At 36.8% G+C, this 144179-nt stretch overlaps 1 protein-coding gene across 2 annotated transcripts; it reads right to left on the reverse strand.

The window, feature by feature from the left end:
- Window positions 1-35156: 35156 nt before the first annotated feature.
- FAM83B (family with sequence similarity 83 member B) lies at window positions 35157-110304 on the reverse strand. Of its 2 annotated transcripts, none has more exons than XM_036413535.2 (5): window positions 110070-110304; window positions 92227-92730; window positions 48953-49117; window positions 48082-48206; window positions 35157-38696 (listed from the first exon to the last, which is right to left on the reverse strand). In XM_036413535.2, exons 2-5 carry the CDS (start codon window positions 92668-92670, stop codon window positions 36398-36400), a joined length of 3033 nt encoding a protein of 1010 aa, XP_036269428.1. In that variant the 5' UTR covers window positions 92671-92730; window positions 110070-110304; the 3' UTR covers window positions 35157-36397. The 2 variants fall into 2 exon arrangements, with proteins under 2 accessions (XP_036269428.1, XP_036269427.1); XM_036413534.1 differs by lacking the exon at window positions 110070-110304 and adding an exon at window positions 109971-110020 and having other exon boundaries at window positions 92227-92731.
- Between the last annotated feature and the right edge of the window lie 33875 nt (window positions 110305-144179).

Raw genomic sequence — 144179 nt, forward strand, 5'->3', positions numbered from 1 at the left:
AGAAAATATTTACAATGTGATTCAATGTATACATTCATTTATGTTATATGCAAAGAAGAATTTATTTTCTCTATTTAAAAAATAATAGACACAGCATTTGATTTTATGACTCATGATTTTAAAATATTGAATTGGTTCACATAAGTCTATTAAATATATTGGAATTGATCACCTTTCCTTAAGAGTAAAAATTGTCTTCATATGAATCAAGACTTTCCTTAGCCCATCATTACAAAAATAAAATAAAAAATTTAAAATAGAATTATTTGGGCCCCTTATATTAAATGGACATGGTAGCCTAATTGAATCAGAAATTCTAGTTTCAATAACTCATACACTAATAAGTATGATCCTTTATTAAGTACTTACTATGTTTCAGAAATTTACATATCTTACTTATGTAGTATGGAAGAAAGATTATTAACCACCAAAACTAGATGCCTATAAATTTTTATTCCACTTTAACAGACTATCTTTGGCAGACTAACTTATCTTTGCCTCACTTCCTCATCACAAAATGACGATAATAATACCACTACCATCAGGAATGGTTCTAAAAAATAAACTATGTACTTAAAGGTCTTATAATATTCCAGTAAATATTAGCTAACTTAATTCATTCAACTATTATATATTGAATGTCAGCCTTGTATGAACCACATTTTAGGTGCCAAAATGACAGTAGTTAATTAAACAGAAATGAGAACTCAGGCTTTTTGAAACTTCACATTTTAATACCATCTTATTTCAATTCTGAGAAATTGGTCTTCTTGTTCTCATTTTACTCATGAGGAAATGTTACTGAATTAAAGGGGGTCCATATGCCTGTGTGCAGCAAAGCCTAATAGAAACAAACAGGAGCTAGCAGCGAAAAAAGGGCTTACTAGTTGAGGAAATGGTACCACACCCAGAGTCTCAGCTGAGCTAAGATGGCTTCTAGAAGTTGAGCTCTATAGGGAAAAATTATAATATTAACCACAGTGACTAAGGGAGTTAGGGACATGGATTCTACTGATTGGTAGGCACCGGGGTAGTGGGTATTTGATCAGTTCATATGGTCCTGATGTGAGCCATGCTGTCCCTTTGTCTGCTTTCACAACAATGTGGTAGGCCATTTTGGAGCTGAAACATAAGTGAGGCCTAGATGCTATCCCTAGTCTGACTGGCACTTTATTTCTGGGGTCAACAAGCCCAAGGCTTTGTTTCTAAGATGATTTGATGCTGATCAGAACCTCATTGTCCTGAGGGCTTAATGATTAAGGGGGTGGAGGTACAAGAGTGAAGGTGAGTCAGTGCTGTATGAGGCAAGTATGAATCAAAAGGAAAGAAAGGAGAAAAGCTCATATTTTAAAATGAAGTTTCAGTGCAGTTACACATGGACATCTGAGGCCGCATCTATGTGGCAATGGGGTGTGCCGAGGAGTAGTGACAGTCAAGGTCTCTGGAAATGTCACATGTAAACCTGAGAGTGCTTTGCCCCTCACTGGTTGTGGGTACTGTGTGTGTGATTGGCCTCTTTCATGGTGTGTAGCAGAAATTTAAGAGAAGTTTACTGTACAAATAGCAAAGTAGTTAGTAGCCAGAGCTATACTGGCCTGAGTGTGACTTTTGGAGGTGACAATCACTGTTTACTTGATTAGCTGTTTGGATGAATCATGTTACAGCTCTGAACTCGATTTCTGTAACCTCATAGAAACTTCATTTCTTTAATATGACCTTTTCTTCTTTCTTTCCTTTTGATTTAAACTGGCTTCATCCAGTACCCTGACTCACCTGCCTCCTTCTCTCTTGCACATCCATTTCCTTAATTAGTAAGCCCTCAGGACAATGAGTTCTGGTCAGCAACAACTAATCTTAGGAGCTAAGTCTTAGGGCTGTTGACCACAGAGTTTCAGTCAGATAAGGGATAACACCATTCAATTGTGTTTCAGCTCCAGAATGACCCCATTGACCACAGCCTTGTAAAACCAGACAACTGAGTCATGCTGCCAGGGCCATCAGTTATAGTCTTGATGGGTCAATCCATGTACCCAGTTCTTGCCTAACCAGAGGAGTGTAATATGAGTTAATAAGACCAATCAGTCTCTTTTTCTGAAATTTAAATCTCAAAAAGAATGGCACTGAAACCAATGGGTCTGATTCATGCTTGTGGTGACATCCTGATGAGACTTTGTGCGATTCCCTCTCTGACTAGATTCCATGTGCTGGGTCATGTTTTTTCCTCAGCCTTATGGTCCAACTCTTTCTTTGATTTTGAGTGTGAATGCTTATCTTTCCTACCTATCTAGGGAGGCAGCTAGCTGTCAGCATTCCAGACGCATAATCAATCTTCATTATTTGTGGATTTCACTTTTGTGAACATGCCTATTCCCTAAAATTTAAATGCAATCCGAAAATCAATACTCCCCAAACTTTTGTTCTTATTCACACATAAGTACAGGATGTTGCTCAACACCCCTATTCAGATGAGCTCTCATACCATAAACAAGTATTCTTTTCACAGTCCATGTAAATGTCATGTTTTTTTGCATTTGTGTATATTTTTGGTGGTGATTTACTTGTTTAAGATGCCTTTAACCATTGAATGGTTGAAGTGGTAGTGCATGTTCCTAAGCACAAGAAGGCTGCAGTGTGCCTTGTGGAGAATTGTCTATGTTAGATAAGCTTTGTTCAGGCATGAGTTATAGCGCTATTAGCTATGAGTCCAGTGTTAATGAACTGACAGCACAGTGCATCCAGAAAAAAAGAAGAGGAAATTTCCTATTTTGTGTATAAGGCTGTTTTGGAAAGTACTAAAGTAACATCTATAGTCTATGCAGCTATAGAAAAGATGGAAATGTGGTTCAATTTGTGAATTCATGAGATAATTAAGGTTTAAGACAAAGCATATTGGTCAGCATGTGTGATGCTAAAAGCCAAAGAAATTTATGATCACATTAACCAGAGTCAGGAAAATGTTAAACCCTTCTCAGCTAGTGCTAACTGGCTCACACATTTCAAAAGGTGATAACTGCATGAGAAATGTTGCACTGGCAGGCAAGACAATTAAAAAAATACCTGGTAATTATTGTACAGGAAAAGGGTCATGAGGAACAGCAGATTTTCAACTGTCATAAGACTAGCTTGCTTTTCACGGAAATTTGTAAACTAACGTATAATGAAAATGGCATTTCAGTTGACAAAAATTTAACATTACTACCATAAATAACAAGAATCAATTCATATATATATATATATATATATATATATATATATATATATATATATGCAATTTTTACACACACACACACCACCAATCTTTGTGATGCTGGTTACTAGAGCATCCTGTGAATACACTAGATCAAAAGCTGAACCTTAATTACTCTTTTTGTTGTTGTTAAATTTATCTTTATTGATGAATGTATTATAAATGTCCCCTTTGCTTTTGTCCCCATTAACCCCTTACAGCCACAGGTGCCCCTCCCAGGCCTTTACCACACTATTTTCTGTGTCCATGGGTTGTGCATATATGCATATAAATTCCCAGGTTAATCTCTCACCACCCATCCCCCCACTCCTGCCTTCCCTCTGAAATTTGACAGTCTGTTCCATGCTTCTGTGTCTCTGAATCTATTTTGTTCATCAGTGTATTTTGTTCATTAGATTCCACATATGAGTGAAATCATGTGATACTTGTTTTTCTCTGCCTGGCTTATTTTGCTTAGCATAATATTATCCAATCCATTCATGATGTTGCAAATGGTAAGCATTCCTTCTAGTTTCCAGCCATGTACTTACTCTTAATATAGCTTTCCAACAACACTCCTTCAGAAGCAGTAAAGAGATAATTTCCCAAACAAACAAAAGCAGTGGGAGAACATCACCAACATGTCTGCCTTATAGAAATATTAAGAGTTCTTCTGGCTGAAAGGATACTAAGATACAAAGAAAAACACATAAATGTATAAAACTCACCAGTAAAGATAAATATGTAGTCAAAGTCAGAATTCACCTAATGTTGTCATGGTGATGCATAAATGGTCTCAACGCTAGTATGAAAGTTAAAAAAAATACTAAACATAACTATAACTGGTTTTCAACTTTTCGGATAAGGAACTTGGAAATCACTCCTCCATTAAAAATAAATAGAGGCTGAACAGACTGAAAAATCAATAACTCTTCTTGGAGTCATAAAACAAACTGCGGAGGATATAGGCAAACTGCGTCCCTCAAGACTGGAGAGATACCCCAAAACAGGGATTCATGGCTTACCAGAGCAGAGACCTTGGGAACTGTGGTGGGGTAGGAAAACCTGAATTACAATTGGTAAATTGTTGGAGGCAAAACCTTCAGGGGAAACCAATCATGGGAGGATTCCCACAATATTGTGAGATTTACTTCCAGTAGCTCACACAGATTCCCACAGTCAATATCAAGAAAAATCCCCTCAGACTTCCAACAGTGAAAAGAGCCAGGAGTCAATTAAAAATACATAGACAACTCTGTTTTTCTTATCTTATCATGGAAAACCAGTTAACAAAAGCCTAACCTGCTGGGATATCAAAGCTTAACTGTTCAGGGGAAGGAAAATATCCAACCCTAGCCTGCTCAAGACTCCCAAGTGGGAGTAGGGAAATAACCAACTCCAGTACACTCACTCACCATCCTGTCTCACCTAGGTGGGAGCTGAAAAGTGACAAACACTTGGATATTCACAGTCCAGAAATACAGACTTAATGAAAGACTGAGACCAGCCCAGCTGGTGTTGTTCAGTGGCTGAGCATCAACCTATAAATCAGGAGGTCATGGTTCGACTCCCAGTCAGGGCACATGCCAAACTGCAGGCTCCAACCCCAGTAGGGGGCAAGCAGAAGGCAGCTGATCCATGATTCTCTTTCATCATTGATATTTCTGTCTCTCCCTCACCATTCCTCTCTGAAATCAATAAAAATATATTTAAAAAGGAAAAGGCTGGGACCTGATTACAGGACTGGAACAGTAGTCCTATAGAATACTCCCCCTACATCTCAAAACCACATTACTAAAGATCTATTCACAGTAGTTCCTTTTACCTGTATATTATGTACTCTACAAAAACAAACAAACAAAAAAACAACTAATGCAAATTTATCAATAGCAAAAATCAATAGCAAAACACACACAAACACCAAAAACAAACAAACAAAAAAACAGACAAACCACAAAACACCACAAACAGTTTGAAGAGAGAGAGCAGGCATCAGAACCAGACATGAAGAGATTATCAGACCACGACTTTATTTTTTTTAAAATATTTTATTGATTTTTTACAGAGAGGAAGAGAGAGGGATAGAGAGCCAGAAACATCGATGAGAGAGAAACATTGACCAGCCGCCTCCCGCACACCCCCTACTAGGGATGTGCCTGCAACCAATGTACATGCCCTTGACCAGAATCAAACCTGGGACCCTTCAGTCTGCAGGCCTACGCTTTATCCACTGAGCCAAACCAGTTTCGGCCAGACCAAGACTTTAAACAATTATGATTTATATGCTAAGGGTTCCAATGAATAAAGTACTGTATATAACATGCAAGAACAGATGCACAATGTTAAATAAAGAGATGGAAATGCTAAGAAGAAACCAAAAAAAATGCTGGGGATATAAAAAAAATTTTAATAGAAGTAATGAATGCCTATCATGGGCTTATTAGAAGACTGGATATAGTTAAGGAATAAGTCTCTGAGCTACAGTTTATATCGGTAGATCCTAGAAAACTGAAAAGCAAAGAAAATAAAGACTGAAGAAACAGAACAGAAAATCCAAGGACCATGGGGAATACTACAAAAGCTGTAAAATATACACAATGAGATACCAAAGGAAGAAGAGAGAAAAGAAAAGAATAAATATTTGAATCAATAAACAATAACTACTGGGAATTTGCCCAAATTAATGTCAGAAACCAAACCACAAATCTGGAAAGCACTGCAAACACCAGATAGAATAAATTCCAATGATACTATGCTTCAGCATATCTATTATAAATTAGAGAAAAATCAGAGATAAATAAAAACCTGAAAAGCTGGAGGGGGCAAATTATCTACCAAGGAACAAAGATAAGAATTACACTGATTTCTCCTTAGAAACCATGTAAGCAAGAAGAGACATTTCTCCTTAAAAATCATGTATGCAATGAAGTGACCTATTTAAATAAACTTGCAATTCTATACTTTGCAAAATTACACTCAAAATGAAAGAGTAAACAAAGACATTCTCAAACAAAATGTGGGGAAATGTGTTGCCAGTAGGACTGCCATACAACAAATGTTAAAATAAATTCTTAAGAGAAAATTGATTAAAATGATAAACTAGAAGCTAAGTAAAGAAATAATATTAACAAAAGAAATTGGTGAAGATAATATTTATTTTTCTTAGTCTTCACTGATCCAAAAGATAAGAGCTCTTCAAAAATAATAGCAAAATGTATTTGATTTTGTATGCTTATGGATAGAATATATATATTTAGATATTCATAAATATAAGTGTAATGAATGACAGCAATGATACACATGATGGTAGAAAAACATTTGGATTATTTTGTTGTTATAAAGTCTTCACATTATCCATGAAGCAGTGTAGTGTTATTTGATAGTGTACTTGAATTAGTGGTAAATGTGTATTGCAAACTCTAGGGCAATTACTACAAAATTATTAAAACACATATAATTTATATTCAAAAAAATTATAAATCCCTAAATTAAAACTACAGAAATGAGAAAAAAAAAGGTGGAAGACAAAATTAGGGAAAAAGAGCAAGGATAATAAACAGAAAACAGTAACAAATGTGATAGATATTAACCAATTATGTCAATAATCACTTTGATTACCAATGATAAAGGCATCAACTTATTGTCAGAACAGATCAAAATCCACAAAGTATGTTTTCTACTGGAGACTCCCTTTAAATATACAGACATATAGATTAAAAGTAAATGCATGGAGAAAAATGTACCATGCTAACACTAATTAAAAGAATTAATAGGAATAGCTACATTAATAGGAATAGCTACATTAATTTTAAAAAAAGAGAGACTTCAAAGCAAGGAAAGTTGTCAGGTATATAGAAAAGCATTGTATACATAGTGATAAAGGAGACAATCTCTAAGAAATAACAATTATCAATGTACATGCATTCACAACACAGAGTTTTACAGGAGGTGAAAACTAATAGAACTTTACAGAGAAAAAATTAAATCAACTATGGTAGTTGGAGACTTCAACTTCCCTCTCTCAGAAAAAGGGATTCAGCAGGCAGAAAATCAATAAGGACATAGATGAACTCAATAATACCATTGATCAACTGGCCATGATTGATATCTGTAGACTACTTTATCAAACAACAGCAGATTACATATTATTCTCAAGTTCACATGGAACATTCACCAAGATAGACCACCTGCTGGGCCATAAAACACACCTTAAAAATTGTTAAAGGATATAAGTGATGCAACATCTGCTTTATACCATAACAGAACTAAACTGGAAATCAGTAACAGAAAGATAACAGGAAAATCCCCCAATACTTCAAGATTAAACAACACATTTCTAAATAAAACATAGATCAAAGAGGAATCTAAAGAGGAATTTTAAAATATTTTGAAATAAATGAAAATGAAAACAAGTTATCAAAATGTGTGAGATGCAGCAAAAGTAGTTATTACAGGGAAACCTATGGCATTAAACACACACATTAGGAAAGAAGCGAGACCTAAAATCAATTATCTAAGTTTCCACCTTAGAAAACTAAGAAATTTAGAGCAAATAATTCCAACTTAAATAAAAAAGTTTTATTTACTTTTTTACTTACATAAAAAAGGAATAATTATAGCAGAAATTAATGAAATTGAAAATAGGAAATCAATAGAGAAAATCAATGAAACCAAAAGCTGGCTCTTTTTAAAGATCAATAAAATTGATAAGTCACTAGTCAGGCTAAGTGAAAAATAAAAGGAGGACACAAATTACTTAGATATAAAATAGGGGACATCTCTACAAATCTCAAGGACAGTAAGTAAAAGGATAATAAATATTATGAACTAGTCTGTGTCTACAAAATTTTATATCCAAGATGAAATGAATCAATTTCTCATGAGATACAATACACCAAAACTCACAGAGGAGAAAGTAGATAAGCTGAATAGATCTGTTTATTAAAGAAACAGAATTAATAATGATAAGCCTTCCAAGATTCAAAGCACCAAGCCCAGAAGAGTTCGTGAGTAAATTTTACCAAACATTCCAGAAAAAAAAGCATGCCTATTTTCTATAATGTTTTTCAGAGGTTAAATCAGATGGAATACATCCTTCAGTATTCACTCTTCATTTGAGTCTATTCTGTTACCCATTTTATCTGATGGATTTTATTTAACAAATTCATATGTCTAAGGTTTCTTATTGGCTTGTGTGTGTGTGTGTGTGTGTCCTTTTCTCTTCATCATTTTGAGGTTAATAATTTTATCTATCCTAAAGTTGTATTCTTTGACTTCAAGTTATACCATTCCATTAGGTGTTAATTCTTTTCCTTGGGATTCATACTTCCTTTCCATGGAATTCTTTCTTACATGATTGGAGATTTTCCCTTATGTGCTCATTTTGTTATGTGTTATGATAAGGGGCAGGATGATGTAGAAAGAATTTAATCAGGAACTACTTTTCTGGTCATAGAATTTTCCATTTTCTCTGGATGTCTCCAGTTACCTAAAGTATTGCCATGCCTCTCTGGCACATATGCTAAATCTCTTTGCTTCTACCTGATCACAAAGATGTCTTCTTGGCCTTAAACCAAGGAAAGGAGAAAAGAGTTGCATGCTTTCTGGGGCAGCCCCACCCACCAAGATTCTTGTATTGTTGACTCATAGTCTTCTTAATGTATACATCACATCCTAGCTTAGAATACTTTCCTAGCTCTCTCCAGCCATGTCCCCTGCTCAGTATCTGCCCCTTCCATCATGACATTTTTTGCATATTGCTTTTGATTTAATCTGATTTGATTGTCTGCCACCATCCAGTGATTCATTTGGTCTAGTTATAGAATGGCTTTTCTATTTCTCCTTCTGTTATAGCTTTTAAAAGACATGCTATTGAAAGTGGGACTACATCAAACTAAAAAGCATCTGCACAGCAAAGGAAACCATCAATAAGATGAAAGGGCAATCTACTAAATGGGAGAAAATTTCTGTAAATCATATATCAGGTAAGGATTACTATTCAAAATATATATATATAAAAAAAAAACCTCATACAACTTAACAGCAAAAAAAATGTCTGATTTAAAAATGATCAGATATATGAATATACACTTTTCCAAAGAACATAGTATATTATCTCACACCTGTTAAGACAGCTATTATTAAAAAGAAACAAATATACTGTATAATAAAGAGGTAATATGCAAATTGAGTGTCACACCCTTGCACAAGGTGGCCACACCCATGTGGCCACAAGATGGCCACAGGGGAGGGCAGTTGGGAGCAATTGAGCCAGCAGGGGAGGGCAGTTGGAGACAATTGGGCCATCAGGAGAGGGCAGTTAGGGGCAACCAGGCCAGAGTAAGGCAGTTGGGGGCAACTGGGCTAGCAGGGGAACAGTTAGTCTTCAATCAGTCTGGCAGGGGAGCGGTTAGGGGTGGTCAGGCTGGCAGGCAGAAGCAATTAGAAGCAATCAGGCAGGCTAGGATTGTGAGAGGGATGCCAGACTGCCAGGCCTAAACCAGCAGTTGGACATCTCCCGAGGGGTCCCAGATTGGAGAGGGTACAGGCTGGGCTCAGGGACAGCTTCCCCCCCTCCCAGTGCATGAATTTCGTGCACTGGGCCTCTAGTGTAATAAATAACCAGTGTTGGGGAGGATGTGGAGAAAAAAAGGAACCCTTGTGCTCTGTTGGTGGAAATGTAAATTGGCACAGCCACTGTGAAAAAGAGTATGGAAGTTCCTCAAGAAATTATAAATTGAACTACCACATGATTCAGTAATTCTACTTCAGGATATTTATTCAAAAAGAATGAAAACACTAACTTATATGCAACCCATTATTTACCATAGAAAAGACATGGAAGCAGCCTAAGTGATTTTTAATGAGAATATCTACTGTTAACAAGTAGATATTTATTTTTCAGAATCCTTCCCTTTTATTTCATGTAAACATTATCATGTACTGCTAATGATTGTTAGAATGACCTGTTTGCCAAAGCTTTTGAAATACCCTAAACATTTTAACCATTTCATCTAAATATGTGACTAGCCATAAGGATTTTGTTTTATACCAGATATATAAAGGAATAAGAAAGTGTCTAATGATAAAATAACAGTTAAATGCATTATAGTTTAAGCACATTATAGACTATTATGTTGGCTTTAAAGTTGATGTTTACGAAGACATTTTACGGTGACATGCTTTCAATAAGTTAAGTTTTAAAAGTAGAGCATAACTATGCATATATAGTTTGTTTGCAACTTAAAAAAAATACATCAGACACTAAAAGGAAATTTGTGGAAATAGCAAAGATTGCATATAATTGATAGATTTATTTTTTAATTTTAACTTTACTTTCTAAAGTATCTGTAGGAAGGAAGTAATACACTGATGGACAATAACACAAACTATTTTAATAATTAGTCATCTGAGAAATACTTTATTTTTCAGAATCTTTCCCTTTTATTCCAGTCTAACAATTTCCCCTCACACAATAAACTAATTGTGTTAGTTTTCTAGGGCTGCTGTAACAAAGCACCAACAATACGAATGCTTAAAATAACAGAAATGCATTATATCAGAGACCTGGAGGCAAGAAGTCCAAATCAAGGTGTCAGCAGATGTGTGAGTTTCTGGAAGCCTATAGGGGAGAACCCTGTCTTCCCTCCTCCTAGCCCTTGGTGGTGCGCCCCCTCCTCCCCCAAAATCCTTCGTGTTCCCTGGCTTATGATGGAACTTCAATCTCCACATCCGCCTTCACAGGGCAGCCTCCTTTTGTCTTCCCATCTCTTCCTTCTGCACATGCCAGTCTCTGTGCTAAATGTTCCTTCTCATAGGACACCAGTCATATTGCATTAAGGCTCACCCTGAGGCTTTCATTGTAACTTGGTTATCTCTGTAAGGGCTCTATTTCCAAACAAGGTCACATTCTGAGGTACTGGGAGATGAGGACTTCAACATACATTTTTCTCGAAGGGACATAATTCAATTCATAATACTTCTACTTGGCAAGCGAGGTTGTCTTACCGATTCCACTTTTCAAAGAGATGATCTGAACTCTGAGCATCTCTCTTAACCCTCTTGACTATCAACAAATGCTGAATGAGTACACAACTGCTTAGCGGCTTTTTCTCCGTTAGTTGGAAATTTCTCTATAGGAAAGGGCTCAGTATCCACCTTCTTTCATCATGAGTTTTTTGGCATATTGCTTTTGACTTAATCTGATGAGTACGAAGATTAGGGGGATAAAGCCCAGTAATGGTTGATGGGATCAGACACAAATGACAGACTGGCAGATATTTCCAGCACCTCTGTAATCATATCATCCAGGAAGAGTGACAAACTACCTCACCAAATGCAGGAGGAGCAAGCAGAGAAGCTGTCCCCACCCTGCCTCATTGGGGACAACAAAAGTAGAAAAGATTTGGAATTACTGAGAAGAGACAGAAATATCATGTTAGGTAATGTGCCTAGTAACCCTTTAAACTGCTTCTTTCATTTAATACTGTGATATTTTGCCTAAAGAAACTGCCCCTGGAAGCAGTAGTACCTGTTTCAAAGCAAAAAACTATATATGGCTATATACTATAGCCAGTTACCTTGCTTTATTTTTGTCAAGGTCTGTATTCAAAATATAAAAAAGAAAAATATATAACAAATGTGGTAATTTAGGTGGTCTTGGTAATTCTCAGTAAAACGTGTTAAATAAGGTATCAAGTATATACTCAGGAGACGCTAAGCATGAGTTATTCACCAAGTGGGTTATATTATAGATTCAATCCTCAAAGTCAATCTTCTTTATTCTCTTTTAAAGAAATCTGGAAAAAGTTAATTATTCTTTTGTTGTTGTTGTTGTTGTTGTTGTTCACCCCCGTCTCTACTCCTTTGGCAGCCTATATAAAGAAGAATAGTGTTCTGGTATGCATTATAAGCTATATTCATGTGGCATCTTTTATTTTAGAGTGACTTTGGATTCGGTGTTAACATGTATTATTTAGATCTACATATTAAATTATGCAGCAATTTGTTCTATTTCATTCCCACATTTAAGATGTATGGGCTGTGTGGTGTTGCATCTATAGGCAGACTCACAGAAACTAATCCCAGAGGCAGCTGCAGAATCAGTGCTCAACCATTATCTCAGTGTGACGCCGTGGCACCACACTGAGAGAAAGTGCCATTTCTGTGAGGGACAGTAATGTCTCTGGCCCTATTCATTCAGGCTCACTATAGCAGAATGAGGGGCTTTAGTTTAGATTATCTAAAGCCACCCCCAAATGACAGATTGGCGTCCTTCCTCTGTGAAACTGTGGAGTATCCAAATGGTGGGCCCATGCTTAAAATTCCTTGTATTCAAATTTAAGGCTATTGTTATATTCAAGGCCATTGTAGTAGAATATAATTTTGAGGGCTGTTGTTATTCTGAGTGAAATGATGATTTATAGTAAAAACATTTAGATATAAGTACAATCCAAGCAAAACTGGTATTTCAAATAGATAGTCTCTGAAATGTATGGGCAGGCAATTATGAAAGGTATAAGGCAAACATTAGTGCTGCACTTCTTTCAAATAAATTGTTTTGTCCCCCTGCACCTCCATTCAATATAAGCCTTATTCTATGATACTGAAACTGGAGAAATGCTACAAAATTCCAAACAGGTGACCTGCCCGCATGAATTTGTCTTACTGCCTAAATGGTTTCTTAGCAAATCAGCTAGGCACCTGCTAATCCACAGTCCCAACTTCCTGCAAGATTATTTTTCTGGTTTACATTACTTCCCTGACTTGAATTTCTCAGTACTTGATCATTATTGGTAAATTTGAAGAATGGAAATTTTCATTTTCTTCTCATCCAAGACAAAGACTCCTTAAAAGTTGTTGGCAGTATATCTTTCTTGTGGCAGAAATATCAAGTCCCAAATTGTGGAAGTTACACCAGAATCCACTCTGCAGCTATTATCTTAAAATAAAGCAAGTAAATCACTATGTCTGTTTTTTCTTAAAGACCTTTGGCTTAGGTGTGCTGTTGGCTTCGATCTCTGCACTGCGATAGATGCTGGGGTTCCTCCTGCCAAGCCATCTACTTGGCATGAGTGGGTGTGCAGGATAAGAGGCCGTGGAGATGAATAAAAGAGTTGCCATAAGGACTGAGCCAAACCCAGGAGCCAGAAGTATTTCTTCTTAGAGCTCTGATTATTTGATATGAAAATAAATGCAATCTATTTTCTACTCCAGTGAAAAATGCAGCACTCCAGTTATACTTAAAATAATATTTGTTTTGCATTGTTTATAGATGATTTCTCTAGAGCAGTTTTATTTCTTCAAAAAGGTATTGTCTCCCTGATAATAAGAACCTTATCTTGTACAGATGTCTGTGTCTTATAATAGCATAACTTGTAGTAATTTATGTATATTAAACACCTGATATATATTTTTGGCTAAATGATACTTCATTTTTCTATAACTTTGTGGTTCATGGTAAGTTTTCTCTCTCCCCACTCTCTCTCTCTCTCTCTCTCTCTCTCTCTCTCTCTCTCTCTCTCTCTCTCTCACACACACACACACACACACACACACACACACACACAGTATCTAACCACCTCACAGAGTGTTAGTCGTGCCAAATAAAATTGTTTCCTTGAAACTTGGGGAAATAAGGGATTTGTTCATGGATAAAGTCTCATAGCTAATAATTAGGAGAACCAAAAATTCAAATCTAAACTTACAAAATCTAAATATATTACTATTCCAGAGACTACCACTGGTGGCAAGCTGATGGCCCTCAACCCAAATTTCAGTCACAGATTTCTTTTTCCTTTTTGATTCACCAGTAGATGACTCCCCACCTGACCACATTGACTACCAGGTTGAGTGATAACTGGCACCCCTCAGTAACTGAAGCTTCTTGTCTGGCACTTAAGGACTTGATATCCTAAACTTCACCATAACCAGGCAACTGGGAAAGCTTCCATACAAGCTTTGGGATTTTTCCTTAAAAGAGAATTCATTAAAAGCTAAAAGGAAGTAAAGTAGCAGAAAGAGAACCTGAAAGGACAAAGAACTATTGAGAAAGACATTTGTTATGGGAGATCCTCATAAAACCTCTGTGAGAGCTAAGACCTCTGTCTTGCCATGATTTTTCCTTCTTATAGAATGCAAAGGAATTACAGATGATGAGTTTTATTTTTAAACAAATGAAAAGTCCCTTAATATCCCTTTTCAAAACATAGGCAGCATATAAAACAATGGAAATAATAATGTAAGTCTACAGTTCCACTCTTACAAATTTCTCTCTGCTTCTAAAAATAAGTTGTATTTGCTTGGTTAATTATGTTTATTAGGAATTTGAAGGTAACTTGCTCTTCGATGATATAAGTCAAAAGTTATAACTGAAAATCACCAAGGATCCATAAAATCTACCACATGATGATAACGGAAGCAGTTAGGACAAATTCACTTTAGAGCCTGGCCTGTGTGGCTCAGTGGTTGAGTATCAACCCATGAACCAGGAGATCAAGGTTCCATTCCCAGTCAGGGCACATGCCTGGGTTGCAGTCTCAATTCCCATCAATGAATCTCTCTCATTATTGGTGTTTCTATTTCTCTCTCCCTCTCCCTTGTTCTCTCTGAAATCAATAAAAACATATTTTTTAAAAATAATTTACACTTCAGAAGGAGATTCAACTGGCCCCACAGGACACACCTTGCAGTGGCTAAACAGTCCAAGCACTTTTCTGTATCCCCATCCCCAATTACTGTAAGAACACCATGAGCCCAGGTTCAGAATTTACTGGACAAGCAAAGAATCTCAATTCAGACGCAATTTGGAAGCACTGCTATGATAGAATGATATTGTTTAATATCATAATAAGAAATTAAAGGATAGGCTATTCCTTTCAGCGGTTCTGTATCTCTAATTTCCCTGACATTTATCCTCTCTTTATGCTCTTAAACGAATCACATAAAACTCAATCTCAGAGAAGGGAGTCATCCTGAATCTTGATATATCTTAAAAGAGGATTAATGTTCTGATTCATACTGAGGGCCTTTTAATCATTGAATTATCTAAAATGACATAACTTTTTAAATGAAAAGTCTACCCTCTTATCCCCATCCAACTTCTCAAATTCTTATGGCATTTTCTAAGACCTGGTGAGAAGGGTCTATAAGTCCATTAAAGAGGTCTTTGGATAATATGTACTTCAAGTGGAAAATAGGTTAAGATTTAAGTTTTTTTCCCTCTTCTAATACATTGGTAGTAGTTTGCTATAGTGGATAGTTAGGAAGAGCTATGAGTCTATGTTGGGCTCAGAATGAATTTTGAGATTACTCTGTGGTCTTTCTTCCAGGCTTTACAGAAAAATGAAGATGGGAAGGCCAGGTATTTGCCATGGTCACTCTGATAACCTATCATCAATAGGGAACATGTGTTTATCTCAGATGGCTATGACTCAGGCTTGTTGGGATATCAGTTAGAAACAAAGGTTAAGGGCCTGATTGACCCTCATATAAAGCTGACAGTTGCTCCTGGCTTAGCAGGTGCTCATGAATTCAACTGCAGCATGCAAGGGGCTAAAGGGGACTGACACTTCTTCAGGTCCATTCTCCCAGGCCTGATTTGGCAACTACAGCCCAGCCAGTCAAAACCCCACACAGCAAATTACTTAAATCTAAGCAGATGACCTCGCTGAGCATCTGGTTGATTGACCTTGTCTTTATACCCCCCTAGAAGTGAATTATGCATAAGGTACAGGACATGGTGCTTGGGCAGCATAAAGGGTCAGTTAGGTCAGGATTAAGAAATTGAGATTAAAAGAGAAAAACAGAGATTAGGAAACTGAGGCCAAGCAGAGGAGGGGATGTTTGCAGTCCAGAGCCCACCAATCATGATTACAGTGAAGACACCTGCTGCCTCAAGAAATACACAGCACAGTCCCAGGCTGTCTCCCACCAGCTATATCCAGCCTCATGTGGGTTCTAGAACTGGGGACCCTACCTTGGGCTCTAGAAGGTCAGTGTGAGCCCCTGAGAGCTGCATGTTGGCAACGTTGAGAGGACATATGCTTTTTCTTAGCTGACCATGGGATGTGACCTTCATGGACTTAACCATGGAGTGTTTTGACAAACTCTTCACTTCGAACCACAGTAGATGAGTTTCAAAACAAACATCTTGCTTCCATATTTCATGCCACTCAGTACAACATCTCCTACCCATGCCAATATATAATTATCCTTACCCAAGTCATTTTGACTTCTTTTTCAATTTTCCCCTAAGTATGATTTTAAAGAGAGCAGTTTATACACAACAGATCCAATACAAGGAACAGCCAAATGTTGTGGAACGCATTTTGTGAGAAAGAGGGCTTTGAACATATTTGTTGAAATAATTTTCATGCATCTATTTCTTAGAAGGTTGTGCCTGTCTTGCAGTTCGTTTCCAGCACTCTCGGAATGATGCCCATGAAATAAGTGATGTAATGTGCATGTTAATCTCTAAAGGGAAATATACTTTTCTGTCAAATGAGATGTGGTGGTGGGGGGGGGGAGGAGGGGAGGAGAACCGACCAGCAGGGCCACATAGAAGGCTCTTGGGCTGCCCTCGCACAGGCACACTGAATGCACGACCACACACACAGCAACACCCTCCTAAAGGAATCAAAACCAACTGAGCAACTCCTACACATCAATCACACCAAAGGGTAGGAAAGGCTGGAACACCCTCTGGCCATTCAGCCCACCCCATCTCAGTGCCATACAATGGAGAGCGGGGTAAAGGGGGCTCAACTCCCAGATTCTTTCTGAGGAGCAAAGGGTTTGGATTCCACATCCAAGTGTCCCAACCCCAACTTTTAAGACTCCCACTGGAGAGGTGGGCTCCTGTAGCTCTGAGGGCCAATGAGGAGTGCGTTTATGGACCCAGGAGATTACAGCAAATAGAGAAGCAATTTTTTAAAAATTGTTTAAGTAGTAGCTTTCTTTCTTTTTTTTTAATTGAGAGAGAGGAAGTAAGAGAGAAAATATGGATACAGGAATGAAACATCCATCGGTTGCCTTCTGTACCCACCCTGACTGGGAATCGAACCCACCATCTGGATATATGTCCTGAACCTGGCACCTTTCAGTGTAGGGGACAAAACTCTAACCAACTAAGCCACACAAGCCACACAAAACTCTAACCAACTAAGCCACACAAGCCAGGGCAAGAAGCAATTCTCAATGTATACACAAGCACCCCTCCTCCCCACCCTCAGGGCTCAGAGCTCAGGGAACAGGTAAAACCACCCACTCCATGTCCTTCCCAGAAAAGGGTTTTTGTGTACTTTGCAAACTGCTCTGGAAGGCCTGGCTTCTAACTTAGAGGGCATTTGGGGGCTGGCCATGACGCTGTGAGACCAGGGAAGCCAAAGGCCGCCTCTCCCCGCCTCTCCAAGCTGCCAATACCTGCCTGGAAGGAAGGAGCTTGTCCACACAACTGCATCCCAGCTCTAAGGGCTGCTGCCTAAAGGCACAGGTCCCCAATTGCCTGCTTCTGATAACCAACAGGGCTTTATTCTTCAAAACACACAGGACTGCAGCAAACAAAGAAGCAGTACTTACAGGGCGCAGCACTCTCCGCATCTGTCCTCCCAGGCTCGGCACAGAGCGGGTGGGTAAGAAACTCCCAGCCTTCCCCAGAGAGGCTCATCTGCATACTGTAAAAGCTGCTGCCTGAGGGCCAGGTTTCTAGTTAGCAAGCATCTATTTAGCAGTCACCTCCTCTGTGACCAAAGCCAGTGGCCACCTCTCCCAGATTCCTCCTACTCCAATTGCTCCAATCATTAAACCAAGTCAAGACACCTGCAAGGAGTTTGTTCGTTCACACCGCAGCCCGGCTTTAGTGGCCCCCCTGATGGATGGGGGTCCCCAGATGACCTGCCCACCTCCCCACCTTTCCCCACACACCTGGGCCCAGCTCAGAGAAAAGAGGCAAACACACCACTGCCCAGATTCTCCCTGAAAGGGGATGAACTGCATGTCTTCCCAGTGGCTGTCTGAGAGGGTGGCTGCTAATCAACTTGCAATCAAAACTGTATGCGAGGAGGCTGTGTTTGTTACACCAACAACAAACTCAGAGCTAGAAATTAAGAAAACAAGCCCATTGGCAATAGCATCCACAAGAATAAAATACGTGGGAATGCATTACACCAAATGCAGTAGAACTTAGTGTTCTCACAAGTATCCAAAAGGTCAATGTGTGAGGGGATGGATATAACTAACGGGATGGGGAAACTTTTCAATATATATTCACATATTAAATCATCTTGCACGTTTTAAATATCTTACTGCTTTATTTGCCAATTACACTTCAATAAACCTGAAAAGTAAACTATGAGAGAAAAGAAACAATTATGGGGGGTAACTGCTCAAAATTTACAAATGTTAGGACAAATGTTTCTTAAAATTTAGATGCATGAGCCGCACCTGGGGATCTCTGCTGAGTCATCCTTATAACAGTCTGAGAAGTGCAGAACCATTCAATTTCGCAAATGATCATAAGTGGGAGAGTTTTCCAGATTGTTTCTGGAGACTTCATTATGAATACCAAATGCAAACTATATTCTGAAAACATTACAAACATTATTTTAAATGGTGCATTATAACTTTAATTATTCTCTATTTCAAAGAAACAATTATCTCTATTTCTGGAAACTAAATTGCTTTTTGTAAAAATGAATATAAAATTGCCCAATGAGCAAAATGTTTTCAGTGTTTTTTATGGAATATTGGTTTGTTTGCTTTTGTGTGTTTGGAGATATATATATATATATATATATATATATATATATATATATATATATATATATCTCGGCTGTTTCTATATATTTTAAATTTCCTGGAAAAATTGTTTGGTAAATATGTAACTGCTGAAAAGCTCATTACTTCTAAAAGAGAGGGATATGTTTCTAACAATTAGTTAAGCCTTATAGAAAAAACAGTCAAATAAACATATGCACATCATCACCAGTACTGAAATTCTCTGCTTATTTGGTATTAATGCACGTGTGGGAGTTTTATCTAATCATTTGAAAAGCATGTATTTTCCTCACTAACTCTGAATTCAGACATATAATTTTAAACAAAATATCATCGACTATACCTTCCTTTGAATACAGTGCAAGCCTGGGCTTCTTTGGTCTTTTATATTTCAAAGTCGATTTTGACAAAGCATCGGGAAGGAAGTCATGCCTTGAATTTATAAAGCATTGTTTTTCCCTGAACTCAAAATAGCTTGCATTTCTTCTCACACCCTGTGTATCCATCTGCCAGTCTTTATTGTGCTTTCTTTTTTTTTTTTTAATATATTTTATTGATTTTTTTTACAGAGAGGAAGGGAGAGGGATAGAGTTAGAAACATCAATGAGAAAGAATCATCAATCAGCTGCCTCTTGCACACCCCCAACCAGGGATGTGCCCGCAACCAAGGTACATGCCCTTGGCCAGAATTGAACCTGGAACCTTTCAGTCCGCAGGCCGATGCTCTATCCACTGAGCAAACCAGTTTTGCTATTGTGCTTTCTTATGCACTGATAGGTGCCAGGCTGAATGAACACCAACTCCTCCTGCCTTCTAATCAAAGGCAGAACCAAGTTGCTCTACATGGGCTCTGAGTCTGATTTAGTTTTAGGTGCAACAAACCTCATACATCCAAGGACAGAATTGTGTTTGTATGAACCTTGTCAAAGTAATCACCTTGGAAAGATAAACAGTCCACGAAGTTGCTGCTGTATTAGATATATTTGGGGAAAGGGTGGCATTACTTTTGGAGCCAGGTAATGGGCCCTTGAGTGGCACACAGCTCTCTGAGCACATTCCATCTCCATTAAACCCAGCTGCAACTTATTGTTATTGTTTCTCTTACTGTTTCCTTCCATGAACTTATCCCCATGATTAAGATTTGGTGCCCAATGTAAATATCCAATGAATGAGACACCAAAAATCAAATCCCTGCCTTTCATAGATCAGGTCAATAAAAATGATGTTGATAAACATATTAGCTAACACTTACTAACAATTTCCTAAAAGCCAGAAACTATTCTAGGCCCTTTATTTGCACAATTTCATTTAATGCTCAGCACAAGCTGTATAAATAGACTTTTAAAAAGAGATATTGAGAGATTGCATAATTTGTCTATTGTCATAGCTACGCAAATGCTCCCAATATGCATATTCCAATTGCCCATTTTCAACTCATTTATGACCAAGGCAAGGAATACATGGACAACTGACACAAACACGACCTCTAGCAATACATGAAGTGAAAAAGAAAGATTCATGGTCTAAAATTTAAAAAATTTGCAATAGTTGTCAGAGAGGCAGGCAGTACTGCATGCCTCACCCTTGGATGCCTGCAGATTCAGGTTTTGTGATGCCTAAAGCACATTAAATTTGGGGACTCCTCTTTAAGGAAAATGTTATACGAGTATGAAAAAATATATAAAAGTACATACTTAATGAGTATAGAAATCATAAATAATTAAAAAAACTTAAACCACAAAGTACCACATCTATTACATAATGCAGAAAAATAATATTAGTATTTGCTACCTGATATACCTGTCAATATTTTATTACTATAATTTTCGCTGCATGTTCTTTGTTTCTTCCAATGATAATGATTTTAAAATATAACTTTCTGCTGAAACCAGTTTGGCTCAGTGGATAGAGCGTCAGCCTGCGGACTGAAAGGTCCCAGGTTCCATTCCGGTCAAGGGCATGTACCTTGGTTGTGGGAAGTACAAGAGGCAGCTGGATTGATGATTGATTCTCTTTCATTGATGTTTCTAACTCTCTATCCCTCTCTCTTCCTCTCTGTAAAAAAATCAATAAAATATATATTTTAAAATAAATAAATTAAATTAAAATAAAAATAATATATAACTTTCTAAAATGAGTGTAGGAAAGTAATTTCAACTGCACCTTTAGCATGGTTGATGGAAAATTGAGTGTGCTTTCAAAAACTAGTGATTCACTTTTCTTCTTTTTTACAGATAATGCCAAATCTGTTTAGAAAGCGCTTTTTGTTTGTTTGTTTTTTGCCTGGAGGCAAGTCATCAGAGAATGTCAATTGCTGGTCCAGCTTGGCCATGCCCTCCCTGCACTATGACTCTTCCCCGATCTAGCCTTCATGGGGCCCTGGGTGTTCAGAGGTTGGCAGAGCCCCAAAGCCTGGTCATGGTGATCTGGAGCAGGGAGCAATGAAGCAGACTCTGAATCTCTTCCTGTTTTTTAAGTCAAAGATGGGGTCTGATGCCTACTGAGGTCTACCTAGCACAGATCTAACTGTTGGAAGGAAATATGGTAGCCTATTGGTCTGCCCTCATCTCAGGGCCACCATCATGGGATAGAGGGTGTTATCCGAGCTGGAAAGCACACCATGCTGTCAGCAACTCTCCACATTTCGTATGGAGAGTACACCAAGCCATGCTTCATTAGCTTTCTGACTATGAATTTTTACGTATTTATAGAGAAGTAGGAGATGGCAAGTGACATCCCATGGGTTATACAACCATGAAAGTTTTGAAACCAGGGAAATGCCTTGTTAGAAAATAAAAAAAAGCCCGGGTGAGCCTGAATAAGCAGCATTGCATTTACCTGGAAACCTTGGGTTCTTCCTTCGAATCAGCTCAGTGGGCTAGCCAACTTCCTGCTAGGCTATTAAAACTTGAAGAAAGGGAGAGCTGACAGGGGCATTTGGGAGGAAAAAAAATTAATCTCTCTTCAAAAAAGAGAATGGACTTTAGATCCAGTTAAACTGTGTTGGACTCTACCACTTACTGTTTCTATAAAATGGGAATAATACATAGTGCCAACCATTGAATAGAGATTAAATTTTTTTCATTATATGTATAAATGAGAGTGAGCTACTCAGCCTATACACACCTAATGTAAAAATCCTACCATCTCTCCTGAATCAATCAAGACCAATATTCTTCACCAGTGGAGTGAGTTTTACTACTGCAAACTGGGCAGGCAGGAGGTCTTATTGAGCCACAGTAACTAAATATACACTGAGTCATAGTCAACGTTAATCTCTGTTCTCTGTAGAATATTGCCTTTTTTAGTTTAGCATGTCAGACCACACTGGATTGAATCCTTGCTGTAAATCTCTGCTCAGTGGACTAATTCTGAGTGTATTCATAATGAGGATACTTTGAATTGATCACTTACTGATGTGAACACTTCTTGGTGGGAGTGACCCCTGCTATCTTGTTCAACCCACTAAATTGGATTTCCTTTAGCATTGTTGCTGGCCTGTCTGAAACCTAGAATTACCCAAGCCCTGTGACACTGAGGGGCTGGCTACAGAGCTAAGTCATTTGATTTCATCTAGTGCTTTCATGCTTCTCTTTCCTGCTGGCCAAATTCTCAGCAAGTAGGAGAGTCTAATCCGGTCTCTTAGGCCACTTCCCCAAGAGGTACACAAAACCATTCTGAGTAACACTATGGCTGAAAAAATATATACTAACTCCCAGGATGACTAGTGTATAAAAACACTTATGTGAGTAAAAATTGTGAAGGTCAAAATAACGCTAAGAACTTTAATTCTTTCCCTTATTCATCAGGACACCATAAGGCACCTACTAAGATTATGCCCATTATATAAATCAGGGTTTGTCACACTATGCGTCTGGGCTGCCACCTATTTGTGTGTGGCCAATCAACTTTTTAAGTGGTTGAACCATAATCAGAGAAAGAATAATCTTTTCTGACTTGGGGAAGTTATATGAAATATAAATTGCATATCCATAGGTGACATCCTATTAGAACATAGCCACAGTCATTTATTTACATTCTGTTTGTGGGTGAATTTGGTCTCCAAGGCAGAGGGGAGTGGTTGCAACAGAGACCTTATGGGTGGTAAAGCCAAAAACACTTACTAGCTGAGCCTTAATTGAGTAACTTGCCCACCCCATTTATAGATAATGAGCTAAAGGTCAGAGAACTCAGTAACTTGCCCTGGCCTCCCCTAAAATATAGGTGGTGAAACTAAGATAAAATGGGTTGATTGATTCAAGTAATCATACTTGAACAACTCACAATACCGTGGCTACAGTTCTGGTTTTTACAAGAGTCAGTGAATCTCACACAGAGAAAGTAATCACATTTTAATGACTGTAGTCATATTTTCTCTCTTGACCATTGTAGATAGGTTTGGCAGAAGGTGCCTGCTACCACTTCTGTAAAATGGTGTGCAGCTGAATTTATAAGGAGAACATTTGGCTTTGCTGACGTTTGCATGGTGCAGTGAAGTTCTGGTCCTATTTCAAGTGGAATGATTGCCAAGCCCCATATTATAAACACGTCTACTTCTAACCTAACTTCAAAAGCACAGCACATGTGCTAGGCTTTTGGAATTGGATGAAGTTATGGGACCATGCCCAAGAAATAATTGCAAATGATTATTCAAATTATGTACTTAGTTGCCAGTAAAGTGAAAAAATAATCCTTTCCTGGTTTCAGAAGCCGGAAATAGTGGGAAATGATTCAGTCCATTACACAAATTAAATAGATGCCATGTTGATGTGGCTCAGTGGTTGAGTGTCACATGAACCAGGAAGGTCACAGTTCAATTTCTGGTCAAGGCACATGCCTGGGTTGGGGGCTTGATCCTCAGCAGGAGGCAACCAATTAGTGATTCTCTCTGATCATTGATGTATCTATTTCTCTCTCCCTTTCCTTCCTCTTCCAAATCAATAAAAATACATCTAAAAAATAAAGAAACTTTATTCCCACAAAATCTTTAAAAAAAGGAAAAACAAATAAATAAAAAAGAATTCCATCATAATAATCATTATCTCAGGATAACATTTTAATAACCAACATCCATTTTAAGATCAGATTATAATATAAATATTAAAATATATTTATGATATTTTATTTGTATTGTAACTGTTACATTTTAGATCTAATGATTTAAAATAATTGTACAGTCTGTTTTTGTTCTTTTTCATCACAGAGGTGATTACATTTTCAATTAATGGTGATGCTAATTTCCAAGGGTGCTATTATTTTATTTTTTATAAACTTTATTTTTTAATATATTTTATTGATTTTTTTACAGAGAGGAAGGGAGAAGGATAGAGAGTTAGAAACATTGATGAGAGAGAAACATAGATCAGCTGCCTCCTGCATACTCCCCCTTGGGGATGTGCCCTCAACCAAGGTATATGCCCTTGATCAGAATCAAACCTGGGACCCTTGAGTCCTCAGGCTGATGTTCTATCCACTGAGCCAAACCAGTTAGGACAGATGCTATTATTTTATATGATAGAGCATACGACTAGGACCATGAAGGATTAAAGAAATCTGTTTTTAAAATATTTTCAGAGCTGTATAGATTGCATAGTCTACCTGTGCATAGACTGGCAAGTGGCAAATTAATAGTATTGTGATGTGAAATTAACTTAAATTAACAAAGCCATAATAGCATTATCACATGCTATATTCATTGTGGATGGCATTAGGATCTTTGGACTATAACTTTTAATCAAATTTATGATATGCTGCCTACTCTGGAAGGCCTCATTCTCCAATTATTGCTATGTTGAATGTTAGAAAATCTGCTTTTGTGCCTTGACTTTAAAAGTAAATGGCACATCTTGGGAGAGCATTGCTTTTGTAGAACTGTTGTTTACCTTAGTGGAGAAGTAAAAGAGGTAAGGTGTTATTTTTTAAAACTCTAGGTAAGAAAAATTGAGATAAGTTTTAGAAAATGTTAAAAGGTGAAATACTTGATAAAAATTAAATCTGTCTTTCCAATTTCCAATTCTATTTGTAAGGAGCTTAGAAGTAGTCCTTCCATAATGACAAAAGGCAAAAAGCTGTACAGACTGAAAAATCAATAACTCTTTGGAATCTGTAAGAGATGGGAAGAAGACACTGGGAAAACCAGTGCCTTGAAGACTGGAGAGACACACAAGTGAATCCAGGGAGTGAGGACTTATGGGAACAGCAATCACAAGGAAAAATTGCCTTGGGAACAAGCGCCAGCGTAGGCACAATGCACCGAAATTGAAGAATTGCCAGAGTCTCAGTGTGAACAATTCAAGAGTTAAAAACTGCAGGGGACCCAGTCAGATAGAGCCTCCACATATAGGAATTCACCTAGGAACTCAGCCAGATTCCCAGGGGAGAGTGCTAAAGAAACCAGTTTCTTAACAAATTGACTAGAGCCTAACCTGCTGAGGTTTTATCAGAGCCTAAAGCAATTTGGGTAAGGGAAATACCCAAATCCAGCCCACTCTAGCCATCCTGTTTGACTATGGTGAAGGAGGGGGGATGGGAGAGGGGCTGAGAAACACTTGTGAAGTCTCCCTAAAAGTCTGTGGAATACTCTCTCTCCCCTCCATACCCCAACACAACTTTACTAAAGGCTTGTTTACAACAGTTTCTCTTACCCAGTAAATCACGTTCCCTCTAAAAAATAAAAATACAATGCATACCAGACAACAAAACAAAACACAACACAAAAGAGCAAGCATGATTACTAGATATGGCAGGAATGTTAGAATCATCAGACTTAGCATACAAAACATCTCTGATTAATATGCTAAGGGAGCTAATGGATAAAGCAAACAGTATGCAGGAACACTTGAGCAAGGTAAAAGGCAAATGGAAATCCTAAGAAAGAACCAAAGGAAGCGCCACTCTTCTGGGGAGTCATGTCCATAAGGAGAGTATGCATGTGCAATTTTGTGAATAAACCTAAAACTGCTCTAAAATTAATATTAAAATAAAAATAAATAAATCAAGATATTCCAAAACTGTGGCTTCGACTCATTTTTCTGGACGAAACATGCTTTATACTTAAGCTATTTTCATACACATAGTAAGCAAAGTGTGTGAATCTTCACCTGATTATGTTTCTTTCATTTTCTGAGCCATCTTAGTATTTTGTCTGCACGCCTCTTCTTGAACTTTTGGTGTTTTCTTATTGTTGATTTACTTGAAGTGTTCTGCTGGATTCCACATATTGTAAACTCTTTGAAGGCAGATGCTGAATCTTAAAAAAAAAATTTTCATTTCCTAATATAAGGGATTAATGAAAAATCATTGACTCAAATTTAATGAAACTTTAATTGTGGAAATGCACATTATAAGGAAAAGTGTACTTTTGCTGGACAGATACAGGGAAATTATGTGCCACAAAATTTGCTGTGTAAACAAATGAAAATTTGTTCACTGTGAAGGTATGATTTGCTTTGATCTTTTGCAAAGACAGAGTAAATAAGCATGAAGTGGAGAGGCAAATTTACTTACTTAACGAGAAAGTAGATAAGGAGAAGGAGAACTTCAGAGAGACATAAGGAGATTAAACCTGAAAAGGACTTGCAATCCCAAGGGCAGGAAGGCACAAGATGAAATATTAAGGGTATTAGAAGAGAGTGTCCAATCTGAAAATATCTTTCAGCATCATCTTCTTTGTAGGTATAATCACAGCATCCAAGAATGTTTCTCTTTTCCCATCTCTAATACTCATGGAGCATTCAGCATTGCCAAGTACTGTTCTGGGAACTATAATATTTTGTATTCTAAGTGACTCAAATTAATTTTGTTGAAGAGAATAGAAAAATCTAATTCTTTATTCTAATCTGTGATAATGAATCTGTTCTGAACAGACTTTGTGGTTCAGGCACTAATGGGCACACAATGGGCTTTGAAACATAAAATTAATTTATCCATGAAATATCTTTCAGTTCTAAACATATTTTTTATGAGCTTTGAAATCTAACCATCTTAATCTTAATTATGATTTTACTATTTACTCTCTCCTTATCCTTTGAGACTATTAAGAAATTTCTGTAAGCTTCAGTTTCCTCATTGGGTAAATGAGAATAGTAAAATTTAGCCTACGTAATTTCTGTGAGGTCACTTGAAACAATGCATTTAAAATACATTGGAACTTATACCATAATTCCTCAATAAATACTATTATAATCAGTGCTGGTTTGTTGTGCAACTGTTTCTATCATGCTCTCTTGACCTCTGGAGTATTTTTAAACGAATAATTAATGCTGATAAAGTTTGAATTTATTAACTGGACTTCAATAAAATAGTATTTGTCCATTCAGAATGCTTTATATAAAAGTAACTCTCCCAAGCCTGTGAGTCCTTAGTTTTCTCTCTCCATACTTAACAAAGCACATAATCATCAATCTTGAAGGCCTTCCCCTTTTTTACTTCAAATTTTTAACTAGTTCCAACTAGTAAGATGTATTCAAGTATACCTTATAATTCATTAGTTATTTACAAATTGTAAGATATAGTCAAGCACATCTCATAATTCATTTTTTAAATTAAATCAGAATAGAATAAATATCAATAATATTTTTAAAATAGAGTTCTAGTAGTTAAGTCCCTACTTGACCCTAGTATAAAATGAGTCCTCCTAAGCATGTATTTCACTCTGAGTATAAACATCTGCACTCTCATTGTACTGGCCTTTTTGGTATCACATTCTGATTATTCTTTAGCTTTTCAACCACAAAGTAATGTCCAGTTTCACAGACCATCCAGGTAACCAGAGTCACTCCTTAGTTTATATTGGTGCAGCTTGGTTTTTTTTTTTTTTTTTAATTGAATGCCATTGTGTGTTTTGAAATGTTTTTGTATTGCCAAGGTCAGTTTCAATGTTATTTTTGTGACACAGCTAGGCCTCCTGAGATGGTACTATGACACACAAACAAAATAAATACTATTTATATTGCAGAATTCAGCTTAGTAATAAAGTTTATTCTCTGTAGTCCCACAGACCTACCTTTTTTACTGTCACCTATGGCATAGTAACACTTTATTTCAAGTCTCAAATTTATTTAAACTGGTAAAATAAATGTATTACTAAGTAATGAACATCTGGGTACTATCCACTGAGCCAAACCGATTTCGGCAACTATTACATTTTTGAAATGAATAGGTCATTTAGACGACTAAAAAGTGGCCAACTTAACAGTTTTTGGATGATTTAGTAGACATTCATCTATAGTGCTATATTTAAGAACCAAAAGGCTTGACAAAAGTGACTATGGAAACTTATATTTGTGTTAAAACCTCTATTTCTGAACTTGTATTTACATGTTTACATAATTTTCAAAAATGTATCCGGTAACCCTTGAGGCCTATGCTCGATAATGTAGAGGACAGTGTTGATGTCACTAAGTCATTTAACAGTATGCATATTGAATTAAAATTCCAACCCATCTTATATGGTTATTACTCTGACATAGGGACATATAAGACAAATAATATCCAGGGTGTAGAAAAGAAAATAATTTGTTAAGTATTTGAAAAATGGACCTATACATAGTTTTGCTTAGATTATATCAAGTATAATAATAAAAAAAAACTGCATAAATTTGGATAAGTCAATACGGAACCCGATGTAGAGAAGTTTGTAATTAATCTAAAATGTATAATTTACTGTGTATAAGAATCAGGTCTGGTCAACACATGCTAAACACACTTTTTGTCATTAACCAAACTGAGGTGTGCTGCTCTTGGAATAGATGGTCTCTCAGAATCCCAAACATGAGATAGACAACTTAAAACTAACTTTCCAGAAATTTTGCAGTCTCTTAAACCATTGGTTTTCATATTCCAAGAGGCAGCAATGAGATCCTGTCATTTTTGACTGATGGAGCAGCTGGTACTCCATGTATGTCCTTGGAGGTTGTGCTGGATCATGTACCCATATGCTTTCCCTCTCCTAGTTCTGGCCAATCTCTGACATCTGGTCTTATATTTCTTGGAACTCATGAAAAAACATTTTAAGCTAGATGACATTTAAAAATATATTTTATCCTTCCATATTTACAGTTTTAATTTCCAGCATCTGGAAAGCAACCTCTTTGTCAAATTTTGAATTCACTGGAGATAACTAAGGATTTAAAAGCTATTACTGCTGTTAGCCAAGTTACACACACACACACACACACACACACACACAGAGCAATGCTATGGAGGTGATAATTCTACTATGTTAATGTACCCTTGTTTCAAAGGGCTAAAATGACAAGGGATGTCTTTAATATGCACTATTCCTGTTAATTACAAAATAGCCTTTTCATTACATATGAAAGAAAACATCACAAAGAAGTTCAGTTTCAAACAGTGGTTTGTCAGAAGATGGAAGTAACATTCAGCTTGCCACTTACTCTTTGCCCTTCCATCTATTTTTATTTAATTGTATTTCCAAACAATGTCTTCTACTTTATCATGATTAGAATGCAAAATATATCTCTCACATTTGCCTTAATGACAAAAGAGTATTTTTCTTTGTACAATATCATGTCTTCTGCAAATAGTGAAATTTACTTCCTTCTTTACAATCTGGATGCCTTTTTATTTTTTCTTCTTGTTTGATCACTGTGGCTATAACTTCCAGTACTATGCAGTCACTATGGAAAACAGTATGGAGTTTCTTCAAAATATTAAAAATGAAGCTGCCATGTGACCAGTGATCCCATTCCCAGGAATATATCCTAAGAATCCCAAAACACCAATCAGAAATAATATATACACCCCTATATAAAGAATATTATGCAGCAGTAAAAAGAAAAAAAGAAAAAAAAAAAAAAAGATCTTATCCTTTGAGGCAGCATGGGTGGACCTGGAGAATATCATGCTAAGTGAAATAAACAGTCAGAGAAAGATAGTATCACATGTCACATGATCTCACTCATGTGTAGAATCTAATGAACAAAATAAACTAATGAACAAAATAGATACAGAGATATAGAAGTATGGAATAGACTGATGAATTCCAGGGGGAAGGTGGGTTTGGTGGTGGTGATGGGGATTAGGAAGAGATTAACCAAATAACTTTTATGCATATATGCATAACCCATGCACACAGACAATAGTGCAAAGAGTGCAGTGAAAGCCTGGGAGAGGTGTACGGAGTGGAGGGGGTCAATGGGGGAACAAGAGGGACATCTGTAATACTTTTAACAATAAAGATAAATTAAAAAAGAAAAAAATGACAATAAATAAATCTAATGGAATCCGCCTGACAACAAAGACACACAAAGATCATTAACAATCTTTATTCCTATAGCTATAGCAAAATAGAAATTTAGATACACAATGTGCTAGTATCAGAGTATGCTCTGAAATTTCTTTTCTAAAATAAATCCCTGATTAAAGTTTATTTTTGTTTTATTTTGGGGGTTGTTGGTTCCCTCTCTTACTCCATTTGCTTCTTTCTAACGTGTATTTCCAAGGTCATCCAAAAGCAGTAAGAATGAAGGAACATTAAGTTCCGATCCTCTTTGACAATATATTTTTCCTGCTCTGGCCCATTGTGGTAATATTGCCAATTACCTTCCACACCAAGAGTGGTCCATGTACCTAATTGTTGCCCAGCAGAGTCGGCAGTTATTGCTACAGCCTTTCAACATTGAGAGGTTGCCTTTGAAAACCGGAGGCTGTGTACTGAATGTCATGGTGATGGCCTAGCCCCTGACACCTGAGTCTTTCTAAGCACCATCCAGGGAGATTTTAGAGGAGCCATTCTTTCCTTATAATTCCATATTTGACCCATGTTGGTTGACAATCTAAATGTCTAACACAAAACACCACTTCCTTCCCTTGTGTGCCAATTGCCTTTGAACTCAATTTGAACAGCTCTACACAGTTTTCTTTAGGATGAATTCTTCATCAGGGATTTTCTTTCCTTCAAATATATATATCTCCTCAGAAGGTCAGCCCTGTTGAGGCTCTAAAGATGCTTAAATCCTAGGGTAAATGTGGCTGAAATTTAAACTAGAAATCCCTGCTTCATTAACCCATTAATGCCTTTGATAAAAATGGCTATTCAAATAGGATAAAATGCAGATGTTAATAAACCAAGGATATTAATGGAATATATATTTACCAATTACAATCCAGGAAACGACTGAACTCATACATAGAATACTTCCCATGCACCTCTCTGTGCACCCTTTGCTAGCATGAGGAGTACATCAAAGCAGTTTGGACAAGCAACATACACATTTTTTCTGTTAGTTTGGGCTAGTCTTAAAACACAGGAGAACTTGCTATAGCTTCTAATTATTCAAGACATTCTTTTTTTTTCTTACATCAAATGTCTACTATAATCTACATACTTGGAATAAAGTAGGTTCCCAGTATGTGTTAAATAAATAAATGAGCCAGATTGTTGAAACAGATTATGAGAAAAAATGTCCAATTTGATGTTATATTTTTCTTTGTTAAATCAAGAGTTTCTTTTCTATCACTGGCTTCTGTTTCATACCACTTTCAGCTCAGGTAATTCCACCTCATGAGATTCTTTCCCACGCAGGACACACACACACACACACACACACACACACACACACACAAATACCCTTCCATATTTATATAGTCTCATTACCCCCAGGATGGTCTTTGATTAGTTAAATCAACTGAGTGTCTTCTAAAGTTTTCTTTAGGATGGTCACAAAAAGTAAACCCTCATCTATTTTCCTTACTATTCCATTGAACCAGGCTTTTCTTAAACATCAGTTTTTATAGTAAATAAAAAATAAACATTTTTATTTAACTACTTAAAATTATACTTACCTACTTAAAAATCACATTTGCCTTTACAAAGTCACTAATTTCCAAAACACAGTATTTCGTCTGTATCTTAATCTGCAACATCAGAAATTGTTTTTTCTAAGAAAAACACATTTGGCATTTTAAACAACTTTCAGAATTTAAATTACTTAATGTCACTAATTCATCTAATGAAATGTTCTTTTAGCATATTTTACTCAAACTAAATGCTAGAGTTATACAAATCAGCTATCAAATTTGAAACAAAATCAATTCTATATTTTTTTAAAGTCCCAAGTTATTTAAAATAGCTACTATAGTGCATTAAAAATAGAAATAAACAGGTGTATATAATATTGTTCAGGAAGAATATAGTTATTGGATATCAAATATGGATAGATTACATAAAATATTATTGCTAATCAAAATAAATCTAAAAGTGTTTAAGTATGGCTTCAACATTTATAGAAAAACATTAAAAATGTATAAAAATCTAAATTCATAATAAAATAACTAAGTGAAAGTATAAGCTTATATATAAAAATTCAGGGTATGAAAAGAAAAAATAAACAACTTACAATATATTGATGTTTGTACAAAATTATTTAATATTCATTTATTAGATCTAAAAACAAAGTTAATTTGGAAGAATATTTCTTTGCTAACATTGTATTTATATTAAGAATTGACTTTTTGGTTTATAATTTCATCCTTTTTATTTTAAATATTCTAGAACCAAACTCAATATTATGATAAACTTTATAAAAACAAACATAGCATCACCTAGTTTACATAAAAAGTTATTCTACTTTACATCCCTTATCCATAGGCACATTAAAAACAACAGATATTCACAAAAGACAAATATCTGGGGAGTAAGAGTTGAATCACTAGATAATCCTGAGAAAAGTTAAAGTGAATGCAGAGTTCAATGTTCTCCCTGCTTTTCTAGATCACATTGGATGTCATCTTGGTTAAAACAAGGTACTTGGTTCCACAAGTGAGAATAGTAACATCAGAACTGAGGTTGACCCAATCTTTATGATAGAGAGACATCAATATGCTTAGGATACCAGCACTTAAACTATTCTGAAACTACCTGCCAAGAATTACTTTGAAATCACATCAGTTTTCTTGAGTTTCTGCTTCAGAAGTCAATGTAGTATGCAGAGTAAAAATGTCCTTACCAAATTTTAATATGAAAATACTCTTATGTGGCATTATCTTTCTACCAATACTCATTTGGGACCAAAATGAATTATATGACTTGAAATAAATATATCCATGGAGTGTGGGTTATCTGAAGTACTGTGTGCTTGCTCAGTGTTAACCTTGAGGAGTTTCTTGGCCACAGAAACTTTGGGAAGTTACTCTGCACAGGTTCTGACATATAGATATTTCTGAAGGAAAAAAATATAGAAGGGAAACAACCAAAGGAAAAAAAAGGCAGAGAATAAATCTGCTGTGCAAAAGTCTAAGCTCCCTGTCATGAGTGGACAAAATGAAGCATCCTGTACTTCCAGTTCCACTAGGGAGAGGAGGAACTCAGACGGTGTGTGAAAACTGCTTCCAGAAGTGATGGTGGTGGCTGTAGAGAAAGGCAACCAGCTCTTGCTTGTAATTAAACATGATCTACACACTAGGCCTTCTGTAATTTCAGCTTTAAAATTACACTGCTCTAAATTTTCAGGACTTATCATTTCAGAGCTGCCTAAAGACAATTAGCCTGCTATCCCCTCATTGCTGAAATGTGCCCCATCTAATAATAACTTAGAATGGGGCAGATATTCAAGTAATCTGGTTTGGTTAACTGTAGGTCCAGAATTACAGAAGTCAATTTTTCTAAGAGCAAAATTACAGATCTCTTTTACTCACTGCTAATGTTTTTAAATAACCTGCAGAGCACACAATTTCCAGCTGACTCTAAATATTAACCCACTAACAATTAGAAACAGCTTTATTGTAGCTGAATTCCTTTTCTGATTATGAGGAAATGCACATTAGTTTTGTTTTAATTCATTTTTTAATAAATATACTTGGCTGTCTCTTCTGTGAAAACGGGTCTTCTGTCTCAAAGTTTTATTTTTATGTGATTAATTTATGTCAAAATGTGCAAAACTTTATTACATTTTACTTACCAAAATAATAAAATCCTATGTTGTAGTACTTGGGAATTCCCTAAGTTATAATGAGAGTTTTAAAATATGCTTTTGTGAATGATGCTAAACTGAATATTATAGTCTGAATTTGTTTATAAAATGCTACTGCTATAGAGTTACTGTTATAGTTTTGCAATTTGTAAAGAGAGCAAAGGATAGATACTCCTTTCAAAGGAGGTTCCTCAAGCACCCTATATAATAAAGAGGTAATAAAGAGGTAGTATGCAAATGGTTGTTACACTGGGAAGTGTAACGGCCAACCACATAACAGCCAGATGATGGATCAGCAGGAGGGTGGGGCAGTGAGCTACAAGGTGGTAGAGATCTACAGGAGGGAGCAGGGCAGCAAGCTATGAAGGGGTGTGGGAGGAAGGGATGAGGGAGCTAAAGAAGGGCCAGTGGGCGGTGAGTTACTGGCAAGCTACTGGTGCACAGATTCATGTGCAGGACTACTAGTAGAAAAATAAGAAGCCAGTAGGGTATTGTGTAGTATAGTATTAAAAATATAAGCTTTTCTACCAATTAAGAGCTGTGTAACTCTTGTCAAATTATGTAACTTCTTTGAGGCTTAGTTTTCTTATTTGAAAAAAGGAGGTACCTCCCAGGGTTATTGTGAATATACAACTAGATCGTGTATTTAATTAACCCTGAGTTCCATTCCTTGCCTAGCTTTCTACCCTATGGGCTTCTTTCTCTAGTACAGAAGCAGGTTGAAGCTCACCAATGGTTCTCTTCCCTTCCTCTCATTGTCACAGGTCAACTGGAAAGAGATCAAAATGACTACCCAGCAATTAAAACTGGCCTGCTGGGTTACATTCATACACCATTATCAACTTAATTCCTTAATCTCAACTACTATGACTATTTTAAGCCCCTAATGTGCCCTGATGTCTGGTAGGATTCAACTAAATCTTTTTTGGTTGATTGGTCTTGAGTCAGGAAATATAAACATTTTTCTCATTTAATCCCTAATACTTTGGGTGAGGCAGAAGTTGAACATATTTTGGAGGTAATGTGATGAGACTGTATATGATAAGATACTTTAGTACCATTACTTATTAATTATGTGACTTGGGGCAATATCTTTGTACCTCAATGTATCAATTATCACCTCAGTCATCAACTATAAATAAAGAGGGTAATGCTAACCCACAAAATGTTGTTGTGACTTTAGATTCAGGCTCAAGACCTGATCTAAGTAAGTGCTTGGTAAATTTCCTGACTTATTATTTCTCCCACAGCATTTCTTATCATGGTTTGAAAATACTGGGGGAAATTATCTAAATGGCACATATATTTTAAAGCCATTATTTTAATTATCTCATAACATTTAATATTTAACTGATTCTTGAATTTCTAAAACAATAAAATATGCCCCATCCAGCCCCATTTCCTGAGAGGAGCCAATTATCTTGTGGATGCTGCCTTGAGAGTTTGACACAGGAAGCCTTAAAACCTTCAACCAGGTCCCAAGGTCATTAAAGAACAGTACCGCTTTCCATATTCATCATAGCACTCCTATGAAAACACTGCCATCTCACCCAGTATTTGGCACAGCATAAAAAAAGAGCAAAGGCTTCTGGGAGCAAGACACTTAGGTACTATCATACACTTAAGATAAAAATGTATGTAGAAATTTACATTTCTAACAGGTTATTTTAAAGTATGAAAAAGGGAGGGATAATTCAGGTTTTCCAATTCCTGCTGCCTTGCTATTAGTTGGAAAGAAGAAATGACTATAGAAGCTCAGCAGCTGATGGATATATGAAGTATAGGCTCCCTGGAAAGGGTGCAGAGAAGCACATCTGGAAGGAAGACCCATCCCTAAGATGTACTACATGAGGCTGATACTTTGAAAACTCCCTTAGGCAACCTAAAAAATATGCTGATCTATAAAGTTTAAATATTATTGTGCTACCCACCAGTGGTATACCTTCCACAGAAAAAACTAATACAACATTAATAAAATATAACAAGTTATCCTGTAAAATTTAAAGACAATTAAAACAAAAAGGCTTTGTCTTATTGTCTCATAATCTGAAGTTATGAAAACCCCACAGAGATGTGAGCCACTGAGAGTATTAAGATCCTTTTATAAAAGGAATGACTGCAATAAATGGTTAAAACCCATACACCATCTCGCCACTAAAGCTTCTAGTTAAGACTTAAGAAGATCTTCATTCTGAAGAAAACAATTACATTTTTTTACCATTACCATTTAAAAATTCCGTGTTTATAGAGACATTCCATTGGTAGCATAATTAAGCACAACTAACTTTATCATAAACAATAACTTCACTGTACACAGTATGTTGGTAAAAATATATATCATGCCCCAAATCCTGCCTCACAGGAACCTATTGGTGTTTACAACAACTGTCCACAATGTTCTTGGGACAAATCATTATAGCCACGTTAGTTTTGTATTTTAATATCTACTTGCAATGAGAGCATTTCATTTATTTTTGTTTATGAAGTTTCCAAACTTTTGCATAAATCCTCGAAACTTGTTTTCATTTGGCTGATACGTGTGGTAAACATTAGTGTTGTAATGAAGCCTTGGACTGGACCTACCATAGCTATTGCCCATGGTGGTGGGTTTTATTTCTGGGCGGTGCATACTGCTATTGGACATGCTGTTTGTGGGCTGGATAGAATTCTCAATCTTACAAAATGGCTCAAAACGACTGTAAATGCGCCGGTCAGTTGACTGAGTTCTTAGCAGCTCATTGGGCTGTGACCTTGTAGGAAGAGCTGGTTTTCTTACAGGAGCAACAACTCTATTCACTTCCTTTGAATCTCGGTATTGGATCTGTTCTGTGTTAAATCTTGGGGCAGAGGCATCCCCCGCCCGTTCTAAGAACTTTTCAACTGGACTTGGAGAAGGCATCATCTCATTACTTTCATCGGGTGGAGAATGCATCCCTGGAGAGGAGCTAAGCATTATGTCCTCCTTACTCTTGTGGATGCTGCCTTGAGAGGTTGACGAGGAAGCACGCTTTCTTCTAGGAGACAACTCAACTTTCGGCTCTGACTTTTTGGGGTTTTGATTCTCTTCCGCCTCAGAAGCCAGAGTGTCGGAACTGCTACACATTCTATAAAAGGGAGATGCTTTGTTTTTGGATAAATTTTCTTTCTTGTCTGGGCTAAGGCTAAGCAATGACCTTAACTTCTGAGATCCCTTTTTCAGAAAGCTGGGGGAACCCTTAACTTCTTTCTTTGGAGTGAGGTCTTTGTTAGACTCCTCTTTATTCACATCAAGCAAAGCAGCGATGGAAATGGACTTGGTAGCTGCGCCACCCGGAGGGTCTCCCTTGGTCTCCTCTTCCTCCTCTTCCACACTCCTGGTCACATTGTGCATGCTTTTGGAACTTTTCAGCAAGTCCTCTTTGGGTTTTACAGGCTGCCGGATTCGATTCCTGGTAAGCGTACTATAAATATAATTCTTACTATTTCCATGGTCTAAATTGACTCTGGAGTGGTCAAAGAATGGGAAACTTCGCCTTTTAAGCAGATTCTCTTTTTGTTGTTCATTCTTTAGGTTTTCTGTCTGCTTATTGGCACACAAGTTTGTATATAAGTAGTTGCTTGACTCCGGGTGGCCATCTGCAGTTTGGTGTAGGACTGCTGAGTGGGTTTCAGGAGTCTGCAAGGGGTGCATTTTTGGCGACTCTGCCTGCATCGGTACCTTGGGGATGGATTCTGGCAAAGGTTCATCCGTCAAATGCTCTGCCCTCGTAGGGGTATCTGGGACCGCCTTGGGGGTTTCACTCCCCTGGGAACCAATGATAGTGGAGTTGGAAGAGCCAGTTGTACAGCTATTCACTTCTTGCTGCTCAGGTAAAGTTGGTTTAAACACTAACGAGGGGCGAACCCGGGGATGTGTATAGAGGGCGCTGGCTTTCAGGTTCTCACAGCTACCGTAGTTCTCAAACCGGTCACCCGGAGCCGATCCATTGGAATCAGGCACGGCTTCCGAATGGTCATTTAGGTAGGATTCGATCCTCCAGTTGCGCAAGAATGACTTTGTGGTATTTTCCAGGGTTGGCATCCGTTGTTGCAAAAAGCGAACATGATTATCTGTCCCGTTAAAAGACCTCCGCACATTGGAATTCCTCTCTCCAAGATGTGTTGTTTTCCTCTGGGCAAGCCAATTGCCAAAACTCTGGGCAGGGGTGACCTGGGGGCTCGCATAGCCTCCCCGGGACGAGGATGCCACACTCAGGCTATCCGAAGGCTTTTTCCAGTTCCCGGGAGGATTGATGGTGCGGTTCACGGTCCTGTTCAGCAGCAGGTATGACGCCGTCTCTGGCTGTTCCCCGGCATAACTGTGCCTCTTCCAGTTTTCATTCTGACTGGGCTGGTACTGACGGATGGCATTGGGGCCGTTAAAGTTGGGAACGAAATGAGGTTTGTATCCAGGATTCCTCATGCTGTATTTGTCGTGTTCATTCCGAGCGTATAGCCCTCTGCTTTTGAAGTAATTGGCATCTAGGTTATGGATTTGGTCTTGTCTAGCAAGGAAGTTTCTCTGGCTGGAAGCGGAGGCCAGGGAAGAGAGGGAACGCTGGTAAGTGCCGTTCTCCCACAGAGCTTTGCTGTGCTTCACTCGGGCTGATTCTTCCTGCGCGAACGGACTGGGGACACAGGACCTGGCGTACAGTGTCCGGAATTCTTCATCGAAGGACTCAACAAGTTGTCCTGTGATTACCTGAACCATGCTGAGGTGAGCTTTTTCAAATGACCACATGTAGCTGGGGGGGGAAAAAAAATCAAAATTAGAAAATTTTACATTGGCTGAGTTGAAAGATTAATGACAATATATATATATATATATATATATATATATATATATATATATCCGGTATATATATATATATATATATATATATATATATATATATATATATATATATATTGCTCTATTAAGAAAAATGTGTGCCTTAATGACAAAAGAGTATTTTTCATTTGTTTTCCTTGACTATCACAATTTAGAACATCTCCAATTGCTACATGATTGTAATACATAAGCCACCCCATTCCCATATTCACATTTTAAATAATAAATCAACTCAAGTTCTGGGTTTGAATCCACCCATCATTCTTTATACAAGAAGTCCAAAGAGAAATCTGCTATGCATTTTGGATTTCTGCCTGCTAAGATTATATGGAATAAGAAATGATTTTTTCATATATAGCATCCAGGCAAGATCCAGGCAAGCTAATGCCACAGGAAAAGTTGAGAGAACTGGTTTCTGCTGATCTCTCTAAGAGGTGGAGCCTCAGTCTATTCTTATCCAAAGTTAGGACAGGAACAGCAAAATCGCTACTTTATACTTTGAACATGTTATAATGCCCGATAGGCCTATGCAAATAGGATGTGGGGAGTTGTAAACTGAGAGAGGGTTTGTGGGCAGTAGTTATTAAAGTGTTCTCAAGATTGATAAATTTAATCCTCACCAATCATGGCAGTCAAAATGCCAATTCAGATCTTCTAATAGAGGTACAATTTCTAGGAAAATAAATTTGTGACTACTGTATAGTATTTTGTAGAACTTCCGGTCTCTTTCTCAGAGTTTAGAGCAAATAGTTACCTCGAAGCTTCATGTAAAATATTAAAATATGGTGTTTGAAAATCTAAATAATTAACATGCAGAGTCACTGAGCTAAAAAGGAAATCACTAATATGTTATGTATCAAATAATTATATGATGCATATAGGGGTTAATACAAGGGAAAAACTATAGAGACATTCTCCGCAATAAAGGATTTTAGTGTTTATATAGGGGGTACAATAACTCAGGCAGATTAAATTATTAAAAGAATGTGCAGAGTAATAATTTAAAATACACTAAATACTATAAACAGTGTGCAACTTATTCTGATATGCTTACTGTTATCTAGAATACTTATTGAATGATGGTATGAGTACAACATTTACTACGTGTTCTTTATTTACACACTAGAGGCCCAATGCACGACATTTGTGCAAGGATAGGCTTTCCTTTCCCTGGCTGCCAACATTGGCTTCTGTCTGGCACCCAAAACCCAGGCTTCCCTCACAGCCCTGGCTTTTATTATAGATATGTTGGCCACCAGGTTGACTTAAAAGAAATGGTGCAAAAGTAAATAATTCAAGAAATTTCAATCCAACTAAAATTTCAATCCAACTGAAATTTCAATCTAACACTGAAGTATGTTAGAAACAGCAAGTAAAGGAATGAATAGTCAGCTATCAAATGCAAGAAAAATTCCTGGAGAAAGTGGAAGTGTAGCAACATTTTCATAGAAACTAGACAACCCTGAAGTTCACACACAAAAGGTTTGTGAGGAAGAAGAAACATAGAAAAAGGAAGTAATAATGGTCATGTATTGATAGGACACAGGAAACAAATTACATTTACCTGAAGTAAAGAAGCTATAAAAGAGATGGGTGAACCTTAAAAGCAAAGCAGAGTTGGATTGTGTGGAATCTGTTCCCAGGTTTGAATAAATTATAATAAAAAGAGATGTTTGAAGAATGATTATTTTTTCTTTAGCTAATTGTTGTATAGTCTTAAAAGATGAGGGATTGCATTCACTATGAAGAGTAAAGTAATTGCAATGAGGTGATAAGAGACTAAACCAGAGCAGAAATTGGAATGAGTAAAAATGGTGAGCCACTAACAAGCAGAAAGAGTAAGAATATCTGCAGGTCATAAAAAGGCTGTGCATAGGATATGAAAGAATTGCCTGCAGGAGTGGAGCTTAGGAATCTGAGAAGATAATGCTACTAATGAATGTGTGGCAGTTGGAAAACGTTCTAGGATTTGGTAAGTCAGAAAATATGATTGTAATATAATTTCAGGTAATGGAAAGATATTCAATTGGAGACAATTAATTTAGAGACTATTCTCTGGAAACACTGAACACTCCCTGAGATAAAAAATATACTTATACTGACATTTAGGCAACTTCCAGTAAAATTTCCAGGACCCCAGCCAAGCACTGTTCTGTGAATTCACTTATTGATAAACTAAGTTGTACAGTCTCTTATTCTTAAATATAAAGACACTGCAAAAGATAGACAGACATTAGAATAAAGTTTAGAAGATAGCTTATAATGCTTCAGAGCTTAGGTGCATTATAGAAACCAAACCAAATAAACACAAAAAAGGTACTTAGAGAAAAAGAGAAAATGCACAAATAAGAATAAATGTACACAAACACAATATTTTCAGAGAAATAAGTATATAAAACACACACAGATGTTAGGAAAATATTTTAAGTATCAGATATTCAAAACATTTTATAGCAAAATTTAAAAAAATAGATATTAAGCAGGAGGAAATCCGCCTGTTAATAATAATGCCACCACTATTGGGTGGAAAATTACAGGGGGAAAAATACAATGGGAACAGAAATCTAGTTAAGAATTCCAGAGACCCTAACTGGTTTGGCTCAGTGGATAGAGCATGGGCCTGTGGATCCCAAGTTCAATTCCGGTCAAGGGCATGTTCCTTGGTTGTGGGCACATCCCCAGTAGGGGTTGTGCAGGAGGCAGCTGATCGATGCTTCTCTTTCATTGATGTTTCTAACTCTATCCCTCTCTCTTCCTCTCTGTAAAAAAAAAAAATCAATAAAATATATGTTTAAAAAAAAAAAAGAAAGAAAGAAAGAATTCCAGAGACAGACAATAGAGATAATTGAGGAGACGACATTGTCAAAGAATATATGAGAAAACTTCTCAGAATCCAAAGACACAACTATTTGGATTGCCCAGAACAAAAAAAGAAAAACAGGCCTAGATCTAGAAACATCTTAATAAATTTGAGAATAGCATGGAATAAAATGGAAATCCTAGGCCCTGGCTGGATAGCTCGGTTGGTTAGAGTGTCCTGAAATATTAAGTCTGTGGGTTCGATCTCCTGCCAGGACAAATACAGAAATCAACTAATGAATGTATAAATACATGGAACAACAAATCGATGTTTCTTTCTCTCTCCTCCACTTTCTATTCTCTCTCTTAAAAATCAATAAAATAAAAAAGAGAGAATAATCCTAGACACTCCCAGAAAGAAAAAAATATATAAAGTTATATGAAGAGAACTTGAAGCACAATTGTTTGAGACTTCTTAAATAGCAATTTTAAATGCAGGGCAATGCCTTCCAAATTCATAAGAAAAAGTGATTTAACTTAGAGTTTTATCACCAGTTAAAACATATATTATCTGGAATTATGAATTTTTGGACTTAAAAAATTCCTATGCTGATAGAAAATGTTCTTGAACAAATTTGAGAGAAAAATCATGACTGGAAACAAAAAACAAAAATAAAAAGAGTGAAAATGGGATTAAAAGTAGGATTTTAAAAACCATAGCTCAAACTACCTGCTAATATGGAAAATACCAGAAACCCAGCTGTGCTCATTAGAGACCTGTTAGTCCAGACTGCAAATCACAGATTGTTGGTAGTAATTGAGCATCTGGAAAAGTTTGTGCTAAGAATTCTATAGTCAACTGGGGAGGGGGGGCAGGAGAGGGGAGGAGAGAGACAAAAACTAATAGAAAACAAAGACAATGAATAAAACCGAAACAAAATGGTCATTATTAACATTATTATGAAGGAGAAAACCTATCATAAATCACTTCATCACTTATCAATAATAAATTCTGACACAACTTCAGTAATATAAACCTAGACTTCTTATTTAACCAAAAATAATGATAAACTGTATAGGGTGAATGGGAATCAGGAAGGTGAGTGGATATGAGTGGGTACAAAATATAACTCTTCGATTGCCATAATATAAAGTCAAAAGATCATATCTAAAAGTGATCAGTTTAGCCTGGCAGGGTGGCACAGTTAGTTGAGCATTGTCCTGTCCATCAAAAGGTTGCTGGCTCAATTCCTGGCCAGGGACATACCTAGGTTGTGGATTCTATTCCCTGTGGGTCACATAGGGAAGACAACTGGTAGATGTTTCTCACACCCTTTCCTTTTCTCTCTTTCTTTTTCTCTCACTTTCTCCCCTCCTTCTCTCTCTAAGCATGTCCTTGGTAGAGGATTAAAAAATGATAAATAAAATTGATAAATCTAGAAATAATCACATTATTTAAGAGAATGAAATACATATCAGGAGAACTAGCTAAAATAATTAAATAATTGCCCAGCTGCGGGCTCATTCCCCAGTGGGGGGGTGCAGGAGGCAGCTGATTCAATGTTTCTCTCTCACATCAATGTTTCTCTCTTTCTCTTCCTCTCCCTTCTTTGCTCTCTAAAAGCAATAAAAACATATTTTTTACAAAAAGTAGTTCAAGAACTCTGAGTTCCTGATTGGGGGTAATAAGTGATGTCCATAGAGTGAAAAAAGTGACAGGTTGTGGCATGGATTTCTAAATATGATAGCCACGTCTGATCAAAGATGGCATCTTGGAGCCAATAACTTTAGTGAAACTTCCTTCACTTTAATGAAACTTTTAGAAAGATCCTAAGATTTAAAAAGAGCTTATCAAATTTTGTCAGTCAATGTTGTAGATAATATTAAATATCTTCCAGAATTTCAAATGAGGGTATCCAATTAAAAAATGTCATTTACACACATTGATAAAAAGTATATGTGTTTTATCTCAGTAATGTTAGGAACATGATATGACAAAACACTTGTTTTCCTGATAAAACCATCAGCATGGTGAGTGAGCTGTCACACAATGTGTGACTGTGGTTAGTACAGACATCAGACCCGTCTAAAAATGCTGGAAGTTTAAAATATGAAGACTGCCCAGCTGGCGCGGCTCAGTGGTTGAGCATCGGCCTGTGAACCAGGAGGTCACAGTTTGACTCCTGGCCAGGGCACATGCTCAGGTTGTGGGCTCGATCCCTAGTAGGGGGGCATGCAGGAGGCATCCAACTGGTGTTTTCTCTCATCACTGATGTTTCTCTCTCTCTCTTCCTCTCCCTTCCTCTCTTTGAAATCAATAAAAACATATTTAAAATAAAAAAGACAAATATTGTATAAAAATAAAATAAAACATGGAGACATTTTATGGCAAAGAATTTTGAAATAAAGAAGGCATTTTTGAGTTTGCCTATGAGAAAAACAGTGACAACTACAGAATGTAAGAGATTAAGGATGGTTTTAACCAAAAGGAACTAAAAATTTTGATGAGTTTCTAAGAAGACTGGACCATAACTGTTCCATCAGATCCTGTTAACAGTAGATAAGTTTCATGATATTAGTCAGAAAAAAACAAAAGTGACAAGGGCCAACAACCATTAATTTTTAAAATAAATATATTTAAAATTAACATAACATCATAAAGAGATAAAGTTGTTAGATAAGAGTTTTGATGAATTTTTAGTAGGCATTTCATATCCACTTCCATAAATGATAATTTTAATTCTGCTCCTGGCTTATGATATAGATAGAAAGATAAAAGTTTTTGTTGCTGTTGTTTTTCCCAAAATCACCTCTAAACTAACTCAACTAGCTGAAGGCCTTGGGCGGGGGGTAGGGCAGGCTGAAGGGGGGAGAAGGGTAAATGGGTGAAGGAAGGGGACATGTATAATACTTTCAACAATAAAAAATTATAAAAAAAATAAAGTAGCTCAGCTACAGTCATCTCAACATATAGCACCTATTAACATCAAATGGTAGCAAAACAAAGTTCAGGTGAATTTATTGCTGAAAGATGATCTTAAAAGTCAAGTTAAATAATAAAAATGGAAAGCATTCATTATTATGAGATTAATGAATAAACACCATTCTGTAAGTCAAGTGAATGCCCGATTTTAATTAAAATTTCAATTAAAATCAAGTGGATATGAACAAATATATACACATTTAATGAGTTTTTAAAAGGACTCATTAATTTTAAGCCCTGGTTGCAATTTCTTCTCTTCGCACATTTTCCTTTAGAACTCCAAACTACATTTTCCAAAAAGGAAAATAACAGTTTTTTAAAGGCCTAAAATAACAGCTTACATTAGAGGTTTTGGATGCATTAACTCTAATTCTCATTACAAGGGCATGAGGTAGTTCTATGATTATCTTCTCTTTAGAGAGGAGCAAGCTCAAGTGCAACTGAATTAAGTAACTTGCCCACAGCCTTCCACTTTAACTTGTTGCCTCATTCTTGTGGACTTTTAAAGTTCCTATGGTTTCCTCTCACACTGTCCTGCTTACTTCCACAGGTCTCCTGGCTTCTTGCCACAGTCTTTAGCGAGGAGTTCACTCTGCCCTGGTGACATGGCAGTGCATACATGCTTGTTGGTGCTTTCCTCGGCCTGTTAATATAGCCTCGCTCTGTATCCCATTCGGGACCAATGCCTGAGATTTGTAAGGGAATATTAGGGCAGCACTCACACTGTAGAGCCAGTGGGACCTGGACTGTTCTGTAGTCCTGGACTGCCCGTGGTCCTTAGCTGTGGGGTTTTAGACAAGTCCCTTAAACTCCTGGAACTTCAATTTCATAACTTATAAAATGTAGATGAAAACAACAGTTGTAAGGATGGGGTTAAAATATATCAACAAACTAAGCTGGAACAGAGTAAACATACCACCACAGGAAGCCTCTAAAGTTGCCAGAAAATAGGCCGGGACTGGTTTGGCTCAATGGATAGAGCGTCGACTTGGGGACTGAAGGGTCCCGGGTTCGATTCCAGTCAAGGGCATGTACCTTGGTTGTGGGCACATCCCCAATGGGGGGTGTGCAAGAGGCAGCTGATCGATGACTCACTCTCATCGATGTTTCTAGCTCTCTATCTCTCTCCCTTCCTCTCTGTATAAAATCAATAAAATATATTTTAAAAAAAATAAATAAAATAAAGTTGCCAGAAAATAGAATCCGAGTCACCTATCTAGTGTATACTATGGCAGCTAGTCTCTTAAATGTACTTTTTGATAGTATTAGTGACTAGGGAATTATCAGCTTCTCAATAGTGATGAAATAAGAAAAATCTATTCAACATGATAAACTGCTTCTATTTAAAAATATATTTTTATTGATTTCAGAGAGGTGGGAGAGGAAGAGATAGAAACATCAATGATGAGAGAGAATCACTGATCAGCTGCCTCCAGCATACCCCACACTGGGAATCGAACCCACAACTTGGGCATATAGCTTGACTGGGAATTGAACCGTGACCTCCTGGTTCATAGGTTGATGCTCAACCACTTAGTCATGCCGAGTCTATTTTTTATGAGCAATTATTATTAAGACCATACTATGTACTGCTTTCATAAGGAACAAAAACACATTTACTATTGTAGAGCCATAGAGAAGCTGAGATATCAGTTAGCCCCTCATTTTGGGAATGAAGAACTTGAAGCCAAAGGAAGTTATGGGATTTGCCCAATGTCTTAATATTCTTCAGAGGTACAGTCAGAACTGAAACTCAAGTCTCCACGATTGTTTTTATTTTTAAGATATAACTAAATCGATTTCATGAACATTGGAAACTAATAGTTTCTGTAAATGATTGTTAACAATGCAGATAAACACAAACTAGGCTGTTATTAAAAAGACAAGGGATATGTGATGTGCACTGTTGGTGGGAATATAAATAGGTGCAGCCAATGTGGAAAACAGTATAGAGGCTCCTCAAAATATTTAAAAACACAATTACCATATGACTCAGGAATTCCACTTCTAAATATTATCTTTAGAAAAGAAAAATACTAACTCAAAAAGATACCTGAGTGCCCATGTTCACTGCATTGGCTATTATTTACAACTTGAGGCCCAGTGCACGGGATTCATGCACTGGTAGGGGGCATGGCTGTGGGGATCAGAAGTGCCACTCATCCCAGTCAGCAGAGCAGCTGTGGACCCACCCTCTGAGTGGCTGCTGCTACTGCTGCTGCTGCTGTGGAGAGCAGCCGTTTAACCCAGTCAGCCGAGCAGCACTTTCCTGCATGGAGTTGTCTGCACTCTAGTGATCAGTGCATGTTATAGCTACTATTTGACCGCTTGTTCTGGTTGTTCCTCCATTCACTCGCTGGGCTTTTATTATATAGGATAGCCAAGATATGGAAGCAACCTAACTGTCACTTATGGAAAAATGGATTTAAAAAATACATTCAGTGTATTTCTTATATAATAAAAGGCTAATATGCAAATTGTCCCCTCGACCAGAAGTTCAACCAGGAGGCAGGCTGGCCAACCACCCATGTCCCCTTTCCCTGGCCAGGCTGGGAAGACCCCACCCATGCACAAATTCATGCACCAGGCCTCTAAAACTCTAATATATATAATCTCCACACACACACACACACACAAACACACTCACACATTGTGTGGCCAGATTATTATGCATTCAGAGATCATAATAATCTGGCCACTCAGTGTATACAAAACTATTCAACCATAGAAAAGAATGAAATATTGCCATTTGCAACAAAATGGATGGACTTGAGGTCATTACATCAAGTGAAATAAATCAGATAGAGATAGACAAATATAATATGATCTGACTTATATGTAAAACCCCTACCCCCCCCCCCAAAAAAAAAAAAAAGTTTCTAGATAAAGAGAATAGATTTGTGGTTGCCAAAGGCAGGGAGGTATGGTATGGATAAAAAGGGTAAATGTGTCAAAGTGTACAAACTTCCAGTTATAAAATAAGCCCTAAGGATGTAATGTACAGTATGGTGACTATATATATATATAAAAGCCAAGCAACTGGAAGGACAGAATGACTGGTTACAATGATGCACACTGCAGCGGCCAACCGGCCTGATCAGGGGCAGGGCCAGCAGTCAACCTCCCACATCTCCTCCCTGCCAGCAATCTAGCCCAATTGGCCCCCATTGGAGCTGGCCGGCTTGACCCCACTTGTGCATGAATTCGTACACAGGGCCTCTAGTAGTTAATAACACTACAATGCATCTTTAAAAATTGCTAAGAAAGTAATCTTGAAAGGTTATCATCACAAAGATAAAGAAGGTTTTTTGTAACTATGTATGGTGATGGATGTTAACTAACTACCCTTATAGTGGTGATCATTTAGCGTTATATACAAATATTAAACCATTATACCTGAAACTAATATAATGCTATGTGTGAATTATAACAATTAAAAAAGAACTAAGCAGATTACACTAAAATTTGAAACTAATAATTTCTATAAATTATTATTAATGTCACAAAATGATCTTACCTGTAAGAACCATACATAACTTTCTGGCAGTCAATTAACAAAAATTTCTGTTCCAATTTTCCATGGAATTTGGCTCCTGTTTTTGAAAGATAATCTTGGCCTTTTACTGTCCTCACTCGAATATTCTAGAATTATACATAAATATAATGTAAAGATTAAGGCTAGAAAAGGAATATTTTTGAAAAGTAAAATATATGCTAATATAAAACCTTAGCACCCAAAACAGTGTACTTGAAATAATTTTTAAATACATAGCTAAAAGAAAAATAGTGAAAAGCAAATTGTAAAACACCACCCAAAAAAGAAATACAGTAAGAAAAGAGTAATTTAAGATACTGCATTACATTTATACGGGATGATTTCATAAATCACTTAAGGGTCCTATTGCAAGATCCTTTCAAGTTATAAAGTCATAATGTCCAAACAACTAAAATTAAAATGCAGCTGCCTTTTAAAAAGTCAAATGGATCTGAAATCACTATGCCAAATGACTGCGATAAGCAACATCTGCTGCATGAAAGAATCACTGGCGTCAGTAGTTTCAATGTTGTATATGCAAAACAGAAGCATTAATTATGACTGGTAGCAAAAAAAAAAAAACAAAACAAAAAAAAAAACACCTCAGAAGCTCAAGTGCCTCACTATCAAGGAAAGCGCCATATACATTTGTCATAAAGATGTGTGCTTTCAGTTATATTCCCCTTAGGGGATCAACCATCATTCTATCTTAAATTATACTGTATATATATGTATTTTCTTTTTCTATTTTACTTTTGGAGTAATATAGCTTAACATGTCGTAAATTCGACTGAGAAAAATAGTACACAAATTATCAAAACAGTACCTGAGGAAAAAAACATGGAAATCTTACCCTGAGACGTTGAACTTGGCAACCCTGCTTCTCAGTCATATTTAGGAAATGATTAAAGTTAGATTCATCAAGCAGAATGTATACAGATACCCCTCGAGCTGATGCCTCCACTATTTCTTTGAAAATGTCCACATCTGTAAACATGTCCATCACTAAAGCAATGACCTGTTAAAGATAAAAATATCAAACAATGTTAGATACCCACTAGGAAAATATCTCGAAATTGGTGCTTTCAATAAAAATTGGATAAGATAGAAAATTAAACACATAAAACATATACATGTATCAACAAGTATTTATGTTTTCTAAAATAGAAGGTAAAGGATAAAAAGAATACGTTGAAAATAAACAAAAATAAATAAGAAATTAGAGAAAATGGAGTGACCTGGGTATAGACACATGGCAACAACAACCAGGATCATGTAATGCATACATGGTGAATATGTTAGGAGATGAGCAAAATCATGGGTAGTACATTAAATCATTTTATTTACTCTAATAAAATGTTAAAAGAAAATACTGGACTATGTACAAATTATACAAGTTGATGACATTCTCTAAACTAACTGTGAAACATATTTCAATTAGATTTTCTCCAAGTAGAACAATTTCAATCATTCTAGTGGCCTCTCATGATCCTTTTCTTATTTATAAATGGAATAAGGTGTTGGAAGAAGGGAGATGCTAGGGTTAACAACATCACTCATGTCTTTGAATATTCTTTAATCAAATATGTGACAAACTCTCAAAGTACATTCATAATTATTTTTTTTATTATTGATACTATTCCACATGTCTCCATTTTCCCCCTCTTTGACCAGCTCCACCCAGACCCTGAACTCACCCATATTCCCTGGCCTTCAAACACTGCTGTGATTACACTGCATTAATAAGTGGTGTGACAATGTATGGGCCCTGGGATGAAGACAAGGAAATGCCCATATTATAAACTTACTAGAGGCCAGATGCATAAATTTGTGCACCAGTGGGGTCCCTCAGCCTGGCCTACACCCTCTCGCAATCCAGGACTCCTACGGTAATGGGCCGAAACAGGCAGTCTGACATCCCCCCAACGATGTTGTAGTGCACAAAGCAGCAGGTGACTGGGAAGGAGCCTGAAACTGGGCCAGGTGCTGTGACACTCCCACTCATCCTGGTCCTGCTGTGCCTGCCACCACTGTTGCTAGGTAGCACTGCCTTGGGGGAGGAGAGGCTCATACCACTGTAGATGCGCTAGTCAGCTGTAAGCCCAGCATCTGAAGCCCATTGGTCAGCTGATGCACTGACCACCAGGGGGAAGCTCCTGGTGGTCAGTGCACATGACAGCAACTGGTCAACCAGTCATTCAATTGTTCAGTCATTCGGTCACTTAGGCTTTGATATAAAGAGATTTTACAAAATAACTATTAGAAACGTATGTGTAGAGTAGCCTAGTACCAATTTCTTTTTTAACTTGAAAGGATTTTTTTTGTTTGTTTATTGATTAAGATATTACATATGTGTCCTTATCCCCTCATTGTCCTTTCATCCCACTCCCGTTTATGCCCTCACCTCCCTGGTGTCTGTGTCCATTTGTTGGGCTTATATGCATGCATACATGTTCTTTGGTTGATCTCTCCACTTACCCCCCCCCCCCCCCCCCTTATCTTCCCTCTGAGGTTTGAGCATCTGATCAATGCTTCTCTGTATCTGGATCTGTTTTTGTTCATCAGTTTGTGTTGTTCATTAAAATCCACAAATGAGTGAGATCATGTGATACTCATATTTTTCTGACTGGCTTATTTTGCTTAGCATAATGCTCTCTAGCTCCACTGATATTGTTGAAAATGGTAGGAGTTCCTTCCTTTTTACAGCAGCATAGTATTCCACTGTGTAGATGTACCACAGGTTTTTAATACACTTGTCTGCTGATGGGCACTTGGGCTGTTTCCAAATCTTAGCTATTTTTAATTGTGCTGCTATAAACACAGGGGTGCATATATCCTTTCTGATTGGTGTTTCTAGTTTCTTGGAATATATTTTTAGAAGTGGGATCACTGGGTGAAATGAGAGCTTCATTTTTTAGTTTTTTGAGGAAACTCCATACTGTTCTCCACAGTGGCTATACCAGTCTGGAGGGTTCCTTTTTCTCCACATCCTTCCCAGCACTTGTCATTTGTTGATTTGTTGATGATAGCCATTCTGACAGTTGTGAGATGGTACCACATTGTCATTTTGATAGAAAGGAATTTTTAAAATAATTATACAACATGGTATTCTTTCAGACATTATTAGCATATCTAAAAAATTTACTTTTAGTTTGCCAGATAGTTTCATGTAACAAATTACTGGAAACTTTAGAAAGGAACAAATACACAGTACCAGGATAAATAAAGGTTTTTGTTTGCAAAAGTAATTGTAGTCACTCATCCAATGGATGATTCTAGCACAGCTAAAGGAAAACAAATGCCAGTCTCTCTTACCTGACAAATGATACACTGATCAGAATTGAGAAGACTAGATTATATATCTTTGACAAGCTTATCTGATGGCAATTGAGTCTGGTAGCTTATCAAGACTTCTGGTGCACTGTACTATCACTTGATGTTGAAAAATAATATGAAGTCTACAGAAAATATCAGTTGTGCCAAGAGAGATAAAATGAAATGTTGAGTTTTCTTTATTTTTAATAGTGGATTACATTCCTGGAAAGGAATAATTAGAAATGAGGTATGCCAAACCTAACCTGAAGGTATTATATTCTCTGCTATCAAAATCACATTGTGCTTTAGAAATTATCACAATGGTTATATATAATCAAATAAATTATACCTATGTTATTAGGATAAAGGCTTTTGAAAAGATATATCAATTGATTTTATAAGTCAGTATAGAAGCTGGTTACATTAAATGGTATGCAACAAACTACCATAATATTATATAACATTTGAGTTCTTATCTTGCTTCTTCATTAATTTTCATTTTATTCTTGCTTTGTAAGTAAATAAGTAAATAAATTCATCCATCAGCAACACAAGACTTAAACATTTTTAGAAAGAAATTCCAAGTTGTTTTTAAGATTTGAGTGAAACTTCACATTTTTCAGTAGTTTCAGAGAATCTCACTCAAGTGAAAGGTGTTGGTTTTCACTTATCTTTCTTTCTCACAGTAGTAAATTTTCCTAAATTACCATGACAGTAGAGGCCACACTGAATTAAAATAATATAAATATGGACAATAAATTCACAATAAGTTTATATTCATGACATAATATAAAGCTAGTCACAAGATTACACAATCATTTGGCAAGTACCGTATTTTTCGGACCATAAGACGCACTTTTTCCCCCCCAGAAGTGGGGGGGAAACGTCCCTGCGTCTTATGGTCCAAATATAGCCTACACATATACTTTTAAAAAAAAGTTTTTTTACTTGCCCGGCTCTGTGTGGTCTCTGTGTGCTTGCCTGGCTCTAAAATGGTTCTAAATGCTGCTGTTTACTTTACAGGATTGATTACATGTGTTTATGACTGTGATGTTGGGTTTTAATGCACATAAAATATTTTAGGACACTATTTGTTTCAGAATCTTTTTTTCTTCATTTCCCTTCTCTAAAAACTGGTGCGTCTTATGGTCCGGAGCGTCTTATGGTCCGAAAAATACGGTAATATACTGTAATGATAACTCAGAAAAATATTGCTCTACATATACATGGGTGTTAGGGGTGGTAGAATGAAACAAACTAACATGGTTTCATGAAAAATCTTAAATAATGAATAAAGACTATTTTTAGCCATCCAAGCTAAAACACTATAGCGCTGAAAATGACAGTAATATTTTAATACATTTACTGAACTAATCTAAAGTTAAATACCAATTCATGTTTATGAATATATAATACATTTAGTAAAGATTTATATAGATTATGAAGGATCTTTAAACTGTGACATACGTTTAGATTTTATCTGGATTTCCATATAAAGCCTAAAAATGAAAATATCTGGTCAAAATAGTACCTTGGGAAAATGTGTCACGTAGCAACATTCCTATTAAAATATCTAAATTCTATTGAGTCATTTTGACTGATAAATATTATAAAGCCCTACTTTATTATTTGATTGCAATTTTCATGTTTATAAATGCACTGAAATACTAAAAACAATATGAGGTAGAAACCAATGACAGAACTGAAAATTAATGACACTTTTTATAGAAACTGTTCACAATGCTGACATTGAATACATGCATTTCCTTAGAAATATGCTTCACTATCTACAGTATTTTAATTTAGAACCTTGTATTATTTATTCCTTTGCAAGCGATTAGGTTAGAAAGCCATTAGTAATATGCTTCTATATGACCTACTTTGCAAAATGTAAGTGTGCCTTGGGTTAATGTTCTACAGTCACAGAATGGTCATTATCACTTTCAAAATTGAAAAAAAAAATGAGTATTATACCTTTTCTGCTTGAAAATACTAAGCACCATTCAAAAGGACTCAGACTTTTTTGATAATTGCCTGCAAAGATACTGGTGGATTTACTTTTCCCCACAGCAGAAAAGCTAATAAGGAGTTCAAATTAAAAAGAATGAATGGAGCTCTATAATGACTGTATTTATAAGAAAATTCCACACAACTAAAAAACTTTAAGAATTGAGTAATAGAAATCAAGGGAAATGATCCCTTAGGAAACATATATTTCTGGGTCTGCAAAGCCTGTCAAAAGCAATGTGCTAAATGGATTTCAGAAAAAAGACAGGCTGTTATTACGAATAAGTGCTCTTCACCCTTCTTTTGCAGCCTAACTAAAAATCTCCATTTTGTGTGAAATATCATATATAATATTATGTCCATTAGAATATTATATAGTAAGTTACAGATTTTTAACTTAGGCTGCAGAAGAATTTTAAATTTTGCAGATATTTAAGTATCTATCAGTGTAGACTAATAACTGTATCTATATATCAACTGGTTTGGTCTGCCATAAATTAAGTAATCTTGGGGAAGTCTCTAAAGTGTATGTATACCTCAGTGCCATCTATTACATCTATCTATATATATAAAAGCCTAAGCAACCATTAGGACTGATCGACGAATGACTGATTAGTCACTATGATGCACACTGACACCCAGGGGGCAGGCACTCAATGCAGGAGTTGCCCCTGGTGGTCAATCAACTCCCACAGCCACCGACCAGCAAACCTCGCATGGTCCCTCCCCCAAATATGTGAGAGACAAATATGTTAAATCATTAATTTAATTAACAAAGCAAAACTCAAAAGTGTGATAAGAAGGTAAAAATATAACAAAGGATAGATTGCTATTATACTTTAGAAACTTCCTTGACTTTTTAATTTTCACTAATTATTAGTATTAAAATGGCATTAAATAATTGTTTAAAATTATTTTAAATTTGGGATAAGCCATCGGGAAGGAAATAATTAGAAATGAAAAAAATTTAAATCATTTTATGAAAATGTCTTTATGAAAACTTTAATTATAAGTAAAACCTCTAAGTTAGACTAAAATATTTTTGTGCTTTATGAATATGTGTTTTATAATTAGTAGGTTAGCTAGAACTCTCTATAATTAATGCCACATAACTTGAGCATTTTTACTTTTTTATACATTGCTTCCAAGGTAGGTATAACTGAAATATATTAGGTTTCATTAAATTTTTGTTGAAATGCAGTGGCTAGATGACACCCATTCTCAAGGAGCTCATAGCTATATGAGATTTATTTACAGAACTATACATACATCAATGTGACACTTGCTTTTATAAAATTATGACCAAGAATTAATACATTAGAATATGTGGAGTAAAGCAGAAGTTGGAATATCTTCTAGTACGTAGAGAAGGGGGTTTCAGTCCTTATGTTGCAAAAATGTGTAAGATACTAAGTGGAATGTTGGTAGCAGGGATAAAAGGAAAGTATAGAGGTAGAGTTCTAAAGAATGACTGGACAAGACTCAATGGCAGAGTGCTTATGGAAATCAAGAGGAGCTATCCAGGAATCATTAAGTGTGAGAGACCTTAATTACATGGATAATTTCTGTACCATTATAAAGAAAATTTCATTTTCATATAAAATGAAGCCCAAAACAATATATTAAATGATGTGCTAAAAAGTTGTGTTCTTTATTTTTTCTATCCATCCATCCATCCATCCATCCATCCATACATCCATCCAGGCTGTTTTTTAACCATTTACTCTTGAACACTTTTAAGCATACAGGGAAAGCTGGTAGGACACCAACAGAATAAAATGGGAAAGACATGATTCTGTTGTTGGCATATCTCAATGGTGTCAAAAAGGAGCTGAATGAACACAGGATAAAGAGTTGGCCTTAGAATTTCTGCTTAAAGGTTTCATTCTTTAATTGGGTAATAATAATTCTTTCATTTCTATGTCAACTATAATCAATGGATTAACCTGACATACAAAAATCAAATATAATTCATGGCAAAAATACCACAAATCCCATTTATTCAATAGTAATTTCTATTTGATTAAAAATATGAATATAAAGGATTTACATTAAAGTCATGAAGTATTACAGCAGCATTTTGTATTTGATGTAATGGGTTCCTATGTCTTTACAGTCAAATTGTACAGATTTAATCTGCTTATTTAACTCTACTACTCTTCTTTTCTCTTTTGGATAATTTTCACACTAATAGTTTTTGTAAATTGTGCATTATTTTTTTCACTTTGATGCCTGAAAGTTGAAAGAGAGTATACTTTTGGTGGTAAGGTGCAATCATTCTAAAAGCTAAGAGATACGAGAAAGAATTTTCAGTGGGCCATTAAGCTGAATAGAAAAATTTAACCACATTACTTAGAATATTTCCTGAATAATCCCTCCTCCAACACACTTCAGTTTTTTAGTTTTTAAACATCCATTGATAGTCATTTTATATAGATAAAAATACAAAAGCATAAAATAAGTGTTTTTTAGTTGTGCCATGGTAGTTAAGATACAGATTTCATATTTTAAGAGCAGCTATTTTATTTTAAGGTCTTAATTATATGATTAAAAAGTCTCATTAAAACCTTTATTTTCTCTGCTGTAAGAATTATAATATATAATTTACTTACTCTCCTTTTTCATAAAAAAGACGTATCAGTATTCTGGGTAGAAAGTCTGTTTCTGATTATTACATATTTTACTTCTGAAAATAGAGGTTTTATCAAAATTGAGATTGCTTTTATCAAAGCTAAAATAACCACATTTAATAAACTATTTTTGTTAGGTATCACCAAGTTGTTTTATTTGTAAAATTAAGGAAGTTCTATCTCCTTATACATCAGTTGCTTGATATTCTTCAGAAATGTTATTTGGAAAATGAAATATGCCCCATATAAATATCTTCAAGCAGTCGGTAAGTGTAGGGAAAATGGAAGTTAATGATTAGAGAAGAGAAACAGATTAGAAGTAGAAAATCTATACAAAAATTCTCTTAGATACTTAAGTTTGGTAAGTACGTATACTAAATTTATAAAATGGCATTAAAAACTAATTTAATCTTAATGTATTTCTAAAGGCCAAATAATGTCATCTTTTTATGTATAAGGACACAGATAGTATTAAGAAGGTACTTCCATTCTAACAAAATTCAGGTTTGAGTTTCAATTTGGACACATGAATATTTAAAATGTAATTTAAATATGCCTATGATTTAGGTTTTATGAGATTTCATTGCTAGAAAAAGATCAAATGCCAAAATTACATCAGCTAGGTATTATAACATTCAGATAACCATAGCAGAAGAAAAAATTATCCAAATCATAAAAACAAAGTATTTCCATAAGAAAGCTAACACAAGTTTTTATTATTGAGCTGATCAAATGCAGCCATAAGTCTGCTACATGATAGGGTCCAAAGAAATTTGCCCTGTGAGAGGAGGGTAAAAAAAGGGTTATGCAAAAATACTCTTGTGAATTTAAATATCTGGTAAAACTAACTTTGCTTTTTTTTTTTTTTTAATCTTTTCTTGTTAATTAATATTTTCAATAACATTTAGTTTTAAATTAAGCTACAATTCTAGGCATCTAGAAAAGATTTCCAAACCTATTTCTTCAGATAGGCTAATTATCCAGCTAAAATATTATCTTACTATTTTGCTTCTTTAAACTTGATGTTTACCCTTTTTTACATAAAACTCAAACTTCATAAATAAAATTTAGATACTTTAATTCTAGCATCTGAATCCAAAAAATAAATAAATAAAATAAACAAGTAATTAAAACACTCATGACATGAAAAAATTTACAAAATATTTTTCTGTTATAAAGATACATAATGTTCATCTGTCTTTCTATGTCTGTCTCGTTCCTTCTATACCCAAAGAAAAATTTACAATAACAACAACAACAACAACAAAAACAGAAAAGAAAAACAGCAATCACATCACAACCAGGAACAATGACATTTTCCTTTAATCATGTTATATGTATATTTTTAACTGAGATCATCATTTTTACATGATGTTATATGCTGTGTATTTACCATTACAGAATAAACTAGAGGCCCAGGGCATGGAGTCCTTAGCCTGGCTGACAATCAGGACCAATCAAAGCTTTTGGGCTGCCAGCTATCAGCTGGGGGCTTCCCACATTAAGTGTCTGCCCCCTGGTGGTCAGTATGCATCATAGCCATCGGTTGACTGGCAGTTTGGTCTTTCAGTCGCTTAGGCTTTTTTATATATATATATATATATATATATATATATATATATATATGAAGATATTTTCCTATTATAAAAACTATCTTCACATCACATGTTTGGAAAAAGTAGTTCTCCAAAGCAGTGTGAAGAATGAACTCTGAATACAGAAAGACCTGCAAGTATCACATGATCGTTCATATATGGAATCTAATGAACAAAATAAACTGGTGAACAAAATAGATTCAGAGATATGTAAGCATGGAACAGAATAACAAATCTCAGAAGATTAACCAAAGAACTTACATGTGTCAATGTATAACCCATGGACACAGACAATAGTGTGGTGAAGGCCTCCAGAGAGGCGGGAGTTGGGTGGAGAGGATCAATGGGGGAGAAACATTTGTAATACTTTCAACAATAAAGATAAATTTAAAAAAAAGATAATTAAATAAATAACAAAGAAAGACCAACTAAAAATCTGCTACATAGGCATATGGGAGTTTGAGTCTGGCTTTGGGTGTTCTGTTTGGGTCTATTTCAGCCATTTATGACACCGCTATGTCCACTGGTTATCAGGGTCTGGGGCTTGGGGAAAGTTTCTGGCCTCCAATTTCACAGATTTCCATTCTATCTTTCAGACTAACCATTTAAAAAGAATTCATGAATCAAATGTAAATCCTTTACAATAACAATGAATATCTATCAGAGTCTAAATAACTTTTCTCCTTAGTTTCATTCATACTACATACTCCGTGAATCCAGCTCTGAAGGCTATGTCATTTCACCAGCTTTCATATCTTCCTTGCACTTCCTTTTATCTAAAACCCTCATCTTCTTTCTCTATGAAAATCCAATTCATGTTTCTAGGCCCAGTCTATCTGCAGGCCCCTTTCACAAAATCTTTGACAATTCCCTTAGTCTATAGTAATTGCATCCTAATTTATGCTCCATTTATAGTTTATTTATACTTTTACCACAGCATTTTCATTATTTGTCCATTTATTTCATCAATTGTTGCTTACTTATTACTTTTAAGAGAGTAATAAGACACTAGGGTGGGGAGACCCCATTCAACTTCAATAAAATGTTTTAAATTATTTATTGTTTTCTCCCAAAGCACTGTAGAGTTAACTTCAAGTAGTAGACAAGCAAATATTTATATTTATTCTTTTGGATTCCTCAAAATTCTAGTGATTTACTAAATAAAGCACTGTCTTAGAAATGGATGGAACTTTTTATTTAAAACCTAACAGTTCTGGGAGGGAAGGAATTTGGAGCACAGGGACTATAGCTATAACTTTGTGTACTAACCATCTGGTTCTTGGAAATATTTTATGCATGTATACAGATAAGAAATAAAATACTCCTAAAGATCAAAGTCATCTGCCTGCTATTCAAATGAAAGTGTATTGAAATATATATTCTAAATGATGCAGATAATAAAATGTAGAAGTCTGGGAATAATAATACTTGCATTGTGGAAGGGAGAGAGGGAGAGGGAGAGGGAGAGGGAGTGGGAGAGGGAGAGGGGAGTGAGAGGGAGAGGGAGAGGGAGAGGGAGAGGGAGAGGGAGAAACATTGATTGGTTGCTTTCTGTACATGCCCCAACTTATAACTGAACCCACAACCTAGGTATGTACCCTGACTGGGATTGACCCATCAGTTTTTTGGTGCACAGGATGCCACTCAACCAACTAAGCATTTCCTGCAGGGCCACCTCATTAATTTTAAAGTGAAAAATCAAATGATGACAATAAATCTATGCTCATGCATATTAAATGCACAGAATTTTTAAGTAAGACAGGTCAGGATATTTAAAAAAGTTATTAGTCCTTGGTGTAGAACTTTACATTAGGAACATTTCTCATAATGTAAGAATCTTAACTATTAAAGAGACAGCATCCCAACAATGTAAACAGAATGACCCATTAAAGAAATGACTTAATTTCCAAAAAAGTAATGGGGGAAAGAAGAAAGTGGTATAAGGGAATAAGGAATTTGAAGATGAAATGTTTGGACAGGTTCAAGCTTAAAACAATAACCATAGTGTCTGGCTATAATTGTGCTGGGAGGGCTCTGCCTGCCAATCTGGGAGTTGCACGTGGCAATGAGAGGCCTGTGCGCTCTCATTAGTCTGAGGCTTGAACCTGTCCAAACACTGTACCACTCTCCACAATGAAGGAAATCACTGAATATAGCTTCTGTTAGTAGAATATCTTTTACACAGCATGCTTGTCATCATTCACCGGGCCTTTTCTGCTCATGAAATCACAAGAAATCAGAGATCTGGTCAACAAAAGAGGTAGCAACAGCAGCCTTTTATCCCACAAACATCAAGTTCATTTACTTTTTCTTCCTCTAATTTTATAAACAAGAACCTTAAATAAATAATGGCTTTTAAAAATATCCCGGGAGCAGATTTCCTCCATAGTAATTTTTCCATTACATAGTTTTACTGCCTTTCCGTTGATAAGAATCATATGGCAACTTACTCAAGCTTAATGTGTAACATTTATGGCATTAGGTCACTTTTCAAGCCATTATAAAAATGTGTTGGCATTAGAAATTGGAGGTTCCTTCAAATCTTAATATCTTGTCCGAAAACTGGTCAGCACTGCAGTGTTCAACTGGAATCCTGCATAGAATGGAAAAAAATCCATTCACTGAGCAAAGAAATCAATTTGATCAATTCTGACCTCTGAAGTGCTTTGTAATTCTACACTTTTATGAAAAAAGAAAAAGAAATCATGAAGCATTCCCTATGAAAATAGTAACAAGACTTTCTCTTCTACCTCCTCTGTCTCATGACATCAGGAAGCTCCTTATGTTGCAACCTAATGAGATGTTAGATAAAAAAGTTCAAAGTAAAAATCAAATGAGAACAAAGAATGTACGGAGTTAAAGAGACACAATGCGTGGCTATGTGACAATAGCTCATCAGTATGGCTGACATTACTGACATTACTTAAAAATGTCAGCCATTCTGAAAATTTTTACTACTCTATTTTAGCTACATTTAGCAATGCTTTGGAGGAGTTGTTGCCCCTTCCCCTCTCCCCATGGTAAAATTTCCAAACAACTGAGATCAGTAAATGAAATTATACTATTTAAGAATAATAATACATTCTTCTTAGTGAATAAAACAATGATAAAAATACCATCTGAGTGAATAAAACGATGATAGAAATAATCACAATAGGATAATCTTATTTAATTAAGAACATTAGACTAATTGAGATAATAGCTTTCCTTTACTAAAGAAACAACAAAAAAGACTAGAAAATTATTCTAACATTTGTCTTTTTCCCCTTTTTTTACAGTTAACCAGCATTCAAGAAAAAGTACAGGCTGAAAATGCACACTTTAAGAAATGGGCTTTTTTCATATAACTTCATTGAGGCTTATTGTTTGATGTTACTGTTAACCTAAACACATTATGACAGAAGTGGAAATGGGTACATCATGTAACATCATGTAACATCATATAGCCAGGAAATAATGTTAAAACAAAAAAGGTTCATAAATATATAATGGATGAAAGAGGTTGCATAACATCTGCTGTACCTGTGAATGGATATTTCGCTGTTGTTATTTAGTCTTAGTATTTTATCAGAACTTATAGATAATTCTTAGCAACATTATATAAAATCGCCGTATTTTAAAAATCACCTGTTAACTGTGAGCAGCGTCAATAACATGTTTTGCTTTGACTATCTACTTTACTAGATTGAGTTCTAAGTCTAGAAAACATTTGAAGTTTTTCTAAATTTACACATAGATGATAAAGTCAGATAAAATAAATACCAGTCCATGTATGTCACTTTGTGGGGTCGCTGGCATGGGTTCAGGTACTTTTATCTGCTCTTCATAGTAAAAGTGAACTAGTTTATTCCTACGCCGAACCAGACATTCTGCTGAGATAAATGTTGGTCCTTTGAAAATTCCACTTACATGGATTCAGGATCCCCATCGAGATAGAACAGGATGTTCAGTGAAACAGAAGTTTTGGGTTCTTCATTTAGACCTTCCAGCACAGTCACACACACCCTGAAAAGCCTCTCATGAGAGGGAACCTGTTTCTTGAGTGGATTCCTGGCACCTGGTCGGCTTGAAAGCAACTATGAGAGGCACAGATGGAGCCAACAGAGATTTCAACCTGCTCCTCAGCCTTGCATTTTCCCTGCAGCAAATAACTGCTCCCTGCTTATCCCTAGGTCCTTTGCTCCACTCCCCTCTCTTACCTGGAGTGGAAGCAGAGGACACTTTACACCCAGAAGGAGCATGGCATTAGCAGGTGGCCTGCAGCTGCTCCTCAGCTCTGCCTCCTCCTTTCCTGCCTTCCACCCCAGCTGCTGCCTCCAGGAAATATTTCCTGGCCCTCCCAGAAGGTTCTTCCTCTCCTCTACAAGCAATTAATGCCCTCTCCTCTCTCCTGCTTTCTTCCCCCTCTCTCAGACCCTCTTTGTTCCCTCTTTCTTTTTACTTCTCTTACTGGATACTTTTTATTTTCTTTACTTCTCTTACTGCTTGGCTTCTTCACAAAGTTAGTTTTTGCATCCCACAGCCGTTCTGCCAACTTTGGCTTCTGTGAGTTTCACGTGACCAGAGCTAGGCAGACTCTGGTTCTTACTATATCTTGGCCTCACAGTTCTTGTGCTACTTTCATCTGTTACTCAGACGGAAACTCAGTCTGAATTTCTTAGTGCGATGTCTTAACATTCATAATCTTTTTTTGGACTACCCATGGAACCAAACACTAAATATTGGATGTGCAGAGGTGGGGTCATATCTATCTGTTTATTTTTTATTAAAAAAAAAATAATGAACTGAGCTCTCATTCTCTGTCAGACATGGGGAGAGGTAGTAAACCAAGGTTGGAGGAAGGCGGCAGGGTATGGTGGAGGCATATTTATCTTAAATTATTTTAGAAAGGAGCAGGGAGGCAATAACCTATGTTAGAACAATACTTAATCTCTGGGCAATCATACTTTTAAAAAATATATATATTTTATTGATTTTTTTACAGAGAGGAAGGGAGAGAGATAGAGAGCTAGAAACGTTGATGAGAGAGAAACATCGACCAGCTGCCTCTTGCACACCTCCTACCAGGGATGTGCCCGCAACCAAGGTACATGCCCTTGACCGGAATCGAATCCGGGACCTTTCAGTCTGCAGACCGACGCTCTATCCACTGAGCCAAACCAGTTTCGGCTGTACTTTTAGGTAGAAATGATAATGTCTGTAAATTCATTGAACAGGGAACCTTTGGACTTTTGGAAGATGACTCTACCTACTGCTTTTGAACAAGTTTTGTTGCTCAGGTAGGCTTTTTGATAATGCCTCTACATCAGCATATTTACTGATCATCATTCCCTAACACCATTAAATATCTGAGAAGACCAAGTACTGTGTAGAGTATTTTAGAAGACAGAGAAATAGTCTTTTGCTTATAATTAAAAAAAACACAAAAACACACACACAACAACAATGGCAATAATTGTACACTGAACAATATGGAAATAAAGACTTTAAACCATTTGTAATTAATTATAGGAGCCTTAAAGTAAGAAGTGCATATCTTGGCCAAATGGGGTGGGACAATAACAATGGATGCACAGGACAGATTTCCACCCAACAAAGAAGTTTTCTCCTGTCACACTGAGTAAGATTGACACTCATTCCTTAGTGAAAAAGAGCTGGAAAATGATATACCCTATGTATCCATGACCTATTAGCATTCAGAGCAATGATCCTAATGTTTGCTGGGAAAATGAAAGGTGAGTAATACAGAAAAATCAGAGAAAAGAGTAATTAAAAAGTGCAGTATTATTATAGAATAAAACAGTTTGCTTCTGGCACATAAAAACATAGCAGTGGAAAGGAATGGAGAGCCGAGACCGGTTTGGCTCAATGGATAGAGCGTCGCCTTGGGGACTGAAGGGTCCCGGGTTCGATTCCGGTCAAGGGCATGTACCTTGGTTGCGGGCATATCCCCGGTAGGGGGTGTGCAAGAGGCGGCTGATTGATGACTCTCTCTCATCGATGTTTCTAACTCTGTCTCTCTCCCTTCCTCTCTTTACAAAATCAATAAAAATATATTAAAAAAAAAAAAAAGAAAGGAATGGAGAAAAAAATAAAGGAAAGGGGGATGAGTAAAAAACATATTCAAGATACTTTTTGATAAAGATGATCTTAGAAAATAACAATGTATTACATTGAGTTAGGAAATAAAAAAATAAAGACAAATACCCCAATAGAAAAATAATTAAAGCCAAAACAGATGACCAATGTACATATGAGAAGATGCAAAAGACCTCAATACAGGATTACAAAGTAAGCTACCATGCTTTATCTTTCATTGTGTCAAAAAACTGAAGTCACTGACAGCACTCGATGTTGGCAAGTGGTGAAAGAAAATAGGCACTAGCATAAAATCTCAACAGTAGTATAAATTAAGACAACTTTCCTAGAGGACAACCCGGTAATGTTCTTTACAGTTAATAAGTGACTAAACCACATCCTTTACCACAACAGACCAATTCTTTAGGCTTATCCTAAGGGGAAACGTTACGCAGATGTAGAGAGAGATATATCTGCATGTTCAACACTGCACTCTCTATAATTACATACCTATGTAAGCAACCTAAATATTCAATAAATAATATTGTATTATAATTATGGAACACCCATATAATGGGGCAAAAGTTGTGAAAACAAGCCAGGTTCAAAGCAGAATGTAAGATATAAGACCATTTATTGAAATATAGGAAATATATACAGAGAAAAAATATACACCAAAATTATTAGTTCAGGTTATTTTTATTGTCTTCTATCTACCTCCCATTGTAAGTATGATTAGTTCTATTTTTATTATCAAAATGTATTTGTTTAAATATTTGTGAAATTAAATTGTATAAATTTCACCTTATATATTGGGAGTTCAGTCATTCTGAGGAAATAATTTTGTTTTATTCTAAAGGATAAAGCTAAGGGGCCCTTCAAGATTCTTGAGCATAGAGCAATAGAGTAACTAGCATTCCTTAAAAATATTATGCCTTACTAAGACTTATTTCTACCTGACTGATCTATAGGATACAAGTATATAAGATTTTATACATCAGTAGTAAACTAGAAATAAAATAAAAGGACCAGTCTGATTCATAAAAATAATGAGGTTTGCCAGGAATTCTACAGTCCTTTTTATCTTAGGACTGAACTCGAGGGAGGTTGAAGGGCGTGGAAAGACACCTACTAAGCAGGGCTCCTGGTGGCTAACTGGGCTCAAATAAAAAAGGCAAAACCTAGCAGTCATTTCTGCACAGGGCCTCTCACTTCATGGAGAATCTCTGGTCTAACCTGCCTGCCTCTACACTGAACCACTCCCTTTGCACTGAACTGCCTGCCAGCACTGTGTTTCTGCCATCTGACCCAGCCCTAGTAACGGTTTCCTGGAATCTATTTCAACCCACATGGGCCTTCCCCATCCAATTGGAGCTGTGCAACTCTAACCAATCAGAGAGGCTCTATTTTGACCAATCAGGGCAGTGTCTTTTGGGCCAATAAAACTGCGAGAATTTGGAGAATTAGGCATCTTCATTTGCATGAGGTTGGTCCAAATAAGAACTGGGGGCAGGGACTTCTGTCCATATCAGTCAGCTTCCTTCTGGGTCAGAAAGAGCATACTCTCCTCTAAAGACTGAAGACTGTGTTTCCCTGGCTAGAGTTGAAATAAGAGAGATGTCTCATTGGAGCAAAGCATATAACAGACCATCTGGGAGAGGAGCAGAACTGTCTAGCTAGAGAGAGCCTAGGCCCCAGGGCTGCCTGGTCCCAGAGCTATTCCAGGACCATGCTGTTTTCATAGCCACGCTGTCTCACTGTTTGCACTGAATACTGTTTCCCTCTTCACCCCACCCCAAATTGGGGATTCTTGTTAGCTTTGAATTGGCAAAATGACTATCTGTTGACAGGACAAACACAAGAGTATTGGAAATTATCAAGCAACAAGCTAATTATAATGATTAAGGAGAGCATGCATAGACTCTCCAATAACTAAGACAAACTGATTAGAATTCTTAGAAAGATTATGATCACAAGAATTAAAAACTGAAATCATGAGAGGCCTAGCCAATTCCTACTAACTTAGCCCCAGATACAAATAAATTCCATATGGGTGATATTGGACTTGTGAAATTTCTACCCCTGGAAGTTTAGTCATAATCCAAAATGAATAAATATGAATTCATGATTTACAGAGTCACAAATGTCTCTGAAATAGAATATAGAGAAATTTCCGGAACACAATCTCCCATTTCTGCAGTCAACTCATGGAACAAAATCACTCTGTTATTTCACAGCATGCAGTTTGATGTCTATGTCAGAAACAAACACAGAAATATAGGAAACACTGTTTGACTCAACAATGCAATCTCTTTCCTGAGAGTTGCATGAAAAATAGAAACAACTGTGCTCAAAGTGAGTCAGGCAAAAGATGGTAAATTACCATATTACGATGAAAATAAAGCCAGCCTTATCTTCCTCAAACAAGAAACACCTAGGGAAGACCAGCTGACCTCCAATGACTTGAAAAGGAGGTAGGAGAGGGACTCCTGGAAGGAAATGTAGTCAGTCTGCCCCTTCCATACAAATGACACACTTGTCACTAAACAACATTAGCCAGTTCTTTGTAAATCTGGTTAAATGCGAATGCTCTGAATGTAAAATATTGACTTACCTTCAAAGTCATTCCAAGGTAGAGCTCGGTACCTCAGCAACTGCTGTTTCTTTCCTTTATGTTTTAGTATTCAATGAATGAATAAAGGAAACAATACTATTTTTATAAGAACTTACATATGTTATTTTATTCAATTTCTATACTATGGCAATGCTGAGTCACCACAACATTGTGAAATATTTCTTTCAATGAGTATGTGATATTATACACGCTTTCATATGACAGAAAATTTTGCACAATAATATTTTTAGGAGATAAGACTCTCATCCCTTTGCCTTACTATATAACAGGATTTGACCACATTTGTTTCAATATAACAATACACACTTTTGAGAATGGTGAGCAACACTGTAAACCTGACACAATTTTAGCTCCTGAGATTCTATATTGAGCTAGGTACTTTTCAAATTTCCCAGTCCCAGCAGTGTTTCCTAGAAAAATGTGCTAACTGTATTAAAAGGAGAACAAAAGAACTTAAGGATAATAGCCTAAAAAGCAGGATCAATATGAATGTACTCTGAAGCACTTGTCATATTTGTTAATTTCCAGGCTTTTTGTTTTTAGACTATTCAACTTTCCAGGTTTGCCTAGGTATATAGACAAGATTCCCACTTTTTTTCTACATGTCTCAACAATAGCTCTTGTTTCGAACATCTCAGCAAAGTTGACTAATGTCAAAGAACTGTCATGTTCTATTGAAAAAATTTAAATTTTGACCTATAATCACTCTTTAATGTCTGAAAACACAGGGTTGCTTTGAATGTTTATATACCAGTGCCTGATATTACTTAGTGGTTACATATGTGGATATAGTTTTTGAGTCCTACATCCACATTTCCCAGCCATTCTTACTATGTTGAATGGGGTGTTCTAGCATGCTCATAAATTTTGGCATCTCTCATCCCCCTCCCTCCCAATATCCCTACATATTTTACTTTCTTATTAAAGGAACTTATATGATGAGACTGGTGTGGCTGAGTGGTTGAGCATTAACCTATGATCAGAAGCTGTTCACAGTTCTATTCCTGGGCCGTGCACATGCCCAAATTGAGAGCTCAATCCCTGATTGGTGCAGGAGACAGCAGATAATGATTTTCTCTCATCGTTGATGTTTCTATCTTTCTCTTCCTCTTTATTCCTATATATATATATATATATTTTTTTTTAAGGAACTTATGAGGCATGCCACCATTTAACTGCAAGCACAGAGTTAATTCAGCCTTCCAAAATCAAGCGTTTTATTTGCTGTGTATATTTGTTACATATATATATGTATATATTGTCATGAAATGTCCCTTTTCTTTCTCTCAGTAATCAACTTATACTTGGTTAAGAGCAAAGACAGAATCTGTGGCAACCAATCATTGATTTATAAGTGCTTCATTTTGGGTATGTAAAGTATAAGTGGTATTATGTTTTTGGTATTTCTGAAATATAAAACAGGAATCATATCAATACTTGACTTCTTTAATAGTGAGCTCATTTTTCTGTTTCAATACTCATTAAGAATGCCAGCAGACCACACTATAGTCAAGTAAGGGCTTTCTTTACACGTGGCGATTCCTTCTGGGGCCAGGGAGAATGACCAGTCTATAAAGTCCCCCAGAGATTCTGATAATGCCTTGTATTTACATATTTCTAAAAGTGGAAAGCTCCACTACACAATATATATACTGTATATCATGGGATGAATTATTTAATTTCATTATTAAACTGAATCATTTAATTTCATTATGCTAAAAAAGTGTACTGTAGGTCATTTGGCCCCAGTAGCTCAACTTATCTTCAGTCACCAAAATGTGAGAACATTTAAACAGCATTCAAATTGGCAATTTCTGCTAGATTTTGAACAAATAACCAACGGTGGAAGGACCATGTAAAGGGAGCACTGAGATTATAAGTTCCAACAAAAGATAAAATGTGTTTTTGAACCAGGCAAAAGGTTGCTGCATTTCCTACTGCATCCTAAAATCCCAGTGCAAAATGATCTTTGCTTATAATTTTTAAAATGCTTAAAAAAGAAATGTTTGGGAAAACCTTAAACCTATTCCTCCACTCAAACAAATGCTGCATGTAATGTCCGTTTAAATCTGCCTAATAAAAGAGCAACATGCTAAATGACTGTACCTTCATGACACCCACCAATCAGGAGCAAGTATATAAATTAACCCAACAAAGATGATGGGTTAATTTGCATACGGAGGCACTGAGCGGCTGAAGGTGGGGTGGGATGCTTTCGTCATCACCATCACCAGCTGTTCTGGGCCTCTGGGCAGCGTGGGAAGGTAGAAAGGCAGCTCCAGCCAGAGCGAAGGCGGTGCTGGCAGCCAGGGAAAGGAAGGCCCATTCTGGTACTAATCTCCATGCATTGGGCTTCTAGTATAATAATAAGGCCTTTTTTCATCTCTAGTTTATCAACTTATAAGACTAATTTAGATTTCATGACTAACTGGAACTCTATTTCTCATTTTTATTTAGGAAATATGCTAGGCATTGATTATATGCCTAGTAATTTTAAAATATATAAGAACATTCCTCTCTCAAGGACTTCTTGGAAGTCTAGTTGGAAAAACATCAGCATAAACAAAGATTTGAATCACAGCATGATTGTTGCAAAGATGTGCATGACAGGTAAGACTGAACTAACTTAGGAAGTTCAGGAAATGCTCAGCAGAGAAGACATGATAATTAAAACTTGAAGGTTAATAAGAAATCAACAGGAAGGTACACTGCAGGAGAACAGAGAGGTAAGAGGTTCCCAACACAGTCCAGGCAAGAGACCAGGCAGGCCTGCAGCGGAGCAAATGGCAATAGGGGCAGAGCAAAGAGTCAATGTGGTGTATGTTGGCAATAGAATCAAAGCATCTTGTTACAAATTTGGATGGTGGTACGGGAAGATAAGTGGGAGAGGAAGGAGTTAAAAAGACAAACCTGATTTCAAGATTATGATTTTGAACACATGGTAGGATGGAGATACCATTATCCAAGGCAGAAAATATAATATCTGATTTGGAAGAGGGGTGGAGTTCAGTAAGGAACATACTAAGGTTGGCTCATTTGAAACACTTGGGTGGAAATACCCAGAAGAAAATGATTGTGAACTGGTGACAGGCAGCCCTTCATTCTTCCTGGCCTTTGTCCAAATTCTCACTAAGTAGCAATCCCCCTTTTTCCCCTGCCTACATCCTCACCTCTTCCTCACCACACACACACACACACACACACACACACACACACCCCGTCTCAAAGACCAGCATCACCATGTCTGAGTCTCTACTAAGTATAGAGAGCACCGGAGTTTGCTTCACACCAAATGGTGCTAGTGATGAATCTCCCAAGGGACTTGGTCATTCCCGCACTGCTTCGAAATTCTTTCTTGAGCTAGAACATCAGATAGTGGCAGCCATAGGCAGGTTCAAGGATGCCAGAAGCTTCTTGTTGATCTTGGACATTAATTCCCTGAGGAAATGTTATGTTGGATCCTTGGAAACCCTACTTAAGAAATAAGTTTAAACATCCAAAGGGGCAGAAAGAAAATAAGATTTAGCCACTCTAACAAAGGTCAACCTGAGTGGAGGAAGGGATGAAGAAATGAGTTAGTTATACTTAGCCAAGGTATATAAGTGATAGCATGATTTTCAGAATGCCTGATGTTGGAGCTTGGGACAGGCTGTCCCCAAGCATCCTACAATAACCTACCAATTGTTTTCTAGTTCAGATCACTTAAGAAGCAGCCAGAGGAGCTTCTGGACTCTTCTCTGTTTCACTAAATGCAGGGAATGCCATTTGAAAGGTCTCCCTGCTCTAAAAGGGCCAAGGAGCAATCAGATAAGGGAGAGACAGCCTTCTGGCCAAAGAGGGAGAACCCAGAGCTCAGAAACCTCAGTAAACAAATCCTTGTCACTGGGACTAATCAGCTGCCCTCACCTAACCCACATTCTACTTAGATTCCTCATGAAGTACACTAAACCCTGTTCTCCTTCCTCGTCAAATCTCCAGAAATGCATTGTTTCTTTACATATAAACTGCTTGTTCCACTTCTCTCCCTCTCAGAGAGTTATTCTTTGAATTCTGCCGTATACATTTAATAAAACTTGGGATTTCCTCCCATTGTTCTGCTTGGTGTCAATTTTATTAATGGCCTACAAGCAAGAACTCCAGGAGGGTGGAAGGGGGGATTCCCCCTCCCTGACACTGATAATGTTAAGTAAAAATGAGTAATTCAAATATTTTCCTCATTCAGGTTTTCTCTTTGGCCCAAATAACTGACTGTTTTATTTAATTATGCTATATTGATTACATGGAAATTCCTTAAACCTTAAGATAGCTAACTAGGAAAATAGTGCAGGCATTAGTTCCCTTTTATACATGTCTAAGCCCCACTTGCTGACCAAAAGAAATCACTGGCTGTGAACTGGCATATGAGCTACTTAATTCTTCGGTTAGATAGCTTCGTCTTACTGATGTGTCTTTTTAACTGTCACATTATCCTTCCAGTCAAAAAAAAAAAAAAACCAACAAAAAGAATGACTAAGAAGTCCCAGAATATAAATCTACTGAACAAAAGCTTTGACCTGAATTTGACAGCTCATGTAACAGTTCGGTTTTGTGCATTCTTTTGTCTTTTTTCCAGAAATCTGCACTTTTTTAGATAGAAATTGTTATTAAGTTTTCCATCAAAAGTTCTAAGAAAATTTGCTTAGCCTTTCATACCTATATTCTATTTGTAGAAAATACTATAACAGGTAAGCAAATGTCAGAAATATTAACTTCCTTTAAGGTCTTTCTGATTAAGAACATTTAAACTGCTCAGAATATATAACAAGGCAGACATGGTTTTCATTATCAGCGAGATTATAAATATTATTTTAGATTTATCATGGCTGTTTCCCATCTGTGGTTTCTATACTATTAAGATGTTGTTGTTTTCCATGAGGTCACATGGTGGGCCACTGCCATGCCCGTACAGCAGCATTTTTAGCTGGTGAATCTGTCCCACGTTTGTTGTAAGGCAGGAAGTGGTCAGAAGAGCTCAGAGAGTGGACATGAGAAGACATGCAGTAGCACTGAACAGGAAAACAATAACAAAAGCCTTGATAATAACAACAGCAAAGTCAACTCAAGAGAAGGCAATCCAGAGACAGTTTTTTAGCTAAATACTGTCAGGATGGTATCAAATGTATTATCAAACTATTTTGCATTCCTATTGTTCCCATGTGACCTCTGAGAATCTAGATTTACTATAATATTCAATGATTAATTTTTTTAATGCATTGATTTTTTTTATTACATAAGTTTCTCCCAAGGATTCTAGCTAACATATATCAACTCAAATTACAGAATTTTCGGATAGCTGTAGAAGTGCGACTTTAAGCACCAAAATATTTTTTTGTCTTTATTCTGTCAATCTTAAGTGGAAAGCATTCTTAACTGTAGACTGCCTTCCCTGACTTCTCAAGCATTACTGAACATAATTTAAATCTAGTATTAATTAAATGTATTCTAAGACAACAAAAATTGTAACGGTTGTAGACAGTGGCAATCACTACTTTCTGGGGCCTTCACTGTTATGCCTATGATATACACTGTGTACCTCTTAACTGTTTTTCTCCTGCTATCAGGCTGTTAAGCTAACATGGCCATCTCTTGTCATTATAGCTCCTTGTATATACTAACTTAAGACTGCTCTGCTCTGGGGAACAGAAGATCAGAGAGACTATTTGAATTGAGTGCAAAATAAGGATAAATGGGTTCTAGGGTGGAACCAAGTGGCCTGTTTCATCAAAAAGCTGTACTTTTTTGTCAAGTCTACTTTGGCTGTCCTAGGGCTGATGTGTTTACCTCTGGTTCTCTGCATCACTAGAGAGATGCTATAAACAAGGCAGCTGGCTACAGAAAGGCAATGTACTAGGTATACACTTTTAGTTTAAGCAACAATCATTTTTAACCTACAACTTGCTATTGGTTATTGGTTTCAGAACTCATTTTTTCCTAATTTAATTGAAGCCAATCTCACAGAGACAACGCAAAGTAAAAATTATAGACGTGAATCTGGTGTGTTTATTTTCATAATATACGATGTCATGATATGTGAGTGTGTGTTAAAAGTCTCTGATGCAACAACTGTGTTTCAACACAAACTGCTTGTGAAAGTAAAAGCAGAACCACAAACTGGCACATCTACCTAAGGATAAAAAAGATATACATATTTTATATTTAAAAAAATGTACAAGTCTCAAGAAAGTGCAACAAAGCTTAATTGAATTTAATCAAGGCTACAATGATAGCCTGAAGGGACCTTAGCATGGTATTGAATCTATGTTTTTATCTTCTGAAAAACACATGCACTCCAATCTCACACAATGTGATCTCTCCAGCTCAACAGTGATCATTTCTTCAATGCCTCTTTCTAATGCTTAGCCTCATCAATTCAGATTTTGGATGTTAATGTTGTTATTGTTCTCCTACAGCCCTTCTGAATTATTGAGTTCACAATAATAAAGTATTTGTAAACTCCCTAATGATAAGTCAGGGACTTAGGTTTCAGTCTTAGGTCTACCAAGAATGAGTTGCTAACCTTGGTCTAATTACTTGACATTTTGGAATTTCAGTTTCTTTATCTGAAAAGCGGTAAGATAAAAAATACCCTCCAGTATTTTCAAGGATCAAATAAAATACTCTTTTAGGTTCGTAGCATCATAGTACTTAATACACAGTAGTAAAAGCTAAGTATAGAGCTGAGTGAGATTCATAGTCAGGCAGTCTGGACCCAGAGTTCCTGCTCATAATGACCGATCAAAGCTGCCACATACATCTGTATATCCTGAAATTTCTTTCTATAAGGTATGATATCAGATTCGCCCTGCTTATTTCTAATAATCTTTTGGCCAAACAAAGCCATTCATTAGAATATTCAATTCCAAGGGTCTGTTATCCTTGTTAATATGTCATCTATTGAAAACTAAATGAATAAAGTGTATATTCTATTTCAGTCAAAACAAAAACAAACAAAAAAATGTTAAACCAAACACCAGATGGCTGAGGAAAAACCCATGCAGAGTTCATTTATTAGGATCTCTAAGATGCCACATATTCTTAATTAAAATCTCTTTAAGTATGTTCTCTCAAATATAAGACATGTGTGTAAACTAGATTGCATTTGTACAGTATGGGGCACATTTGTGTATTTTATTGACAAATACCATACACATATGTCAAGTTAAAGAAAGTAGATTATATTTCCCAACTTATTTATGAGACTGTCATATTAAGAAAAGTCAAGAGATTTGTCAGAATAAAATAAACTGCATGTACCATCTGACCACTATTCTATCAGAAAAGAAAAAAATGCTTCTAGGACTTGGGAGTTTGAAAATTCTTTGCTGGTCCATTGCTCCTTGAATTTATGTATGGAACAGCTGGGAGAGCCACTTAAATCAATGGATACCATACTACAATCACTGAAGGCCATTCATTGACTACATGTCCTACAGCATTTCTGTGATTAAAGTGCATGCAAAGATACTCTTAAATATCAACCTAGCAAGAACTCTTCTCCTTTTCCCTTAAATTAACCCTTTACAAAAAAATAAAAATAAAAAATAACATCCAAATGAAAAAGAAGAGTTTTCCTCCTGAAATAATTAAAGAGCACTGTTCTCTAATCACCATAAAACATAGTGATTTAGGTTAAGATGACAAGAAACCAATTATATTTTAGCACTAATATTACTTAAAGTCACTAGAATATCATATCATTTTCAAAATGGAGAAGGATTATAGTAATTAAACATTGAGGCCTCACATATATACATGTGCTATTTAGAGATTCCTTTTATATTGCTCTGCACATAAATATTATAAAAGGAGAATTCTTGATGCTAAACTTTAGAAGGTTTTAATAAAAAGAAAAACTTTCCATCTACATCACTTTATTTAAGTATTAAGCCTTAGATTTAATTTAGAGTCTGGCTCTGCATGTAACTTGATTCAGTAGAATCATAATATTTTATTTATTTTATGGCTGTTGAACATATAATTGGAAATGTGAAACTTAAGATGCTGAGATTGTCTTTTAAGACCCACCAGGTTTAACATTCATATCTAGAACTATTTTAGTTCAAAAGTATTGTTACTGAACTGATATTAGAAATTTGGTTCATATTTTAAGCTCTTGTGTATTTACATAGTTTATTAAATAGTTTAGAGGTGTAAAAATTTGTCATAATAACCCAAATTATAAAATATTTTAGTAACTACCGTACAAAGAGATTGTGTTAAAGAACATGTAATTGGTATAAATCAAGAGAATTCTCAGGAGTATTCTCATCTCACTAGTAGAGATCAAGGTTCCTGATAGTAGGAGGAAGCAAGATGTCTGTCATAACCTGGCCACGCCAACACTTCTGCCATCTTCTATTCATTAGAAGGGAGTCACTACGTCCAGTCCAGTCCAAACTCAACAAGAAGGAAATTCAGATCCAACTTTTGGAAGGAGGACCTTTGAAGAGTTGTGGACATATTTGAAAATCAGCATATGCAACATTAAAATCTGGTGCACAAAAATATATACAATATTAGTAGGCAGAGATACAGAGGAATATTTCTGGAAGAGGGGAAGGCAAAAGCAAAGATTTAAAGTCATGTCAAATCTAGAAAAGTAGATGGTGCTGGATGAGGTCAGTGATTCTGTGTCACTTACAGAATGCAAAGATACAAAGGTGTATAATTAGGAAAGAATGACAGTCAGAATGACATGGTCATTGATCATTTTGGCAAGTGATCGTAGGAATACTGGAGAAAGCAGAATTATTATGTAGCAAGAGGAGTTAAAGGGCTGATGCAATTAACCTGAAAATAGAGAGCAGAACCAGGGCAGTAGCAATGGAGAGAATTAGGAGTAGGTAGACGTGGCAGAGATCCAAAATTCTGCCTGATGACAAAACTGGAGGTATAGGGTGTGAGAAGGATGAATCGCATGTGATTCTGAGGTATTATGGCCTTGGTGTCTAAGAAAGTGATGATGCCTTTAACAGTGAGAAAACCAGAAAAAACTTTAGTGAGCTTCATAAACTTCTGGCAACTGTTTGGACAGTCTGGATTTTGAAAGTCCTGTGTGCCATACCATTAAAGACACAGGATCATGGGATGTAAAGGCCAATGTTCAGAAGACCAGAGCTGTAAAGGGCAGAAGTAGCTGAAGGTGTGGAAGTGGAAAGCAGAAATAAAATGTGGAGAGAGAACAGATCTAAAAATAAAAAATATTTTCAGCATTCAAAGAGAGTTACCAAAAGACATTAAGAAACAATAGAAGTATAGGGAAATAATGGAAAGCAATATATGGAAACCAATGGTAAGAGAACTGAGGGTGAACACTACTTATAGAGAAGTGGAAGAAACCGTGGGTCATTAGAAGGTCGCTGGCATGTCTTGACCATGTGGACAATAGAGAACTATGAGGTACCAGATTAGGAAAGAAATGGAAGAGAAATCCAGACTGCAGGGTTGAGGGGAAAGAGAAATCAGGAAGTAGGGACACTTGATAGAGACTTTCTTAAGGAAGTATAACAGTTGAAAAGTAAGAGATAAAGAATGGCAGAAAGAGATAATAGTGGATGGAGGCAAGCAACACTACAGAGGAGTGTCATAGAGGAAAGCAGAAAGGAAGTCAACATAAATACAAATTAACATTATAAAATTCAAAATAATTAAATTTTGGGGGGGTGTCAAAATCAGAGATTTTTATTTTTCCTTCTGAGGAAATTTTTAGAAGATAAAATAGCTGAAATTAGGTTTTCTTTTTTTCTTAATCCTCACCTGAGGACATGATTTCAATTCATAAAAATGTTGGAACTACTCAAATAAGAGTAAAACAAACAAACAAACAAACAAAAAAGTCTTTAACTGATTCACCAAATGAGCAGAGCAATATTTGTATTTTAGTGCTAGACATAAATTTTAAACAATTGTCTCTAAACATTAAAAAAATGACAGCTTATTATTTCTATTTAAAACTACTTTATTAAATACTTAATATGTATAAATTCTTCTTAAATTCACATGCAGATTTTGTAATATTTAATCATACTAATTTATTCAAAATAAAACGAAAGGGACTCCTGTAATATAAGACTATGATAGCTTGTATAGACCAACTCTCCCAAAGGAAATCATGATAGGGCTGGAAAACAAAAATAAAAACAGCCAGGATTTGTGGGGCCAAGATCATAAAAGAGAAAAAAAATGAGGTAAGCTAACATTTTCTTGCCACTTTTCACCTAACATTTTTTTCACATTTGCCAATTCACAGAGCAAGGAGGCCAAACAGTAAATGGTGGTGAAGTGTTTTCATCAATCTCAAGGGATAAAGAAAAGAAAAAGTAGACTTCAGGACCACCAGGGCAAAAAGGACTTGAAGAGCCCTCATCACAGAGAAAAGGGAATCACAATGAAGTGAACTCAGGATTCTATGCAGTTACTAACCTTAACACATTTGCCAAGCCCTAAACAATCAATGAGCATAAGAAGGAGAAACTAAACAAAAGGAAGTTGATATGAGAGTACAAAGCTCAATAAAGCTTTTAACAATCATATTGGGAAGATAAAAGCTGGAGTTCATATCCTTCCACAAGAGGCTACTGTAAAAACCTCCAGTGTTTAAAAGAAACCCCCGTAGAGATGCACTAGGAGTAAGTAAAAACTGGAGATAGATCACTAATCTAAAAGACTAAATCTCAGCCTCATAAAATTTGAATCCCTGACTGAAATAAGATGATCTACTCTGTCTATCCAAGAAGAAAAAAAACACTAAATCCTCTCAAAAAGGGATTACTTCTGAAACTTTTCGTACTAAATATCTATCATTCAATCAAAAATTCCAAAATTGTGTGAGGACAGAACCAAAAACACCAAACACCACAAGAAAAACAACAAAACATACAACAAACACCACAAGATATACAGGTGATCCAGAGATTGGTGTTATCAGAAACAGACTTCAAAATAACTGTTATTAAGGCATTCAAGATTTACATGACTGAAAAATACCAACACCAAAAATAAGAATACAACAGATAAATTTAATAATTAATGCTTTGCAAGTGAAAAAAAAAATTACTTGCCGAAACAGGTTTGGCTCAGTGGATAGAGCATCGGTCTGCGGACTGAAAGATCCCGGGTTCAATTCCAATCAGGGGCATGTACCTTGGTTGTGGACACATCCCCGGTAGGGGGTGTGCAAGAGGCAGCTGATCAATGATTCTCTCTCATAGATGTTTCTAACTCTCTAACCCTCTCTCTTCCTCTCTGTAAAAAATCAATAAAATATATTTTAAAAATAAAAAAGAATTACTTACTTAAAGATAGCTATAAAGAAAATATCCAAAATTAAGTAAGGTGAGAGAAAAGTATGGAAAGAAAAAAAAAAAAAAAAAGAACATGAAATATATATGAGTTGTGTTTAAATAAAGAAACAAAGATATACTAGTATATCATATATATAACTGGAATTCCTAGGAGAAGAAAAGAAATAGAATAAAAGGCAGAAGGAATATGTAAAAAATTCTAGCTGAGATATTTCCAAAACAGCAGGTAGACTTTAAGACACAGATTCAAAATGCAGTTAAGGAGAAAAAATTTTTTTGAAAAGTAAGTATTCACATAGTTAACATTCTATTAAGGCTTCATGAAAAGGAACTCTTAAAAGCAGACATAGGAAAAAAAGAAAAAAAGAAGAAGCATTATATTTTAATTAGCCACAAAAAAGCCAGCTGACTTTACAATAGAAAGTATAGAGTATGTTTAATAACAAAAAAACAAAAATAACCATAAATCCACAGCAAGAACCCTAGGCCCTATGACAGAATGAAGAATGTATCTCATCTATATTATAAAAACACAGAGGCCCTAATGCCTTAAGGACCAAAGACTGGTCGCCAGGAGGACATATGTGTGGTGAGGTGTGCGTGGGTGGGTGGGGCCGCGTGACTTTGTGCACTGGGCTTCTAGTCTAAAATCAAAGGACAGGAGCATAAGGTGACAAAAGCATGGGGGGGGGGTGTGTGTGACTAAGTCAGTTTAATACATTGATCAGAGTTCAACCAAATACAAAATTTAAGACAGACTTTAAAGGATGAATGGAAGGCAGAGAACATGAGAAAGGATGCTCCAAGTAGGGAATGACCATGTACAACATTTGGAAGGAATAAGCTGCCATGGAAGGCCCAGATAATTCAGTAACACCGGAGTGTAAGGTGACTAGAAAAGGTGGAAGAAGATCAAGCACAAAGGTAAGGATGCCTACAGAGCCACATGCTTATTGAGTTGGACTGTAGCTGGCGGATAACCAGGAATTGAATGTTAACAGTATCTGCACAGAATTGTGAGAATTCCGTGGGTTTACCAGTGCTGACATAGAATTGTCTATTTTAGGTAATGCTGATGGTGAAGTGCTCTGTATTGCTGGATTGATATTTCACCAGATGGCAATGTTTTTGCCTGTCACATTTATTGACTTGTTTAAAGTATTTGTTTGAGTTCTGGGGGGGGGGTGTCAAAATATAATTATTTTAATTAATTAATATAATTATTAACAAAATTAATTAATATAATTATTAACAAGAAATTAATCCAGCCCAAAGGGAAATTCTGGTTTGTGAAAGAAAAAGTACACTTGCTAACTCTCATGCTTTTAAAGCTTAAAAGTCAAATAATTATTGAACAGCTAATGGTCACACAAAAACAGTTGTGAGGCTTTCTTCATTATATTAGCACAAGGGGTGGGAGGAGAGGTAGGGAGAGAGGAGGCTGCAGGGATCTGCCCTGGTGAGGAGGAGCATGTTATCACTGATATGATTTACAACTGTCAGCACATGGTGTAATGAAAAGCAGGCTGCATTTTGGTCAGTCTCAGCATTGTTTTTAAATTCCTTAGAGCCGATGAGCTTTCTTACTGCCTACACCCAGGGCAAGTGGCTCCCAATGCCACCTCTTTTGTTACACCATTGCTTACCAGTACAGGAAATCAACTATTTTATCATGGGAAAAGTCCTAAGTGAAAAAATCAAGAGGCATGTCTTTATATATAAGCTCAAGTATGATCTCAGTATACTACATATGTATATTTTATTTCAGAGGACTATATAAGGCATCACACATGCCTACACACACAAACATATGCACATGTACGTCTCTATCCATCTATTTATCTAACAAGGAAGAAGATTTCTAAATTGTATTTTCTTAAGCCTTTCCGGTATTTTTCCGTATTTTCTATAAGGAATATATGTACTCTAATAATAAAAAATAAATCTTTAGAATATTTGTTGAACTAATAAGTTGAACTACCATGTTTCCCTGAAAATAAGACATCCCCTGAAAATAAGACCTAGCGCAACTTTGGGAGAAAAAATTAATATAAGACACTGTCTTATTTTCGGAGAAACAGGGTAGTAAGAAACAGAGTAGTGTTTGCCAAAAACTATTTTAAAGTTATTTTATCTATCTCAAATTTTTTCTACATTGAAGTTTCAGGAAGTGTCTCTATAATACTCTCATACTTAAAAATTTCAAAAAGTGTGTGTGTGTCTGGGGGAAGGGGAGATACAGAACCTTTTTAAAGCATAGGTTAATCACATAAATATCAATGCATTGGCAATATATTATCTATATAATGAAAGGAATGTTAAGGATAAAATAGGCAGGTTCAGGAAATCTTAGGAATAAAGAGTTCATGGGAAAGCATTGCATAAGTGAGGGCTTGGAGCATACATTCACAGAGAAAAGAAAAGGTGCCCCAGGATAAGGGCCAAGGAAGGCATACATTCACAGAGGGTAAAGAAAAGTCACAGAGTATGCGGAAAAGGAAACATACTTTCAGAGAGGAGGGAGAAAAGTCAACAGATGCTGGAAAGTGGGAAACATGTTCAGGGGACATAGAGAAAGTTGCAAGATAAAGGAAAGAGAAAGAGTGGGGCACCACATGGTTTTTGGCCTTTGAAGCTGATATTTTGCAAAAGACTGACCTATTAAAGAAAACACAGGGTCATAAAGTAGGGAAGAGGTCCAATTAGAAGGGAGCATGAAGAGACAAAGAACTACCCAGACTTTACAAACCTTAGAAAAAGGGTCTGGCTGGAACCAGTTTGGCTCAGTGGATAGAGAGTCGGCCTGCAGAATGAAAGGTCCCGGGTTCGATTCCGGGCAAGGGCATGTACCTTGGTTGCGGGCACATCCCCGGTGGGGGGTGTGCAAGAGGCAGCTGATCGATGATTCTCTCTCATCGATGTTTCTAACTCTCTATCCCTCTCTCTTCCTCTCTGTGAAAAATCAATAAAATATATTTAAAACAACAAAACAAAACAAAACATAATTATTAAAAAAAAAAGAAAGAAAAAAGTAAAAAGAAAAAGGGTCCGAGTGGGTTACCCTCTTAGGAACCTCTTCCTGTGTGGGAATCCATATTTGCTTCCAATAAATTTCTACCCTTTTATTAACAAGTACTTTTAGTCCATGAATTTTATTCTTCAAACTTTGTGAGCAAGAACCCACAAGGAGATCTGCTCCTTGTACCCTATGTTTCAAATCTCAAATCTTTTACCATGCCCTCCAAATATTAGACTTTAAACCACTTGAAGTGCTTCTTTTTCCACCGTATGACGAACAGCATGCTTTGTACATAGTAGGGATTCAATAAGTAAATATTGAATTAAACTATGTATACAAAATATCCCAAAAATGTGTATGCACCCTGCAATAGCTGATAGATCAATTTTGAAAATGACATGCATTTTAATAAACATTGTAATTATTCAAAGTGTGTATATAAACTTTGGGGGCACTATATATGTAATTGAAATTTTTTTGTACAGAAACAAACTTTCTTGACTTAAAATCAAATAATTAAGGCACTTTAAATATAGCTTTATGACCTCAAAAATCACCTTCTTTAAGATACAGAATTACATATGTAGTTATATTTTTTAATTATATTATTGAATATACCAACAATAGCAGGAAATTGGTGGTGTATTCTCAAGAAGAGATTGTGTTTTACATTTAATTTTACTCCACTCCAGGCTGTTGTTAGCCTATCAGGGAGCATTATCCCTTATAACCTGTTTTCTATTTTCCTCTACGTTTTAGCTAACCAACAAAATGTTAGTATGTCCTATATCAGGTTTGATGGCCTTACTGACTTACTCAAAAACATTTCATGATTTCCACCAACCATATCCACAAAGCTGGATTGAAAAACCTTCACAATTTGATCTCAGTCTGCCTCTCACCAACCCCCACCTTCCTCTCTTGACCCACTTCTACACCCCTCTCATCCCACCTTTAATAATGCCAAATTCTCCACCATACATCTCCTACTCCTCAAAATGTATTCTACCGAAATGATTTATGAAAAATCATAAAAAGGTGATCACCTAAGTGATATCTTCCCAGTTTCTTATTCTTTCTTTCACATACCTGACCTATCATATGGGAGTTGCTTAATAACTGCCTTTGGGAGGTTCTGTTTCTCAGGAGGTTATATAATCTGTTTTATGAGGTCCTAGATCAGCATCCAGTCAGTCTTCCTCTTATCTCACACTCTGTATTTACCATTCCTTTGCATCTGAGTCACATCCAAGTTATTTGTAATGCCATCCATTAGAACCAGGACTGATCTCCAAGCCCAGGCATTCTGTGTTTAGATTGTAATGTGAACCCTAATCTCTACTGAGATACATCTGCTGGTCTTGATGGCTGGGGTAATACTGGTCAACCATCCCAAAGCTGCGGTGAAAATGATAAAGCCTCTGTAGCTTGGCCTCTGTGTCTGCACCCTAATCCAACCCTCTGCTGCCTCTGACACCAACTTGGAATGACAATGCCTTCATTCCAATTGCTTAAAGCCAAAATTTTTGGAGCAATCTTATATTTTTCAACTTATTTGACATCCACATTTTACTGCCTTCAAAATATATCCCAAATCCAACCATCACTGAGCATCTGAGACATATTCATCTCACACTTGGATTATCTTAATAGCCTCTGCTATTCTTAAGCTTCTCGAGTCAATTTTCAAAACTGCAGCCAGATGCATCCTTTTAAAACAGCATATTTGAAATGGATCATATCTCTCTTTTGCTCAAAGTTCTCCAGTGACTCTCCATTTGACACAGAGCATAAGCCAAGGTCCTTACAATGGCCTGTGAGGACCTCCACGTTACCTCTCTAGACTCACCTACTCATCTCCCTTTTGCTTTCTGGTGTCTAGCAGTTGTCATCCATATTGTTTCTCTATCAAACAAGAAACCATGTTTCTGTCCCAAACCTTACTATATATACACTGAGTGACCAGATTATTATGATCTCTGAAAATATATATATAGTAGAGACCCAGTGCGTGAATTCGTGCATGGGTGGGGTCTGGCCAGCCTGGCCAGGAGGAGGGGACATGGGCAGTTGGCTGGCCTGCCTGCTGGTCATACTTCTGGTGGAGGGGACAATATGCATATTAGTCTTCTATTATATAAGATGTACACTGAGTGGCCAGATTATTATGCATTCAGAGATCATAAAAACCTGGCCACTCAGTATAAATACATAGATTGATGATAGATAGATAGGTAGACGATAGATAGATAGATAGATAGATAGATAGATAGATAGATAGATAGATAGATAGTTAGATAGATAGATAGACAGACAGGCAGGCTGATGTGCTCTGCTGGCAAATAGATGCATGGCTCATTCTCTCTTTCCTCAAATGTGGACTCCAATGTCACTTTCTTGATGAGATCTACTCTGATAACTCTATCTAAAAATACGCTCTCCCCAACATACCAATCTCAAGCCTCCTTCCCAACCATATTTATGATTTGTTTTTCTCCATACCAATCCTCATTTTGTATGCTTATTATCTCCCTCTCTATTTGTATGTAAGCTTCATTCAAAGGTATGATTTTTTTGTATTTTATTCTCTTACATATCCCCAGAATTTAGAATGGAAGACAGTAAATAAATATTTGCTGAGTGAATGGATAGCCTGCCATACCTTTCCCTGTAAGGCTAGCCAAAGACTAACTGACAACCCCACCCCCCCCACTCCACCGCCCCATAGTTGAACCCAGTAAAAGCCAAAAGACAACTTCACTGTCTGAATGTCCTCTTACTTTTTTGAATCTTCCCTATATTTGAACTCTGAAAACCCATTCCTCTTCATTGCCTCTTAGTCTGCATTCTAGGTGCTATAACCCATCTACTAATTATAATCTTAACTCAGTTCCAGGTTTGTTGCTTCTGACTTCTAATAGCAACCCAATATTATCCTTGTGCCTAGCTCTTTTAGAAACTAAAATACTTCTACATCATCAACTGCTCTCAATCCCAGAGCCTCTCAGCTAAGTCCTCCAACCCTCTTTTTAGGAATATGTAGTCATTATTACTTTGCAATTATCACCATCTTGGATCATTACCACTGACTAGGTCACAACTAACAAAAGAATGCAGGTTATTCATCTGTAAAACATGAATAATAAAAATATGTACCGTATTTTTCGGACCATAAGACGCTCCGGACCATAAGACGCACCAGTTTTTAGAGAAGGGAAATGAAGAAAAAAAGATTCTGAAACAAATAGTGTCCTAAAATATTTTATGTGCATTAAAACCCAACATCACAGTCATAAACACATGTAATCAACCCTGTAAAGTAAACAGCAGCATTTAGAACCATTTTAGAGCCTGGCAAGCACACAGAGACCACACAGAGCCGGGCAAGTAAAAAAACTTTTTTTTTAAAGTATATGTGTAGGCTATATTTGGACCATAAGACGCAGGGACTTTCCCCCCACACTTCTGGGGGGGAAAAAGTGCATCTTATGGTCCGAAAAATACGGTATGTCACAGGATGGCTGTGAAGGTCAATTTAAGGTAATACACCTAAAGTGCTTAACATGGGTTATGACACATAAGTGCTCAATAGATAATACCTGTGACTCTTTAGTAGACATTAAATTCACTACACAGAATCAGAAGGCAATTCCTCTGCTGATGATAAAAGCAAACCAAATTTTTCAAAACAATTTGAAGAGGGACTGGTTAAAAGGTCTGAATAATTGATGTAAAAGCATATACCGCATGATAAATTGGTGGCAACCCTAGAAGAGCAGGCAGAATCCTTAAAATACAAAATGTCAGATAGTGTTACATCCCTTGTCATCTCAAAAAGGCTCCCATAGCTCACCTCCATGACATTTTACATCTCATAAGGAGGGCAGATAAGGAAAGCTAAAGCCCTTATTCTCATGAAAGTTAACTTTTGATAAGATGCCTCAAGGTGTACCTGAGGTCCTAAGCTTATCATCACATTCAGCTGCAAGCTACATTTTACTTATAACATTTTAAACAAGAATTCCTACAGAGTCAAGTTATCTTCTCTTCCTCCATGTTCCTTTTGCTCCCTACTGGATGGAACACCACTTGTCCTCTTTTCCTATGCAGGGTTATTTTTCTGGCTTGGCCCTAAAGACATCTCAGTTTGTAAGACTGCTCAGTTCAAGCCCTATGGAATCTAAATCTTATTTAGACATTAGAAAAACTCTGTTTTATGAACATAATATTTTATGATGACAATTAACATTGTCATTCCAACAAACTACTTAAGATATGTCATCAGAAAAATATTATACAGCCGAAACCAGTTTGGCTCAGTGGTAGAGCGTCGGTCTGCGGACTGAAGGGTCCCAGGTTCGATTCCAGTCAAGGGCATGTACATTGGTTGCAGGCACATCCCCGGTAGGGGGTGTGCAGGAGGCAGCTGGTTGATGTTTCTCTCTCATCGACATTTCTAGTTCTCTATCCCTCTCCCCTCCTCTCTGTAAAAAATCAATAAAATGTATTAAAAAATTTATACAATTCCATAAGTAGCTCAATAAATATTAGGTTTTTATTTTAATCCTGTGATAGAAAGGAAAATGAATTAACAGAAATAATCATAAAATATAAGCTCTCTGCTTTAGAGATGTGAGAAGTCACACATCTAAATGTTTTCCCATAGTCAGTAACAATCCCCCCAAGTTTAATAGAAAGATTGTACCTGCCACCCATATGCAGTTCCTACAAGAATTGTTCCTCACAGCTTATTTGGGAGGAGGGTGTGTGTGAAATTAAAGAGTATCAAAGGATAATAACTGACCAGAGAAAACTGCATTAAAAACATTTCCCTTAATTAGATAAGTCATATGTATTCTAAAATAACTCACATTTTAAATTGTTTACCCCCCACCATTAATAGAGGTATAGATTAACATTATCAAGGCAGTGTTTCTGATAATGTATTGTCCCTAATAGCAAATCATCATTTTTCTTTTCAAGGGTGAATTATTTCTCAAGTTGCCAATTTTCAAGTGAAATTCTGTTAAAAATAAAAATCATAGTTGATCGTTAGCTTTTAAATAACACACTGGTAAAACATCTGAAACTCATAAATTACAGATGACTATAGTGTGCAACCAAGTTAAAGTTCTCATATAATAAAAATTTTAATTTTATTTTTTCATAACCTTGATTTTTTTGCTTCAACAAAGCATAAAATATAATCTCCATCAAGAAATCATAGTTTTTAATCACTAATTATTGTACTCCTTAAATAATATTCATTATCACTTTTTTAATTATATCAAAGATATTTAGTAAGTAGTGATAATATTTTATAAACTTGTAGTTATTTAAACCAAATTTGGACAACAAATGGTAGGTCTATAATAAATATAAACTTTAAAAATTTTTAAAACCTTGTTCTTTTTCATAAATATAAAACCCTTCTATAATGCATTTCTTTAAAAAGCTAATACAATTATCACTTTTCAAATTTTAGGTGAAAATGGAAAGATTATTGCTTTATTTTTGTCTCTAGAACATGCTCTCCCTCCCTTAGCTTTTCATCAGATCTCTGCAGTTTTTTAGACTGTCAGAACTTTAGGTAAAAAAGTATGGTTTAGAATGTTTTCTTCCATGCCTGCCTGCTTTCCATAAAAGAGGGTGTCTTTTTAGCAAACTATATATCTAAGCCATCTTCACAGTAGATCTTATTTTCAAATACACTTATGTTGAATCAATATTTTCCCAGTTTGAACTTTCTACAAAATAACACAGAAAATACTGTGTTGCTCAGCTAATGCAGTATACATAATCAGTATGCTACTTCAGAAAGGTGTTGAAGTATTTTCGGGAATAGTCATTTTACAAAAGCTAATAATCTAGATGGCATTCCTAGTAACATACTAACTTGTTCAATACTGATCTTTTAAAGAACAAATGCCTAGCCAAGACCGGTTTGGCTCAGTGGATAGAGCGTCTGCCTGCGGACTGAAAGGTCCCAGGTTCGATTCCGGTCAAGGGCATGTACCTTGGTTGCGGGCACAACCCCAGTAGGGGGTGTGCAAGAGACAGCTGATCGATGTTTCTCTCTCATGGATGTTTCTAGCTCGCTATCCCTCTCTCTTCCTCTCTTTAAAAAATCAATAAAAAATATTTTTAAAAAATAAAATAAAGTACAAATGCCTAGCCATGGCCAGGTAGCTGATGAGAGTATCATCCTGATGCCCCAAGATTGCAGGTTTGATATCCAGTCAGGGCACAAACAAGAAGCAACCAAAAATACATAAAAAGGTGGAAAAAAACACAACAAATAGGTGGAAAAACAAATTGATGCTTCTCTCTCTCCCCCCCTGACTATTTTATATATATAGATATATAGATATATAGATATATAGATATATATAGATATATAGATATATAGATATATATATAATATATACACACAAACATATATTAACAATGCATTATATTCAGAGAAGAAATGTTCAAATTAATAGCAAAAGATAATAATGTTATTAAATCTCACTAAGCAAAATATATTTCCTGGCAGATACTAATTTTGACTCATATTCAATGAATAAAAGTGTTCACAAAAAAATTGGGAACATTAGGAGACAAATTGTAGTCGGAAAAAAGATGAATACACAAATATCATTTAGTTGGACAGGATATAGTTGCAAATGAATGCAGACGGAAATGACACACCATGACACAATAAAAATTATTCATCGATGGACTAATTCAGCAAGGAGTATATATCACATTGAAAGGTGCTTACGTTGGTAAGCACTATGAGAGATTTAGATAGGAATATTACATTTAAAAGACATGAAAGTGCTTTGCTTAATATATTTCACTAAATAAATAAAGATACCTGGGAAGATGCAATAACTTGATAGTGGTAGAACCCAGGTGATCAAGCCTCTAATCTGGCGCTATTTTTATAATACCAGTCAGATCTCAGGAAACGCCCAATCATCTGCTCACCTTCCCAGTTGTAGCCGTGTGACAAGCTGGTAGTTAATGTTTCTCTGTATTACTAATAACTCCCTAGGCCATAACAGACACACCCAGGAACACTGACTCAGGAAGGAAATAAGGCCTGAACTCAGGAGAGGCAGTATAGAGCACCTTAGGAATTACTGTGCCCTAATTCTCACTAGACTTTTGCTTATGTATCTTTTGATTCCATATTTCACAAGACTAAGATTCACATCTCAAAGAAGCAGCTTAGAATTAGGAAATAGGCAAATAGCATTCTGGTTAGAGATTTAATAGGCAGGCAAATAGCATTCTGGTTAGACATTTACATATTCAAAACTACCAAAAGTTATAATGCCTTGATATCTACTACTGAGCAGCTAGAAGAGAAATTCCTTTCATGAAAGATGAATTTTAAGTAATTAGAGAGGACACTTTCCCAAGAGGTATTCATAGTAATTAGGAATACATGTATATATCATCTTGGGAACACCTCTTGAGAGACAAATAATTATCTGGGAAAGTCTTGCTAGACGCTTTCAGACTTTACAAAGTTGACCTAAATATGTCAACCACATAGTAAAAAATAGAAATAGGATAGAAAAAGGGCCAGTAAATAAAAATAAGGCCCTTTTAGGGCACAAGTAAGATGTTACCTGCAACTGGATTCTCCCAAAGGAAAATTCTCAAATAAAATATAAACATGCAAAAGAAAAAAGAAAAAAAAGAAAAGAAAAAAAGCAAAGGGGGAAAAAAGCCAACCCTCTAAACAACTTCCAAGTGACAAGAGACAAAAATAAAATTAATAAAAACAAATCTGTAATTTTGTAAAATATTATAAAGATTATATTCTTCTTATAAAAGCAAATGATTCAATTATTGCATTACTTAAAGTAGAAATTGTGACGTTTAAGAACATAACTTCATTTAAATTGGAGTTAGGAAGGTCTTCTCATGCACTACCTCTCCTTGTCAACTCCCATCTCCAACAGGAAGATGTATTTTACTACTACTCCAGCAGGAAGAGGGATTCTCTTGGCCCAGCAACCACTCAGCCAATGACAGACTATTATAATTCAGCCAATGAAAAGCCACTATACTTCAAATTCTCATTTTCCTCCAATGGATTCTATTTACAACATCCTCTCTGAGTCCCCCACTCCCTCTCTAAAAAAAAATATTTGTCGAAATTGGGACTCAAAAGAACTGCTGGCCCAGAAAGGAACTCACTACAGACTAATTAATTTGCCACTCAGCATAACCATTACGGCTTGTCTCAGTTTAGGTTCTTACAAGGGTATTTCTTGGATCACGTGATCTCACACATCTAGAGGAAATAATGAACAACATAAACTGATGAACAAAAACAGACCCAGACTCTTAAACCTCAAAGGGAAAGTAGGGGAGGGTGGGGATAAGGGGAAGACATGAACTTGTGTGCATGCATATGGGCCTAGCCAGTGGCCATGGACAACAGGGGGATGGGGGCATATGTAGGGAGGAGTTTGGGATGGGAATGGGGGAATGAGGATAATTATGTGATACCATAATCAATAAAAAATTTAAAAAATATATTTGTCTCCTTTGTTCTCTGAATTTGTGCATGGTTTACCATTAGACCATGTGTCCCAAATTGCTATGCATTTCTGTTCCTGAATAAACCCATTTTTTGCTGGAGAAATCTGGCTATCTATTTAAAGTCAACACATCAAATGCATATAAATTAGTGAAATTCAAAACCAAAATATTTCCAGTATAGATGCATAAGATACAGTATTATTTTAATTTACTTTCTCAAGGGACTAGAATGTTAACTTGGTGGTTATGGTCAGACTTCAGATGCTTGGACTGGTAAGTAACTTGCTTTTGAATTATTTTTATTATTTTAAGATTTTTAATAATATGGCGTTTATAGTCAGAGTACCTTAACTCAATTGCAAACAGAACAGTGAAAATGGATTTAAAATTTTCTCTGAGATGGCTTTTTGGTTCTGTTTGCTGGTTTATAGCCCTACTTGTTTGACCTCAGATTTCCACAGTTATGTAATGTTGATTACCAAAAAATATATCCCTGAGAAATTTGAGGGCTTGGAACTTTCTTCTATCTATTAAAATACAGAAAACAGTTCAAAATCAGAAAGTTTATCCTGATAACTAATAGGCTTCATTGACTCTGAAAGAATGTAAGAAACTAGCTTATCTGCTAAGCAAATGATAGTCATGAAAACCATGTTTAATCTTTAAAAAGCAATGTGTTCTGAAAAGCTTTAACTTCATAAAAATATTTGGTTTTATTTCAAAAATTATCACAGGATCTTGTCCAGTATGGGCAAGTAAATAGTCTAAAATCTTGGAAAAAAGGACCAATAACTTCAAAAATCTTTAAAATAACAAGTATCTTAAAAGATATTTAAATAAATATAGTAACATATGAAGAAATTTCCAAAATACTTCAGAAATATATATTCCATGCATATTATAGCTCATTTGACCTCAATATTTATTGCACTGGGTAGAAACTAATCATTCTTCAATGCTTTGAAGGGAAAAAACAACACTAAGTTATCTATTATACTATACATTCAATTGCAATGTATGCAATTTGCAGAGTTAACATAATTATCTCTGTCAATTGAATAAAGGTAAAATTATTTCTTATTTTATGTCACTTTGATTATTTCAAGTCTCTCAGCTCATTAGTGCACATTGGAGTTTCCAGTAGACAATGACCAGGCAGAGAATATATTACTTTTTAGAGTCTCTCTAAATAAATAGCTGCCACATTAAAAAGAATATATATATATATTTATATACAAACACACACACACACACACACTCACACACACACACACTAGTGACCCAGTGCACAAAATTTGTGCACATTAAAAGGGGATTAGTTAGAGGAAATAATTTAATATTGCTATTTGCCCTTTCTCTATAATAAAAGTGTCAGAGATGAAAGAAAATTGGTAAAATGTATATGAAAATCTTCTTCCTGTCAGAGTCTGGGGAGCACTATGGGACCCAGAGTCAAGTCTCCGCTCACTCATATGCGCCTCAAAATCATGGGAGACCCAGACTTTTGCAAGAACTCATATATATCCTTGATTTTTTAACTGTAGTTTTACAAAATACAATTGTACAATTTCTTCACAGAGCATCGAAGAGTACAGTTTTAAAAATACCCATGGTTCAATTTGGGAAATTGAACTGATAGTTCAACTCATTCAATAAAAGTCTGGACACCTACCGTGTGCCTGATTCTATAGCTAATATTTAACAATTGAAATAGATTAGTGCTTTCTTTAATGCAGTTCTGCTAAAAAAGTTAACACAGCAAAAACGCCAGGTTATTTGAGAGATTTGGGGGGAAAACACCTTACTTTTGCAAAGCATACATTTGACATCAGCCTCAGAACATTGTATCTCCCTAACATAATTGCAAAACTTTTAGTTGCTTCTCCTACAATCTACAATGTTCTGTAGATTTCAGGGATCTTGGTTTTACATACTTCATAAATGCATACGTTTCACATATTTCTGTATCTTGCTGACATGGAAGAAAGCAACTCCATGTACATCTTAAGGACGTTTTTAGATCTAAGTTTATTTATTGTATAGTATTTGTAAATAACTAGACATTTATAGCTTTAAAAAATCATAGCTTTTTTTTTTTTTTTTTTTGTCCATGCATTTAAAAATGCTAGAGTGATCTCAATAAGTACTTTAGAAAGTTTTGTTATAATGTCCAAAATTCCTATCACGGTGCTGAGTACATAGATAACTCTCAAATAACTTTTATTTAATTAATGTAAAGAAAATTTGTACAGTTTAATATGAGCTCTAAAACAGAGTTTCTGATATTTATAACCCAACATAAATATTTAATAAAGACCAAGGCCCCAAAATCGGAAGTACCTCAGGACCTTCCTTCAGAATTTTAAATTATCATGCCTGATTTTATACCATTTCCACACAACTCAGGAAATAAATAAGTAAATCTATGATGTAGTTACCAGCATAAACCATATCTATAGCAAAAATTAAGGCACAAGTCCTAGTGAGAACAAAGAAATTTTCATCAGATCTACTAAAAACATATATCCTTTCAGAGATTAAGGAAAATTTAAGTGCTTTGAACTTTATAAATATGTCAAAGTATCTCATTCACAGTCCGCAGATCTTAGCCTTCACGGATATATGGTCTCCTGGGTGTATGTATATTCTGAAGAGAATGAAATTTTTACCATTAGCAGGGATCTCACAACTCTCAGATATTTGCAAGATATAAAAAGTACAGCCCAGGTGGGTGTAGCTCAGCAGTTGAGCGTTGATCCAGGCACCAAGAGGTCGCCGGTTCGATTCCTGGTCCTGGCATATCCCCAGACTGCAGGCTCGATCTCGATCCCCAGGGTGGGGAGCATAATAATAGGCATAGTTTACACATATAGAGATTATTTTAACAAACATACATGGTATATTATTCTGGTGCTTTTCCACAATTTGAGTTTTCATTTAAAAATAGAAACAGCATTACCTTTCTGGCTTCTTTTATCATTTTCCGAATAGTTTCCTTAATTGTAAGTAGCTGTGCTCTTGGTGGATGAAAGAGGAGGTCTATGTGGGTACCGCCTAAGAGTCCAGGCATCACATATGGCCAGCCTAAGTCAAGATCTGGAGCTTCCACATCAGATTCAATGGGCCAATACGTCCCTGAAGATGAGGTATCATCACAGGAATTGTCAGCACCATGGATTGTACTTTGTGCAATTTTCTGGACATTTTTCAAAATATAATTAATTTCTTCCTCAGCTAGAAAGTCTGATACTCGCTCCTTGGCAAGAAATTCCTGGTATGCTTCTAGCCCATGTTCAATCAGCTTATCAATGGCTATTCGATACCATTCCTTGTAGTGAGGCTCAATGTAATTGTCAGATTTACACTCATCATTCAAGGAGGACAGCAGCGACGAAGTCTCCATGCTTGCAAGTGCTTGACAACAGCGCTGTCAAATGTCCATTTGTGCAGCAGCAAGAGGTATCTGGGTGTTTGAAAAGGAGAAAATTAAGATCAGTTAGTGCTCTGTAATCAAATGTTTTATAACCCATGTCAATTATTAGTTTTCACATTTACTCATTTCCATGACCTGTAGGTTAATATGACATACATTTCATATCAAAAGTAGCATTAATTGCACTATAATTCAAAAACTACCACAAAGAGATGTTGTTTTTAATAGACTATTCCTTGATTTTTCATTTGCAAGGCCTCTACTTTCAATTTTTCACCTAAGGAAATACACATTTCTCCTCTGACATCCAGAGAGTCCATCCTTCTTAACTTTAATTTGATACTACACAGGGTGGCATCGGTTTCTACAAGCTTATCTGATTCTGGTTTTAATATGTACAGAAATAGAATTGGAATGAAATCAGTACCAGGTCAGCCATTAATATAAGTCTTTACTGAGTACTTATTATGCATGTAATCACATACTGATGAAACATTTAAAAAGCACAAAATACTTGCTTTCCAGGAATTTAGTTATATCGGAAGAGGCAAAATGCACACACGAAGCTGTTTGTTACCACTTTGAACAAAGCCATACTAGTATACTGCTAAGGGCCAAAATGAGTACTGCCTGCTGTCAATACCTTCAGATAAAAGCAAGTAGAAATCTAAATGGAATACAGGAGTTATGGTTATCCCTGTGTAGGGCGTGGGCTTCAGCTGAACGTGGGGTACTAAGAAAGAATACATTCATGTGGTGAGAATGAACATTTTCATCCCACACAAGACTGAAAAACACACAAAGCGCCCAGAATAGGTATGAGCTTGTACATTAAGGACCTACTGAAAAAACGTGGTCTGCTAGAGAGCAGGTTCCTTTGAGTAGGAGTAGGAGATAACGCTGAATATATACAACAGAGCCAGGTGTGGAGGGACACAGGAGAGTTCTGTGATTCAGAAAACTTGTGTTTAGAACAATTAGTCTGGCAGCGGGGAACGGAGGAGAGACAAGTGTCTAGTCTTTCAGCATTCAAATACCCAGTGAAGAAGTGACAAGTGTATTCAAGAGATGATTCAAAGCAAGGACTCCTGAGATTTGAGAGTTTGACAGTGTAGGGGTAGTGAAGAAATTTAAGACATTAAGATAATTCAGGGATCTCTCCCAGGATTCAAAATCTGCCTATTCAAGCTCACACCTCATCCTTCACAATGCCCCACAATGTTAAGCATTCAATCACTCAGCATGTGAGATACTGGATTGGACTTTACCTCAGTCAAATAAGGGCCTACCCAGGCTTTTGAAATCATGATCTCCATCGTGTGGATTTAAATAAAGTACACCTCAATGATGTGCTTGCTACAAGCCCCAAAAGGTAATTTGACCAAAAACATCTTTGTCAGTGGCCTGGCCCTAATTTCATTTATTTTTCATTTTTTTAAAATAATTTTTTAAAGTTTTTTATTACAGCTGACATACAATATTATGTTAGTTTTAGACATTTTTATAACTTACAAAGCCATCACGTGGTATGTTTACTACCCATCTGAAGCCACATATAGTTATTAGAATGCAGGGTGGGGCAACATTAGGTTTACAGGTTTTTGTATGGGAAGCCTGGCCCTAATTTTAATTGTCCACTGAACTCAGCCTTTTCAGACTCAGACCTACCAAAGTTCAAATCAGATTTGGGAGAGTCCCCTAGGAACCACTACCATTTGTTTATTCCTTAGCTCACAGTATGTAACAGAAGCCACTAATCATACAAAAAAAAAAAAAAAAAAAAAAAAAAAAAAAAAAAGTTGAAAAGGAATGGACAATAAGGGATACAAGTTTCGCTGGGCAGGAAAGGACCAAAAATGTTCAGCATCTACGGTACTAAGCAGAGCCGAGGAGCAAAATTAAGAGTCCACTTCACAATTTCAGCAGAGATGATCCTCTTCCTATCTCCAGGCTCAGAATTTTCACTGGCACTCTGAAAATATCAAGAACCTAAAGATTAAACCTGATATAAGAACAAAGACACAGTATGTTCATGCTACTGGCATGTACTGTGTAGAGGCCAGTGATGCTGCTAAACACACTTTGATGCACACTACAGCACCCATATTAAGGAACTAACTGGGCTAAAATGTCCAGGGTGCCATGGAAAAATACATGATAAAAAAAAATGCAATAGCTCTGGACATGGAAGTTGAGATAACCTGTACAAGGGTTTAAGATAAGAAATGAATATACTTGATATTGTCCTGCTAAAAAAGTCATACTCTGACCATAGTCTAGAGTTATGCATAAATTTGCATTTCTAGAATAACCAAAAACACAGCAAAGGCTGTTTTGTGAAGGAACAATCTTCTAAGAAATTTTAAAGGAGAACAGCAAGGTAATAGCACTTGTATGAATGGGTACTGCAATAAAATAGCACCTGTATTTAGACACAGACAATATTAAACTCTTAAGAGTTCAATCACTGAACATTTGAAGGTCTTAAATTAAGAACAAAATTAATTGGGTATGCCTTTAGACATATGAAAGCACATTATTTTATTAATAACCATTAAACACTCCTAGAAAGTACATGAACATACATGATAGAGTTAATGAGTAAAGAAAAATAAAATCTTGCTATGATGGAAAAGCTGAACAAAGTGCTAGGCTCATGTACTAGTTAAGTGACTCTTTCCAGAAAAAACAGTTTTGTATATAAAGAGGCTCACATCCATGCCTCAAAACCATTACAGACTGCACTTGATACTAAATGTTTAATGTCATTTTTGGAAAGTATAATTTCCAAACATTAAGTATGTAAATACAAAGGATACAAAACAAAGTATAAAAAATTAGATTTCAAAACAGTTTGGCAGTTTCATTTATAAAACTAAGTATGCAAATGCCATGTGATACAGCAATTGCACTCTTGGAATTTATCCCAGAGAAATAAAAAAAAGATTTACCTTCACTCAAAAACTGTCCATTAATGTTCTAATGGCTTTATTCGTAATAGCTCCACCTAGAAATAATTCAAACGTCCTTCAACAGGTGAATATGAAACAAACTTTGTACGCTCATTCTACGGAATACTATCAGCAATAACGTGAACAAGCTATCGATCCATGTTATAGCCTAGATGAACAGGCAGAGAATTGTGCTGAGTAAAGAAAAAAAAAAAATCAATCCTCAAAGATTAGATGCTACATAATTCCATTTATATAATATTCTTGAGATGACAAAATTATGGGAATGGGGATCAGATTAGCGGTTGCCAGGCTTTACCTCACTGAGTTACTCTAAGAAAGGTGTGTAGAGGAGAGAGAAGGAAGTGACTCCAAAAGGGCAACAGGAATGAACTTTGTGGTGATGGAAATGGTCTGTACCTGGACAGTATCAACATTAATGTACTGCTTGAGTTATAACATTATGGCTTTCGCAAGATGTTACCACTGGGGGAAACTGAGTAAAAGATACAAGGAAGCCCTAGCTGATTTGGCTCAGTAGATAGAGTCGGCCAGCAGACTGAAAGGTCCCAGGTTTGATTCCCAGACAAGGGCAAATGCCTGGGTTGAGGGCTCAATCTCAAGAAGAGTGCATTAAGAAGGCAGCCGATCAATGATTCTCTCTCGTCATTAATGTTTCTATCTTTCTATCCCTCTTCCTTTCCTCTCTGAAATCAACAAAAATATATATATATTTTTAAAAAGATACAAGGTGCCCTAACTGGTTTAGCTCAGTAAATAGAGCGTTGGCCTGCAGACTGAAAGGTCCCAGGTTCTATTCCGGTCAAGGGCATGTACCTTGGTTGGGGGCACATCCCCAATAGGAGGTGTGCAGGAGGCAGCTAATCGATGTTTCTCTCTCATCAATGTTTCTAATTCTCTATCCGTCTCCCTTCCTCTCTGTAAAAAAATCAATAAAATATATTTTAAAATAAAAAAATAAAAAAAATAAAGTGAGTCTTAAAAAAAGATACAAGGAACCCAGCTGAAATACTTCTCTCACCTGCCTGTGAATTGATAATAATCTCAAAATAGTAAAGTTTAAAACCACATACTTATGAGCAATTTCATGGACCTTGAATAGAAAAAACCCCACAATATATAGAATCAACGGTGAGAGCTTATTTGTAGGGTCAGACTGTCAGGTTCAAAGCCAGCTTGCCCGGTTACAGGGAAGCTCTTGGACAGGTCACCTACGCCCAAAGCCAGAGCTTGGTCACGTGTAGAAAGAATAACAGCAGTCTTCACCTTATTGAGTCATTGTAAAGAGCATATGAGGTAAGCCACTTAAAGTAATGCTATTAACTTTATTACTTTACATTTAAACAACCTATTAAAGTAAAATTGCCATAAAAACATAAAAAGGTTTGATCACAAAAGTGTTTTCTTTAAGATTCAAAAAAAGATAATGATTCAGTCATACCATTGGCATTGTCACTCGATATTTCGGCAATTGAAGTATTAAATACACAGCCAAACCCAGTGTCAATTTGTTGATGGTTTCTGATATGAGATTCACTGAGAAGTCTTCTGGAATAATAAGTCAACAGGAAAATGTTTCCAAGAAAAATGGCAATGTTGTTAAATCACAAATAGTTTGAGCTTGTATAATTGCTGTATGTAACTAGTGTGCAAGCAGAAGACCCAAAGGATCACAGCTGCTAATGTATCTGAGTTCCCTCTTCCAACTTCTGTCTTGGGTTATTTTTATTCAACTATTGATTACTGTGATGAGTTGAAGTGTGTCTTCCAACAAGATACGTTCCAGTAAAAACCCTCAGTACCCCGGGAATGTAATCTTATTTGGAAATGGGGTCTTCTTTTAGATGTAATCAAGTTACAATGAGGACATATTCAATTAGAGTAGGACTCAATCCAATATGACTGAAGTCTGTATAAGGGAGAGTTGCCAGAGACAAATAGAGAGGGACAAATCCAAGTGATTACAGAGGCAGAGATTGGAACACTGAGGATTGACAGTAATACCAGAGATAAGAGAAAGGCATGGGACAGATTTTTCCCAAGACCCTCCAAAGAAAACATGGCCCTGATTTAGGACTATTTACTAGAATCTAGAAGTATGAGATAATAAAGTGTTCTTTTTTTTTTTTTGTCTGACTTGGTTGTTTTATTTTGTTTCAGCAGGACCAGGAAACTAATAAAATATACATAAAGATTGTCTTTACCGGTACTTTTAAACCTTACAATTTTAAAATAAAGGAATCTAATAAGTAAAAAAATTAATTTTCCATTCAGAAGTTATTTCAAGTCTTTTATCTGGCTTATGTGATGACATAAAACTAGTTCTCTGATATAATTTCTATCTTAAGCAAATTTTATTAAGGATCATTTCACAGTCTTTCAAATACTAAACAAAAAAATCTCAAATCAATCTTTTGGGGATAATTGAATTTTTTATATTCATCAAAATTTCGACCTATAGAATATGAGAAAATGTTTCATAAAGAAATGTTGGAAACATCTCTGTCTCATAAAATCTTAATCAATGGTCCACAAGAGTTGGACATCATGGATCTCTTCTTTCTTCACAATATTAGCTACCAAAATTGTGTTCACTTTGAATTTGATTGTCAGAAATTTAAGGTGACAATTAAAACGTTCAAAAAGCTACTATCAAGTTAAAAATTCACTCTAATATTTAAACTGTCATGTACAATTTGATATCTAAGTTGGTATCCAAACTTATTAAAAAATTATAAGCTGGCTTCAGGGTAACACATAAAAAATGGCCCAATGGCACAGGTCACAGGGTATAATTTTTGGCAGGACAAGGCATACATGAACATACAGCACACACAGTCCCAGAGTGGTGGGCGCAAACATCTCCATATGCTCATCACTGGGATCACCCATCCCATCAAACCTATGAAAAGGATAGACCTAAACACTCAAATTAACTTCATAAATCTCAAATGAAAACTCCTCTCCTTACATCTAACATTTCTTAATTTCCTTAATTTCTTTTAATTGAAGGGTGGAATGATGTTATATCACTTTCCCACCAAAATAATTCTGGGTTTATTTATACTGGCTGTTATTCAATATATTTAACCACCACCGTCTAAACTACAGTTCAGATATAAAAAAAAAAAAAAAAAATAAGTAAACAAAGGCCTCCAATATATACTAGTGACATTAAAACATAATCACTCACTATCATGTGGAAGCACTGAGTGATTCTGGTAGAGAAATACATAGAGAAAAGCAATAAACCCTTAACTCAGACCATACCAGTATAGTCAATAGTCAAAATGCAGAGGAATTCTCTATGCATGCAAGTGAAATTAAAGCAAAATACTCTTTTACCAACAACCAACCACTCCTGAATTGTATTCCATCATGATATTAGCATTCCAGTTGTTCAAATGATGGGGCTATATCGTGCACTTTGCCAAAGTGCTCCATCTTGCCCTGGTTCTGATCAATGTGTGTAATAGGAACCAAATGAGATAAAAGCTCTCAACTTTATATCAGCCATAAAACCTGCTAAACACAGTTAGGTAATAAAATCCTTTCTTACTGAATACCCTTTCTGTATGATTCAAGCAGAGGACATATTTTTGACAGAGTCCTATAATGTTTAACAGTTGGGTTTTGGGGTACCCCCATTTTAAACGTCTAAGATGATTATTTATTTTGCCTGCTGAAAAATGTTGTGATACCCACAAACCTGCTAACTTTGCTTGTAAATAAGGGATAAGGTTTGGAAAGTGTTTCTTATTCTGGTGGGCCAAGGAACTGCCTACTACCCCTTATCCTTCATCCCTGTTTCTTCTGAGTTAGCCTTCACAGTTTGGTTTCTTTTCTTTTCTTTTCAAATTTACATAAATGTTATGCCCACCCATTATCAAATGCAAAATAAACAAAAAAATCAAGAAAGTCAAAAGCCGCTTCTAGTAGTCTTAAGAGCATGGGGAAAAAATGCTTATGTCATGATGCTCTGTGGATAACAAGCAGGTTACCAAACTACCTAAGAACAGAATTTTAATTATATAAAATTCATCCAAAACCAAAAAGAAAAACATATGCATAAAAATAATAGTGGTTGTCTGTGAGCGGTGGTCCTATGTTTCTTTTAAATTTGGTAAAAAAAACATATTTACCAAATGTTTTACCAATGATTATGCATTGTTTTGCACCAGAGAAAAAGTTTTAAAAGAAGTACCCTAATATTGTTTTTCTTTTCCACTTTAGAATATCTTCCTTTCTTTACATTCATGTACTAAGTTGATAGTCATAGGTAATTCAAAACCCTGCATATAAGATCCTATAAATAAAAGGCTAATATTCAAATTGTCTCCTCAACCAGGAGTCCGACCAAGGGGCAGGGCTGGCCAGCCAACCTCCAGAGTTCCCTCCCCTAGTCCTGCTGGATTGGCCCCAATCAGGGCGGGCTGGCCGAATCCCACAAGTGCATGAATTCGTGCACTAGTCCTCTAGTATTTTAATAATTCTTACAGAGAAACACACAAGCAAGCACAGAACATCCAGAAACTAAAGTTACATGGGTAAGGGACCATGAAGAAAATAAAAATAAAAAATAAAATAACTACATGCACTTAATGAGGTCTTGGCAAGTAGCTCACTGACAATGCCATCTCTAAATCTCAGAGCAAGGACGAGAGCCACTGCTGGGAGCTCCCACAGCAATTCCCATTAGTGACCACTATTTATGCATTAGTTACTAGATGCATTATTCTCCACCTTCTTTACTAGACTATAGGCTCTGCTAGCACAATTATTAATGCTCAGAACATAATTGTTAAATAAACTAATAATGTACTGCTGTAATAATGCAACAGCATGAGCGTTGATAAAAATATGATAGGCCCCCAAAATGCTGAAGTATAAATGTGTAAAATATACTACCAAAAAGAACTTTACAAGATTGTAGCACATATATGTTAATGTTAAATGGAGGTTAGATTTTTTGATAATATAAAAGCATTACCTATTTGTAAGTAGAAACCCACTGAGTACTATAAAAGTGATTCGATAAATCCACAGATCACTGTCAAAAAATATAAATACTGATTTCAAATGAGCACTCTGTCAGAAAAATAACATTGTCAAGTGTTGTTTAGGGAATCTCCCCAAAATTTGTATTTTTGCAATGTTAAATTATGTTAAACCCATTCTGAAAGTAGTTTCTGTGCATTTGAATTAGTTTTTATAAAGTTCTAAGTCTTAGTCTTATGTTTTTTTAACATAAACAGTGATAAAAAAAAAAAAAATTAGCTGTTAATCATGACATATTTCTCCTAAGCTTTTGGTATCAGTTCTGTTGTTATATGAATTTATATCAGCAGAAAGAATTCAGCAGGTGTTTCAGTGAATTATGAACATAGATGTTAATCATTAAGGTGAAATTGGAGGAAACTAAATATTCCAGAGCAGCCCTGAGTTTAGAAATGCGTAGTTTACAATAGGATAAAACAGAGAGGTACAAGGTTTAAATTTATCTAACAAATCATCCGGTTCTAATCCAAATTCTGGTTTCAAGAAATATGTATCTCCCTCTACTCTAAAGGTAAGTAAAACCTGCAACAGGATCAGGAGCTTTTTTTTTTTTTTTTTTTTTTTTTTTTTTTTTTTTCTTTTTGAGAATGCTAGAGTGCTGGAGGAAAGGATTTTTAATAATGGCTATTTAATAATAATAATGCAGTTCCTGAGAATGACTGCAGAGAAATCCTCAATGCCTGGTTCTAGGACAGAAGGAAGAATTTCCTTCAAATGCCTTCACAGCTACTTAATTTCCTGTTGTGCATTGCAGTCTTGAACTTGGGAGCTTTAGTCATCTTTACTGTGAAAATTAATAAACAGATATCTCATTTAAAATGGGTTCCAGAGGCTAGATGAGAGAATTCCCATGCACGTGTCACTTAAGGCAACACTACTGACCTGACAGGAAGAGATACTACTTTACTGCTTCAGGAGGAGGAAGTTCCTCCTTGCCCAGTAACGGCTCAGCCAATGAAAGATGGCCATAATTCAGCCAATGAAAAATCACTATCCTTCAAACTTTCAGTTTCCTCCAATGGACTCTCTGTTTACAACAATTTCTACCAAGTCCATACAAGAGCCTTCCTCTCCTTTGTTTCTCTGGACTTGCACTTGGCCATTGGATTGCATGTCCGAATTGTAATTCTCATTGCACTCAAATCCATTTTACTGAAGAAATATTTGGCTATTTGTTTAAGGACAGCCTGCTCTTCCCAGGATCATCTCATCAAGTTTTATTGCATGAAATAACTTATATCAACAGATGAACTGCAAATCTCCAGACCTGACTGTTCCCCTAGGTTCCAGACATCTATTCAAGTGGTTTCTGAACACCTCCCTGGATATCTAACAGGTTTCTTCTTTCTTTACATTTAACATGCCAAGTTAATTCCTATCTTAGGATCTTTGTGCTAGTTGTTCCATCTGCCTGGAATGCTCCTTGTTTTCATTCCTATCTTACTCATATGCTACCTCCTTAAAGAGAAGTCTTTCAGACTACCCATTTTAAAAACAACCCTCCTTCTCTGCCATGCTTAATTATATTTAACTTATGGCACTTATGTAAAAATAACTGGCTTTTCTTAACTCATAGCACTTATGTAAAATAACAAAGGTATCTGTTTACTTACACTGCTTGTATCCCACTCACTAGAATGAGTTCCTCAAAGGTCACTGAGCTGGTATATCTAATTTATCAATCCCCCTGTCATATTGGTTATTGCACATTTTGTGTATCAAGGCTCTCTTGGATAAAGTCTATTGTCTTGCATTTTAAGTTTATTGGGATTTATTTTCCATCATTTCCTCATTGGGTAATCACAAAGGAGAAAAAACTAGGGTTCTACCTATCCATCTATCCATCCATTCATTCCTTGCTCATTTCCTTGTCTCTCTACCCCACTTGACAACAACTATCCACAGTTCTCTGATTACCATAGGAAGTGAGTCGGGGATCATTCAACCTGTTTCTGAATCTTAGTATAAGTTATAGCAAAGACTTTATATATCTATATGAGAGCAAAACAGTCAACAGGGGCCCCATGGCATGAGATGAACACATGTCATATGCACTCATCTATTTAAGACAATAAAAAGTCAACCTGGGTACACTTTCACATATACAGAGGGACAGGTAATGTAGGAAAATGGAACAAATACATGTGTTCCAATATAAACCGTTAAAGTGGCTTTCTGAATACATTAAACAAAACGGTTTGCTTCATCTACAAAAAAGTGAAAGTTTGCAAATGAAATGCCTTAAGAAAGTGTATTTTGCTTTGGTATGTCAGGAACAGCTATCAAAAATCAACTGTTATATTTAATGGCAAAAAGCAATCTTGGACTATTAAAAAGTAGAGCTTTAAAAACAGTAATAAGGTTGTGAAAACTGTATAAGTGGGAAGAAATTTATTTGATTAAAATGCCAAAAAAGATTAAATGTCAACAATATACCTAGCCAGAAAATATTCATTTCAATTTGTGTAAAAAAATCACATACAGAATCAGAACAAGGAAAACAACCTCAGTGCCTAGCAATCGTTTATTGGTCTTTTCCCTTAGAATTCACTTTTAATCAAGCCTGTTTGTATAGCTATATCACAGTTGAAATAAAATAGTTTATTTCCCCTCAGAAATTAAAAAAAAAAAAAAATCTGATTGGAAAACTACCCCACACTTGTTCAGACCTTTCATTGTTTCCAAAATAATCTGTGTTGGCTCCTTTTGCTTGTTTATAGAACACTAGCATATGTTAAAATGAATCAAGATATAAGCGAATACATGTTTAAATGTGTAAAAAGCTGCTGGATTTGTATAGATAGACTTCTAGCTCTTATGGATTGCATATGAACCTGGGTTTCCTGTAATCTCTCTTCACAGCTGTGTTTAAGTCCTCTGACAATGGTTCTAACCTGGAAGACTAGAACTGAGACACAGCTGATGTTGATAAAACTCTAGTCACCTTTGCCTAAACCAGGCCTGAACCAGAAAAGGCACCTGGCAGCTCTTTGGTTTCACTTTCATTTGTCCTTAAGGCCCATGTGCAGAAGGAGGTGGCTGGACCACATGGTATCACGGTGGCTTTCCGTTCTGCACAATTTGCTTTTATGTGTGTACACCTGTGCAGGGGTGTGAATCTTGCTCTTTCCACTCCTTGGCTGTTCAGAGTTCTGATTTCAAAGGCAGGACTCACCTCTTAGTCTCTCAACTTAGCTCCCCACAAAAATGTGGCTAGTATTTAGCAATTCCTACAACATGCATTTTGAAGAGAAAAGACCTCGGCACTCTTGGGAAGGTGTTATTATTGATTATACTATCTAAACTATCCTCTCTTCAGTTTTAACCATCTTCTATACAAATCAGGAAAATTACATGAAATGTGTACAAAATAAATTGAACTGTTTGGGATCTCCCCCCAATGATGGTACCACTAAGTTGTGATATTCAAATCAAAGAAAGCAATTTATTTCCTTAACTCAAGCATTTAATAATTTTATCCAGTTATTCACTCTGTGCGATACACAACACACCTACTTATGCTCGAGGGCTCTTGTCCTAAGGTTCAGGGGGATCACAGTTTGGGTCCAATATCCTTGAAAAGACTTTATGCATTTTAAAGTTTTTTGTAAGCTAACTCTTCATAAATAAGATTTAATCTGCTAAAAGGGAGTAAATCTCTAAAAACAAATGTGGAATTTAAAATAGTTTGAAGATCCTATCTCAACAACAGGGCTCTGAGTCTAGGCTTTGAGTGTGTTCCAGAAGTGACTGCATTCTGAGATCATACTTGTAGATATGAGTGTACTAGAATTCATCTAGTATTGCACAAATAAATGCTTCTGCAATAGAGCACTTTCAATATTACTTTCAATATATATAAATGGGTGGGTGTGTTGTGTGGTTTTTTTGTTTGTTTGTTTTTTGCCTGATATTAATAGACATAGCAAATGTAGACTTTTGCTACAGTTTTAATTTTTTTTGGTATCATATTTACACTGAGATTTTTTTTTTTTAAAGAAAAGTATAATTAGTTCTTTTGACCTTCAATTTTTCTGCATTTGGACACTGATGCCCAAAGTACCTTTTTTGTGATAAATCCAGTCTTTAATCCACTAATTAACAAATGTTTCAATGAACTTTTCAGCAAGACTATATCTATCAGCCTATCAATATGCAATTTCAGGAGTTTTAATAACATTATCCTTCTTTTTACAGTATGATGTGCACTCTTTTTCTTGCAAATTGAAATTACAAGTTTTTAGAAAATGGAAAAATTAAAGTCTTCATGCTAGTGATACAATGTTTAGCTAATAAATTGACTATAAAAGATGGAAAATCACTGGATGTGCCAAAAGAGGTAAATCATTAGTTTTATTAGGATGATCATTGTACACATGCTCCATGTTAATGGCAAATGTATTTTTTAAATGTACAAAATGATAGAAAAATATTGTAGTTAGCATGTAAAGTATAACTGGACACTTTATTCATAATATATCTTAGGTATTAGATAATACAATTCCCTAAATGGTATAATGTACCAGAGAGCTATACTAACAGAAGAGATGACAGATAGAAATTAAAGAAAAGATAAATGAATAAATAGTTGAACAGAAGGAAAAATAAACAAATAAATAGAAGTGTGAAATGGGAGAAGAGGGAAAAGAAAGATAAAAGACAGGATAGAAAAGAAAAGCAAAAAGATGAGGAGATGAATAAAGGCAAAGATAGAAAGGAAAGGGAAGAGAAGCACTAAGAAATAAAGGACAGGAAAGACAAAGAAGGAAGAAAAAGGGGCCAGAAAAGATAAGATCGGACAAAAGGAATAAAGGCACAATAAAGATGAGAAAGGAAAGAAAGAGTTGAAATTAAAAAAATAAATAAGCCGAAACCGGTTTGGCTCAGTGGTAGAGCATTGGGTCTGCGGACTGAAAGGTCCCAGGTTCGATTCGGGTCAAGGGTATGTACATTGGTTGCGGGCACATCCCCAGTGGGGGGTGTGCAAGAGGCAGCTAGTCGATGTTTCTCTCTCATCGATGTTTCTAGCTCTCTATCTCTCTCCCTTCCTCTCTGTAAAATATCAATAAAATATATTTTTTTAAAAAATGTTTAAAATAAATAAATAAATAAATAAATAAAAGAATCATTGTCAATAGTTCCTTACTCCAGAAACAACTTTGATTTATTTTACTCTTCTCTAATAAATAACTCAAAGTTAAATTTATTTGAGAGAAACACATAGTTTTTAAACATCAGGAAACAACTGCTGAATGAGTCAGATGAGAGTAAGTATTTGGAGACATGTACTGTTAAGAATTAAAGCCATTCATTGTTTGTGCATGTATATAAATGACAGCCTAGGCAGGCCTTCCATGTCGAGTGATTCTCTTACAGCCATTGAAGTGGAAGATGCCACTGTTTAGTGCACATGTGTCAAACACAAGGCCCGCGGGCCAAATCCGTCCCGCCAGGCCTTGCAATGTGGCCCGCACCGCGCTGTCATCACTGCACTCCACTGCGTTTCCATCACAATGACAGTTTATGACTGTTCAGTAAACCATTCGGCCCGCGATTTAGGCTGGATTTTAGATTTTGGCCCCTTCTCTGATTGAGTTCGACACCCCTAGTTAGTGCTTTGAAAACTGCCTTTTCTTACCCAAGTGTGTAATGGCTGTATAACTAAAGAAGCAACCTGATGACAAATAGAAAACTAAAACCCTTTGAGATGAAAATTTGGCAGTGGAAGTGGAAATAGTGAGCTTCCCAGTGGTACTTTGGGGAGACCTTATAGCTAACGTGTTTTTATGGTACCCTTGATTAGAAGTGACTGCAGAGAATTTCAGAGCAGACCAGAGATCATGTAGTCCAAACCCTTTACCACACCAATAAAAACTGCGACGCCAATTGAATGTAAGTGCTTTTTCCAAAAGCACACCTCACAAAGGTCCGATAATGTTCTGTTTCTCAAATAATTAAGGGAGGAACTTAATATCTGATGAGACCTTTAGAAAATATGAAGGCAGGACTAAGTAAATGGATCTGATCCATTTATCTGTTTGTACTTAATAATGGTTATTGGGAATCCAACAGTGAGCTTCCCAAGATTCAGCATAGCTTTCTATGCTACCTTCATATCCCCAGAGTGGAACACGTTGTTGGTACACAACTGTCAAATACACACGTTTAATGAATGGATGGAGTGCAAGAGCGCAGTAATGACCTTTAGATGTCATAACTCCTTAGCTTGTGTATAAACTCTTTAAAATGAGCCACTGACAGGAACATAGATATGACATCTGATCCTGCCCCAGTACTGACCTGACCATGACTAAGGGATGGGCGCAGTCTACAAACTACTTGACGCTTAGCTCAAAAGATCAATGAGATGTGCCTTTAGGGGAAAGCTGGCCTCACTCAGACGGATTTTGTGAAAATAAGACAAAAATACAAACTGGGTAGTAATTAGAGATGTTCCCAGAGGAAAAGGTTCCTCCTATTATTCAACCTTCATGTTATCCAAGTACTTCCCCACAGAGACGTGCCCAATGGGTGAGAAAATCCTTCCGTTTGGAACATCTTTCCAACCCAGGCTTATCTTCCTCACAGACTCAGACATAGCCGCTGAAAACATATTTGCCTTCCTAACTTCCCGCTCCTATTTCCTGTGTAGGTTAGCCTCCTGACACCCTAATAAAGTCTCCTCCTGGGTCCTCAGCCAATGTGCTTCCACTCTACTTGGCCCCCAAACATAACCTTTCCACTGGAGTTTGCCATCTCCCCAGCTCCTTACCACCACCCCACAGTACCCAGTCTCCAAGGACTGGCAGTGCCAATCCCCCTGGGAACCTAGTCACCCTTGTGCGGTGTGACAGACACCTCAAAACAGTGCCAATGCCCATGGACCACCTTGGTAGGAAACAGGCACTACCTGAAGGCTTCAGCACATTTTCTCAGAGAAATGAATGGAGCTACTTTTTTTTTAATGGGACTTAGCTGTTATTTGTACAAAATTTAACTTGTTATTTGTATAAAATGGTATCTTTCAAATGCATAACCATCATTTAGAACTGTATTTCCATGGTGAGAAGGTGGGACAAGGAAGGAAAAAAAAATGTATTCTGATTTTTCAAATGACATAAATTCACCAACAAAGTTCTAAAATACATTACATTTCCAGATGAGAAATAATTAAGTGAACAAAAGTACACTTCAAAATTAACAGTAACATGGTGTTTACCAAACTGTGGATTGTGAAATTTCCCTGGAGCACTCAATATTCTGCAAGTTACAGAAGGAGAGACATGTAAACTTACCTGACTAGCCAAACAAGGCCAACCTGTAATTTTACAAATAATTGGTTAAATTAAGCTAAGTGGAGCCTTGTCAAAAGGTTTATGTTACAGAAGAAGCCTACTTTCCTATGGTCACATTTTCACCACAAACATTCCGCCAACTTACAGTACAATGTTGAGTCTTGGAAACTCATTACTTACTAATATACTGGTAACTGGATGGGAAACAGGTATATGCACTGATGCAGGGTAAACTGTGATCAAGAAAATACTCAATGTATGAACCTCCACTGTAAACTGGAAGGAGCTCTGGTACCACCAGGAGGGGTTATAATAAAACGAATAAAAAAAATTAACCCATCCCAAAAGCATTTACTCAGTATAGTTAAAGTAATAATCTCCAGAGAGTAATCACAAGAGACATCACTGAGTCAGCACTAGAGGTGCGGCTGGTCTGCATCTGTGCAATCCCTTTCAACAACTGCTCACTGGGTGATGCTTCTTCCCACAGTACACTGGGAGCATCTGTGGTCTAGAATGTGCCAGCTGTGCAGGCAGGACCCACCCAGCCCCTCAGGCGGGCTCTGTAGGGCGCAGTCAGCACCAGTCATAGGTGTGTGCTCCACGTGTGACCTAAGCCCAAAAGCAAGGGAGGTGGAATCTGGAGCTGGAAAGCGTGGGGCTTCCGTTCTGCTGGGAACTGTGGGAAGTCGGGAGAAAACAAACAAAACCAAGGCCCACCCACACCTCCCTCCTTCATCCTGTTTCACACATTCTCATGCTCAAGCAACTTTGAAAAAACAAAAGGACCAGCTTTCTCTCACAAGAGAAGTCCCTTTCATCATTATCCCATTGCTTGTCAGGGCGGATTCAGCCAGTCAAGGATTTCCCTGGGGCTCTGGCACTAATTGGAGATGAGAAAGGGAAAGGGAGGTGCCTGTCCGTAAGCACCCTGGCAACATGTCCATCCAGCATGTGGGGATCTGGATGTGAGCTGTGGAACAGGAGTCAGGCCTTGCCACCAGCGTGGCTTTTTTTTTTTTTTAGTGTTCTGGCCTCCTTGGTTCTCACCTACACTTTCAAGTCAGAGACCCTACAACCTCATTCCTTCATGATAGTCCCTATGCTCTCCTCTGTCCCCATAACCTCAGACTCCACCCTATAAAGCACTCTGGTCTCCTTACAGGCCCCAGGATTCCAACAACTAACACAAGCACATTATCTGCCTCCCTGCCCACCTTGGGAAGACTTCTCCCCGGATGTCACAAAGCCTAGGACTGGAGTTTCCAGGTGCCTTTCCAGGAGCAATCTCCGCTAAGCAATCACACCCTCCTTGTAAGGTGACCACCACCTACAACAGTGGTTCCCAGATCCCAAACTGTAGATCCCACAATCACCTGGCCAGAGAATCAAGAGCACGGGCCCAGGCTGCGGCCAACTCAAGTTTGAAAAGCTCAGTCCGCCCTTAATCTGGAGGCAGAAGCGGGATTGGATACAAATAAAAAGAGATGTTTCGCAAGAAAAACTTTTCCTTTTCCAGCCCTGCTCTTCAAGGGAGATCTCAAGAACACCCCACGCCCCCCAACCCCCCAATGCAGCCTAAGCTCTCCACCTTTTCCCGGTACTTCTCCCCTCTCCTCCCTACCACAAGCCCCTCCACCTTCACCTCCCCCTCCACCTTTCCTTCCTTCCTCCAGGAGGCTCTCCCAGACCCTCTCCCCGCTCCTCCCCGGGTCCGCATCGGACTGTTCAGAAAGAGGAAACAAACCCACTCCGCCCGGGACTTCACTTTGCAAACTTTTTCGCTGCCCCGCGCGTCCCCGAAGGGAAGGAGAGCAGACACCGCCCAGGGAACGCTCCGCACCGGTCCCTTCCCCTCCCCGCGGCCCGGGGTGGGCGCAGCCCCGGCCCCCACCGCGCGCCCCTCCCGCCCCCGATCCCCGGAGCGGAGCCGGGACCCCACTTACCCCGGAGCACCGCCCGGAGCCGCGCCGCCGCTTTGCGCCCGGGAAGCGGAGGGAGGGAGAGAGGGAGAGAGGGAGGGAGGGCAGGGGAGGGGAGGTACCTGCGGCGTCAGGTCGGCGGCGGGCTCAGCCTGGCCCGCCCCGCGCCCCGCGCTCCCGGGGCGAGGTGCGGGCGGAGCGAGGGCGGGTGCGGGGACCAGTCACAACAAGTCCGCCGTCGTGTCACACCGAGCTCCGTGCAGCGGGAGAGCGCCTGGGAACCTGTCTGAACTCAGACACCCAGCCCTCCACCGGCAAAGTCTAAGGCGGTTCTTTCCTCCTGCCGCCAGCCTCCCCGGCAATTGCTCCGAGTCCCCAGCAGAGACCTGGGAGGGAGGGAGGGGGCCGCACCTGGGAAGAGGGTGGGTCCCAGGGTTGGGCTCCGGAGTGCACCGAGGGGAGGCCCAGGGGGCTGCAGGGTGAGAGCCAGGGTCCCAGCACCCTCAGGAGTGGGGCAGATCCAGCCCCCAGTTGTTCACTCCCATCAGCAGCTAGCCATGCAGACCCCTGCCCAACCGCCTGGGAGTTTCCAGGCCTGGGAAAGACAGGAAGTGGGAAGGTGGAAGGAAGCGTGCTTGGGCCTTTACCCTTTCATATGGAAGAAGAACCTTAAGTATCATTAAAGATTTGGTTCCAATTTAGGACTGCCCAGGTTATTGACTTGGAATGAAAAAACACTCTTGTTTTGTTCTGTTTTGTTTTGTTTGTTACTCTTTACCCAAAGGCATTTTTTTCCCATTGATTTTTAGAGTAGAAGGGAAGAAAGGGATAAGAGAAACATCCATGTGACATGATCAGTTGCTTCTCAGATGGCCCTGACCATTGCCAGAGATCAAACTTGCAGCCCAAGTACTTGCTCTAGACCAGGAAAGGAATCCAGGACCTCTCAGTATGTGGGCCTGTGCTCTAACCACTGAACCACCGACCAGGTTGAAAAGACACTTTTGAAAAGGAACACCTGAGTGATAGGTTATATGCTAAGGAGCAACATTATGGCATTAGGAACTTTCCAATTTGCTTTTAATAAAATAAAAAAAAAAAAGTTTAATAAAATTTGTTTTCATTTCCTGGTCTACAACTCAGTAAATAACTTATGGGTTTCTAGTAATTGTATAACCATAGAGTCTTCAAGATGTAAATATTAGCCACAAATGGTAGCCTCTCAGGGGAAAATGAAATTAAGGGTAATGATAGGTGTGTTAAGCTTCCAGCATGTTAACTAAACTACCAAAAAATGGTTAGCATTAATTTTATAGCTATTTTGCTCTGAATAAAACATTGGGGAATACTAAACTATTGGAATTTGAATTAGGTCTTGACTGATGAGGGAACTTTCACAGGAGAATGAAATTTACATATTAGATGGTGAAACAGAGCAAAGGCCAAAGGCAGAACGTAAAAGTGAGTTTCAGGATAGTATAAAATTCAGCTCCCAGATTGTGGCATCTGTGACCTATGGTTTCTTTTTTTTCAACAGCATATAGAGAATTGTTTTACAAATTTCACTTCTTTTTCTGTTTCTGTTAATCCCCATTTCTCACCTTTTAATTTTATTATTATTATTATTATTATTATTATCCTTTTTTTTTGTAATCTAGTCTTCATTTTTGTCATGCTGTTACATGACTCATTCAATGTATATTCCCTGCATGGCACTTCATTCGTTGGTATGCTTTTTCAGTGTTCAAAAATAAATCTGGATGTTTCTTAAAAGAGTAATATTTATGAGTATTTTGAGACGACATTCATAAATATACTTATTGATGAAAACAACAAGAATATTTAGACTCAACAAGTTAAAATGGGCCCACCCACGGGAACTCTAATTTTATTGATATGCATACATACATAAATGGAGGGAAGTCACCAGGAAGGAAATCTACTACAGTGCTAATTATTCAAAGCAAATAATTAGCTTCAAGGAGAGGACAATGTAAAAGAAGAGGGACTAGTCATGAAAGGCACTGTGGAAAGGGCTTTCTATCCTTACGGGGATAGGAGAACATGAAATTGGACAAACCCATTAAGGAGCCTACAAGTTAGGTGAGGAGAGAAAACACTTGCACAAGGAAAAGGAACTAATTAGTACAAGCCAGTGTCAGGAACGTTAAGTGTCAGGAACTTGAGTCCTTTCAGAGGTAAGAGGAAGAAATGATTAACAGCTTAGATCATTGGAGTATGCTGGCAAGACTTCACAGAACTGCTGGAATTTGAATTGAGTCCTGATGGGTGAGCAGACTTGACAGGAGTCTGAGACTGACATCTGACTAGATGCTGAACATGCAGAGCAAAGGCTGGACATGAGAAAGTTCCAGGACCAAACAAAGCAATTGCCAGATTTGGCCATGGGCGTGGCATGCTGTGTTTGGAAGGTAACTTTGGGAATAAAGTTTAGAGTCATTTTCTCACCTACAGAGTGAGATCAGTATTACTGACGATCTAGGATTGTTAATGAGAATTGTGAATTAGAAATAGTTTATGGAGAACCCTTATCACAGCAGCTGATATATGGTAAGGCACAAAAAGCGGCCACTATAATTATCCTAGGGGTCGGACTGTGAAGGGACCTGATAGCAAGGTGAAGAACATGGACTTGTGTTTATTGATGGTGTGAGATAATGACTCATTTCACAGTTGGTGACCTTTAGTAGAAATTCTAGGAAGTCAGGAAGAGCATTTTGGCCCAGTGGTGGTATGAAAAGGGTGACAAGGGTGGAAGTAATGAAAATGAAAAAGAGAAAACCAATTTGAGAGCCAATTAGATTAAAAATATCATTTGGGGTCAGTGAATGTGAAAGTTAAAGAGAAAGAAATAAATAATGAGTTTCAAACTGTTAAAAGTTATCAGTGGAGGAAAGGAAAGAGTATACTAGCCATATGTGTGAAAAGTAGAAGGTGAGAGAAACAAGGTCATGTCAAAGGTTATTATTTATTTTAAATACATTTTTATTGACTTTAGGGAGGAAAGGAGAGAGAGAAAGAGAGAAACATCAATAATGAGAATCATTGATCAGCTGTCTTCTGCATGCCCCTCACTGGGAATCAAGTCCACAACCTGGGCATGTGCCCTCGACTGGATTCGAACCTGGGACCCTTCAGTCTACAAGCTGATGTTCTATCCTCTGAGCCAAACCAGCTAGGGCCAGAAGTTATTTTGAGACGTTGGAGTCCTCTCTAGTGCACTCAGAGAAAGACAGTGGAAAGAAAGTATAGAATAGAAAAAATAGTGGGTAAGGAACAAGGTCCAGATGGTGTAGGTAGGGAGACAAAAAACTCGGGCTTTACATATGAAAAATGACCTTAAAAATCTTCAACTGTGATTTATTTTTACAATACCTACATGATATTAAAAACAGAAACTAAAATTAGAATTGTATAATTAATACTAAAACCTAACTAGTTGAGAAGATTGTACTCATGATTAAGAGGCCCCTAATTCAGTATCCTATCTAATCAAGAGGGAATGTGCTGATGACTGCCCTGCTCTCAAAGATGGCACTGTCCACAGCCAGTAAGTAGGGAATATGCTAATAGACTTCCCCGCCCTCAAAAATGGTGGCATCCATAGCCAATAAGGAGAAAATATGCTAATTACTGCCCCACCATCAAATACGGCAGCCAATAAGGAAGAAATATGATAATTGAATGCCATGCCCTCAAAGATGGTAGTTCCTAGTTCCTTCAGCCCGGCTGGGGCAGCAGTGTGCAGCCACTTTATACGCCTGCCTCCTGAGTCCCTCAGTCCACCCAGTCACCCAGGACCGGCCCAATATGCAGGCAAGTATCAGATAGTGGCTGCCCAGCCGCCCCGGGCAGCCTGAGGCTCAGGCAACCAGGGCCAGCCAAGGCTTATACTGCCAGCAGTGGCAGCGGCAAAGGTGTGATGTGTCACCTTCCCCTGATCACTGGGTTGCCTCCCACCCCTGAGGGCTTCCAGATGTGAGAGGGGGGCAGGCCAGGCTCAAGGACCCCTCTCCAGTGCATAAATTTGCATATACCAGGCCCCTAGTTTATTTATAAAATTGTAAGTCAGTCTTCATTTGCTCTTTATTCCATTCTACAAAATTTAGTCTGAAGTTCAAGAACAAAATAGTAGACATGTTAAATTATATTCAAAAGACCTCAACTTATCTCCAATATTGAGTTCAAGTACACCAGGGGATTCAAAAGTAGTATCAGGTGGTTTTTTCTGTTCTCAAAGAAATTATAATTTAATTGAGAAGACAATATATATATATATATATATATATATATGAAATAGAATAATTCAAAGATTAATATAGATATGCACAAAAATACAGATAAAATACAAGATGCATAAATTAGAAGAAGCAAGTACAGTTTATTGAAAAAGAAAAATTTTATTCCTTGTGACTTTTTTTCTAATTATTTATATTGATTTTTAAAAACATGTTCCTTCAAAAATTCTTAACAATATAAGAAGCTATTTCTTTGGGTTATAAGGCCTCAATCATTATCCTATCTAATAAAAGAGTAATATGCAAATTGACCATCTCTCCAACACACAAAATGCCATCCCCATGTGGAACAAGATGGCTGGTGGGGGAGGGCAGTTGTGGGTGATCAGGCTAACAGAACAAGGGCAGTTGGGAGGGATCAGGCATGCAGGGCAGGGTAGTTGGGAGCGACCAGGCTGGCAGGGAAAGGCAGTGGGGGTGACCAGGCCTGCAGGGGAAGGCAGTTGGAGGGAACCAAGCCTGCAGAGAAGGGCAGTTGAGGGGGACTAGGCCTATATGAGAGGGCAGACAATCAGGCTGACAGGGGAGTGTTTAGGGGGTGATCAAACTGGCAGGTGGAAACAGTTAGGGGCAATCAGGCAGACAGGCCAGGGAGTGTTTGAGAACCAGCAGTCCTAGATTGTGAGATGAATGTTTGACTGCCCATTTAGCCCAATCTCACCAGGATTGGACTAAAATGGGCAGTGGAACATCCCTTGAAGGGTCACAGATTGGAGAGGGTGCAGGCTGGGCTGAGGGACACCTCTCTCCCCATGCATGAATTTCGTGCACTGGGCCTCTAGTTTGTAGATAAAAGTCATTATTTGTAGATTAAGCTCCTAGTCCCTTCAAGAGGTCTGAAATATTTATATTTTAATGTGCTTCAAGAGAATGGCCTCCAGGCAGATAAAGCCATTGATACAGAAAGAATGTCATGTCTAACATTTTCCTAAATACTTTGGGAAAGTGAAGAAGAAAAACTTGTTAGTGTTGGCAAAACCTAAGCTGGACAAGTCATAACATTAGTTTAATAGGCTTATGATATTTCATGTAAGACTACTGTGAAAATAATTGAAATGAAGTTACAATCACTTCATATATCTGTCATATTTAAATAGTTACATAAAATATTATGTGTCATTAATTCAACACATATTTATTGAAAGTTTCCTGTAGGAAAGGCATTGTTACAGGCACTGGTTGGGGCAAAGGATGGAAAGATTAATAAAGCATAGTAAGTAACTAGGATTCATTTATCTGAATCCTTTATGTGTGTGTGTGTGTTTATGTGTGTGAAAAGACGGAAATACTTAAATATAATTTAAAGTTCAAAAAGTTGTACAGTATTTGTGAAAAGCAGTATGGAAATGAATGTAATTAAAACAAATTAGATAGATATGTAGATTAGTAATTGTTTTTCTGTGTGTGTTTTTTCCCATCCCTAAATTCCTTTAAAAGGGCAGGCAACATTATTATACTTTGTGCTTCCTCCACTCTTTCAAAATTATGGTGTATTACTGTAATTATTTTTTAATCTGTAAGTATCTGTAAAAATTAGATAACTATAATAAATTACTTGAATGAATGAGAGAAAGAAATAAATGATAGAACAGTAGAAATCCTTTGTTTTTAAGCTACTCTCTCATGAATGCATTTCCTCTTTTTTCTCTTCTGCAGATCAAAGACATGAAAATATTAGTTGCTAACAGTTTTTATAACACATAAATAACTAAAAATCTTGCCAGTATCAATTGCTAAAATGCATAATCATGCAATTATGAGGTACAACAGAATGAGAAGTGATGCTAATACAAAGATATTTGATATAAAATACTAATTATTATGATTATTCAAATTTACATGTATCTTAGGCTTTTGTTACCAGTGTGCACTGGACATATATTGCCCAGTTTAAATATCTTTAAAAATATGTCACCTAATTTATGGAAAGTCATTCGCTATTTATCACTTTTATGAATGAAAATGAATAGCCCTCCTCAGAGGTATTTTATCATGTTAAATATCTAACAATCATTATTACCAATATTATTAACAAAACTAGAGGCCCGATGCATGAAATTCTTGCACTCAGAGGGGAGGAGGTCCCTCAGCCTGGCCTGTGCCCTCTTGCAGTTCAGGAAGACCAGGAACCCTCTTGCAGTTCAGGAAGACCAGTGCTGCTGTGGAGATGGGAAAGGCTCCCTCCACTAGCACTGTGCTTACCAGCCATGATCCCGGTTCAGGGCTTCTGGCTGAGCAGCACTCCCCCTTTGGGCGTGCACTGGCCACCAGGGGGCAGCACCTGTATTGAGAGTCTGCCCCCTGGTGGACTGTGTGCATCATAGCAACCAGTCTTTCCACTGTTATTTGCATATTAGCCTTTTATTATATAGGACTAAAGGCCTGATGTACAAAATTTGTGCACTGGGGGTGAGGGTGTATATGTCCCTCAGCCCAGCCTGCACCCTCTCCAATCTGAGATCCCTTGAAGAATGTCCTACTGCCTGTTTAGGCCTGATCCCGATGGTGGGTTCGGATCTAAATGGACAGTAGGACATCCCTCTCACAAACCAGGACTGCTGGCTCTGAACTGATCGCCTCCCTGCCTGCCTGATTGCCCCTAACCACTTCTGCCTGCCAGCTTGATCATGCCCTAAACACTCCCCTGTCAGCCTGATTGATGCCTAACTGCCCTCCCTTGCCAGCCCAGTCACCCCCACTGCACTCCTCTGCAGGCCTGGTCCCCTCCCCAACAGCCCTTCCCTGAAGGCCTGTTTTCCCCTGATGACACTCCCTTTCAGGCCTGGTTTCCCCCAACTGCCCTCCCCTGCAGACCTGGATCCCTCCCATTTGCTCTTCCCTACAAGTTGGTCCCTCCCAACTGCCCTCCCCTGCTGGCCTGATAGCAGACAACTGCCCTCCCCTGCTAGCCATCTTGTGGTGGCCATCTTTACCCACATGGAGGCAGCCATCTTGTGTGCTGGAGTGATGGTCAATTTGCATATTACCTTTTAATTAGATAGGATTACAGACATCCATTGTTATTCCATGTTGAATGCATCAGGTGGAAATACATCAACAGTTATCATTCTAGGTTAGGGGTGTCGAACTCAATCAGAGAAGGGGCCAAAATCTAAAATCCAGCCTAAATCGCGGGCCAAATGGTTTACTGAACAGTCATAAACTGTCATTGTGATGGAAACGCAGCAGAGTGCAGTGATGACAGCGCAGTGCGGGCCACATTGCAAGGCCTGGCGGGACGGATTTGGCCCGCGGGCCTTGTGTTTGACACATGTGTTCTAGGTGTTCTCAGAATAAGTCATTATTAAGGTGACCAGAAGTACAGTCCCGATTTCTAACAATTTGTCCTGTGTCCCGAGGCATTTTAAAAAAGTCCTGATTTTTGGGAAGAAATCAGGACTTTTTTAAAACACCGAGGGATGCGGGACGAATTGTTAAAAATCAGGACTGTCCCACCAAAAGCGGGACGTCTGGTCACCTCAGTCATTACCTGAACTGGGTTTCACAGAAGTCAGTTGAGGTCTGAGATATAACTTGTATTTCTGCAATTAAAAGAAAAAGAGAAAGAGAGAGAGAGAGAGAGAGAGAGAGAGAGAGAGAGAGAGAGAGAGAGAGAGAGAGAGAGAGAGAAAGTAGCAGTAAACTTCAAACTTTAACTGCCTTTTCTGGAAGGTCTAATTCACAGATATCTATAATTCTGTATCGCTGTCTCCCAAACTTATCATGTCTATTTACATTCCATGCCTTTGCCCACCTCTTCTCAGTGGTTCTCTAGCCTGTGGCCCCTTCCTTGTTCCTTTCTGCCTCCCTGTAGGCTAGCCATCACTCACCATCTCAGTTTAGCTTTGACTAGTATGAGCTCCTTAAAATGCATAAGCCTTGATCCCTTTACTACTTCTCTATCAAAACTATGTGACCATATAACAGCTCTTTTATTATTTTATGGGCTGTGATTGAGGTTTGCCAGTATAGTGTACCCTCCCCAGTGCCTTGTATTCCAGTCAGTGGAAGCAATACCAGCCAGCCCATAGGAGACATTTGGAAAATTCTACAAATGACTGAGGCACTTCTTAATTTCTACTGGCATTTGGTGGGCAAGGACCTGAAGGAATGGCATATGTCCTGTAATGTGTCCTGCACAAAATTATTCCATATTTTGTGCAAATGATAGTAGTTCCCACCAGATGTAATGAACGTGAAAATTCATTATAATTGCCTAAGACTAGAACTTCTCTTTGTTTTTTACACGAATATAATAATTTTTGTGCAGTTTTAACATCCACCAAATTCCAGAAAACTAATTACAATGTATCTTTCTTAATTTAGACATTTGCTAAGAATTAGTCTTTATTTTGTAACTCACAGCACTAACCGAACCACATCTGAGTTACCAATAATACTCATCAGTCTCCTGAGCATCTGAAGTCTGACAACTTCATCTTTTCTAGTCTAGTTGTGAATATTTACCAAAATAAATAATATTTATTATAAATTTCTATTACAATTAAGCATAGCATTATTTTTTAAAAACTTGTGTGGGTTAAGTTCTTTTATCAATAAATTTTATTTTATTTTATTTTATTTTATTTTATTTTATTTTATTGCTATTATAAGGAGAGATTAACCTTCTTAACCTTAATTTCTCAAAAACAAAGAGGTACATGAGCCGAAACTGGTTTGGCTCAGTGGATAGAGCGATGGCCTGCGGACTGAAGGGTCCCAGGTTCGATTCCTGTCAAGGGCATGTAGCTTGGTTGCAGGCACATCCCCAGTAGGGGGTGCGCAGGAGGCAGCTGATCCATGTGTCTCTTTCATTGATGTTTCTAACTCTCTATCCCTCTCTGTTCCTCTCTCTGAAAAATCAATAAAATATATATTTAAAAAAAAAAAAGAGGTACATGAGCCTGAGAGTTGAGAATTGCAGAACCAGATTACACCTTCCATGGGAAAAGCAGAAGATGCAAGGGAGAAATAAGTGAAGCCAGAAGCTAGGATTTATGAAGCGATGCCTTTGCGCCAGGTATAGTGCTTTAGATTCTACTATATGCTCAATACTCTGCAGGATTGGCTCAGTGATGGCATTTATCGGCTAAGTGAGAAAAGGACAAGTAGTTCAAAGGTGTAAATCATTTACTGAATGGTAACAACAAAATCCTTAGCATGGCCTGTTCTTTCATGGACTCGCCTGTCTACTTCTCTACTTACCCTGGCCTTTCCTCCTCCCCTTGTCCTGTGCTCCTGCCCTCATTTCTGAGCTCTAACTCCACCAACCTCCTTATAGTTCAACTGTTTCATCAGGCTCTCATCTTCCTCAGGGAAATGGAAAATGCTGGTCCTTACACCTGGAAAGCAAATTCCTCACTCTGCTTCCCCTCTTTTTCCCTTGATGAAACCACTCTCTGGAATTCTTCCTGTGCTTCAAATATATCTATAATAAATATAATATTTTATATATATATATATATATATATATATATATATATATATATATATATATATATACTTGTCCCATTTCTCACTCAATATAGCTTTAAGTCAAAAGGCAAAGCTCTAATTGATTATTTTAATGGGTGCATAACATCTCTTTGTGATTTATACTCTATTATGTATGCAGCATTCACCTACTAATTAGAGCTTGATGTCCATATTATATTGTTCTGCTAGTCATAGTGTTGTAATAAAGACCCTTGTGCATTTAAGAAAAAAAATCTACCATCAACTCGTCCTTCAGAGTTAAATGCAACTCTTCCTTCCACAGGAAAGTCTTTCTGGCTTCTAAGACTAGACAAGTTCTAGGTTTATAAACAAGTTCTAGGCATGTGCTTTTTCTTCTGAAAAAATGGTCATAATTATAATTTTAGATTTTTATAATTCAAAAGCCCAACTTCTCTAGTTCCAAGAGAACTCCCACTAGTTTCCAGACAGCAAGCATCTGTTTCTTTCTGTCCACTATTGTATCCCTAATGCATAATAAGAACTCAATAAATATATGATGAGTAAATGAGGAAGTGAATACAGAATATTATAACATAGAGTATTATAATTTAGAGCACCCTCTATTGAACTCTTGCAAACAAAGCTTGCATAGTCTCTCTTTTGTCTCTTAACAATTCCTGTAACTGACATTTACTTCCTCTTTTCCTTCTGAGAATTGAGAGTTGATATAGAGTTGAAAAGGATAAGCGGAAGATACAATGATCTTCAAAGATCTGACTTCTATATTCCTCAATATCAAACTTCCAATACTAAAATTTAGCTCTTAATCACTGCTTTAATTATTGAGTGAAATGATTCATATTTAAACATAAGCAGGCACACTTTTGAACAGTATCCTTTTCTGCCTTTGCTGCTCTTCATATTCCAACCAAAACTATATTTCCCCAGTGGGGATTAAACAGGAATTTAATTTAAACTCAGAACACTTCATTTAGGCAGATGTTCCCTAAGGCTCCAACTCTGTTTACAAACATAGGCAAAATAAGATCCACCTTCAATATGATTATTAGTTGGAATAAAAGGAATTAAAGGATAATGTTTACAAGGAAAAAATATATAGAAAACATACAGGATACTGTTACAGCAGATAGATTAGTTTTCTATTGGTTATTATATAAAGAACACACTTCTTTTTCATCTAAAAATTATATTATGAAAAGCAATTGGGACATTCGAGTATCTGGAATGAGAAATGAGAAAAGAAAATAGAAATCCAGGTAGAACAAAAATTGGGATCCAATACAATTACTTAAGTCTACTGAGCCCAAGTTGTTGAGTCAGTTGATTTTCATTCAAATCTGGGATTTGTCATGACCCTTTAGCAAGGCTTCTTAAATTCTTGTGTCTCCATATCCATATCCCTAAATCTGGCATAATTATAGTAATACTGACAAACCTCAAAGAGATGTTGGATAGCTTAGAAAACCTACAATTATGGTACAAAAGTCTGATATTACTATGGTTATCATTACTGCAGACACTGTACACTGATTTCAAACATCAAAGCCAAGACAAGCCCTAAGATGAATTAAGACACAAAATACGGTATTATTCACTAAATGGCAGAATTCCATGCTGATGGCTCACCTTCAATGATCGTGTTCTACAGAGATTATCTAATGTTTCAAAATAACACCCCTAGCCCCCCACCCCCAATTAAATTTTCACTTATCAGAACCTCTGAACTGGGGAAAGTATTTGTCTTAAATTAAGCCATTCAGATTTTCTCTTGGAATTTAGAGGCAATGTTCGAATGTACCTGTAGTCTGTGGAGCCATGCATAGTCATGTAGACAGTAAAGCAAACTGGTCCCCAAAGAGAACCAGACACAACAGGTAGTTCAAAGGTGTAAATCATTTACTGAATGATAATAACAAAGTCCTTAGCATGGCCTGGCCTTTCCAGGGTGAAGTCGAAAGAAAAACTGAAACTGAGTCCTAAGTGCTTTCTATTTCCTAACTCCAGATTCTATTGTGGATTTAAATGCAGTCCTGTCCTTGGTCTCTGGGAGATGTATATCCATGGTCATGACTGAAAGGTTCAGAGTGGACCAGGGTCACGCACCTATGACATGAGGCCATAAGGTAAAAAGAGATTTTTATTTCAGGCACCTGGATGCAGGTGGGCTGAGTCTAACAAAAAGGAGTCAGTGGAGACTGAAGGGGGAGGCAGACTTTTATTAATCTTTGCTGGCTGCAAACCGTCCTTGGCTCCTCCCTGTGCCAGATATCTGATCGTTACAGAGGCTACGTTATGCTCAAGACTGCAAGCTTTCTGCAAAATATCTGCTAAGCACAATGTTTTCTCTGCCCTGTTTTATTCTCCTTAACCCTTTCAATAACATATTTCCCAATCCCACAATTATAAACACAAGCTGGTTTCTGTTACTGTTCAAACTCTAAAGAATTCATATTACCCACTTTAGAATTAGGTGAAGACTAAGAATAACATACCCCCAGAGAATGTTGAACAGACAAGTCAGAAAAGGGTCAGGTTCAAGGAGGATTTTCCCACCCCAGAAGAGGAAGTTGATAGTCCATACCATGCTACAATGAAGTATATTTTATTACACTATTATCTGTTGACTCTTAAGACTTAAACAGAGTGCCTATCTAATGATGCATTATGTGATAACAATGAAACATTAGTGGAAATAGCAGTAAATGACAGCATATATCAAAATGTGTGGTTTTGCACCTTGAAATTTAGCCCAGGATGTTCTTCAGTTTTGCCTTCAGCTTCTAGCAAAGAAAAACTGGATCAATGATTTAAAATATCTGAGGTCTAGACAAAATAATAATAATAATAATAATAAAATCTTAAATTACAGGAGCTGCAGTAGGTACATTTACCAGGTACTGTGGATAAGACTGATATACTGATTAAAAATACACAGAATCCAAATATTGGGGGTATTTCTGTCAAACTTGACCACTACCTCCTGGCTGCATGTCTTAATAGCAGTCTTCAAACACTTGTTCCCAACAGTGATAATCTCCAAGTTTCATTGTAAAGCTCATCCCATTACTACATTCTCAGGAGAAGAAGCAGGATGGGGTCATGGAAAGAAAGGCTCCTTTCTCCTCTCATTGTTACCCATCTGTGGTCTGTGGCTGAGCTCAATCCTCAGAGAAGAAATGGGGATGTTTGAGCACGGATGACACTTATAATCACCTGCAGGGAGCTTTCCTGGTAAAATAAGGTTTGAAGACTTACAAAACAGGCAATGTCTTATGGAAGTGCATGTGTTTGTTTGTTTGTTTGTCTGTTTTGAACAAATTGAATCCCCCAAATGAAGTCAAAAGATGATAGTCTACGAGGTTTCAGGGCAGTGTGAAGTTCTGAGGAAAAATGATGCACACGTAATGAAAAATAATGTGGGGAGTGTTATCCACTTGGGTCACCCTCAGATCCAAATTCAAGCACCACTAAGAAGTGGCATTTGCATACCTATGTGTGCAAACATTCACACACCTACACACACAGAAAAGCCTTCCTTATACTCCTCCCAGGGTGGCCTTGAATGACATTGCATGAGGAAAAGATGAAGACTTATTATGTTTAAGAGTCATCTTCTTTTCCCCTCCTCCCCTCCCCCCCCTCTGCCCCACCATTGTTTCCTAGGTATATTGGCCATAGTTAATGCTATAATTTCAGTTGGTAGTGTATATAAGGTGGTGAGATTCCATACCTGGACAGATTGAAAATGAAGTAGAGAAAGAATGAGTTATATCTATGTGTGTATGTATGTATGTATGTATGTATGTATGAAAACCACATTTTCCCTGTTCCTTTTGGATTCGATAGGGCTGAGAACAACAGTTTCTCCTCATTCTACCCACAGCCATGGTGGTTAGCATATACCCTAGCCTTGTGACAATTTAATGCAAACATAAAAGTGAGGGAAAAGACTGCTGAAGTTATCCAAATAGGGCCTACCAGAGAATATCTCTTCAATCAAAATTATAATATAAATAACATTATTTTTCCTTTTTTAAGTATAAAATATATTGGCCATACTAAAACATATAAGAAAACATATAGCAAGAAAAAACATCACCCATATAACTGAAGTTTCTATGTACACCACCACAGCTCATTCCCCTGTGACCTTACAGAGGTAATTATTCTTCCCAATTTGGTGTTTATCATTCTTATGTCTGTCCTGATACCTTTTTCTTTACATGTGTATATTCCTAAATGACATAGAAAAGTACTTTGTAGCCCTATCTCGTTTGGCTCACTGGATAGAGCATCAGCCGGTGAAGGGTCCCAGGTTCAGCTGATTCAGATCTGGGCACATGCCCAGGTTGGGAACTCGATTCCCAGTAGGGGATGTGCAGGAGGCAGCCAATTAATGTTTCTCTCTCATAACTGATGTTTCTACTGTCCTCTCCCTTCCTCTCTGAAATCAATAAAAAATATATATCTTTAAAAAAAGAAAATTACTTTGTAAAGTTTAAAACTACATTAATACATCAGAAAGCAATTAGAGAATTTAGAAGTAATCTTTCCCCTGAGGCAGTTAATCTGAGGCGAGGGAGCGTGGAGTTTCAGCCTCCTTTATGAACTTCATGGAAGAATGTGAAGGAGGAGAAAATCAAGCCAGTTTATAAGGCAAACAAACCACAAGTAGTGTGTATGGAGAAGGGTGGGGAGGGAAGAGAGTCCTAAAATGATTGGGTCCTGGATACAACCAAATATAAAACCATCAACTCATTCCCATTTTAAACTTCATCTGATTTAAATTAGGTTTTTGTCCTTTGCACCCCAAAGACTCCTCATATATAAGTGGTGTCTTGAAAAGAAATACTGTAGGAATAAAGCCCTGAGATGGGAAACTGTCTGTCCAGCCATGATTTCTGTCTCTGGATAGGAAGTTGGAAGTGTGTGTTTGATGTATCCAGGAATTCCTACTTCCTGGGGTGAAATTTTGGGGGACCTATGAAAAAGATGAGAATGTTAGCAAATGTTGGGCATTTCTAGCAGCTTCCGGTAAGATCCTGCAAGAATGGGGATAAGCTTTGATTTTCAATCCAGTGATTTGCAAGCAGAAAGGAAATATTTAGATTCATTAATAAACATGAAATCTGAGATGGCTGAGAGCCCTAAACCCAGTGCTTTGTTAATTTTAAAATAAAAGAATTATTTGGGTGTAAAAACATAAGTTAGAACAAGCAAAAGCAGTGAGGTGAGAAAATAATGTTGGTACCTATGAGCGGCATAAGTCATAGAATCATCTTCCAAATGGAATCTTCTAATGCTGTGCCCAGACTGACAGAGGAAGTTCTCTCCCTAGGCGTTGGTAGTGTAAAGCACTGTCCAGCAGGATAGGGCAGAGATGGGCTCACCCTCACCACCACCAGCTGAGGGCTCAGTGGAAGCCATTCATCAGTGGCTTTGAGAAATCAGCAGAGCATTAAGGATAATTACTGGGAGAAACACCAGTGCTCTTGATGCAAGATGACTACTGCTGCTTATTATACTGTAGAGATTTCAGAAATGAATTAACAATGAGAAAAGTGGGGGCTTTAGGATGTTTAATTGTCAGAGAACCCTCAAACCTGGAAAGCAGAAATCTGTTATTGCTCACCCATCAGCTCAACACTCAGGTCATTATAACCTTATCTTCAGAAAATGGGTGGACTACAGACGGAATCTTTCTTCATGTGCACTGGCCATCCTCCTACTGTCCTAGTCTTCTGAGTAAAAGTAGGTAGATTGTGACTATTTGCTCCGTGGTCAAGGAGGGACTCCTTACTCTTCCTTCCTATAGAATCTGATTTTTGCTAAGGTTCAGTAACAACTATTATTATTTCTTCTTCCCTTTTCACAAACAGTAGGCCACTTCTGTTATCTTTTTGTCCTGCCAACCCTATTGCAGACTGTGTTAGGCTGGCTAAATTCGTCATGGAAATCATCATATCCAGAATTGATCAAGGGAAAATACATATCAGCAGATATGTCATCTAGAGATGCTATTGATTTGTTGCCTAGAGAGAGGGACTGAGTATGTATATGATGACATTTGGAATTATTATAGCACATTAGTCGAAGACATTTATAATTGGTTACAATATGGATGCTGGACAGCCATGGTTGGAATACAGGAATGGATTAGACAATATTTTATTAGCACTTTTACCTTTGTGAAATTATTATCTTCCCACTCATGAGGTTCCAGTGTGGTTGTCAATCACAGATCATGTCCCTCTCCTCCAGGCCTCAGAAACAAACACCTGACACTGGCCTGCCAATAGACAAATCTCCATTTTTCTTAAATAGAACAATTGTTCCTATGACTAAAACAAGAGCAATTACAACAGTCCTCCTCTGGATTGTATAATCGGATAGTGGAGAGAAAACTAGCTCAGTACACCATGAATCTAACAGTGACCCAGCGCTCCCAGACTAAGGGAGAAAATCCCCCTGAAGCACAGAATATCAAAGTCACATACAAAGAAAAGCAGTGGCCATAAAGATACACATATTGGAAATATATATTTTTTAAAATATTTTATTGATTTTGTACAGAGAGGAAGGGAGAGAGATAGAGAGTTAGAAACATCGATGAGAGAGAGTTATCGATCAGCTGCCTCTTGCACACCCCCTACTGGAGATATGCCCACAACCAAGGTACATGCCCTTGACCGGAATCGAACCCGGGACCTCTCAGTCCCCAAGCCGACGCTCTATCCATTGAGACAAACCGGTTTCGGCTGGAAATATTTTTAACTCTGGAATCTAGTTGAGCCTGATTCTAGAGATACCTTTTTACTTTCCAATTTAGTAAATTTTCCTTTTAGTTTTAAATGTTTGAATTGTTTCTCTCCTAAAAAAGTCCCAATATATGCCCTATGGGAAGCCTTTGAGAAAAGAAATATGTTTTATGTTAGGTTTCCTCCATTTATGAAATAGTTGAGTGTATTTGTTGTTATGCATCATTTAGTTGAATTGAGGATTTATATTTAGATATATGGGAAATAAGACAAATATGAACTGAGGAATAAGACTAGGACAAAACATGTCTTCTTTGCAGTGCTAACACTAATCCTCTTTCCTCTTGAAACTGTTCCAAGCATCACAAGAGTGAGATGGCAGCCATTTCGTATCAACTCTTTGATCCCAACAAGTTCAGGAGGAGATTTCTGAACCAAGTTGGACTGCTCCCATTTTCTATCCTATGTGGTAATGATCTTGAGAGTCAGCTAGTCAGTCATGGCATGTGGCTGGAACTACAATGATTAAACATGAGGATTGTTGTAACCCGGTTCTACCCTAAAGATGGAAAGCAGAGAATGCTATTATGCCAAGATGGGAAAACTGATGCATACGGGAAGAGATTAAAAAGAAAGATGAAAAGAGGATTTTGATGGTTCTCCTAGGCCTAATCCCATTATCATCTGGAGCTCAACACTATTCCAGCCCTTTAAGTCACTCCTCTGTCTCTGCGAATTCAGCTAAGCTTCATTGTGTGCTTGCCCTACTACTAGTTGGGTCTTGTTTTAAAATAATATATCTTTGTAGTTGTAATAATAATTTGATGACAATGGTAAGCATGTTAGCTAACATTTATTGAACATTTTTATAGCTTCACATATATTATTTCATCTTCACTGTAACCTCATTAGATAATATTATTCCCAATTTAAATATGATAAAATAAATGTTAACATATATTGTTATATGCTTAGTTGAAAAATTACTCAAGCAAATTATTACTATAAATTAGACATGAATAAATATTGAATTTTTAAAAATAATCTATAATATTATATTAAATTTCCAACAGAAAAGGTAAATAATAATCTCAGGAAGAAAGCAAATTATTTTGCTTTTGATTTTGATGCTTGTTATTCAGTAGCACGGTATGATAGTTATTAAGAGGTAAATCCCATTAGGAGTCATTTTAGCATGTACTATTATTTGATTCAAATATTTTTAAAAAATGATGCCCCACTGATACTAAGTCTGTTTTAGGTTCTCATAGAAAATCTTGTGAATATGTTTAGAGAGATAACATTTAGTGCATAAAATCTTCAGTATCTAGTTTTGTTTTCTCCTGATATTTCTCTTAGCTGAAACGGCTTTAAATTTTAAACAAATGCTTATATGACTCAGACAATTTGATGTGACATGAAAAGCCAACTTTGCCCCAAGCTGAACAGAACTTAGGTGGCTGCCTAAATAAAATGTCAGGGGAAAAACTAAACATAGGAAATATCACCTATGATATGCCCTCCCATAATATAATTCAATATAAAGACAGGGTTTTAATCTAATATATCATTGTACCTTCTTCTGTACTTTGTATACTTTTATGAAGTATTCACTAGGTTTTTGAGAAAATCAATGAAAGGTCAATCTATTCTTGAACTACATCTAGGGATGACTTGCATATGATCCAGAAGGCTTTCGTCTCAACAATCCACCACTATCATAATTTCTTATTATTACAAATGTTTCACAGATTGCTGGAATGTATTTTCTTTTATTGATTTTTTTTTGCCCCCCTTCCTCCCTCCCATACATTCCCTCCCTCTCATACATTCCCTCCCTCTTCAGAGTTTTATGTCCATTGGTTGTACTTTTATGCATGTATACAAGTCCTTCAGGTTGATCTATTATCTCCCTGGAATGTATTTTCTCTACATTACCGTTTATGTTCATGTTTGTCTCCCCTATTCAGGAGACTGTGCATCCTAATTCACCATTTCTTCTTTGGTGCCTAGGACAACATGAGCACTTGATAAAAATAGGAAAAATAAATTGATGCTGTATCACACAGAATTGTCTCAAGGTACCAGTGCATTCGCATAGCTGAGATAGCTCTGTTTAAGGACTGCATGAGTAGTTTGGCCACTTATCTTTTGTTGTGGCCATCTATGATTTCTTAGTCACTCTTTATTCCTTAAAAATTCCAGCATCTGTATAGCTCACTAATTTTTGGTGAGTGAAATATCTACATAAATCATCTTTCCAATATACTATGATCACTTTTTTGTTTGTTAGGTTTTTTTAATCTCTTCTCCAACCTACCTCAGGTAACCACTCCCATGAATGTATCCTGGACCTTGCTATTACCATTAATGGCACCATCTGAGAAAACTGAAGAAATTAGAATAAAATGTCCCAATATTTCAGGAACCAAATAGGAAAGCCTAAAAATAAAACATTGCTCTAACCTTTGGATGAATTATCTTTATTCCTGAAAAATGTTTATTTCCCCACAGGTGCACTGGATTCCATCCTTTGTCACCCATTCATAGGCAGGACATGTTTATCTCATGTTTCATCTTTTCCACTAATTCTCTCTATTGAACATTTTCCATGAATGTACAACTACTATATGGTGCTATAGTATTCCTATCTAAAAGAAAATGAAAAAGAATTATAAAAGCCATTTCCTCATATCTCTGCTCCCCATTACAATAAAGGTTCCAAATAGATTTGTTTATACCAGGAGACTCTAATGCCTATCTTCTCATTCTTTTAGAATTCATTCCATTGAGGCTTCCCCCATACCATTTAAGGAAAACAACTCTTGGCAAAAGTCTCCACATCACTCACATGGAAAAATCCAATGGTCAATTTTTGATTTTTATTTAGTTGGATCTATTAACAGTGTTGGTCTCAGATGATCACTCTATTCTTCTTGAAACACAACTCTCTACCCCATGCCCTCAGGTCTCAAAGACACCTTACTAGCTGCTTCTTTTGAGTTTCTTTGCAAAGTAGTCCTCATCTTTTGGATTTACAGACACTGGTACACTTCAGATCATCCTTTTACCTTTTCTTTATACATACTTCTTATCTATGTCTGATGGGTCCATAATTTTATCTCCACCATGGTCCTTTCCCATGAACTGTTGTATCATGCCTGCACCATATTTCAGTTTAAATATAGAATATCAGCTAAGTCCAATGTATCCAAAATAAAGTATCAGTTAGGCCTGCCCTTCCAAACTGAAACAAAAAAAAGAACCCCAAACCCCACCCCCACCCCCCCAAAAAAGAAAAAAGAAAACAGAAAACAATCCTATCCCACAAATCTTCCTCAAATCAGTACCGTATTTTCCGGCGTATAAGACGACCCCTTAATTTTACAGTTAAAACATAGGTTTGGGCCTATATTCGCTGTATAAGACTACCCCCCACTTCCGAGGCAACACCAGTTCTTTTTTTAATAGACCGCCTCTCTGACTCTGGCCAATCTGAGCAGGCTTTTTACTAGAACACAGTGTACATGTTCTGTACCCGAAGCTACACTGTGTTCTAGTAAAAAGCCTGCTCAGATTGGCCAGATTCAGAGAGGCAGTCTATTAAAAAAAGAACTGGTGTTGCCTCGGAAGTGGGGGGTAGTCTTAAACAGCGAATATAGGCCCAAACCTATGTTTTAACTGTAAAATTAGGGGGTCGTCTTATACACTGGAAAATGCGGTATATAGTAATTCTATTTCATTTTATTTCAGCAAAACATATGATGCATATTTCATGTATCCTGTTATAATATAATCTATATTCAATATATCAACAAATCTTATTGGATTGTCCTTTAAAATACCAGTATATCCTAAATCTTACCACTCATTATTATTCCATTATGTTTTTACCCTGTTCATTTTTCATTTGGACTATTACAGAAGTCTCCAAACTTGTTAACTTGTGTTCATCTTTTCTCCTATGTTTGTTAGACTTGAATTCTGTTATATTTAATAGAAATACACAGTGTTATGAACAAGTTAGCAACGTCCAGGAGGTTCCATAGTCATCAGGGTCCAGGAGTTTTTCTATCTCACTATTCCACTGTTCCAATTGAGTAGTCTCACAATCTAAGATGTACGCTTGAGCCAATCACCTGTCAGCATTCTGAGGAGCAAGAAGAGAAGTGCAAAGAAAAGGTGGCTCTGACTCTTTAAGGAATATTTCCAAAAGTCCTCACAAAATTTCTATTCCCTACTTAATAGAAGGAAACTTGTCACTTGGCCATGGCTAACTATAAGAGAGGAGTGAGGAGGTATGGAAATATTCCATTTATGTGTTGACCTTATTATCTGTTACTAGAGAATAAGAGAGAAGTAAATACTAGGATACATCTAGCAGTGTATACCATACTTTCTTATATAATATTCTTCAGCATCTGCAATTATTTTTAGCAAGAACAATTATCCAGACAGCAATCATTGTATGAATGGAATATTGGAAGAATCTCTTAGCTGGTCTCCTTATCCTTGCCAATAATGTCTACTCTCACAGAGCAACAAGTGTAAAAATTTTTAAATATATCTGATCTTACAGATCTTCATTATAAAACTTCCTAATTGCATTTCATCCCACTCAGAGCAATATCCAGTGTTTGTACAATAGCCTGCAAGGTACATACATTTTTATCTGATTTTCTTGCCATTGACTTTCCCCCTTGCTCACTCTTCTATGTACATATTATCCCCATACATTTCACACATAATCTGACTGCATCATCTTGGCACTCCCCATTCCTTCTGCCTAGAATATCCTTCCCTCAAATACTCATATGGCTTACTAGATATGACCTCATAGTGAGAGCTTCCCTTAGCATTTTACACAAGAGAAAGACCCATAGTCATGTTCTAGGCCCCCTCACCCTTCTTTCTTTGATTTCATTTACTTTACTTTTATATTGCATGATTTTTGTGCTCTTTTCCTATTAGCATGTAGCCTTTTCAATGGTGGGGACTTCATCATATTTGTTCGCTATTCTACCCCAAAACACCAAAAATAACTTTGCCAGAGTGCATTCAATTGGAATTGTAAAAAAGTTGATATCTATTGTAAAAAATTATGTTTAGCTCATTAACTTTGCTTTTCTATATATTTGATCAGTATTAAGTACTCATTTAATAATAGCTTTACGAACAATATTAGAAGTGCTGCTACATGAATGTTCTTGATCATTCTGATATCCCGGTGTGAAACATGACAAACACATACCTCCCCTAAAAAATATTTATAAAATTTAAATAGATTTTTCTTACCAAGGAGTTTTGCTCAAGGAGGAATAATTCTCAAAGTTCATGAGACTCCTTAGAATTACACTAAAGCAGTTCCAAGATTCACTAAAGCCACATTTTTCATGCTGAGCGAATATTTTTAGAGATCTTCATTCTACTTCAATCCCTAATGATGAGGGTGTTGAAATAAATTTTAATAGTTCTTCTTCCCATAATTTTATATTGCTAATATAAAAATGTTCTATTATTTCTTCTCATAGATAAATATTTTATTGAAATTTTTTCTGTGTTCTTTAAAAAATATATATTACAGATGTCCCCTTTTCCCCCCCTCTTGACCCCCTCAACCCAGCCCTTGCCCTACACCAGATCTTCACCACACTAATGTCTATGTCCATGGGCTGTGCATATATGCATAATAAATTCTTTGACTAATCTCTTCCTGTCTCCTTACCCCACTCCCCTCAGATCCATCAGACTTTTTGGAACATCTGTTCTTAAGTTACAACTATACTAGAGCTAACCTAATGATTGAATTAAACAATATGGCTTACATTTTAATACTTTAGATTGGTTGGTTATCTCTTAAATCTTAATTATGAAGAAATTATTTTTTAACTGAGTTCCAAGTTAAGAACTATTTTTTCTTTTGCCCCAGTCCCAAGTAGATTGTGCTGCTCTACTTCTTAGAGACTTTAGTTGTGAAGTAAAACATATAAAAGTTTTACTCTGAGTACCTACCATTTAATCTGTCAGTTAGCTTACTATAGTAGATATCATTAGCCACTTTGAAGATGAGCCAACCAGAAACTCATACTATCTTTTTATATATTTAAGATATAGTTGAATTTTCTCTCCTGTTAACTTTTTAATTATATCCTCTGGCCATTTTTTTCAATTGGTTACCGATTTATTTTTATTTATCTGAAGTTTCTTACAAATTAGGAAAGTCAACTCCTGTCTGAAAGTTGCAATTATTTTCTAGTTTATCTTTTTAAAAATATTTTTTTATTGATTTTAGAGAAGAAGGGAGAGGGAGAGAGAGATAGAAATATCAATGATGAGAGAGAATCATTGATCAGTTGCCTTCTGCAAGCCCCTTGCTTGAGGGTAGAGCCTGCAACCTAGGCATGTGCCCTGACAGAATCAAACCATGACCTCTTGGTTCATAGGTCAGTGCACAACCACTGAGCCACACTGGCTGGGCCAGTTTGTCTTTTTATTGATTCTTCTTATGGTGATTGCAGCCATACAGAAACTTTAAAAATTTTCATTTTTAAGTAATCAAGTTCATCAATGTATTATTTCATGGCTTCTGTGTTGTTGTTTTTACCATATAATATTTAGAATTTTTTTTTCATTTTGAGATCTAAAAGAAATTATTCTGACACCAATTAGAATGCTTATAAAAATAAAAAAGTAACAAGAATTGGAAAAGATGTAGAGAAATTGGAACAAACCACTGTGCATTGCTGATGGAACTATAAAATGGCCTAGCTGTTATAGGAAACTTTGTTGCAGTTTCTCAAAAAATAAAACAGAGAATTACCATATGATCCAAAAATTCCAGTTTTAGATATATACACAAAGGCATTGAAAATACAGATTTGAGCAACATTCATGCAGTATTACTTACAATAGCCAAATTGTAGAAAACACTTAAATGTCTATCACAGATGAATGGATAAATAAACTATAGTATATACATAAAGTATTATTGAGCATTAAAAAGGAATGACTTTTGATACATAATACAACATGGATGGATGTTGAAAACACTATGCTAAGTCAAATAAACCAGACACAAAAGAATATATATTGTATGTTTCCATTTTCAAATTCATGGAGACAGAAAGTAAAAGTTACTTGTTTGGGATGCTAAAAAAATTTTTTTTTGTCAATAGATAGTGTTGTTTCTGCATACCAATGTGAATAAATTTAATTTTACTTAAAAGTTGTTAAAGTGGTAACATTTCTGTTATGTAAACTTTACCACAATTAAAAGATACCTCATTATATAATTTAATACTTTGTAGTTTCATTTTGTAGAATTCAATATTGGACCATTGGCTACTTGCAAGAATCAGGCCAATTTTTAATAAAAAGAAAGTTTTAAAAAAACATTTATTTATTCAGCTTTATACTAGTTTAACATTAAAGTGGAATTAATTTTTTTTAAATGCTCAAAAAACATTATGGAGCCTTTTCTGAAATGCAGATTTAAGTTGAAGATAAAGTAACACTTTTTGTATTAATTCTAACAGATTTTACTTCAAGTTGAGAAAAGGGGGAGGCTATTCCTCAGGCTCACTTTTCACTAGGAATCAAGAAATTCAAACTAGATAAGCATATTAAAAGGTAAGTTACGATCAGATTTTTGTTTTGATAAGGTCTCTCACTTTAGAAAAATGTCCATTGACTAACTTTTCTGGTGTTATGTTCTTTATTAGTGGCATATTATATCTAGCTGAAATGAATTTTTCAAAACTTATGAGAGAAACTAAAAGTAACCTTTAACCCCTGTTTGTTTTCCCAAACACAGAAGTACATTTAAATACTATATTTCTTTAAATATAATGATTGCTTTTACTCCTAGGAATTTCAACCAATGTTTGTGTATATAAAAGCCTAACCAACCTGCCAACTGGCCAACCAGCCAACCATCCGGTAGCTAATGATGTACACTGACCACTATGGGGCAGACACTCAATGCAGACATGGAAACATGGGACAAATTGATGAATCTGAGTGGGAGGGCAGGAAGAGATTAACCAAAGATCTTATATGCATACTAGAGGTCCCTGACCGGCACCCTTTTGCAATCTGGGACCCCTTGGGGAATGTCAGAGAGCCAGTTTAGCCTGATCCCTGCAGACCAGGGAAAGGGACTCCACTGGTGCACAAGTCCATAAACCAGGCTTCTAGTTTTAATATAAAACTCATTTTCCATCTTATTTTATCTTAATATTCCAGGGAGTGATCCTATATTGTCACAAATTACCCCTAAAAATAGGCCTACTAACAACATTATGTATCAATGTGTCTAGTGCAGTGATCAACTGTGAGAGTGGACAGAGACAAAGTCATAGAGGTTGCTGGGGCCAGATTCTGTAAGGTCTTTCACACTCTGACATTCGGGCTTTTATCCAGTGTGAGAGTAGCTACTAGAGCAGTGGTTCTCAATCTTTCTAATGCTACAACCTTTTAATACAGTTCCTCATGTTGTGTTGACCCCCAATCATAAAATTATTTTTGTTGCTACTTCATAACTGTAATTTTGCTACTGTTATGAATCGTAATGTGAATAGCTGTGTTTTCTGATGATCTTAGACGACCCTGCTTGCGGGTCTCAACCTGTGGGTCATGACCCACAGGTTGATAATTGCTGCTGTAGCAAAATTACAGTTATGAAGTAGTAACAAAAATAATTTTATGATTGGGGGTCAACACAACATGAGGAATTGTATTAAAAGATCGTGGCATTAGAAAGGTTGAGAACAGCCAAGACCGGTTTGGCTCAATGGATAGAGGGTCGGCTTGGGGACTGAAAGGTCCTGGGTTTGATTCTGGTCAAGGGCATATACCTTGGTTGTGGGCATATCCCCAGTAGGGGGTGTGCAAGAGGCAGCTGATTGATGTCTATCTCTCATCGATGTTTCTAACTCTCTATCTCTCTCCCTTCCTCTCTGTACAAAATCAATAAAATATATATATATTAAAAAAAAAAGGTTGAGAACCACTGTGTAACTAGAGGGATTATAGCAGAGGAGCAATTTATATTAAAGCAATGTTTTGATTACCCTGTGTGGAAGATTCTGTAGAGAGGTAAAGGCAGAAGAAGCTGGACCAGTTAGGCAGCTCTGTCAATAGTCTAAACAAGGAGAGATTGGTACCTGATCTAGGGTAGTGGCAGTGAAGGTCTTCAAACATGATTGGATTTGGAATATGTTCTGAATTTAGAACAAGTAGGATCTGTGAACAGATTGGCTAAAAGATGTTAGAAAAATAGAGTCAACAATGACTCTGTGGTTTGGGAATTAGGACATCTGTGTTTAGACATAGTTGAAGAGTAGATAGATAGATAGATATAATGCAATCAAATGAAAAGGATCTTCAGTGCCAAATGGAGTAGTTTAGACTTGCTCCTGTAAGTATTACAAATGGAATTTAAAGCCACTTTAGGTTTTGGGGTGGGAGAATAACATAATGTAAGAGGTGCTATCAGAGAACCTGATGGCACTGTTTGGGTAGGCTGAGGGAAGGGTGACAAGGCAGGACTCACAAAAACAAGACTCTGCTTGTGTCTGTCTGAGGATGGTTAGACTCTTTCCTCCTCTTTTCTCCGTTGGAAATGCAGGCTCTCATGCCAAGTGATTCCTTGTCTCTAGCACATGTGCCCGCCAGTTCCCATGAATCCCTCAGAGTGAGAACATATTGGAATTAGTATGGTGGGTCATACAAACACTCCAAGACACAGATGCAGTTCCTATGAACTTCCAGGCAACATGGTGAGCAGCTTGATGGGAACTCTCAGTACAGACTAGCTGATTTTGAATCTTGACTTTACTACTTATATTATCTGCCTAGCCGTGGACAAATTATTTAAGTTCCCCAAGTCTCAGTTTTGTTTTGTTTTCAATCTTGAAAATGAGGTTAAAATAATATTTAACTCAGAGGGTCAAGGTGAGAACTAAATGACTTTTACAATGTAAAGGATTTGGAATACTGCCTGGGACATGGCAAATTGTTCAGTAAACGTGAGTTTGAGCTTATTTGTTCCCCTTAGGCTTTCAAATAAAAACATCAAGGTAGAATAATCCTTAAAATATGTTCTTATAGTAATCCTGGTAGGGATTAATTGGGGTTCATAGTAGGCAACAGTGAAAATATCATTTCAAACAATAATAACAGACTTTGATATTTGGATAAAGAAAATAAGAATGTAGGTGATAATACTGAGTGACTAGGAAAATACTGGTATTCTCATAAATGAGGAAGTTTGGAAAGAACCCTTACTTTTAAAAGAGGAAGTAGGCAAATTCACTTGGAAATACATTTATTTTCATTAATATTTTCAGATAACCATATGACATAAATTATTTCCTCAATGAAAATGATTTCAGAATTGACTGTAACAAAGTCTCTCTGTAACCGGAATGCAAAGATGTAATCATTAGCAAAAGAAATCCTTGAGGAGCATAAACTCTGTGTGATCACTTTTAAATGAAAGTTTATTAGGAAAGATCTATTCTCCATTATTATTAGGCTGTGTTTTCTGTTTTAAAAATATCCTCAATTGAGATTTTATTATTATTACCATGCAGACTTACAAATTTAGTGTATGTGTGCTGATTGGCTAATATTTGTATGGATTAAATAAAATGACATGATTTAATTTATTGTTTGGCTTGAGTCAATTTCTGGGGTCCCTTTTCTGTTCCATTGGTCTATATGCCTGTTCTTATGCTAGTACCAGGCTGTTTTGATTATCGTGGCTTTGTAATATAACTTAAAATCTAGTAATGTTATTCCTCCAACTTTGTTTTGCTTTCTCAAGACTGCTGCAGCTATTTTGGGTCTTTTTTATTTCATATACATTTTTAGAGTATGTGTTCTAGATCTGTGAAATATGTTGTTGGTATTTTAATAGGGACTGCATTGAATCTGTAGAATGCCTTGGGTAGTATGGACATTTTAATGATATTGATTTTACCAGCCCATGAACACTGTATATTCTTCCACTTGTTTCTACCTTCCTTTAAATCTTTTTTTCAATGCCCTGTAGTTTTTCTAGTACAGGTCTTTTGTCTCTGTGGTTAACTTTATTCCTAAGTGTCTTAATTTATTTGTTGCAATGGTAAATAGGATTGTTTGTTTAGTTTCACTTTCTGAGAATTTATTATTGGTATAAAAAAAAGCCACCAATTTTTGAGTGGTTTTGTATCCTGCTACATTCCCAAATTCATTTATTAAATCTAGTATTTTTTTTTTTTTTTTGGTGGAATCTTTAGGGTTTTCTATGTACAATATCATGTCATCTGCAAATAATTAGAGTTTTACTTTCTCTTTTCCAATTTGGATGCCTTTTATTTCTTCTTCTTATCTGATCGCTATGGTTAGGACTTCTAGTACTAAGAGTATAAAAGTGAACATCCCTGTCTTATTCATATTCTTAGGGGAAATAGTTTTAGTTTTTGCCCATTCAGTATGACTTTGGCTGCAGGTTTGTCAAAGATAGCCTTTATCATGTTGAGATATGATCCTTCTATCCCCACATTGCTGAGAGTTTTTAACAAAATTGGTGTTGGATTTTGTGGAATGCTTTTCATGTGTCTATCGATATGATCATGTGATTTTTGTCTTTCAATTTGTTTATGTGATGTACACTGCTGGTGGCAATGCAGACTGGTGCAGCCATTATGGAAAACAGTATGGAATCTCCTCAAAAATTAAATATGGAACTGCCATTTGACCCAGTGATCCTTCTATGAATATATCCCAAGAAAACCTAAACACCATCAGAAAGAAGTATGCACTCCTATATTTATAGTAGCACAATGTACAATAATTAGGATCTGGAAACAACACAAGTGCCTATCAGTAGATGAGTGGATAAAAAAAGCTGTGGTACATTATACAATGGAATACTATGCAGCAGTAAAAAAGTAGAATCTCTTACCCTTTGAGAAGCATGAAGGGACCTAGAGAGTATCATACTAAGTAAAATAAGTCAGAGAAAGACAAGTATCACATGATCTCACACATATGTGGAATTTAAATAACAAAATAAACTGATGAATGGAGTGGATCCAAAGACATGAAAACATGGAACAGAGTGTGGAATTTTGGAGGGAAGGCAGCAATGGGTGGGTGGGTAGGAAGTAATCAATCAAGAACCTTGTCTGCATACATGCTTGGCCCATGGCCACAGTCAATGGGATGGTGAGGGCGTGGGGTGGGGGGAGGGGGAGCACTCAAGGGAGTTAATGGGGGAAAAGGTGGCATATGTAATGTTTCAACAATAAAGAATTATTATTATTTTTTAAATATATTTTATTGATTTTGTACAGAGAGGAAGGGAGAGAGATAGAGAGCCAGAAACATCGATGAGAGAGAGTCATTGATCAGCTGCCTCCTGCACATCCCCCACTGGGAATATGCCCACAACCAAGGTACATGCCCTTGACCGGAATCGAACCCAGGTCCCTTCAGTCCCCAAGCCGATGCTCTATCCATTGAGCCAAACTGGTTTTGGCAAGAATTATTTTAAAAAATAAAAATAAAAAGCAATGAAAGCATATCCTCGGGTGAGAATTAAAAAAATAATAAGCAAACAGACAAACCTAACCTGAGTGGACATTCTAGAAAATAACTGGTCCAGGATTCTACAAAAGCAGTAAGGACCAGAATATCAAGGAGACTAAGCAACTGGACTGAAGGGGACAGAAAAGAAAAAGAAGAAGAAGAATATATAAAATGTATACAATCTTTCACCAGAAAAGTTGAACTTAGATATTATATTCACTGCTCAAATTAGCACCTATAGCATTTTCATTTTAACTCCATTTCTTGCTAAATGTGATTTTGGACAAACAGGGATGCACTCGCCCTGGCAGTAGAAATTCTGAACTCACTCATCCTGGATACCTGCACACAGACATCTCAATTACACATTGTACAATTTCACCCCTCAATTACACAAGACAGCAAATTACAATTACACCTAAATACTGCATGGTATTACATTTAGAATTTTCACAGATTTGGCCCATATATAATGGCACTGAATATAAGATATGAAAACTTAAGAAAAGTATTTTATAATACTCTTGCTTATTACATCAGAGTGGGAATTTTTTTTTAACTTACCAAAGGAGTTATAACCTCTACCTAAAACAAATAGCCAGGGGGCTTTTATGACTCTATTTAGATTTATACCAGCAAGTTTTATAATCATTACGCACAGTTCCTAATTTATAATATTACTCTCAGCACATCACTTAACCTTATTATTTCTTAGATTCCACTTAAGATGTGAAGTGATGATTAATTACCATGTGCCTGTAAAATATATTATACATCTAATAACATCTTTCATCTAGGTTTCCAAAGCACAGTCTATGAACTGTAGTGGGTGTTATTAGCTCAATTTTACAAGGGGGAAAAAAGGCAGAAAGGATTAACTACATTAGGAAAAGCCATAAATTGCCCACTAGTGGGGTAGCAAACCCTCAGGGCTGTTTTTGCTATACTCTATTTAACTCCCAGAATTTTAACCTCTATTATATACCTCTAGGCTTTATTAACAGAATCAATAAAATCACAAGCCCTAAAACTCATAAAAAATGCATGAGAGAGCCTAGCTTGTGTTTTGTTAGTACATGATGTGGAAAGGGCTCACTTATCTGTGTAACCTTTTATTGATCTTGGTTCTAACCATATCATAAAGAGAAAGGAACTTTTAATATTTCTGTCATTAATCACACTAGCTTTGCTAAAATGGTGGAGGGCTCTCAGAGGAAACAATGCATAGGTTATTTACAGCAATTGAGACTCCTAAATAGAAGCTGCTCCTGGGACATACTGCCAATAAAGCCAGTGAAATCTAATCTCAGAAAAAACACGTGGCACAAAAACTTAATAGCAAAGAGACCAATGTTCTATACAAAATATATATAATATACACTGAGTGGCCAGATTATTATGACCATCTAATGTTGGTAGGGAAATTAGCCATACACTGCATCCTATGGGATATGGAAGCCGAAGGCCTGTTCGAACACCTTTGCTGTCTGCAGTTATCAAGATAAAATGTCTGCAATTCACACAGGAACACAGGATTGGACAGTCGAGCATTGGAAAAAAGCCATGTGGTCCATGAATCATGTTTCCAGTTGCATCATGTAGATAGCAGAGTGAGAATTTGGCAGAAACAGCATGAAAGCATGCACCCCACATGCATGAGTACAACCCTTCAAGCTGGTAGGGGCAGTGTTATGGTTTGGGGCATGTTTTCCTGGCATGATTTGGGCCCTTCAATTTGTGTGGAACAACGTCTGAATAACACAACATACCTAAAACATCAAAAGCACAGGAAGCAAAAGCAAAGTACACAAGTGGGTCTACATCAAACTAAAAAGCTTTGCACAGCAAAGAAAAAACAAGAGTGGAAAAATAACACCTATACAATGGGAGAAATTATTTGCACATCCTATATCTGGTATATTATCTGATATGTTGATATGTTGATCACATAAGGGGTTAATATAAGTATATATAAAGAACCCCTTCAACTCAATAGAAAAATAAAATTTTAAAAAGTGGGTGAAGGACCAGAATAGACAGTTCTATGTAGAAGACATACAAATGGTCACCAGGTTATGAAAAGATGCTCAACATCACTAATCAGTAGGAAAATACAAATAAAAAACATAATAAGATATCAACTCACATTTTTTAGGATCTATTACCAAAACACAGAGATAATAATTATTGGTGAGGAGATGAGGAAATTGGAACCCTTGTATATTGTTGTTGGGGATGTAGAATGGTGTAGTCTCTATTAAAAACAGTATAACATTTCCTCAAAAACTTAAAAACATAATCCAGTAATTCCATTTCTTGGTATTTATCTAAAAGAATTGGAAACAAGACCTTGAAAGGGTATTTTTTACTCTAATATTTATTGTAGCATTAGAGTAGCCAATACATGGAAGCAATCTAATGTCCATCAAGAGATGAATAAAGCAAATGAGGTATGAACATACAATGGAACATTATTTAGTCTTAAGAAGAAACAAAATCCTGCCATATGCACCAGCATGGATTAACCTTGAGGACATTATGCTAAATGAAATTAGACAATCACAGGACAAACCCTGTGTAAAACCACTTTTATGAGATATATGAGATATATAAAATATTCAAATGCATAGAAGCAGAGAATAGAAGCAATCAAGGGCTGAGGGGAGGGGAAATGGAGGGTTGCCATTCCACAGCCTTTCAGTTATGTAAGATTACTGAGTTCTAGAGATCTTTAGTTTGTCAAAAATAAATGTTAAACAGTATTTAAAAGTATGCATGATCTCATCAGAAAATGTCAATTAAGCTAACAACAAAAATTGGAAACAAATATGTAAATGAGGCCCAACATATAAAATCTGAAATAACATTATTTTTAATTAAAAAATCACATTCACAAAAGTGTATAATAATATAAAATTTATCTCACTATGATCAATAATGAATATTATCCTTGCCAATATGGTTAATACAAAATGTTATTTTATTTTCTAAATAATTTTTATTTATTTATAGATTTTAGAGAGAGAGATAAAAAGGAAGAAAGAGAAACTGATTCGTTATTCCACTCTTTAATGTATTCATTGGTTGAATCTTGTATGTGACCTGACTGGGAATTGCGCTCATGACATTGGCACATCAGGATGATGCTCTAACCAACTGAGCTACCCAGCCAGGGTTTTATTTTCAATAATATTTTATTTCAACCTAATAATACAAAAAATGAAAACAAATGTTTTAGAGATCTGTTATGCAACATTGTGTCTATAGTTAATAATACTATATTGTACACTTAAACATTTGTTAAGAGGGTAGATCTCATGTTAAGTGCTCTTACAACAACAATGCAAATAATAACCGTCATGGTCATACGTGTTTTTGGATCACCCAAATCAAGTGTAATGCAGGTGGTGCTGCCTAATAGAGCTACATTAACATAACATTTTTTCCAGGATTTCATTCTCCATCCCTGAGTTTGTGCAAACAGCCATGCAGCCCCTGTCCTATTTAATTCAGAAAGAGGTCCACAGTTTCCATAGCAACCTCAGTTTCTAGTAGATGCAGAATATCTTGGAGGACTCAGATCTGTTGTTTCTGTTCAGTGCTCAAGTTTTACTTAATGTGAGATTTCCCCCCCAGCTTCCTGACCAAGCCAGTGGATTCCATTAATTGAACAGCTCCACTTGTGACCCTTTTTAAAAATGTTCTTCATTTTCTTAGAGGAATAGAGATAGGAACACTGTTCAGCTGCTTCCTGCGCATCACCTAAAAGGGATTGAGCTTGCCACCCGGGCATGTGCCCTGACCAGGAATTGAACCGGTGACCTCTTGGTTCATGGGTTGATGTTCAACCACTGAACCACACTAGCCGGGCTCTACTTGTCACTTTTACCCCTCAGGTCTTAGCCTCTGGCTTGGGTTCTCATGTCGTGCTATTTCCTTAACCTCCCAACCTACCCCCAGGCTCATAGACAACCTGAAAGCTGTGCTGTTTTTGCTTTTGCAGTCTTACTATAATTACAGAAAAAGACTATAAATATACATTCTCAGGCCCCTGTCCCCTCACAAAATTCAGTCTGACATAATTCCCTGCCCCTAGGTGGATGTGCCCTCCTTCCCACATACTCTCCTTAATGCTGAATGCAAAGCTTCCATAACTTCTTTCTGGATACTTAAATTTGCTCTAATGTTCATAAAGCATTACCAACAGAGTTTCAAATCCACTTGCAACTTCTTCCCAGTTCTGACACAGAAAAAAACCCCCACAAAACAATTGTTTCTCCTTTTCTCCCTGACATCTTCATGTGACAAAGGAAAATCTATATCGATAAGTACTGGCCTCACTTTTGAGGAGTTAGAGGAGGATAATTATCTTTCCTTCTTAAGGGCCCACAGCAGTGAAATGTATAGCCAAGCAATTTCGTAACAGATTATTACATGAAGTTCTCTGTACAAATTCTCAATTAATCACTATGTTCAAATAGTGTTATAAAGTGCCGGTGGCTTCCTAGTATTGTATAACACACTGGTCTTCAGGTATCACTTTTACCAGGAAGTAAACCACCCAGTGAAAGGAGGTTAACCTTTCCACACTGCACCCCCTTCTCTTATCCTACAGCGTGGAATCAACTCAAGAGCCCTCTCCTCAGAGATAGGGAGCTGCCACACTCACTGCCACCTCCAGCGTCTGTCAGTTCACATGGAAGCATAGAAAGACTTCTAAAGTAAGATGTTAATGAACACTGGTACTTTGAGTAAGTCTACTAAAAGTATAGACATAAAGGCCTGGGGGACAAAGAACTGACAGACTTAGATTATGTAACAAAGAACAAGAATTACGGGAAACATCTGAAAAGGGGGAATTGGACTAGATATGACTACTGCTTTAGGGAAGACACATTTCTTAAGTTTTTTTTGTTTGTTTGTTCGTGTGTTTTTTTTTAAATAAGCACTTGAAATTGATGACATTACCATTCTCTAGTCAGGAGGATTTATCAACTTCTCCTTACTGAGTAGTATTGTAGAAAAGAATAAAGGCACACTAATATTATTTTCAAAACATTATAGCCTCCACTCTTATGAGAGCAGGATCGCAATTGTACCTTTTAAATCTCTTCAATTATTA

The sequence above is a fragment of the Pipistrellus kuhlii genome, unplaced genomic scaffold (genome assembly GCF_014108245.1).
Source record: "Pipistrellus kuhlii isolate mPipKuh1 unplaced genomic scaffold, mPipKuh1.p scaffold_m20_p_5, whole genome shotgun sequence".
NCBI classification, from domain to species: Eukaryota; Metazoa; Chordata; class Mammalia; order Chiroptera; family Vespertilionidae; genus Pipistrellus; species Pipistrellus kuhlii.

Bases quoted from the DNA above. Each gene is read 5' to 3' on its own strand.
- FAM83B (XM_036413535.2), bottom strand. From the start codon at position 92,670: ATGGAGACTTCGTCGCTGCTGTCCTCCTTGAATGATGAGTGTAAATCT. The intron at 48,207-48,952 runs GTAAGATTTCCA...GTATAATTCTAG, and splicing joins GCCAAGTTCAACGTCTCAGG to AATATTCGAGTGAGGACAGT. The intron at 38,697-48,081 runs GTAAGATCATTT...TTCCCCCCCCAG, and splicing joins GTTATGTATGGTTCTTACAG to CTACATGTGGTCATTTGAAA.